Consider the following 121896-nt stretch of genomic DNA (forward strand, 5'->3'; position numbering starts at 1 on the left):
GCAACATTTCAATCACAGATCCTACAGTACCAGTCAAATTTGGACAGACCTACTCATTCATTTTTTTTTCCCTGTACATTGACCATTTTCTACATTGTAGAACAATACCAAAGAAATCAAAACTATGAAATAACATATGGAACATGTATGGAATTATCTGGGGAAGCCATGGTCTGAGAAGCAGCTTTGGGACTAAAAGGTCATCGGTTTGATTCCCTAAACCAGCAGAAATGGCTGAAGTGCCCTTGAGCAAGGTACCTAACCACCAACTGCTCCTCAGGCGACTCTGGGTATGTTGTACGTGAGATAAGAGCATCTGCTAAATGCATGTATTGCACAGCACTATCAATCATGTGACATGCAAAAGTGGACAGCTCCAGAGAAAGCTGACATCATTGCCAGTGAGCTTTTAGGATCTTTTGGGAACAATGAGCTTTCACCCGAGTGCCTTGATGGAGCACAGCACTTTCTCAAAGATGGAGTGCCATTAAGGCACTCAGGTGAAAGCTCATTGTCCCCAAAAGATCCTAAAAAGCTCACTGGCAATGATGTCAGCTTTCTCTGGAGCTGCCAACTCTCGCATGTAAACAAAAAAAACTTTCAAAAAAGCTTCATAGTTTAGATTCTTCAAAGTATCCAGTGTTTACCTTGATGCTTTACATCTTAACCAGCTTCATGAGATAGTCCCCTGGAATGCTTTTCAATTAACAGGTGTGCCTCATCAAAAGTTAATTAGCGGACTAGTTTCTTGCCTTTTTAATATGCATTTAAAAAAAAAAGCAGCAAATAAAAACACAGTAAATAGCCCTATTCCATCCCTATAGTTTGGTTAACATTATCCTACCCTACCTACTGGTTTGTGGTGCTGCCAATGGTGTTTTATTGCAGTGTTACAAGTTTTGCATACAGCAGTGCTTTTGAGGAGATTCCTCCCCCCCCATATTTCTTTATTGCCGTCATTGTTTGGATTATTTTCTCTCCACATCTGATGTAATCATGGGCTTTATGCCATTCAACAGCTTATCTTAAAACACAATTAACCGTATTGGGTTATCAAAACAATACAGATTCCTGTAAAACAAAAATCAAATAAAAGATTCCCTTATCAGAAGAGTAGAAATAAGTGTAATATCAGATATATTACAACAGCTTTATTCACATTAAGATATATACAATAATTATTTTCAGATCACTTACCCTTGATTTTCTCCTGCTTCCGTTCCCACTCCTGCCTAAGCTCCTCTCTCAGGCGATTTTCCTCCTCCTGGACACAAACACGCATGTAAACACAACCCAACTCACTTAAACACAAAATATAGTCACAAATGGCGATCTGCAGGATTTTTATTCCATGTTCCTTTCATTTTGGACTGCCAGTACCGAGACCTGCTAAACTGTTTTAGAAACAACAAAACACAATGACAAAGTTCTCTCTTACCTTATTCTAGCACCCTTGTCAAAGGCCCCACAAATTAACACTCGTTAGGTCTTGTGTAGTGCTGATTATGGCAATTCATTGCAATTATTATAAAATAAAAAAGTAAAAAAAAGCAATAAAAAAATTGGGAGATTGAGAGTGTCAAATCTCAGTGTGGATGCAGTACAGGATCTACAGTACAGTCTAGTGGCTTATCAAGTCAATCAAAATGCCTCTTTCCTGGTCAGGTTTAGTCGCATACCAGAAAGCTAGAATTCTGGTTTGCAGGACAACTAATAAGGATGTCACATCACTGTCAAAACTCTGCTGACTCACTGAACAGCACAACATGCATCATACAGGTTGCGATTTGAAAAATACATTCACATGTCCGCTAAACAAACAGGGAAGTGCATCAAAAATCAAAGTGCTACCTCTCTTTCCCTGTCTGGAAGAAAGCTTGTGTCGACATCAGGGTTCTTCCCCAGCTTCTTTTTCTTAACTGGGGTGTCTAGAAAACAAATAAAAGCTGAAATCTGATTTCACAGCAACAGGACTGAACATAACTATGCAAAACTTCAATGACGAGAAATAAAGCTTAGGTAAATTTGCAAGGTGACTGCTGTGTTCAACTGGTGTTGGAAACTGAAATATTACACCAGAAGACCCAATTAAGTCATATTTACAGGTGGGAAACTTGGATTTCTGCATGATGGGGTTAAAAGATGATGCAAACTTTCACTGCAGTGAATTTTTAAGATAATACTCGCATTTCAATTTCAGCTGCAAGTATTTAATTAGTGCAATATTCTATTTCAGTTGAAGTACTATTCTTATTTAAGCTTCATTATTTGTGTATATTACGTATACAGCCCATGTTTTTACTTTATAGATACATTTTTCGTATAGTTTAAAAAAAACTTTTATTGCACTCTTTTTTTTTTTTACTATTTAGTCCTGACTCTTTTCTATTTGTGAGCTGCTGTAACACGTAAATTGTCACCGAGGAATGAATAAAGTTTCTCTTATCTTAAAGTGCAAATCTTAGCTCCATACCTGTCCAAAACTTACCATCAAGTATAAATCACTTTTATTCACATCAAATATGGCATGAATCCAACAAACCCCCGAGGAGGAGTACGTTAAAATGTAACACGTGTCAAAATGCACAAAACCAAAAACATCTCTTCCTGGTGAGTATGACTGATATATACTGAAATTTTGTTCATCTGGGGCATTCCACACACCTACCAAATTTGACACGGATAGGTGAAACTATATACCAGGGAGGTGTCTCAATGACATATGGGGGCGCTATAGAGTCCCCCGGAGCCAAGCCCCTAATTGCTGAATAGCGGTGTGCATGCCTGACGTGTGTACCAAATTTCCAAAATGGCAAAGTGTGTAAGAAAAAAAAAATTAATAACAATAATAATAATGCTGCAAGCGGCAATGAGGGGCACTCGCACCTCCGGGTCCGCGAACTGTCACATTTGCTCATCATAGTATGCACACGCATCAGAGATGTGAAAAAAAAAAAAGCCTGGGTATCTAATGTATGTACCACCAGTGATGAATTTTTTTGGCAATGGAGTTATTACTGTCCGTGTCCAAATGGTGGAGCTATACCAGAGGGTCACTTTGGGCATGTGCATATCATCAGAAACATATCCTATAACCTTTGAAATTTGAGCCATATCAGGCAATGCACTACAAAAAATTATATCTTAGCAAGTGAAAATATCTTGAATAGTTGAAACGATCTAGCATTTCCTATTAGAAGAATACAAGACACCAATTCTGAGATTATTAAAAACTTAGTTCTAGATTGCAACCAACTTATTCTAAGATGTCTTAAGTAAGATTTTGTCCACGCGGCACGATAACTTCTAGTATTAAGTAATTTTCTCCTCAAATTCAGTTTTCAGTTTTTTGCAGTGTGCATGGTAAATTTGACACTTCCTGTTTGCACGGCATAAATTTATTGTTTCGCCATTTCAACATCTTGCAAGATATCGCAAATCCCTTCACAATTCAAAGTCAGCAACATCTTGACATCATGTACACCAAATATGGCATGAACACACCAAACTGCCTTGAGAGATTATGACAAAATGCACAAAACCAAAAATAACTCCCTTCCTGTTGAGGATGGATAATAGAATGAATACTGCAATTTTGTTCATCTTGGGGCATCCCACGCACCCACCAGATTTAACATGGATAGGTGAAACTATATATTGGGCAGAAGTCTCAATGGCACTATGAAGTCTCACAGATAAGCCCGGGGCCATGCCTCCATCCCAGAGTAGCAATGGCCAGGACTGATGTGTGTACCAAATTTCATGAGTCAGAGTTTTTAGGCAATGGAATCATTACTGTCCAGCCCCATATACCAGCACTATACCAGAGGGTCAAATTGGGAATGTGGATGACATCAAAACCATTATATACTATAACCTCTGAAGTTTTAGCCATATCAGGCAATGCATGGTGAATTTATGACAGACTTCCTTTTTGCGTGGCGTAATGTAGAAATTTATTGGTACGCAATTTCAACATCTTGCGAGATTTCGCAAAATTGCTTTGCAATTTAACATCTGCAACATCTTGATACCAAACATGGCATGAATCCAACACCCCCCCAGGAGGAGTTTGTTAAAATGGAACACATCAAAATGCACAAAACCAAAAAGCTCACTTCTTGTTGGAGTATGGCTGATGCAATGTATATTGCAATTTTGTTTGTCTAGGGACACTCCACACATCTACCAAATTTGACATGGATAGGTAAAGCCATATACAGGGGAGCTATGGAGTCCCCCGGACACACACACTGTGCCACGCCTCTATCCCGGAGTAGTTGTTGCCAGGATTGGTGTGTACCACATTTCATGAGTTTTAATTTTTTGGCAGTGGAGTCATTACTGTCCTGGTCCAAATGGTGGCACTATACCACAGGGTCAACTTGGGCATGTGACTGTCATTGGAACCATTATGGCTTATAAATGTGTGAAGTTTTAGCCATATCAGGCACTGCATGGTGAATTTATGACACTTCCTGTTTGCATGGCAAAACAAATTTACTGGTTTGCCATTTCAACATCATGCAAGATATTGGCCAAGTTAATTGGGCAAAACAATGTACATTTCAGTTTTGTTCATCTTGGGGCACCCCACACCCCTACCAATTTTGGCATAGATAGGTGAAACTATATACTGAGCAGAAGTCTCAATGATATGTAGGGGCACTATAGAGTCCCCTAAACACACTTGGGGTGAAGCCTCTATCCATGAGTACCAGTGGCCAGGACTGATGTGTATACCAAATTTCATGAGTTTGAGTTTTTTGGCAATTGAATCTGTCCAGTTCCAAATGGTGGCACTATACCAGAAGGTCAAACTGGGAATGGAGAAGACATCAAAACATTATATCCAGCAAAAGATTGTTGACTCCAGTCTTTCGTTTGAAACTCCTATCGATAACATTACCCAGATAGCTTTCTTTCATCTCAGAAATATTGCTAAGAAATTTAATGTCACTACACGATGCAGAAAAACTAGTTCACGCTTTTTGTTACCTCCAGGTTGGATTATTGTAACGTCTTACTGTCTGGATGTTCCAATAAATGCATAAACAAGCTCCAGTTAATTCAAAATGCAGCAGCAAGAGTCCTTACTAGAACTAGAAAATATGACCACATCACCCCTATCATATCCACACTACATTGGCTCCCAATCAAATTTCATATTGTTTATAAAATACTACTATTGACCTTTAAAGCACTGAATGGTCTCAAGCCACAGTACCTGAACAAACTTCTGGTCCTTTATGACCAGCCACATCTACTTGGATCAAAAGGTGCAGGCTATCTGCTGGTACCTCATAGTGAAGGCTACATCAGAGGGCAGAGCCTTTTCTTACAAAGCCTCACAGTTATGAAAACAGCCTTCTAAGTAGTGTTCTGGAATCAAACACTGTCTCAGCATTTAAATCTAGGCTGAAAACATATCCATTTTGTCAAGCCTTTTGTTAGTGTTTGTGAGGTAAAGGAGTCGATCTGAAGGGCCCTCAGGCATAGTGTGTTTTGGTAAACTGGGATGTATGGATGCTGTCAGTCCCCCGCTCACTCGAGTTTGTTGACTCTATAGTAGCTGGCTGCTTTATATCCTGGGGCACCCTCATTCTGGCTCTCCCCTTTTAGTTATGTTGTCATAGTTAGTTTTGCCAGAGTTCCTGCTTGCACTCAATGCAAAACATTCCTACTCATCAGGTGACATTGGGCATACCCAACAACCTGCATTTTCTCTCTCCTTCTCTTCCCCCCACTCTTTGTCCCTTTGAGCTACATGTCAATCCTGAGATCAAGATGCTGACCTCTTCTGCTCTTTGGACCTGCCTGATCCATCCTGGTGCCCTATGTCTGGCTGGAGTCTCATCACATCGCTCCTGTGGAGGATGGCCCCATATGGACAGTAGAAAGTCACACTTGGAAGATGCCCCGGAGACTCAATGTTTTTATGGCTGAGGACTACAGTTCATGTTTAAACTGTTATAATCACATTGTCTGTTATCACCCAAATGAGGGTGGGTTCCCTTTTGAGTCTGGTTCCTGTCGATGTTTCTTCCTCATGTCATCTGAGGGAGTTTTTCCTTGCCATTATCGCCAGAGGCTTGCTCATTGGTGATAGATTAGGGATAAAATTAGCTCATGTTTAGTCATTAAAATTCTGTAAAGCTGCTTTGCGACAATGTCTATTGTTAAAAGTACTATAAAAATAAACTTCACTTGACTTGTATCCTATAACCTGTGGAGTTTTAGCTATATCTGGCAATGCATGGTGAATTTGACACGCTTCCTGTTTGCATGGTATAACATACAAATTTACTGCTTCGCCATTTCAACATCTTACAAGATATCACAAATCCCTTCACAATTTAAAATCAGCAACATCTTGACATCAGGTAAACCAAATATGGAATGAATCCAACAAACTGCCTAGGAAGAGTATGTCAAAATGTAACACGTGTTTTGGCAATGGAATAATCCATGTCCAAATGCTGGCTCTATACCAGAGAGTGACATTGGGAATGTGGATATCATCAGAACCATGATATCCTATAACCTGTAAAGTTTGAGCCGTAGCAGGCAATGCATGTTGAATTTATGACACTTCCCGTTTGCGTGGCATAAACTTATTGGTTTGCCATTTCAACATCTTGCGAGATACTGGAAATCCCTTCGCAATTTAATATCAGCAACATCTTGATATGACGTTGTAAGAATCTGAGCAGATGGGTGGAGCACAGAAGCATGGCAGGCCAGAACGGAGTTCTCTCAAACTCAGTATTTTAGCTTTTAAGCTTTCACTTTACACTCTCTCCTCTCCCAGTCACACGCACGCACGCGCACACACGCGTTCTGGTTGGGGAGAGAGCTCCCTTTCTCTGCTCTCTCTCTCTCCTTTTATAGGGCGCAGTCACTGGGGAAGACACACAAACACAGGTTAACTCACATCAGGTCCAGTGATTCTGCCACTTGCCTTCCCTGACTTCGCCCTCCATTCACAAACCAACGCTTGACCATGCCCCCACTGCCACATACCCCCACCACCCGACTCAGACTGGGGAGCCGTCCGGCCTGCAGCTGACACCCCCCCCCTTGACGGGAGAGGAAATCCGCCATGACCATCTGCGCCCCCGGCCTGTGGACCACCTTGAACTTAAACGGCTGGAGTGCCAGATACCAAGAGGTGATCCACGTGTTGGCATCCTTCATGCGGTGGAGCCACTGGAGAGGCGTGTGGTCCAAACAATGGGTGAAACGGCGTCCCAGTAGGTAGTACCGGAGGACGAGAACCACCCCACTTGATGGCGAGGCACTCCTTTTCTATGGTGCTGTACCGGCCCTCACGCACCGACAGCTTCCGGCTGATGTACAGCACTGGACAATCCTCCCCCTCCACCTCCTGGGACAGAACAGCCCCCAGCCCTCTGTCCAACGCATCCGTCTACAAAACAAAGGGGAGAGAAAAGTCAGGGGAGTGTAACAGTGGCCCCCCACAGAGTGCAGCCTTTACCTCAGAGAAAGGCCGCTGGCATTGCTCCGTCCACTGGACCGGATCTGGTGCTCCCTTTTTAGCGAGATCAGTCAGCGGGCTGGTGACGTCCAAATAATTAGGTATAAACCTATGATGATAGCCAGCCAGCCCCAGGAACTGTCTCACCCCCTTTTTGGTCTTGGGCCTCAGCCAGGCCGCAATCGCTGCTGTGTCTTATTAATTTGAGGACGCACCTGCCCACTGCCCAAGCGGAAGCCCAGATACCGTACTTTCACCCGCCCAATCACACACTTCTTCGGGTTGGCTGAGAGACCCGCTGGACTCGGCGACCTAAGGATGGCCCTTAGATGATGTAGGTGTCGCGGCCAGTCATTACTATAAATAACGATGTTGTCCAAGTATGCGGCCGCGTAGGCGGCGTGGGGACGGAGGACCCTATCCATAAGCCGCTGGAACGTAGCGGGCGCCCCAAACAGCCCAAAAGGAAGTGTGACAAACTGGTGTAAGCCAAACGGTGTGGAAAAGGTCGTTTTCTCTCAGGATAATGGAGTCAAGGGGGATCTGCCAATATCCCTTTGTGAAATCCAGTGTTGAATAAAAGCGAGCAGTGCCTAACCGATCAAGCAACTCGTCAAAGCGAGGCATTGGGTACGCGTCAAATTTAGACACCGCGTTGACTTTTCTATAGACCACACAGAACCGGACCGAGCCGTCGGCCTTGGGAACCAAGACCACCGGGCTGCTCCAGTCACTGTGGGACTCCTCGACGGTGCTCATGTCGAGCATGGCCTCAAGTTCTTCCCGAACCACCTTTTTTTTTGTGTTCAGGCAGCCTGTAAGGGCGGCTGCGCACTACCACCCCCGGGGGCATCTCAATGTGGTGTTCTATGAGGCGGGTGCGGCCAGGCAGGGGCAAGAACACGTCAGAAAATTCGGTCTGCAACTGGGAAACCTCCGTGAGTTGGGTCGGGGAGAGGTGATCTCCACAGGGGACTGGAGTGGTAGGCGATGTCAATGGTCCCTTTTGAACCTCTGGCCCCAGCTCTGCCTTCTCTGGAACCGACGACACCAATGCCACGGGGACCTCCTTGTTCCAAAGTTTTAGCAGATTGAGGTGGTAAATCTGTAACGCCCAACCCCTGTCCATTCGCCTCACCTCATAGTCGACATCCCTGACTCGCCATGTGACCTCAAAAGGGTCCTTGCCACTTGGCAATCAATTTGGAGCTCGACGTGGGCAACACCACGAATACTTTATCTCCCGGTGTGAACTCCCTAACGCGCGTGCCCCTGTTGTACAGGCAGATTTGCCGTTCTCAGGCCTGCCACAAACTCTCCTGGGTTACGTATGCAAGTGTGTGGAGTTTTGCGTGCAGATCGATAACGATATTGAATTTCGTTTTTGCTTGTTGAAGGTCCCTCCTCCCAATTTTCACGCAGAACATCTAGAATGCCATGTGGCTTACACCCATATAATAACTCGAACGGGGAGAACCCCATGGAGGCTTGCGGGACCTCTCGCACGGCGAATAACAGGGGCTCAAGCCATTTATCCCAGTTGCGTGCGTCCTCACTTACAAATTTCTTAAGTTTTTGAAGGTGCAATTAAACCGTTAAACTAAGCCATCCGTTTGTGGGTGATAAATGCTGGTGCAGATAGGCTTAATTCCCAGTAACCCATACAGTTCGCGCAGTGTGCGTGACAAACACAGTGCCTTGATCAGTCAGAATCTCTTTGGGGATTCCGACTCGGGAGATGACATGGAAGAGTGCCACTGCAAGAGTGCACTGCAAGAGTGCACTGAGATATTGCGAAGATGCACTGCTTCCGGATATTGCGTTGCATAGTCCACCAGAACTAAAAGCGATCTCGTGTTGACCGATCTAATGGCCCGACGAGATCCATCCCAATTCTTTTGAACAGGGTCTCAATGGCAGAGGGCGCAAAGGTGCTTCTGGAATGGCCACTGGATTTACTAACTGGCCTTCGCGGCACGCCGTACACCACCTACGGACATCGCCGCGAATCCCTGGCCAATAGAGATCTTGCAGTCACGTGACCGGAAAGTACACAGCCGCCATCTTGTCGGTAAAACACACCGCTGAATACTGCTGCACTCGTGTACAGAATGGATCAATTTCAACCGATGGACTACACGGCTCATTTTTCTAATGAACAGATAACTAGATATATGTCTAAAATAAACGATCTACAGATTAGTGACCCTTATGGCTTACTGGACGTAGTTTTCACGACCGTGTCAGTGGATTTTGAACTGCCAGCGGAATACCCAGACGTGTATAATTACCTCATTAACTTTCCCTCGCTGTTCAGTGGTGAAGCACTGCGTGCTTATAAATCTCTGGACAGTTATCTTTACAGAAATTCAGGATTCGTCAGCGACTCAGATGTGGCATCTTGTAAACAAGAAAATAACAATCCTCATTGGATGGGTAAGTCACTTAAGTATAGCACTGACCAGCTGATTATAGAATAGAATAAGGTAATTCTAGCTGTAATTCCAAATCGTCCGTCTTGTTTACCATGGATCTGGCGTTGGAGAGATAGAGGCTTAGCAGTGGAGATTTGAGTGGCTGTTTTCTGAGCTTAGTCAACAGGCCGGCTCTGCAGCCTCACTTTTGCTTCCGCTCCCGGCGCCGCCTCCTTCGCTTTGCTTCCGATAACAATCCACGGAGACCCCGCTGGTCTCGCTATCTCATCCGGAATGTTGTGCATGCGATGGAAATCGCTACAAACCGTCATTTTCTGCTGGAAACCAATGTCCAGCAAGTCCATACGGTTGTAGTGGATATTGAAGTCCGGTACAGACGAACAACACGCAAAAATACACACAAAAAACAAACGTGCACAGGTAGGGAGAGCTTGTAGCCACAGCCGTTGTAGTAGAATTGTATATAGTAGGGTTTTCCAGAAGAAAAGGTAGAAGTAGAAGGCAGAAATATGGCGTTTGACCGACAAGATGGCGTCTGTCACAATCTGGATCGGCTGTGACGTCACATGCAAGTGCTCCATAGAACCGGCCCATTATTCGGGCTAGTGTCTTATTCCTGCCCCAAGTGTCCAGCCATGGGATTAAAGTGAGCCGCCTAGAATACAAATTCTCGGCAGTTCTTTGGGATCAAAAGCTGAGTTATTGGTTCTTTAATCTGACTGTCCTGCGTCACTCGGTATAATCTATCCTTAATAACGGAAAAATAGGGGAAGGACGGGCTGGCGTTTGGCTGGAGCATTTGACAATCGATTACTTTCACTTGGTCAAACGCATGCCGCAGAGTCTCGTCTCGCAACTGCTCTAACGGGAAATCCGTGAGGGATTCCCCGAGAGAGGGAGGAGAAGCCTGCTGCTCCTCACTCTGACGCGGTGATGACGTAGACAGCTCTGTGACAGCTGCTCCCGCCAATGCCACACCGGGACCTCCCCCCGCTAAACTATGGCGGGCCCCAGTCTTCACTAAATGAGTCATTAATTCCCCAAATCCCGGCCAATCAGTCCCCTAAATTATCGAGTGGGCAAGGCAAAGATTAACCACCGCCGCCTTTACTCCAAATTTCTCCCCTCGAAATAGAATGTAGACCGACACTAAAGGGTAGTTGTGAACATCCCCATGCGCACACAACACCTTCACCAATTGTGCTCTCCCCAATGCCTCGTCTTGCACCAGGCTTTGGTGGATTGAGGTCTGATTACAGCCGGAGTCCACCAAAGCCTGATACGTATCCCCTTGGATACTCACCGGTATGCGATACGTTCCGGCCCGATCGAGGGCGGTCCCTGGTGTGTCAGGGATCTGGACCACCGCGCCCACCTCCATCACCAAGCATTGATGCTGGAGGTGCCCCGGGTCCCCACAGCGCCAGCAAACCGGCCCAGGCTCTCTCTCTGCACCGGTGTTCCGGAGCTCACTCACCTGAGGGGAGGAGAGACAGACACGGAAGTGGGAAACGGTAGGGCACCGCGGGTGTGGCAGGCCGGCTGGGGTGGAGCCGGCCCCCGGCTCCGTGGTGGGGGAATGGGGCAAGGAACATGGGGGGGGAGGGAGAGACAGAGAGAAGAAATGCTGTCCTGCCATCGGAACAGCCACCAAATGGTCCTCCGCCAGCTCGATGGTCTGATCCAGCGACGCCGGGCGATGGCACTGGACCCACTCTGCTGTTCCTTTGGGAAGTCGGGCGATGAATTGTTCCAGCGCTACCAGGTCCAGGATTCCCTCGGCGTCGCGGTTGTTGGCCCTCAGCCACCGCCGGCAGGCATCCCGTAGTTGTTGGCCAAACGCGAATGGCTGGCCGACCTCCTCTAGGCGCAGTGCGCGGAAGCGCTGCCATTGTTGCTCCGGGGTGCACCCCACACGCTGGAGATGGCCTTGCGGAGGCCGGCGTAGACCAGCCGGCTGTCGGCGGGGAGCTGTAGCGCGGCCAGCTGCGCCTCGCCTGTTAGCAGGGGGAGGAGGCGGGCCACGCGCTGTTCCACCGGCCAGCCCCATGCCTCTGCTGCCTGCTCAAAGAGAGTGAGGAAGGCCTTGGGGTTGTCGTGCGGGCCCATCTTCATTAGGGTGAGGTGGGGAGGGTCTGCGGCGGAGACGGTGGACCCCGCCGACACGAGTATGTGCCGGAACACCTGGCAATCTTCCTGCTGCGCCAGCACCAGGGCCTTGAACCTTTGCTCCTGTTCCTTCCGGAGGGCGACCAGCGCCTGGTGCTGGCTCTGTTGGGCTGTGGCGAGGGCATGGATCCGGTCCTTGAAAGGGGAGGACTCCATGGGGCTGTTTTCCTCTGCGCTCCGTCCTTGGTTTCGGCACCACTGTAAGAATCTGAGCAGGTGGGTGGAGCACAGAAGCATGGCAGGCCAGAACTGAGTTCTCTCAAACTCTATTTTAGCTTTTCAGCTTTCACTTTACACTCTCCCAGTCACACGCATGCACACACACAAGCATTCTGGTTGGGGAGAGAGCTCCCTTTCTCTGGTCTCTCAGGGCTCAACATTAGCACTTGCCTGATGGCCCGGCGGTGGTTTTTTTTTTTTATGTCTTTCAGGCCAGTTCGGGCCACTAAATTTGGTCAAACAGTGGCCCAGGCGGGCCAGTACGTTTTCGATACAAATTAAGTTTTATTACTCATATTTTACCCAGAATTGTGAAGAAATTGTTCATAAAATGCACCTTTTCGATACGAGGTCCGCCATCTTTGTTTTTGTCACCCTCCGCTCCGCGGCAGGAGTGTGTCGTCTTCGTGCATCTTCGGAGATGTTTGGTGCTGTTCAGAAGCATAATTTGTGGGAAAATAGCATCTTGTAGACGAAGACGGTTGCGGCAAGGAGACCATCAAAACGGTGAAATTCAAACAGAAATATGTTCAAAGTCCACGCCCCCCAACCTGGCCAAAGGCCAGGTAAACAGTTTAAATACGATCATGCATAAATTAACTATTGGGTGTTAACGAATGGCTTAATTTTGAACTCGGCAGCCAATCAGAGCGCGCGACGTCATGCTCGGTTTACAACTCACCGAATATGGCGCCAAATCGTAAAACAGCATTTCAACACACGCGCTTTAGCTTCAGATAGTGTAAAATCATTCAGACTTTGTATATTAATATCAAAATTTCAGGATACACTGCCAAGAAATATGGCTACACGTGTATCAACTTTTAGTGATTAAAGAATGAAAGTATAAATGTTGGTTGCTATGACTGAAATAGAACAGATAAAATAATGTGGTAAATTAGATCTGATCCCATATATTATTATTCAAATATCCAAAAACGATGAAATTTATCAAAATAGCCAAACTAGGTCTACATTAGTTCGTTACAAAAATAACTATTCTGACCCTCTCTGGTACAACCAGACCATGCTAAACCCAGTATACCCCCAGCTGCTAGGGTATCTGCTGTTGCCATGGCAACGGTTTATGCAAATGAGCTGAATTTGCAAAAATTTACTACTAGTTCCCCCAAGGGCATATCCTGAAAATTTGGTGTTTATATCTTGTCTTATTAAAAAAAAAAAAAAAAAAATACATTTTCACCCCTTTTTGGCTCACCTGATCATACCTGTTAATTAGCTAATTAACAGGTAATTAGGGTTATAAATCACCCCTGAGCAGGTAAGGCTTTGCAAAAATCTCACTAGATTATTCCCCAAAGTCCACCCTTTCAGGAAATGTATGGTTTGTCAATGATTCTCATGATATTTTATTAATTAAGAAATAAAACAACTTCATGGGCAATAAAAATGCCCATTTAAATCCAGCATGATAAGAGTTAGTACGCCACCCTCACCTTTCATCCAGACTTGGGACTGGCCTGTGTGTCTCTTGTGGCTATTATATAAAAGGTGTATTTAAAAAGTTCATTGTACTTCTATAAGAATATCTACAGTGGTGAGAATTCAATATCTACAATGTTGAGAATATATGAGCCAAAGTTGAAACCATGACAAAAAAGGAAAATGTCTACATCACACAGGGTGGGTTACAGGCAAAGCTTATTCTATAAACAAGTTAGCTGCATGGTGAGGCAAAACTTAGCTTATTCTAAAACTTATACAAACAACTGTTAATGTAAAACAGTAATCAACAGCATGTGTTAAACGAACAGAGAACAAGAACAAAGGAAATTTTTTAATGTAACAAATTGATAGAACAAGAAATGCAAACTATCAGTGTGAACAAATAAAGATATAATAATGTTAACAAAATATGAATAACCTTATTTTCATTAATTTCACCTTAAAATGCACCAGAATGCACGAATATGAATTGAAAAATCAAAAATTTCCGGGGGAGGGCCCCCGTACCCCCCTCTTTGTGCAAGCACCTATGGTGCTTGCAGCAGCTGCCTGCGGCAGCCATGGTTTGGGAACCGCGCGCATTCGGGCCACCACATTTTCCATTTGGGCCAGTAACTTTTCAATTCCACTGGCCCAATGGGCCACCAGTGGTAAATGCTTAATGTCTAGGCCTGTCTCTCTCTCTCCTTTTATAGGGCGCAGTCACTGGGGAAGACACACAAACACAGGTTAACTCCCATCTGGTGCAGTGATTCTGCCACTTACCTTCCCTAACTCCATCCTCCATTCACAGACCAACGCTTGACCACGCCCTCACTGCCACAGACGTCTACCAAATATGGCATGAATCCAACAAACCCCCTAGGATGAGTATGTTAAAATGCAACACGTGTCAAAATGCACAAAACCAAAAATCTCTCACTTCCTGTTGAGTCTGACTGATGCAATATATGCTGCAATTTTGTTTGTCTAGGGGTACTCCACACCTATCAAATTTGACACGGATAATTGAAACTATCTACCGGGGAGGTGTCGCAATGACATATGGCGGCACTATGGAGTCCCCCGGAGACACCTGGGGTCAATCCCCTATTGCTGAGTAGTGGTGCACATGACAGACATGTGGACCAAATTTCATGAGTTTTCGCCCATGGGAACCACCTCCAAAATGGCAGAGTGTGGAAGAAAAATAAATAGGGATTTGCACCTACATAGCAGATATCCTTGCAGTAGAATAGCCAGAGTGCACGATTGCTCATATCCAGTGAACACACAGCGCTGCATCTTGCCAGACGATTGCCGTTTCACTCCAATTCTTCATCAATTTCTTCATCTTGCCTCTGTCCATGTGCTCTCAAGTGCAAATTTGCAAGGCTTCATACATACATGGCAGATAAAAAGCACTGCCTTCACAGGATTGATTATATCTGCCTGTGGAATCTCATTCTTGTGTATTTTCATATGCCGCTTCAGTCCAGATGTCAATTTGCACACCTTGGATAGCAAATGTTAAGATAAGATTCCTGCCGCCTCTGTACAGATTTGTGACTGCATGCTTCTAACTCGTTACGCCTGCATGCGTCGCCACTCCTCCATCACCACAGGACTTAGCAAGTAAAGAGATGATGAGGTGGTAAGACATCTGTACATCATGGATGAAAGTTAAGATGTATGCTTGTGCAACACATACACCACTCTCCGAATCTTCGTGACTAGCATCTGGTGACAGGCCGAAGCGAGATGACCAGTGATCACTCAGACCGCAGGTTTTACATCAGAGTACCCTCTCCTAGAAGAATGCTGTAACAACAGCCAGGGGTCCTTCACTCCCAGTTGTTTAACTGCACGCTCTAACACCAAATAGAGAAGTTCCACGCCCCCGTGCTCTTCGGCTTTTGAAATCAGAGTGAGCCCTCTCCTAGACAGACTGCCAAGCCAAAGCTAACGAGCTCTGTCTACCCAGAGAAACTGGTTTTAAGGCGCCAGAACTTCACCTTCACCCTTTCTCCTTGTTAGTACCAAACATCTGCGCCACAAGAAGGCCAGGAGCCGGGCTTCAGTTGTCAGAGGCTATAAAGAGACGCATGCCAATCTCACCCTGGCAATGACAACCTTAGGAGCATGCATATTTTATATTATATATAATCACACATATATAACCCCTTCAGACATAATGTATACAGTTGTACACATGAAGTTCCATAGCATTTTTCCTTGTGTCCAAAGGAAATATAATAATAGGCACTGCCTAAAAGTGGAGCTCCTGATGAGTGTATGAGCAAAATATTTTTACAAGGGCACAAACTTAACCTGAATAGAATAATATTATAGCATATGAACCATCAAATTGTATTTCACCTCAATAAATTGCTGCACTGTCTTCCGACAGTGATACCAATAAGGAGATACGCACTGCAGTTACGAATACATATTTATGCCCTTATTTGACACCGTATACCATGTGCCAGAAACAACACCACCACATTTATTATGGTGTGACTCTGCTGGGTATCTGGTGGACAGCAGTGAACCAACGCTTTCACTTCACATCATTACTGTATAGTTACCATCCAATATCAAACTTGAGTCAAACAGTTGTCTGGTCACATTTGCCATGTCCGCACACTTTGGCGCATGCACGTGGTGCCATTACCATGCACCTTTTCCTGAGTAGAGTGCAGAGTACACGCATTCTCAGTAACAGACTTCGTGAAGTATACACACACTATACCCTATGTCTGACATTGCCAAGCCTTGTATTTTACAGTACATCACTTTTCTCGTTTCGACCCCATTTGTGTTTTTGGACTACATGTATTGCATTCCCTCCGATATCCTGTCTGTGCCTCACTCTACCACTGCCTGTTTTTCAACACTGCCTTTGTCTCCGTTTGCTAGCGCATTTTCATTAAACTTAAGTCAATGCATTACCATATTTTCTTAAGAATGGAACTCTGCTATAATTGGCATGTAAACAGGGAACTGGAATGTCTCTCACACACCATATTTTACATAAGACTCGTTTGATTTATTGCTAATCATTGTAAATTCTTCCCATAACTAAACAAAGTTAACTCTTTCAGGCAAGACTTGTAAACATGGTCCACATGTGTTCTTCCAGTATATGCTAATCAGGCTAATCAAGTATGCAATATCCATAATTAGGGGTTTAAGGACAAAGTGCTTCTACTCCTACTTCCAAGCACCAAAGATGCTGGAAGTTTCTTGTAATTTTTAGAATTTTTTCCTTCTGCCTTAAAATTTAAAATCATGCAAAACAAACCATAAATCCTACATACAGAAAAATTGGACAACCGATAGAACACTCTCCCACTACTCAGGCAAGGGAGTGGCCTGCAGTTTTGTGCTTTAGTCCATCTCTCATGAACCGTGAGCCCTACAAACTAAAATCTTTTGTTTGTCCATGGATTCCTTGGCCTTTTTATTAAAGCCCCATTATTTTCATCCTACCAGTATATTCAATAATATTTTTCTCAAGTCTTGCACAGTCACTGGGATGCAAATTTGGAGCTGAAATCTCACCTTTTGTCCTTAATTACTTTCAACCCTGTTCTTTCATTTGCCACATCTGCAAGGCTGCTATCTTTTTCCAGCAATTCTTCAGATTGGTTCTGTCTTTTTTCATGATGGCATCTTAATGCTGAACCTTGTTCTGAAGAGTTCAACACCATGACATTGGGCATACCTAACCACCTGTGTTTTCTTTCCCTCCCCCCCACCCACCCCAAATCTGTCCCTCTGAGTTACATGGAGTCAACAGGAAATCTTTTGGTGGAGAGGGTGGAGACCTCGACTGGCTATCGTAGCCTGCAGGGAATCGGCCGTCAGACATTCTGTCGCATGTCCCAGACCCAGTGAAATGTAACTGAATTGTCTTGGCCAGCCCTAAGGGTCCCATCTGCATCTCATCATTGCTGAGGAGTGTGCTCCCATCACCCAATCAAGCATCCAGCCAGAGCAGGTCATGATATATTTTACCATATTAACATGCCATTGTTGTGTGTTATGCCTGATGTAAAGACTCTCGTCTCTGCGAGCCTACCACACAGATTTAATACTTGTGTCATTTTTAGGGCATACCTAACAACGCGTTTTCTTTCTCTCTCTCTTCCCACCCCTCCCCAATCTGTCCCTCTGAGTTACATGTTGATCCTGGGATTGAGATGCTGGCCTCTTCTGCCCCTCGGACCTGCTTGATCCATCCTGGTGCCCTGTGTCTGGTCGGAGTTTTATCGCACCGCTCCTGTGAAGGACGGCCCCATGAGGACAGTTGAGGGTTATACCTGTTAAAACTGTTAATATTATAGTCAGGCTGTCTGTTGTTGCCCAAATGAGGATGGGTTCCCTTTTGAGTCTGGTTCCTCTCGAGGTTTCTTCCTCATGTCGTCTGAGGGAGTTTTTCCTTGCCACCGTCGCCACAGGCTTGCTCATTGGGGATAGATTAGGGATAAAATTAGCTCATGTTTTAAGTCGTTCAAATTCTGTAAAGCTGCTTTGCGACAATGTTTATTGTTAAAAGCGCTATACAAATAAACTTAATTTGATTTTACACTGTTTTAGGCAGTGAATAACATGCAAAATTATGCTATTTTTGCTGTTAATGCTGGAGACATGACTCAGTTTGCCACCATATTGCCCAAAACACAATGTTTTACTACGCTGGGTGTGTTCAAAACAGGGAAACTGCTGCCTCAGGACAATGTCCAGCAACAAGGCATTAAGGACTGTTAGAAACTTAAACTCTCAATCTGCCTTCTGAGGTGGGGTTTACATTAGACCATATCAGCGGATCATCAGATTAACGTTTTTAAAACGATTAACATGCACACAGCAACACCAATACACGATTCGCCTGCACACAGCAACGCCAATACACGGATACGCTCGGCTCCGCAAGCATCCTGCGCTCCAAATCACTCTGCCCTGAACAGCGAGTGCCCTCTGGAGGGTGCGCACTCCGGCCCTGCGCAGCTCACAGAGCGCGCGAGTGAAGTGCACGAGCAGTAACTCGGGACTGAGCCGCTGTGTGTGTGCTCTCAGTGCATATCGGGTATGCGCGTCACTTACCACTTGCAAGTGGAAGGATGGCAAGCCTAAAGACAATCATAACTACACAATGGGCAGTATTTGCATCAGTATTTTCATACTTTTATACTCTTTAATGAAAGGTGATACAAGGCGGAAGTCCGCGCCGTTTTTCAGCAGTCGCATCACATGACCAACACCAGCGAATCAGGAAGGTGGATGTCACAGTGACGTTGTCCAATGACGACGCCAGCTAGAGCTCAGCACAGCGTATCCGCGTATTCTCAATGTTTACACAGCACCGGACCAGACACGATCTGGATTGAATACGTGGACGCTGGCGGATTCCCGTTTCCCGGCGTTTTAATGTAAACGGACAGTGCATCCGCGAAGAAAACGAGACAGATACGGTTTAATGTAAACTTGGCCTGAGACACCTGTCCATTACCGCAGCGAGGCAACAATCTTCTGTTTTGAAAGCAGCCAATGGGGTCAATTAGAAAGCGCCATGAGGTCAGTTAGGCCCATCTCACAGAACAGCAGGAGAGCTATATCCGTGATCACATTCTGGGTCTCTGTGACCTACAGCTGATGAATAGAAATGAACAGAATAATAAAAACCTGAACAATGTGTGGACCCCCCCAAAAAATTGGAATAACTTACAGTCTTCATCCTCTCCATTATCTTCCTCATCTTCCTCTTCTCCATCATTTGGACTGAAAGACAAGCTAGCAATTTTTCTCTTCTGTTCCTCTTTTCTCTTTTTCTCTTTCTGCTTCTCCAATTTTCTAAAACAAAAACAAACAAAAAAGATTAAAATTCAAATTAGGACTTAAATTAAAAGCAAATTCAATAAATTCAGCTGGGGTGTCTGCAATGATTATAAATAAATAGCAGTAAATGGCTCACAGCTGTAACTCTTTAGACTGCTCCTTCTTGGCCAGCTGCTTTTCTCGCTCTTTTACAAGGGCTTCTTGTTTTGCTTTCATGTCATTCAAAGTCACCAGACCTGCAGAAGGAATCAGCAAACTCAAGAGAATCTTAAGCGGCACTTCTGTACTTCACAGTTTTCTGTTTGAATGTACTGTAACTTCTGTGCGAGGACAGCAGTATAGAGCTACAGCTGATACACCATCTTGCGTTTAACGGGCAAAATGTGGGAACTACTGTGGCATTTTCATGGACTTGTACTATCCCTCATTTATTCCATGTGCCATGTTTTTGTACTGACAATGTAGAATTCATAAAATAAATCTATGCTGTACTGAAAACATGGTGCATAAGGCTTTTGCACAGTACTGTATATATAAAAGAGAAATAAAACCAGGTGTCACACTGCTCGTGCAAATCTCTGATATCAAGGCATGTCTCAAACAACTGCCTAACAAAAAAGGTGCCTTCATAAATAAGAGCCAGTAACAAATTACATAGCCATTCATAGCACCATAACCTAAAGGACAAAGTATATTATGAACACCGAGAAAAACATAGTTAAGCAGGTTATTAGTTTAACTGGTGTCCCTGATTTATACATCTCTCGTATATACATTTCATACATACAACTTTCAACACAGACAATTTCACATATCGGGAATAAATCCTGCAAAAATCAATTTATCAACTTTTTAATGTTTCTTCTGATTTAAAACATGGGAGAAAACATTTTCATTAGAGTATTTTTGTTCATTAAAAATATTATAAGACAAGACCCTTAAGCTTAAGTATTCAGACTTTCCGCCACATTTAAAAAATAGTCTGAATTGCTGAGTCTAAATACTTTTCTGCAAATCTTTTTAACGCTAAAAATAAACATCAACAATTACTTAAAATGGATTATTTAACGCTCCGAAGCTTGCTTACCCACAGTGCTGGACTTCAGCTCTTGTTCAACAGCATCATAATGAGCAGAGAACTTTTTATCAATGTTGGATTTCACAATGTTGTCCTGAAAGGCAAAAATATTTACTTATATAGACACACATACACAGGTAGTCGTCGACTTATGACCTATGCGACTTACGACCGATCGACTTTATGACCGTCTGGTTATGACTGGCAAGTGTTTCCCAGCTGAGCTAGCTGAAGGCCAATTTATGCTGACAACGCAGTCTTCGCAGACGGTGTCGCAGATAGCGTCTGCGTAGCCCCCCCACCTTCACAGACGCTCTGCGTGCACCTCCCAAAAATTGTGACCACCGCAGAAGCCTCGCAGACAAGAGGGCTCTGATTGGTCCACTCTACATCTGCTGTACATGCACTTCCGCTTCCCTACTTTCCCGGTTTGGTTTGTTTTCACGACCGGCATTTTTAAAAACACGAGCGAAGATGGAGCAGCACGAAGAGCGGTTGATCGAGGAAGTGAGGAAGTACGTACATCTATACGACTCCAGTTCTAGTCATTATAAGTAACCGGAGGATAAACACTCCACTAACCACACCCACCAACTACTCCTAGCGATTTCGCGACTTTGTGCCCCCTTGCGTTGTAGCAGTGAATAACATCGCGCACGCCTATTACTCCCCGCTCAACGATAAATTACAACTGTCTGCGAAAAGCTATCTGCGAAAGCCTTGTCGCAAAAGCATGCAGAGGCCTTGAGTGTACGACAGTTTCCGCCCCAGCTCCCGGCAGCGCCCAGCATCCAGCCAGCGTTGCCAGATACTGCTGACGGTTTCCAGCCCAAAATATGTTCAAAACCCGCCAAAATGCACTTAAAACCGCCCAATCTGGCAACACTGCATCCAGCCTCTTCTATTGTGTGCGCAGTGTTTTGCTGGACAAACAACGAGCGAGCTACAGCGCGCATACGGCTTAACCAGATCTTGTGCTATAACGTGCACAGCTGGTAATCAAAGTAACTTTCACTTTTCTGTTACACTGTTGTGTCCAATGTCCAAAATGAAGTTAGTTTTCAACTGTTCAGCTAAAAAAATGTAATTAAAACGATTGTGTTGTTGAAATGATGTGTTTGCAATTTATTTATAATCAAAAACGGATACAGGTGGATGAAAGAGTGATAGTGTGATAAAGTACTATACTAGTACTATGGAGTGATAAGAAGTCCTAGTGAATGCTTGATAAGTAAACAATAATAAATAATTAGGTGTATTTTTCGGCGCGCGCTATGGCTCAAAATAATATACCGGCAAGAAATAAAAGTTACTTTCACCCCTGAGTATGCAGTGTTTGACTTAAACCAAATAATGAGCCAAGGTAATGAAATAAGAAAATGTTGATAAAATAAGACTAAGATGATTACAATATCATTACACATCACAATATACTTACGTTCATTTAACATAGGCCGACTTACGACCAGATCGGTTTACGACCGGTCAGTCGTAACCAAACGCAGTCGTAAGTCGACGACTACCTGTGTGTGCGTGATATATATCTCACACACATACATTAGTATGCATGCCGGTATATATGTACACACAGAATATTACACAATGGTACGAAAATATGAAGTTTATCTTCTGATGGTGAAGGTTGATATTCACGAATGAATGAAGTGAACAAGTGAAAATATTTTCAACACAAGAAGATAAACTTCAAATTTTCATGCAACCATGTAATATCCTCTCATACATGTACACATTTTTTTATATATTTCTATCCACAGTCACTGGATATGAGCAATTGTGCACTCTGATTGGCTACTCTACTACTGGGATACCAGCTCATATAGCATGAGTAGAGAAAAACAAAATGGCAGAGCGTGTTGCTGAACCACCAAGGTGCAAAGCCCTACTGTTTTCAGCATGTTTTTTCTTCGTGGAAGAACTCATTTCTGAGGCACTTGCAATGCTCGAAAACTCTCAAATTTTGGCACACTGATCAAATGTGTGCAAAATCAAGTTACACAAAGTTGAGCTCTATCGCAACCCCCGAGAACAAGCTATGGTTGAGATGAAGTTGCTCGGATCAGCATGAGATTTGGCATGATCGATACTTGTGTGATACAGGACAAAGCTCACTTGGTTTGTATTTGACTCTGCCCAACAGGACAATCAGCCAAGTTGGATGGAATGTGAGATTCTGAAATTTTCCCACGCTGTTTTGAGGGGCTTACAATGGCTAAAAACTCAAATTTGCACATACATTTGTCCTATGATACAATTTGAGGTGATACGGTAAATTAGTCTTGGTGGGCTTCGTTAGCTCCATAGTGCCACCTAGTTCAAAAATACAGATTTGACACCTTGCACATACTCAAACTCATGAAATTTGGTCCACAAGGTAGTCATATGCACCGAAACGGTGTCCAGGGGACTCCATAGCACCCCCATATGTCATGGAGGACTCCTCCCCAGTATATGGCTTCACCTATCCGTGTCAAATTTGGTAGGTGTGTGTGTGCAGTGCACCTAGACGAACAAAAGTGCCTGTACATTGCATCAGCCAATACTCAACAGGAAGTGAGATTTTTGGTTTTGTGCATTTTGACTCATGTTACATTTTAACGAACAACTCCTAGACAGTTTGTTCGATCCATGCCATATTTGGTATACGTCATGTCAAGATGTTGCTGATGTTAAATTGTGAAGGGATTTGCAAGATGTTGAAATGGCAAACCAATAAATTTGTATGTTACGCCACACAAACAGGACGTGAATCATAAATTCACCATGCATTGCCTGATACGGCTCAAAACTTCACAGGTTATAGGATATCATGGTTCTGAAGATATCCACATGCCCAAGAGACACCCTTTGGTATAGCGCCACCCGTGTCAAAATTGGTAGGTGTGTGGGTTGCCCCAAGGTGAACAAAACTGAAATGCATATTGTTTTAGTCAATTGACTTGCGACAGGATTTGCGATATCTTGTATGATGCTGAAAAGATGAACCAATAAATTTGTTTGTTTCGCCATGCAAACAGGAAGTGTTATAAATTCACCATGCATTGCCTGATTCAGCAAATACTTCACAGGTCATCAGGGTTCTAATCATAGACATATAAACATAGACGCCGCCTTCTACGTAGAATCATACGTCATCCTCGCCGCCATATTGGATGTGGCAAAGTGGAGATTCTTCAGCCGTCTCTGGTATAGCGTCTAGACAGTAGCCGAGAATAAAGATGCCTGATTCATGTGCTGCGTTTAATTGTACCAACAGGTTTACCGTCCAAACGAGATCACATGGGATTACCTTTCACAGGTGAGACTGGAAAAATACTTTTCATTGTATTTGGTCATTATAACGTAATTTTACGAACAGATTTTTCTGACTGTGGCTAATATGAAGTCTCGCGCATAATAGCCGCTCGGTGAAACCTGTCTCCAAACAACGAAGTATTTCCTTTGTAACTATGCTGATTGTTGTTAGTTGCTTAGCTAACTTTTCACATACTATGTAGGTTTCCCAAAAATAAAAACATGAAAAAGCAGTGGGAGACAGCTGTGCGACGGGAAGGGTTTTCTGCTACTCCGTCATCCATGCTCTGCAGTGAACACTTCAGAACGGAGGATTTTGACAGAACAGGTCAGACAGTCAGGATCAGAGAGGGAGCTGTTCCTTCAGTCTTCAGTTTCCCAGCTCATCTCCACCGGGTAGGTGTATAGTTATAAGCAGTGAGAATTAGATAATACAGTGCCACACTATGATGAACGTTTTTGAACGCATGATGAATGTTTTTAACCTTTCTGAATGTGAAGGAATCAGTGATGTATTTTGTTTTGGTATGACGTTAGAACCTGGCCGAACTCAGTTTGGCGCTCATTTCTATTGGTGGGACATGGCGATTCATTTCCGCCAGTTCGTTCATGTCGGTCAGTTCAGCAAAGAAATTCGTTCGTTCAGTTCGTTCACGCGTTCATTTTGATGACGTCACACCAAAGCGGCACAACAATGGCTGTCGTCCGAAGTTTAGTTCATCTTGAGTGAACGAGAGGCGGCAGAGGTGCCATCCACAATAGATTTTCATACATTACAATGTGCTTGAGAAAAAGATGGAAGAAAAACATTATCCTAGCATTATCTGAAAAAGACTACATAAACAAAGCTCTGAAAGTTAATTAAACGTAGATGAGAATAAAGCTGTTTTTATATTTATTATATTTATTTTAGTAGAGCCATGGTCTGCCGGCTATGCAGTTGTTCTCTCAAACCCATGAAGCAAAAAAAAAAAAAAAAAATTGCTTATTTAACAGCAACACTCATTACAGAGAATAAACAACTTTACAAGTCATCGTATTCAGCGAACAGTAGCCTGCGATGTCTCTCTGCTGCATTCATGATCATTCATTGTTTGGCCTGGTCATGGACATGGAAACGGTTGTTATGCACGAACATTCGATTGACGTCACGTCTAGCGAGACCTTTTCCAGCTGTTCGAGCAAGAGACCTCCTTTATTGCAGACTGTTTCATGCAGTTGTTCAAACCCATTAACACACACCCATTTTGCTCATATTCAACAGCAACGCTCATTACAAAGAACAAACCACTTTATTACAAATTGCATTAACATTAAAAAAACGAACACAGTATGCCGCGATCTCCAGAGCCACGTTCTTCATTGTTTATCACAGTCATGGAAACCGTTGCTATGCGCCCAGCCCAGCATGGCAGCAGGCAGGCTGGCTGCTGGCTGTTCATTCGTTCGCGAACTGCTGAGCTCGTTCGCTGTGAACTGAAATGTATTGCTGAGTGAGAGCTCTAAATTGTAAACTAAAGACCTGGCATGTGTCAACGCTCTGATAATAGGGCTCAGATAGCCCTTAAAGAAGTAAAGTGGCGCTGCTCTGCACAGATCAAAATGCAAGTTGGACGCCCTTCTGCTACTGAACAGATCCTGCTGATTCGCCAACGACCAAGATTCAGCGACCGCCCTGCTGCCAGCGAGCAGAGACTGCTGATTCGCGAACGACCGAGAACGAGAGGCAGCGCGAACTAGTTCTAGTCGTTCACTTCGAAGACTCGTTCAAAAAGAACGGTTCGTTCGTGAACGACACACCACTAGCTCATTCAGCTCACTTTATTCAACAAGAGTAGGTCTGTGTGGTGACTCAATAAATAAAACAGTAAATTTTTATTTTCATTCACTATTTCCAGTTTTTCCACGATTTCCATCATTTATCATATTCAGTCTTGTAGGTTGGTTATTTTGGCCTCAGGTTTTGGTAGCTTGCTACGGTATGCTGACTGATTAGCTTACCTGAGCTATCTACCGCGTATCTGTCGCTAGTTTGCAGTGTACAGGGTATTTCGCACACTATTTATAACCATCACATTAAAATTTATACATGTTGTTTTGATGCCTGTTTGTTTCCCAAATATATACGTGTGTGTCTTAATGGGTGAATAAAAGGCATCGAGTTAAATATTATTGTAGAAAGGGGCTTTATGAAGTTCAGTCCATTTACTTGCATTGGTTTACGGCAGGGGTGTCAAACCTGATCCATAAAGGGCCGTGTGGCTGCAGGTTTTCATTCCAGCCATGCAGCAGCACCCTGATTTGGCTTATTCAATCAACTGACACACCCACCCTTTAATCAAGGGTGGGTGTGGCTGCAAGTATTTGACTGTGTGAAGACAGTTCAGTTGATTGAATGAGCCAAGTCAGGTGTGCTGCTGCATGGCTGGAATGAAAACCTGCAGCCACAAGGCCCTTTATGGATCAGGTTTGACACCCCTGGTTTACGGGGAAGATTTGCCACATCCAATATGGTGGACACTCTGACGTATCCCAGCAACGAGCCACCAGCTCAATGCGGCGTCTATGTTTATATGTCTATGGTTCTAATGATATCCCCATGCCCAAAGTGAGCCTCTCATTTGGACCTGGACAGTAATGACTCCATTGCCGAAAAACTCCGACTCATGAAATTTGGTACTCGCATCATTCCTGGCCACTGCGACTCAGGGATAGAGGCTTGGCCTCGAGGGTGAGAGCCCTTCACCGCTACTAGTGGCTATATTAATTATTTGGGGTTTTTTTTATTAATTAAATTATTTAAAAAATTTTTTTTTTTGGGGGGGGGGGGGGAGAACTGGCTTTAAAAATAAACTCGACACCGTTCTGTAATAATGTCGTTTTAAAGTCTTTCCACTGAGCTGACCGGGTTCAGAGCAAATGTCGTGATGCTGTACTGTTTCTCAGTCCCGTCCTACACACTGAACACAAGTGGAGTTTTACAACAATATACTGCTTTAAAAATTATTTTTTTTTAACAGAGAATTGAACAGCTCTACGTGCTTTAATCTTACAGAGGATTAAAACCTGATAAATTAGAGTGATGTGTTAAAAGCATCTCACTCGCCTCAGCTATTTTCTGTTTTAACTGCTCCAGTTGCTCTCGCTCTCTCTCGCGTTTCTTCATCAGCTGCATGGCTCTCCCCGCTTCACTAGCCGCTCCTTTATACTGGGCCATGATCACTTTACAGTGACTGGAGAGTTTTAACTAGAAATTATGAACTACCAAATTCCGTCAAATAATAATTTCGACAAACAACCTCAGAAGATCTAGACCTCCTTCTCTTCTTCTTCCTCCTCCTCCTCCTGAGTTTCTTCTTCTCTGGCGTTTTATGGCAGCTGGCATCCAGTTTGTTGCATTGCTGCCACCTACAGTGTCATTCCATTATTACATTCTCTGAAGGAGTCTTCTTCTTCTGTCGATTTATTGGCGGTTAACAATCGATGTGTATTACCGCCATCTACCGGGCTGAGGTGTGATCTCAGGGATATTAATCGTTGCAAATGCTTGCATGAGAAAAAAAAAAAATCAAAACTGAGCCTGTAGTCAGACCTTGAGCAGGTCACGTCCTGATAGAATGTTCAAAAAGATATCAATATTATGTCTCGAGCAATGTGTCATCACAACAATACAGTACACAGTGAGACACAAGGTCACAGAAGAATTCTAGCCTTCTCGCTGAAATAGTATTTCATATATATATATATATATATATATATATATATATATATATATATATATATATATAAGCTAAATTCTATTTGCTAGTTGAGTGTCCTTTAAATACTGTGTTAGAGCTGTTACTGCTGATTGTGTGAATGACTGACTTAATAAGTTGTCTATACAGTGCTGCTTGAAAGTTTGTGAACCCTTTAGAATTTTCTATATTTCTGCATAAATATGACCTAAAACATCATCAGATTTTCACACAAGTCCTAAAAGTAGATAAAGAGAACCCAGTTAAACAAATGAGACAAAAATATTATCTTGGTCATTGATTTATTGAGGAAAATGATCCAATATCACATATCTGTGAGTGGCAAAAGTATGTGAACCTCTAGGATTAGCAGTTAATTTGAAGGTAAAATTAGAGTCAGGTGTTTTCAATCAATGGGATGACAATCAGGTATGAGTGGGCACCCTGTTTTGTTTAAAGAACAGGGATCTATCAAAGTCTGATCTTCACAACACATGTTTGTGGAAGTGCATCATGGCACGAACAAAGGAGGTTTCTGAGGACCTCAGAAAAAGCGTTTTTGATGCTCATCAGGCTGGAAAAGGTTACAAAGCCATCTCTAAAGAGTTTGGACTCCACCAATCCACAGTCAGACAGATTGTGTACAAATAGAGGAAATTCAAGACCATTGTTACCCTCCCCAGGAGTGGTCAACCAACAAAGATCACTCCAAGAGCAACGTGTGTGATAGTCGGCGAGGCCACAAAGGACCCCAGGATAACTTCTAAGCAACTGAAGGCCTCTCTCACATTGGCTACTGTTAATGTTCATGAGTCCACCATCAGGAGAACACTGAACAACAATAGTGTGCATGGCAGGGTTGCAAGAAGAAAGCCACTGGTCTCCAAAAAGAACATTGCTGCTCATCTGCAGTTTGTTAAAGATCACATGGGCAAGCCAGAAGGCTACTGGGAAAAATGTTTTGTGGATGGATGAGACCAAAATAGAACTTTTTGGTTCAAATGAGAAGTGTTATGTTTGGAGAAAGGAAACCACTGCATTCCAGCATAAGAACCTTATCCCATCTGTGAACCATGGTGGTGGTAGTATCATGGTTTGGGCCTGTTTTGCTGCATCTGAGTCAGGACGGCTTGCCATCATTGATGGAACAATGAATTCTGAATTATACCAGCGAATTCTAAAGGAAAATGTCAGGACATCTGTCCATGAACTGAATCTCAAGAGAAGGTGGGTCATGCAGCAAGACAACGACCCTAAGCACACAAATCGTTCTACCAAAGAATGGTTAAAGAAGAATAAAGTTAATGTTTTGGAATGGCCAAGTCAAAGTCCTGACCTTAATCCAATCGAAATGTTGTGGAAGTACCTGAAGCGAGCAGTTCATGTGAGGAAACCCACCAACATCCCAGAGTTGAAGCTGTTCTGTACGGAGGAACGGGCTGAAATTCCTCCAAGCCGGTGTGCAGGACTGATCAACAGTTACCGGAAACGTTTAGTTGCAGTTATTGCTGCACAAGGGGGTCGTGCCAGATACTGAAAGCAAAGGTTCACATACTTTTGCCACTCACAGATATGTAATATTGGATCATTTTCCTCAGTAAATAAATGACTAAGTATAATATTTTTGTCTCATTTGTTTAACTGGGTTCTCTTTATCTACTTTTAGGACTTGTGTGAAAATCTGATGATGTTTTAGGTCATATTTATGCAGAAATATAGAAAATTCTAAAGGGTTCACAAACTTTCAAGCACCACTGTAGTTACAGATTTTCTTAATGTTCTCCCCATCTTCTCTCTTTCACTGGAATACTGTGTACAGTGTATAAGAACATGCTCAACCTTTTCTACTTCTCCACAGTGTGCACAGGCCCCAGAATGATGTTTCCCTATTGTATACAACCCACTATTTAGACTTGTGTGTCCTATCCTCAGCCTCGTCAACCAAACCTCCTCCTGTCGTTTCAGTTCACCACCCCTTCTAAACACCACCTCCTTTTGTAAATTATATAGATGCCTTCCTTTCTCCTCTGTATTCCATCTCTCCTGCCACATTTTGTTGATGTTGTCTTTAATCATTACTTTAATTTCTGCCTTGCTTAATGGGACTTCTAACTCAACCTCATTTGCCTTGATGGCCTCTTTGGCCATTTTATCCACTTTCTCATTATCCTCAACCCCCTTATGAGCTGGAACCCATGTGAACTGAATAAAAGTTTTATGTTGATTAATCTTAAATACTAGATGGCTAATTTCATCTAAGAGATCTTGTCGGCATGTAGATTTCCCACTCTGGATACTATTTAAGGAAGACATAGAATCTGAGCAAATAACTGCTTTACTAGGCTTCACCTCCTCCACCCACTGCAGGGCCAGTATAATAGCCATCATTTCTGCTGAAAAAATTGACAAGTGATCTGACGTCCTTTTCCCAATACTTATATTGTAGCTGGGGATGAATACTGCTGCTCCTATCTTACCAGTTTCATCTTTAGAAGCATGTGTATATATCTGTGTTGTGTCATCATACATTACTTTTAAATACTGCTGTACATTCTGGTTTGCCATCTCCTTAGTTTTCAAATTTACAATAGGGAATTTACAAGGGGGAATGATTGACCTTGTAACTGTTTTGCAAAGAGGAATGTCACTGATCCCCAATTGATCTGCCTGCTGATTACCATCCCACCCAAAACTGCGTACGGGTCGACCATACTCCCAGCATTCCCTTAGTACCTGTTTGATTGGGTGATTGTCCTCATGACCCTGTAGGTTTAGCCAATATGATACTGATAATTTCAGTCGCCTGAGGTCCAGTGGCATCTCCCCTACTTCCACCTGAAGTGCTGGGACTGGAGAGGTCCTGAAGGCACCACAACATATACAGAGGGCTTTGGCTTGTATCTTGTTTAGCTCTAACAAGGAAGTCTTGGCTGCTGAATTATATGCTATACATCCATAATCCAATACTGGTCGGATTAGGGCACTATAAATTCTTTTCAAGGATGTGCTTGATGCCCCCCAGTCATTCCCTGCTAAGCATTTCAGAATATTAATTCCCTTTTTACATTTGTCTATAACCTTTTGAATATGATTTTTAAAATAAAGTTTGTTATCGAACCATACACCAAGGTATCTTAAATTATCCATTTGCTTGAGTGGCTGCCCATACAACCTGAGGTCCACTGTAGGGTTAACCCTTTTTTTGAGAAACATATAACTTGTGTCTTTTCAACAGATAAATGAAACCCCCATTCATGTGACCATCTTTCAACCTCTTTTATAGCTATTTTCATTCTGTTCCTTAGACTATCAGAATTTTGGCCTCTCACCCACAGTGCTCCATCATCTGCATAAAGTGCTCTACTGATTCTGGAATCAATATTGTTAAAAACATCATTAATCATTATATTAAATAGAATTGGGCTGCAGACGCTACCCTGTGGGGTACCATTTTCTATAGCGTAGATTTTTGAATGGCTCGCTCCAACTCTTACCTCTATGGTTCTATTCCTTAAAAAAATCTCTAATCCAATTGAACATTTTGCCTTCTATTCCCATTTTATTCAATTTAAGTAAAAGACCCTCTTTCCAGAGCATATCATATGCTTTTTCAATATCAAAGAATGTTGCCAAGACTGACTCCTTATTTGCTTGAGCTTTCCTAATTTCATTTTCTAGGCAGATTATTGGATCCATAGTAGTACGGCCATTTCTAAACCCACTTTGATGTGGAGAGAAAAGACTTCTCTTTTCAATCTCGTATACTAACCTCTTAGTTATCATCCTTTCCATTAACTTACAAAGATTAGATGTTAGTGCTATAGACCTATAGCTTTTGACCTCTGCTTTATCCTTACCTGGTTTAGCTATAGGTTTAGCTACTGAATGTTTCCAGCTAGAGGGCAGCTTACCTTGCTCCCAAATTTTATTATATAACTTTAAAATCACACTGTAGCGCTTAAAGAGTGTGGGTGGAGCACAGAGGACGGCAGGACAACGCTTTAAATACAGAGAGGGCTTTTATTTCTCACTTTTCAGTATCAATCGCCCATTTCTAGTAAGCGGCGTAACACACCAACACACACACACTCTGTATTCTCGTCCCGGGTTGCGCTCCCTCTGCTCTCCCTCTGCCTCCTTAAATAGGGAGCGGTTACTGGGAAAACACACAAAACACAGGTTAATCACCGTCAGGTGTAGCGATTCTGCCACTCACCTTCCCTGGCTCCGCCCTCCTGTCACAGACCGGCGCTTGACCACGCCCCCGCTGCCACATACCCCCACCGCCCAACTCAGGCCGGGCGCCCATCCGGCCCGCAGCCGACTCCCCCCCCCCCTTGACAGGAGAGGAAGTCCGCCATGACCATCTGCGCTCCCGGCCTGTGGACCACCTTGAAGTTGAAGGGTTGGAGTGCCAGATACCAACGGGTGATCCGCGCGTTGGCATCCTTCATGCGGTGGAGCCACTGGAGGGGCGCGTGGTCCGAACAGAGGGTGAAAGGGCGCCCCAGCAGGTAGTAACGGAGGGCGAGGACCGCCCACTTGATCGCCAGGCATTCCTTCTCAATCGTGCTGTAGCGCCCCTCACGCACCGACAGCTTCCGACTGATGTACAGGATGGGGCGATCCTCCCCCTCCACCTGCTGGGACAAAACGGCCCCCAGCCCTCTGTCCGACGCATCCGTCTGTAACATAAAAGGGAGAGAGAAGTCAGGGGAGTGTAAAAGTGGCCCCCCACACAGTGCAGCCTTGACCTCAGAGAAAGCCCGCTGGCACTGGACCGGATCTGGCGCCCCCTTTTTAGTAAGGTCAGTCAGCAGGTTGGTGACGTCCGAATAATTAGGTATAAACCTACGATAGTAGCCAGCCAGCCCCAGGAACTGTCTCACCCCCTTTTTGGTCTTGGGCCTCGGGCAGGCCGCAATCGCTGCTGTCTTATTAATTTGGGGATGTACCTGCCCGTTACCCAAGTGGAAGCCCAGATACCGTACTTCCACCCGCCCAATCGCACACTTATTTGGGTTGGCAGTGAGACCCGCCCGCCTCAGCGACCTAAGGATGGCCCTCAGGTGTTGCAGGTGCCGCTGCCAGTCATTACTATAAATGATAATATCGTCTAGATACGCGGCCGCATAGGTGGCGTGGGGCCGGAGGACCCTGTCCATCAGCCGCTGAAACGTAGCGGGCGCCCCAAACAGCCCAAACGGAAGTGTGACGAATTGGTGTAAGCCGAACGGTGTGGAAAAGGTTGTTTTCTCCCGGGATAATGGAGTCAAGGGGATCTGCCAATATCCCTTCGTCAAATACAGTGTCGAGTAAAAGCGAGCCATGCCTAGTCGATCGAGCAGCTCATCAATACGAGGCATTGGGTACGCGTCGAATTTAGACACCGTGTTGACTTTTCTATAGTCCACACAGAACCGGACCGAGCCATCGGCCTTGGGAACCAAGACCACCGGGCTGCTCCAGTCACTGTGGGACTCCTCAATGATGCCCATTTCGAGCATGGCCTGAAGTTCTTCCCGAACCACCTTTTTTTTGTGTTCGGGTAGCCTATAAGGGCGGCTACGCACTACCACCCCCGAGGGCGTCTCTATGTGGTGTTCTATGAGGTCAGTGCGACCGGGCAGGGGCGAGAACACATCCAAAAACTCGGCCTGCAACTGGGCGACCTCCATGAGTTGGGTCGGGGAAAGGTGGTCTCCACAGGGGACCGGAGAGGTACGTGATGCCAATGTCCCTTTTTGAACCTCCGGCCTCAGCTCCGCCTTCTCCGGAACTACTGACACCAACGCCACGGGGACCTCCTCGTTCCAGAGTTTCAGCAGATTGAGGTGGTAGATCTGTAGTGCCCCCTCCCTGTCCGTTTGCCTTACCTCATAGTCGACGTCCCCGACTCGCCGTGTGACCTCAAAGGGTCCTTGCCACTTGGCGATTAATTTGGAGCTTGACGTGGGCAACAGGACGAGTACCTTATCTCCCGGAGTGAACTCTCTAAGGCGCGTGCCCTTGTTGTACAGGCGGGTTTGCCGTTCCTGGGCCTGCCGCAAATTCTCCTGAGTTAGGTGGGTGAGCGTGTGGAGTTTTGCGCGCAGGTCCATAACGTACTGAATTTCGTTTTTGCTCTGTGAAGGTCCCTCCTCCCAATTTTCCCGCAGTACATCTAAGATGCCGCGCGGCTTACGCCCATATAATAATTCAAATGGGGAGAACCCCGTGGAGGCTTGGGGGACCTCTCTCACTGCAAATAACAAGGGTTCGAGCCACTTATCCCAGTTACGTGCGTCCTCACTTACGAATTTTTTGATTATATTTTTGAGGGTGTGATTGAACCGTTCAACTAAACCGTCCGTTTGTGGGTGATAAACGCTGGTGCGGCTCGGCTTAATACCCAGTAGCCCATACAGTTCGCTCAGTGTTCGTGACATAAACGAGGTGCCTTGGTCAGTCAGAATCTCTTTCAGGATTCCAACCCGGGAGATGACGTGGAAGAGGGCCTCTGCAATACTGCGTGCTGAGATATTGCGAAGAGGCACCGCTTCCGGCTATCGCATTGCATAGTCCACCAGAACCAATATAAAGCGGTACCCTCGTGTTGACCGATCTAATGGCCCGACGAGATCCATCCCAATTCTTTTGAACGGGGTCTCGATTAATGGTAGGGGGCGCAAGGGCACTTTTGGAATGGCCGCTGGATTTACTAACTGGCATTCGCGGCACGCCGTACACCACTTACGGACGTCGCCGCGAATCCCCGGCCAATAGAATCGGGCCATTATCCGGGTTAGTGTCTTATCCTGCCCTAGGTGTCCAGCCATGGGATTAAAGTGAGCCACCTGGAATACCAATTCCCGGCGGCTCTTTGGAATTAATAACTGTGTGACTCGCTCTTCCATCTGAGTGTCCTGCGTCACTCGGTATAATCTATCCTTCAAAATGGAAAAATAGGGGAAGGACGGGGTGGCGTTCGGCTGGAGCGTTTGACCATCAATTACTCTCACTTGGTCAAACGCGTGTCGCAGAGTCTCGTCTCGCGATTGTTCTAGTGGGAAATCCGCGAGGGATTCCCCAACAGAAAGAGGAGGAGCCGGCGGCTCCTCGCTCTGTCGCGGAGATGACGTAGACGGCTCTGCAACCGCAGCTCCAGCCAAAGCGACACTGGGACCTCCCCCCGTTAAACGGCAGGACCCACTCTTTACTAGGCGTGTCATTAAACCCTGAAATCCCGGCCAATCAGTCCCCAAAATTAAAGAGTGGGTAAGGCGAGGATTAACCGCCGCCTTCACTATAGATTTTTCCCCTCTGAAATATATGTGGACCGACACCAAAGGGTATCTGTGAACATCCCCATGCACACACAACACCTTCACCCCCTGTGGTGCCCCCAATGCCTCGTCTTGCACCAGGCTTTGGCGGATCGAGGTCTGATTGCAACCCGAATCCACCAACACCTGATATGTAGCCCCTTGTACACTCACCGGTATGCGATACGCTCCGGCCCGATCGAGGGCAGCTTCTGGCGCGTCGGGGATCTGCACCACCACCCCCACCTCCATTGCTGCGCACTGTTGCTGCAGGTGGCCCGGTTCCCCGCAGCGCCAGCAAACCGGCCCGGGCCTTCCCTCTGCAGCTGTGTTCTGGGGCTCACTCACTTGAGGGGGGGGGAGAGACAAACACAGAAGGGTGAAACGCGAGGGCACCACGGGTGCGGCGGGCCGGCTGGGGTGGAGCCGGCCCCCGCCTCCGTGGTGGGGGAATGGGGCGAGGACGGGACACAGAAGGGGGGAGAAAGAGAGAGAGAAGAGGAGAGAAGAGATGACATTGTCGGCCGTCCTGCCGCCGGAACAGCCGCCAAATGATCCTCCGCCAGTCCTACGGCCTGATCCAGCGACGCCGGGCGGTGGCACTGGACCCACTCCGCGGTTCCGGCTGGTAAGCGGGCGATGAATTGCTCCAGCACCACCTGATCGATGATTCCCTCGGCGTCGTGATCGTCGGCCCTCAGCCACCGCCAGCAGGCATCCCGGAGCTGCTGGCCGAATGCGAACGGCCGGCCGACTTCCTCCATCCGCAGCGCGCGGAAGCTCTGGCGCTGTTGTTCGGGCATGCGCCCCACGCGCTGGAGGACGGCCCGGCGAAGGTCCGTGTAGGCCAGCCGGCGGTCGGCGGGGAGCTGTAGTGCGGCCAGCTGCGCCTCTCTCATCAGGAGGGGGAGGAGGCGCGACGCGCGCTGCTCCTTCAGCCACCCCGAGGCTTCGGCGACCTGCTCGAACAAGGTGATAAACGCCTCGGGGTCGTCCTGCGGGCCCATCTTGGTCATGGTGAGGGGAGACGGGCCCACGGCCGGGGCGCTGGTGGACCCCGCCGACGCGAGGAGATGCCGGAACACCGCACGATCTTCCTGCTGGGCCAGCACCAGGGCTTCGAAGCGGTGCTCCTGCTCCTTTCGGAGCGTGACGAGTGCCTGGTGCTGGCTCTGCTGAGCCGTGGCAAGGGCGTGGACCAAGTCCGCGAACGGGGAGGATTCCATGGGGCTGCAAGGCTGGTGCTCCACCTTTCTCCCGGGTTCCGGCACCACTGTAGCGCTTAAAGAGTGTGGGTGGAGCACAGAGGACGGCAGGACAACGCTTTAAATACAGAGAGGGCTTTTATTTCTCACTTTTCAGTATCAATCGCCCGTTTCTAGTAAGCGGCGTAACACACCAACACACACACACACACACTCTGTATTCTCGTCCCGGGTTGCGCTCCCTCTGCTCTCCCTCTGCCTCCTTAAATAGGGAGCAGTTACTAGGAAAACACACAAAACACAGGTTAATCACCGTCAGGTGTAGCGATTCTGCCACTCACCTTCCCTGGCTCCGCCCTCCTGTCACAGACCGGCGCTTGACCACGCCCCCGCTGCCACACACACTTTTAGCCACATCAGATAATTGTTCAATCATTTTGTAACAAATTCTATCTTGACCTGGAGACATATTTTTAACACCCACTAATGCTCTTTTCAGTTCAAATAATGTAAAATTATTATCAAGTGCACCCTCACTTATATCTTTCTTTCCTAATACGTTTCCATTATCTTCAATCATTTTTGTTCTCCATAATAACTCTTCATTTGTTAAGTTTTTTGAGCTATGCACTTTAACAAAGGCCCTAGCAAGCATCTCTGCTTTTTCATCATTATTTACTGCTTCACCATCACTATCTTTAATTACTGGTAAAGAGAAATCCCTTCTTATTCCTCCCATCTTTCTGATCATTCCCCATATCTCGGAGACCGTGACTTCTGATCCAATATTATTACAGAAACTCCTCCAGTAATTCCTCTTAGTTTCCCTTATTACTCTTTTAGCTTGAGACTGTGCCTTTTTATATATAATTAAATTATTGAAGGAATGATTAGATTTCACCATTCTAAATGCTTTATTTCTGGCTTTGACCACTTTTTTACATTCATCTGACCACCATGGCACCATTTTCTTTTCCCTCATCCCAGAAGACTCACCCAGAACCTCCTCTGCTGACTCATATAATATATTTGTGATTAGGGAATTTACTAATTCAACATCATCACTTAAGTTTGACATATTCTCCATAAGTTTGCCACTTGCCTTCATGCTATATAGCCCCCAGTTAGCCTCTCTCATTTTCCATCTTGGGTACCAGTTTTCTTCCAAATTAACATTCTGCTCTTGTATCTTGGTCCAAATTGGGTAATGATCACTTCCTAATGGGTTATTATTAAGAACTTCCCACTGACTGACTCCTGCTAATCGTTCTGAAAGTAAGGTAAGGTCAAGTGCTGATTCTGTTCCATGTACTAGATCAAACCTAGTGCCTGTTCCATCATTTAAACAGACTAGATTGTGGTCATCCATAAACTCCTCAACAGTACTCCCATTATCATCTGTTCTTTTGCTTCCCCATAATGTGTTATTAGCATTGAAGTCTCCACATAAAATATTTCTACAATTTCCCTCCACACAAAAACTATCTAAAAAATCTCTTCTAATCTTTTCACAAGGGTTATAGAAGTTAATTATTTTAAACTTAGTTCTACCCACCCATACTTCCACTGATATTACTTCAATTTCTTCATTTATATTTTGTGCTTTATAATTAAGTCCCTGTTGAATAAATATGGCTACTCCCCCACCTGTTCCTAGGCTTCTATCTTTGCGTACTGCTACATATCCATAGATTATAAAGTCAAGTGATGGCTTTAACCATGTTTCTTGAATACAAATGATATTAGGTTTAACCTGCTGTTCTTCAATATACTGTTTAAATTCTTGCCCAGGCGGCATGGTGGTGTAGGTGTGAATGTGAGTGTGAATGGTTGTCTGTGTCTATGTGTCAGCCCTGTGATGACCTGGCGACTTGTTCAGGGTGTACCCCGCCTTTCGCCCGTAGTCAGCTGGGATAGGCTCCAGCTTGCCTGCGACCCTGTAGAACAGGATAAAGTGGCTAGAGATAATGAGATGAGATGAGATGAGATTTTTTCCGTCTATGCACTACAGCGCATGCGTATCAACTGAGATGCTCATAATAAATAGGACTTAATAAATAAATAAATATACAATTACTCGAGTTGATCTTCCAGATCATTTTTTGACATAAGTCCTCTTAGTTTGGAAATGTTTTTTAGGTGATAAAATGCCGATTTAGTGATTGCTTTCATGTGACTGTCAAAGTTTAGCTCGCTGTCAATGAAAACACCAAGATTTTTAACCATATCTTTTGTTTTAATCCCCTTTGTGTCAAGAATGGTGGTAATCCTGAGTCTTTCATCTTTTTTCCCAAATAGAATTACTTCTGTTTTATCTGTGTTCAGCTGAAGAAAATTTTGTGACATCCAGTTGTTGATTTGGTCGATACACTGGTAGAGACATTGAAGGGGGGCATAATCATTAGGTGATAGAGCAAAATAAATTTGGGTGTCATCTGCATAGCAGTGATACAAAATTGAGTTGTTCTTGATAATTTGTCCAAGTGGGAGCATATAAAGGTCGAATAGTAATGGTCCAAGGATCGACCCCTGGGGGACACCACAGGTCAAGGACATTGATGTTGAGGTACAATTTCCCATGGTAACAAAGAGCGTGGGGGGCATTTTGTGTGTGTGTGTGTGTGTGTGTGTGTGTGTGTGTGTGTGTGTGTCGGGGGGGAATGCCCCAGTAAAGCTTAATTCCTAGTGACGCCCCTGGCTATGAAGTCATGTAAGGAATGGGGGTAACAGAGAGAAAATAAGAGGAGGTAATGGGGGGGAGTCAGGAGGTACTTTTCTTGGGGCAAATTTGATCGGATACTACGGTTTAACACACAAGCCAAATACACGATGTGAGTGGTAAGATGGCGGCCAGATGGCTTTAAGGGTGCTGGAAAATATACAACACATCAGTAAAAGTCTGCCATCTGCTGATCCGGAGCCCGCGCTGAAGAAAAGACTTCTGGGTAATTAACTGTCGTGCTTTTTGACAGCCGCCGCGTCAGTGGAAACTTGCCATGTAGCCTACAAATTAAATGAATGAGTGCGTATACAGTCAAACCTCGATTCACGAACAGATCGGGCTACGAACACCATTTCCGAACAACTTTTGCTTCGATGCATGAACGCACAAACTGGCGGGCTTCCGCACCACGTGAGGCGTGCGGTAGCATCAGTTGTACTCCAGGTGGCGCGCTGTGAACATTGTTCTTCATTGCGTTGTGTTGATACGATTTCTTTTTTGCATTAAATTAAATTTGCATTAATTTCTTTTTGCATTAAATTAACCCTCATTATGGCTCCTAAGAAAGTGAAAAGTGTTAGTGCTGTTAAGAAGCCTAAACGTATTACTGTTAAAACGGAGAAGGAAATAATAGTTAAACATGAACGTGGTGTTCATATTTCTGATCTCGCCAAGTAACTATCAACCACAAAGGTAAAGTCTCATCTCATCTCATTATCTCTAACCGCGTTCTACAGGGTCGCAGGCAAGCTGGAGCCTATCCCAGCTGACTACGGGCGAAAGGCGGGGTACACCCTGGACAAGTCGCCAGGTCATCACAGGGCTGACACATAGGCTGACAACCATTCACACTCACATTCACACCTACGGTCAATTTAGAGTCACCAGTTAACCTAATCTGCATGTCTTTGGACTGTGGGGGAAACCGGAGCACCCGGAGGAAACCCACGTGGACACGGGGAGAACATGCAAACTCCACACAGAAAGGCCCTCACCGGCCACGGGGCTCAAACCCGGACCTTCTTGCTGTGAGGCGACAGCGCTAACCACTACACCACCGTGCCGCCCCAAAGGAAAAGTGTACTGTACAATTATGATGATTTATTTTAGGATTACTGTTTTTCTATCATTAAGGTTATCTTTAATTCCTTTCTGTATTTTTTCCACACATAAACCCACAAAAAGTTACCAAAAAAAAACTGTTTCTGGGGCCGGTGAATGGATTAATTGGATTTACATTAATTTCAATGGGAAAAATTAATTCGGTTCGCGAACCGAGTCAAAGAACGAATTAAGTTCGTAACCCGACTGTAATGTATAATTTATATAATAGTGTCTGTTATAGGCTGGGTGCGATTTGCTGGGGGGGATGATCCCCCCCTCTGTTTTTTATCTCTGCTGAAAAAAAATCCTCGGGGACAACCCCGTCAATAAAACAAACAAACCAAAAAAAATGTTGTGACACAGTTTTCTATGGTCTACATTGGTCTCTATGGTTTTCTATGTTGTGACACAGTTTTCTATGGTCTCACCGGCCACGGGGCTCAAACCCGGACCTTCTTGCTGTGAGGCGACAGCGCTAACCACTACACCACCGTGCCGCCCCAAAGGAAAAGTGTACTGTACAATTATGATGATTTATTTTAGGATTACTGTTTTTCTATCATTAAGGTTATCTTTAATTCCTTTCTGTATTTTTTCCACACATAAACCCACAAAAAGTTACCAAAAAAACCTGTTTCTGGGGCCGGTGAACGGATTAATTGGATTTACATTAATTTCAATGGGAAAAATTAATTCGGTTCGCGAACCGAGTCAAAGAACGAATTAAGTTCGTAACCCGACTGTAATGTATAATTTATATAATAGTGTCTGTTATAGGCTGGGTGCGATTTGCTGGGGGGGATGATCCCCCCCTCTGTTTTTTATCTCTGCTGAAAAAAAATCCTCGGGGACAACCCCGTCAATAAAACAAACAAACCAAAAAAAATGTTGTGACACAGTTTTCTATGGTCTACATTGCACTCACTTTCAAAATGACCCGAAGTGGCAGCTTTGATGTTCACGAACGTCCCCAGCAAATAGATGCATTGTAGATAATAACAATATCTTTGCGTTCTATGCAGGGATGCAAACAGCGCGCCTTTTGGCGGATGCCGCCTTTTTCACGGCCGATTTTTTTTTTTAGGGGGGACGTTGGAGTGTCTGATTATAATTTCAAAGTAATTTCTGTATTAAAATTACTAAATAAGCAAATCCGTTACAGTTCATGAAACAGGAAGTATAAGGATGAGAAAAAAACAGTTTAAATCAGAAAGCTGCGCACAACGTGAACTGCGCCATCAGAGCAAACTGTTCATTTAGTATTCATGTATTTTAGTGATTTTCGAGTCACTGTCCATTTAATCCGGAGGGAGAGAAACATCACAGCAACGCGACAAGCAATGCGAACTTTGTTGTGTTAGTGTTTGTGTATTTAGTCAGAGAGATAGGAAGATGAATTTACTATCTCTGGTTTAGTGTTCGTTTTCATTTAGTGTTATTCATTTGATATCATCGGATGTTATTGAGCTGTTAGCCTATTGTTACTTTAATTTTGTGACGTTTCATGATTAAAAAAAAAAATCCCCCCTTCTGGTTTTTTGACAAATCGCACCCTGGTTATAGGTGTGCCAGGTGGGAGCAGAATCTCAGAAATGCATCAGTGATGCTTAAATCAGAAAAATGCTTAATAATTTAACAAACAAAATCATTCATACATACACACAGAGAAACCACTACAGCTTGTGCCATTCACAGTGGCCTCATTGTACCTAATCTGCATGCTTTTGAACTGTGGGGGAAACCAGAGCACCCGGAGGAAAGCCACGCAGACACAGGGAGAACATGCAAACTCCACACAGAACCTTCTTGCTGTGAGGCGATGGCATTAACTACTGCACCACCATGCCACCCGCATGAGTAAGGAATCCAATTTATATTATTGTCGTAATAAATACCTTACAATGAGAACATTATTATACAACAACAAAACAGTTTAAACAGAGCCTACCACACAAACAGTCCCCACATAAATCCTAACAAACAAAAAGTGTATAAAAATACTGCAACAATACTATATTGTTCAGGAGATTACCCAAACTCAGGCCAAAAGATATATTTATGTATCTCTCTTCCCCAAACTCAGTAGGATCCAGACCAGCTTATTCATTGTGTTGAACAGATAAAACTGATGTTTATTAGGGGGGAAAAGACAGATATAGAAGAGAATGAATGTATGGCATCAACAAGTGCAAATTTTTAAAGTAGTATTTTAGGATCAGAATATGCATTCCCTTTAACGGATAAACTTGGATAATAAATAGAAAGCCAGTGCAACCACAGCCCTATCCATTAACAGCAGCACAGTTTACATGGTGGAGCCGACATTTTAATGAAATTGGGCTTAATTATGAGCTACTATGCCATAATCGTATAGCAGCGTTGTCCAAACTACTGCCATTTTTAATTTGCCTGAGATTTTTTTTAAATTGGCCAAACATTAGAAACATTTTGAAAAATACTTTCCATGTTTTAACACTGTCACTATCACATAAGAATGAATATGAAATTATGTTGTCAAGCTACTAGCAACATCAAAAGACAAAAACAAGCAAATGCAAAATATAACATGAACATTTGCAAAATTAATATATTTCACTGAATACAGGGGGAATACACGGTGGTGTAGTGGCTAGCACTGTCACCTCACAGCAAGAAGGTCCGGGTTTGAGCCTCGTGGCCGATGAGGGCCTTTCTGTGTGGAGTTTGCATGTTCTCCCTGTGTCCGCGTGGGTTTCCTCCGGGTGCTCCGGTTTCCCCCACAGTCCAAAGACATGAAGGTTAGGTTAACTGGTGACTCTAAATTGACCGTAGGTGTGAATGTGAGTGTGAATGGTTGTCTGTGTCTATGTGTCAGCCCTGTGATGACCTGGCGACTTGTCCAGGGTGTACCCCGCCTTTCGCCCGTAGTCAGCTGGGATAGGCTCCAGCTTGCCTGCGACCCTGTAGAAGGATAAAGCGGCTAGAGATGATGAGATGAGACAGGGGGAAGTTTTTAGTTGGTCAGTAATCATTTGCTAGGATATAATGTTAAGGTACATTATGAAAAAAAATACTTTCACGTTGTACATTTCTGATCAAGAACAGAAGGTGAAATATATAACCGGCAGCTAGCCCGACTCCATCAAGCATTTAGCATAAAGTGCTTAAAATCCACCTGCTGAGGTGAACAAAAATGCAGTATTAATGGTGATTAATTTAATTAGAGACTGTGGCCTGTGACTGAAGTTTTTTCTTCCATCTGCCACCCACCAAAAAATTGGAAAAATGTCTTAAAGATTAACTAAAAAGATTGATAAATGTGTTTACCAATAGTGGTAGCATTGCTGCCTCACAACTCAAGTATCCTCAGTTTGATCTTGAGTTTGGGCTACTCTCTGTGCATTGTTTTGCATGTCTTTCCCATGTCCCTATGCTTCCTCCAGGGTTTATGTCCCCCCTCCCAAAAAATGAGTGTAAATAGCCCCTTTTCCACAGCCTGTTCAAGGCAGGAATCTCATGCCTTTATAAAATGTCAGAATGCGCTTTCTGTATAAAATGTCTGAATGTAGAACAGGGGTCTGTGTTGTTCTGCCTCAGAGCAGAAGGAGTCGTTTTTCAGGATGATGATGCATCTTGCAATAGAGAAAAGTGTGTTCAGGTGAGGTGAATCAACTCCATGACATGGCCAGCAAGCAGTCCAGATCTCAGTCCAATTGAAAATTTCTGGTGGAAATTAAAATAAATTGTTCTATGACAAGGATCATCTTGCAACATGGATCTGCCAACCACTATTTGAGAAAGTTGGAACCAACAAAGTATTAATTGTGATTTTTTTTCTTCTGCTTGATTTGGGACAAAAATGCCATTAATTAAAAGAACCAAATTTGTTCATCTATTAAACAAAAATTGTTGTATGTCATATCTGTGATTTCTATTCTTTTAAGTTCGTTTCTTAAGACACGTATTTTTAAGTATGTTACCTCGCTTGTTGACAGTTTCGGCGAACACTTCCGCCTTCTTCAAAACAGTCACCAGATGTCAAGTGGTGACGTGCCTTATCAGCTGATGTTACTCTATGGAGGCGTGAACGTCCCGCCCAATTTGACAGGTAGTCCACGCCTCCTGCTGTCAGGTCGCTGCCCCAGGACTGCGCTCCAGGTGTGTGACAGCGCGTACGCTCCCTCATCCCGGTTCATGGTCCTCTGCGCCCGCTTACGTATCTCCACTGCCTCCAAAATCCAACGCTGGTATCTATTCTCTTCAGCGCGAATGACTCTGGCCTCTTCCCAATTCATAATATGATTTTGTCGTTTGCAGTGGTCTGAAATGGCTGATTTTAAGTTTTCTTGGCTTGCTTTTTCTTTTTCGGATCTTGTGAGTCTTTTTGTTGTTTCTTTTTCACATTCTAATTGGTGTTCTTTCCTGCGAGTGTGGAAGCATCTGCCCGTTTCACCAATATAGACTTTATTGCATGAGCGGCAAGGGATTTCATATATGATATTGCATTTATTGTCCAGTTGTATTTTATCTTTGGGGTGAACTAGCAGCTGTCGGAGGTTCTTGTATGGTTTGACCGGGGTGTTGATGTGGTATTTCCTCATGGCTGATAAAGGGAGGACCACGGTTATCATGGACACTATTCAATATGAAAAACAAATGAATGAAATGCTCACGGACCCAAACACATATGAAATACTCAAAAAAGACCCGACGGAGGAAAAGAAAAAAAGACTAAAACTATTACTCAAACCGTTAATGGATGACAACAAAATTGATAAACAAACATACAACCACCTCATCCCCACAGCAGACATCACCCCCCGGATATACGGCACACTGAAAATTCATAAACCCGGAGCACCACTAAGACCCATTGTAGACAGTATAGGATCAGTTACCTACAACCTTTCCAAGACGCTGGCAGACATAATTAAACCACTCCTCGGACTTACGGAATACCACTGCAAAAACTCAAAACAATTGGCGAAAGAACTAAAGGAAATCAAGATTAAAAAGGATGAAATCTTTGTATCACATGACGTCATATCCCTCTTTACAAAAACACCGGTCACAAACACTCTTAACATAGTAGAAAACCGGTTAAAAGCAGACAGAACCCTGAAAAAACGTACAAAACTTACAGCACAGGACATAACAAAACTATTACATTTCATTTCCACGTCCACATATTTCCAATTCAGAGGTACAATCTACAGACAAAAAGAGGGATTTGCAATGGGGGACCCGCTATCTGCCACTCTATGCAACTTTTTTATGGAGGATCTGGAAACCCGAGACATAGAAACAGCACCGGATGACTGCAAACCTATCTTCTGGAAAAGATATGTTGATGACATTCTTGAAATAACCAAAACAGGCCACACACAACAACTCACGGATCATTTAAACTCCATAGACAAGACAGGCAACATCAAATTCACACACGAAGAGGAAACGGACAAGACAATAGCATTTCTGGACCTAAAAATACACCACACAGAAGAAGGGAACATCAGAATTACAACATACAGAAAACCTACACATACCGACCAATATCTTCTCTGGACATCTGAACATCCCATCGCACACAAAATGTCAGTAATCAGAACACTATACGACCGAACACAGAACATCACGGAGGAGAAAGATAGACAGGAGGAGGAACAACACATCCAACAGGCATTAAAAAACTGCCAATATCCACCGTGGGCAATTCGAAAAGGAAAATCACAGACACAAAAAAAGGAAAGAAACAAACAAACAAGAAAAAACACAGAAAAAACAAACCGGGGCTTTGTCACATTACCATACATAAAAGGAGTTACAGAACGCATCCAACGATCCATGAGGAAATACCACATCAACACCCCGGTCAAACCATACAAGAACCTCCGACAGCTGCTAGTTCACCCCAAAGATAAAATACAACTGGACAATAAATGCAATATCATATATGAAATCCCTTGCCGCTCATGCAATAAAGTCTATATTGGTGAAACGGGCAGATGCTTCCACACTCGCAGGAAAGAACACCAATTAGAATGTGAAAAAGAAACAACAAAAAGACTTACAAGTTCCGAAAAAGAAAAAGCAAGCCAAGAAAACTTAAAATCAGCCATTTCAGACCACTGCAAACGACAAAATCATATTATGAATTGGGAAGAGGCCAGAGTCATTCGCGCTGAAGAGAATAGATACCAGCGTTGGATTTTGGAGGCAGTGGAGATACGTAAGCGGGCGCAGAGGACCATGAACCGGGATGAGGGAGCGTACGCGCTGTCACACACCTGGAGCGCAGTCCTGGGGCAGCGACCTGACAGCAGGAGGCGTGGACTACCTGTCAAATTGGGCGGGACGTTCACGCCTCCATAGAGTAACATCAGCTGATAAGGCACGTCACCACTTGACATCTGGTGACTGTTTTGAAGAAGGCGGAAGTGTTCGCCGAAACTGTCAACAAGCGAGGTAACATACTTAAAAATACGTGTCTTAAGAAACGAACTTAAAAGAATAGTTATAATTATCAGACATAATGAATTTCCACTACATATCTGTGATTTGTTTATTTGCTATGAAATAAAAAGGCTGGGTAAACATCCACCAAGTGTCATGATTCCATAATTTGTGCCAGAGGTTGTAGAACAAGACATCTTAGATGAACATATCAAGTTTTGCGATAAGAGCTCTATTTGTATGAAATGTCTGCGGAAATCTAATTGGCTAAAGGGGCCATGTTTTTGAAGGACTGTAATTAGGTGATAATTAAAAATCCAGTTACAGATTAGCAAAAAATGGACTTTTTGTTCCTGAGAAACAACTAATTGAACCTAACTCTGACCCCTTTATTGCCCCAACTTCTGCAGACAATAGATGAGCATACTATTAAAATTTCAGGACGTTAATGTAATGGTAAAACTGTGAATTGTGTGTTGCAATGTGATTGGTTGCTCTGTTTTTAAAGTAACTAGTCAACAGTAAAAATCCTTTAACAGATTAGCATAACTAGCACATCTCAAGCAATTAGAATATCATGAAAAGTTCATTTTTTCATAATTTAATTCAAAAAGGTAAACTTTTCTATATTAATTACACAAAGTGAAATATTTCAAGCCTTTTTTTATTTTTAATGATTATGGTTTATAGCTCATGAAGATAAGAAATCTAGTATCTCAACTTATTAGAATATTTCCTCAGATCAATCAAAAAAGGATTTACAATACAGAAATGTCCAACTTCTGAAAAGTATGTTCATTTATACACTCAAAACTTAGTTGGGGCTCCTTTACCATGAATTACTGCATCAGTGCAGCATGGCATGGAGGTGATCAGCCTGTGGCACTGCTGAGGTGTTACTGAAGCCCAGGTTGCTTTGATGGTGGCTTTCAGCTTGTCTGTATTTTGGGGTCAGGTGTTTCTCATCTTCCTTTTAATTCCCTATGGGGTTCAGGTTAGGTGAGTTGGCTGGCCAATCAAGCACAATAATATCATGGTCAGCAAATCATTTGGTACGAGTTTTGGCAGTGTGGCCAGGTGCTAAGTCCCGCTGGAAAAGGAAATCGGCATCTCCATAAAGCTTGTCAGAAGATGGAAGCATGAAGTGCTCTAAAATCTCCTGGTAGACATCTGCACTGATTTTGGACTTGATAAAACTCAGTGGACCAACACCAGCAGATGAAATGGCACCCCACATCATCACAGACTGTGGAAATTTCACACTGGACTTCAAACACCTTGTATTCTGTGTCTCTCCACTCTTCCAGCATGGAGGTGTAGAGGTTAGCACTGCCGCCTAACAGCAAGAAGTTTCTGGCCCAGTGGCTATTGGGGGCCTTTTTGTGTGGAGTTTGCATGTTCTCCATGTGCTTGTGTGGGTTTCCTCCGGCCACTCCAGTTTCCCCCACAGTTCAAAAACATGTGGTTAGGTTAACATGGGGCAGCCATGGCCTGAGGTTGGGCTGAAGTGCCCTTGAGGAAGGCACCTAACCCACAACTGCTCCCTGGGCACTGTAGCATAGCTGCCCACTGCTGTGGGTACGTGTGTGTGTGTGCTCATTGCTCACTTGTGTGTTTTCACTGCTTCAGATGGGTTAAATTTCACTGTGCACTTAAGTCTGTGCTTGAGTGCACAAGTGACAAATAAAGGCTTCTTGGCTTCCTCCAGAGTGGAGGACCAGGGTTCCCGCGGGTCCTTAAAAAGTCTTAAAAAGTCTTAAATACAACTTTCAGTTTTCAAGGCCTAAAAACGTCTTAAATTTTTTGGAATGAGGTGGAATTTCAAAAGGGAGGTATTAAATTTAATATTGGACTGTACAATTGTTGTATCAATGTTCACTATTAAAAACAAATTATTATAATCCATGAATTGTTTGTATCACCACTACTACTACTACTACTACTACTACTACTAATAATAATAATAATAATTACTACTTTTTTAATAATAATTTTAACTAATCTTATAACTCAATTTTATAGCATTTTAATAATCGCTACTTATTAATTATTAGTATAATTAAGTAGTAGTTGATAATAATTACTACTTATTAATTATTAAATTACATTTTGATCACTGCTTATTAATTAAGTAGTAATGAAAATGCTATAAAATTGAGTTCATTTTTTTAATTATTAAAAAAGTAGTTGTTATTATTATTATTATTAGTAATACAAACAATTATTCATGGATTATAGATAATTAATGATTATTTTTGAATAATGAACATTGATATAACAATTGCACTGATGATAATTAGTTTACAGTTATTATAACACATTGATTAATATTGATAATAATGGTTATGAGGCGGCACGGTGGTGTAGTGGTTAGCGCTGTCGCCTCACAGCAAGGTCTGGGTTCGAGCCCCGTGGCCGGTGAGGGCCTTTTTGTGTGGAGTTTGCATGTTCTCCTCGTGTCCGCATGGGTTTCCTCTGGGTGCTCCAGTTTCCCCCACAGTCCAAAGACATGCAGGTTAGGTTAACTGGTGACTCTAAATTGACCATAGGTGTGAATGTGAGTGTGAATGGTTGTCTGTGTCTATGTGTCAGCCCTGTGATGACCTGGCGACTTGTCCAGGGTGTACCCCGCCTTTCGCCCGTAGTCAGCTGGGATAGGCTCCAGCTTGCCTGCGACCCTGTAGAACAGGATAAAGCAGCTACAGATAATGAGATGAGATGAGATAATGGTTATGAAAGGTGACAGTTGTTTTTCTGTGTTTAATGTAACGCTCTGATGATTATATGACTGCATAAACAGGTTTATGCTGTTACCTGCTATAGTGCAGAAGATACTTGAGAACTTCCTCAGCCAGCTGTATACTGTATGACACTCAGACTGATTTTGCTGTCGGACACAAAATGACACATCACCAAAGATAATCTTTGGGGATTGAAATAATGCAAGGTATGCAAGAATGATAATGAATATATTCATTATCATTCTATGAATGATAATGAATAATATCTGCGAGGACTGGGTTGTCAGCATAAATTGGCCTTTCCAGTAATGCTTTTATGGCTGAGGACTACATTTGACTTGCTATCTTTAGGACTGCAGTTGTCATGAACAGTTTTGCACTCAAGTTTTCATTAATGAAGAGTTATAACATCAACGAAACTAACTTCATGTTAAAACTGTTAATGTTATAGTCATGTTGTCTGTTGTTGTCCAGGTGAGGATGGGTTCCCTTTTGGGTCTGGTTCCTCTCAAGGTTTCTTCCTCGTGTCGTCCAGGGGAGTTTTTCCTTGCCACCGTCGCCACAGGCTTGCTCATTGGGGATAGATTAGGGATAAAATTGGCTCATGTCTTGGGTCATTCAGATTCTGCAAAGCTGCTTTGGGACAGTGTCTATTGTTAAAAGTGCTATACAAACAAACTTGACTTGAAACTTGGCTTGGAATAAAAAAAAATTATTGTCCAAAAATTTTAAATAATTTCAATTATTAATTACCACATTTATATATGTAATGTGTGTGTATATATGTAATATATAATGTAATACAATATATTAACATTTTAACACTTTATATTTCATTGTTTTTTGGTAAAACATGAATGTCATGTGACCTCATTGACTGGATATATATCTACTAATATCTACAACTACTAATGCCTTCAGCAACTACTAATGCCTATATTGAGGACATGCATTGGAAAGAAGCTCTTAGCAAAGCTGCTTTTAAGGCGCTTTCTTACAAGTGATTTCAGGAAAACCACGTACAGAGACAGTGTTCGTTGCTTAAGAGCATCTTTAAACTCGCTCTTTAGCCCTAAAATGCAATGTTATCGGGAAACCTACCCCAGTTCTTTCTCTCCGTAACCCAGGTAAGACGCTTCTGATGTTGACTCTGGTTTAGGAGTGGCTTGATATTAGGAACGTGACAGTTGTAGCCCCTTTCCTGAAGACATCTGTGTGCCATGGTTCTTGATGCACTGACACCAGCCTCAGTCCACTCCTTGTCAAGTTCTCCCAAGTTCTTGAATTGACTTTTCTTGACAATTCTCTCAAGGCTGCAGTCCTCCCTGTTACTTGTGCACCTTTTCCAGCAATGACCTTCTGTGACTTACCTTCCTTGTGGAAGGTGTAACTGATTGTCTTCTGGACAGTTGTCAAGGCAGCAGTCTTCCCCATGATTATGGTTGTGTGCATTGGCGCCACCGGGGGGGGGGGGGGGGGGGGGAGGTGGTTAGAACAATTCTAGGGGCCCAGCACTGCCATGGGGCCCTTTAAGGGGCTGATAATATGCTTTTAATGATAAGACTTTTTAATAAGACTTTTGAAATAACAACAATGCAATATTCCATCTGGTAAAATTAGCTCAATTGAACAAGGTTGTCTATTTCTTGAGTTCTTCAACATAGTCATTTAACCCTCCCCCTTTTGCGAAATGGTACGGTCCAGTTCTGGTAGAAGCGCAATGTGTTAAATCTGTGTGCTGATCAGTGCAACGCTACTTGCTGCTGTGTCGCGGTGCAGCAGCCAGCCAGCCAGCCAGCCAGCAGTGGAATGTGTACAGTCTATGATTGCTAAACATGTTAGGGTTTTGCTGGGATTCGAACCTGGTTCGTTGGTGTGATAATCCAGCAAACCCCCACTAGGCCACCAGGGGGATGACTCAAATGCAGAGGCGTGAGGCAGAAGTAGAAAAAAGTATCAAAAGGTTTATTTACAATATATACACAAAAAAAATCCAAAAAGTAATAATCCAAAAACGCTCAGAAGATATAAGGGAAAAAATAAAAAATCCGAAAGTACAAAACAAAAGCCAAAAAACCAGAAAAGAAAAGGCAAAAATACCAAAGCTCAGAAGATCCAAAAACACAGTAACTACTAGGTCCAAAAGAAAAGCAAAGTGCAAAACAAAGAACACGGTACAGAGGAAACTGGAGATAAACATAACAGCACAAAGACTCCGTGACAAGAGGACTGAACTAAGGGGGTATAAATACACAAACTAAATTGAACACAGGTGAAAATAATCAGGACTAAACAGGCAATTAACACAAACACAAAACACAGGAACAGTGGCGGCCTCTAGAGGCCAAAACAAACATGACACGAAAAGGAAATAACAGCGGCCTCTAGAGGCCAAAACAGTCCTAGTCCTAACAAAATATGAAGAGTGGCTGTCAAAAACGTAAAGAAAGGCAGCTGAAAGCTGAGAGGGACCGGAGAGGCAGGCACGGGCGATTGCTCTAAGACAACGAGGGAGGCTCAGCCTCCTCTAAAAATGCCCTTATAACTTTGTGTGCGTGAGTTTTTCCTCCTCGTGACAGCGCGATGCAGCACAGCCTCAGTGGACTTCAATGGCATTTGGGAGCTCTGCGCTTTTCAATCTCAAAATGCAAGATGATTATTGGACAAATACTGCGAAAATGCCCGCCCACGGAGTCTCACGGACTCCCAGCCTCAGTGGACTTCAATGGCATTTGGGAGCTATGCACTTTTCAATATCAAAATGCAAGACGGTTATTGGACAAATACTGCGAAAATGCCCGCCTACGGACTCCGAGCCTCACATGGGAGGGACATGGCAGTTTCCGCGAGGAGACTGGTGATTGGTGAAAGCGGCCGGATATTTTCTTTGATTGACAGCTCGTTTCAACTACAGACAGGCAGCGGTGAATTTCAGTCCCATGCGGATTCGCGAGTGCTGTGGTGTATTGTAAGAGATCAGCTTACATTTCGATTTAATTCATTACATACGGTTTCTACCAGCTTTTTTAGTTTGTATATATTTTCTTTGTAAATAAAGTGTAAATATAGTGTTGTCAAGTTTGCTATCTTAGTTCCAGAAATTTCGTTTATTTGAGTGACTGAACTTGAACTTGAGGGGGCTAGTCAGCTAGCAAGAAAGCTGCACACGGATGCCAAGCATTGCTGATTTAATTTTGGCGAAGCCATTTGCCAGTCTTCCTTTCGAGGAAAAAATTAAAATTAAAGAGCAGGGTAGACCAATGCCTCAAATTGACTTGGTGAAAAAGGTAGGGAATAATACTCGTTCCTTTCAGCTCTCCTGGTACGAGAAAGTGAATTGGCTAACAGCAAGTGACCCACATCAACAACAGTAAATAGGCTACTTTAGTAATATGTCATGGATGGACCAAAAATATAGAATCTATTTAAAATGTTTATGCTGAGTATATTATATTGGAATATATATATTTCTGCATATGAATTAAACACAGCTACAATTTGGAAAACATTTTTAAACAAAAACACAGCCGAGAACATTTCACACTACAGACCTGGATTAAAAGTGAAGGGTTATCAAAATTGTCAATAAAACATTTCTCAGTCAAAATAAGTAAAATATAGGGAAAGTGTCATTGAATGAAATGTGTGGCACCCAGCTCTACTGCTGAGGTTCCTGACAAAGAGCTGCTTTCAATAATGATCAATTTTTAAACAACATGCCACAATTTTAAAATATAAAATGTTAAAATATACCCCTCCCCCCAACACCACCATCATGTATATTGGACAGTAGGCTAATGGGCCAAAAGAACCTGTTATTTCACAGTTTGTGACCCTGCCAACAATCAGCCAGATCAGAGGCAAGAGTATGGGCAAAATTGATGTGTTTTTTCTTTTAAAATCTGGAAATATCGTAACCGACCAGCCACCACTGGAGGCAGGCAACTGGTCACTCAGTTTTTCCCAAAGAAAGGTAGCTAATTGCTCACGTGTGTTCAAAATATTAGCGAATGGTAAATGAACAGTATGAACATGGTTGGATTAGCCTATCAAGAGAACACTTTTACAGTTTGTACAGTGACATTTTTTCCATTTTAATAACTGAACTGACTTGTGTGATAAACAAGATGAAATATTACGTTATGCTGGTGCTAATAACTAGTGTTAATAACCAGTTTCATAACTAATGGGGTGCCCTAAATATGCACAGATTCAGCCTCAGGGGGGCCTCCGCCCTACCAAACCACTGAACCCCCCTTTGGAGAAGGAGGTAAGCAGCAATACAACCCATAAATGCTTTAGGATTGAAGTTTTTAATGAGCGAGCGCCATATACAGTTTGCTAGATTAAAGTGTTGCTAATAACGGACACCAGTCAAGTGTTTGACATGGTTACGTGTGTGGAATGTTCACACGTTCTAAACCATTGGTTTCAAATTGAGGAGCTGGAGAAAGCGCAGCACACGTAAAAGAGGGATAGAGGTTACAACATATGACAATAGTACAATTGTGACGAGGGTGGGCAAAGTTGGGGGGCCCAAAATTCTAATCTTTCATGGGGGCCAAAATTTCTGGCGGCGCCCCTGGTTGTGTGTACTGAACTAGACTTAGAGATACATGGGACTTATACTGTTTTACTCAAACTTTAAATGAAATATTCCAATATTTTGAGATTTTTTTATGCTGTAGACCATAATTGTCAAAATTTAAATAGAAAAATGCTCAACACTTTAGTTTGCGTGTAATGAGTCTAGAGTATATTAAATTTTCACTTTCTTAAATAACTGATGGAAAATATTGAACTTTCATTATATTCTAATAGTTTGAGCTGCACTTGTATACAGTACAACACATTTTAGCCTGATGGGGCTTAGGGCCTGCGAAACAGTTATTTGAATCTAGCCTCACCCCTTATTATGATCTGGAAAATGAAGTGTTTTTTCCTACACAACCACTGGAACAGTGAGATGGGTCAATAGTTTAACTTATTCAAACACTAGATTAAAACTTGAATGCACTCATTGGACGCACACAGCTTCCCTGCCTTGAGTCTAAGAAAAGGCACTCTATTTTACTTTCAGAATGGGTTATTTTAAATGAAAATATCCTGAAAGCTAGATCAACACAGGCATCTAATTTTGGATACCTTTCATACAAAAAAGAAGGAAAAAAAAAACCAAACACATTTTTGGCAGAATCAATTAAGATCCATAGAAATATTAAAAGCCATATAAACCAATGGTTAAACTCAAATTCCATCCTGAACAATGTTCATAGACCCTCTTGTTTACCTATTAAAAACACACCACACACACAAAATGTGTGTGAAGTATGAAGTTTTTGATAGGCTACATTTTGTGTTAATTAGAAAAATAACTTGAGAAAAGTTAAGTTTTGTGAATTATCATAAATGAGTGTGTGGGGCTAAATGGTCCAAAAGGCAATTTTCTATAGTTTCAACAATAGAATCAAGCCAAAAATTAAGAAATTTCTTTCTATACCTTATCTTCAAAGTGATATGCTTGTTTTGGTGTGCTAAAATATGAACCACACCCCCAGTAGCTAATTTGAGGTAGATTGCATCATTTATTCATGGGTCGTTACCTGAACCTACCGTTTCATGATGGCTGAAAGTTTAACCCTGAATGCTGACTGGTCAATGGTGACCAGGGTTTTTAAGTCAGTGAGGTCATCAAAAATCCACTTGGGCAATTCTTCAGCAGAGAGGCCAAAATTATGAAATTATTAAGATTGCCTCATCAACTCAGTGATATTGCTAAAGTATGGAATCCAAGGCAAAATGTACTGAAAACCATATTTAAAAGTCATCACCCCAATTATAGCAAGAGTTTATATAGCTTGGTTTGAATTTTAAGAAATGAAAATTCAGCTGGGGCGGCACGGTGGTGTAGTGGTTAGTGCTGTTGCCTCACAGCAAGAAGGTCCGGGTTCGAGCCCCGTGGCCAGCGAGGGCCTTTCTGTGCAGAGTTTGCATGTTCTCCCCGTGTCCGCATGGGTTTCCTCCGGGTGCTCCGGTTTCCCCCACAGTCCAAAGACATGCAGGTTAGGTTAACTGGTGACTCTAAATTGACCGTAGGTGTGAATGTGAGTGTGAATGGTTGTCTGTGTCTATGTGTCAGCCCTGTGATGACCTGGTGACTTGTCCAGGGTGTACCCCACCTTTCGCCCGTAGTCAGCTGGGATAGGCTCCAGCTTGCCTGTGACCCTGTAGAACAGGATAAAGCAGCTAGAGATAATGAGATGAGATTTCAGCTTTTTCTGATGTTTTTCCATTACTGAGTTTTCTTTCCTCATGAAAGATTTTGCGTTCAGAGTTCAACATAGCCAATTGTTCTATGCTTTTTTTAGGGTCAAAAGATACTCCATACAGTGTGAAATTATTTACTACCATTATCTTGAGTACTGCAACTAAAAAGTTACCATGTTTTGCTGTGAATGTAATCTCGTTACCAAATAACTACCTACTTACAGATTAGTGCATACATATTCCACAATTTCAACTCACTCTCACCTTAGCTGCATTCCTAATTATGCTCATGCAAGCATGAGTTTGTTTGAATAAATAAGACTCTTGATGCAAGCAAGGGACATACAACCAAATATTGTGTTATTTACTTTTGTTCACCTACAAATTGGGTGTGATGTTGAACAGGAAAAGGAAACTGAAATTTTGATCTTCATATTTTGAGCTCAAACCTACTTTGGCCTTGCTGTTCCAACACAACTTGATCCTAGAGGTCTGTGGAGAGTTCCTTGAACTTCAGTGGCTTGGTTTTCGGTTTGAGATGCACTGTGAATTATGGAACCACACAGGTGTATGCCTTTTGAAACCAAGTCCAGTCAAATGAATTTACCTCAGGTGGACTTCAGTCAAGTTCCAGAGACATATCAAGATGTGCAAAACAAACAGGCTGGACCTGAGCTCAATTTGGAGTACCTTAGCCCAGGACCTGAATATTTGACTCAATGAGATTTCAGTTTTCGGTTTTGAAAAATGTGAAAAAAAAAAAAAAAATCTACAACCATGCTTTTTCATTATGGATTATTGTGTGCGTGTCCATGTTTAATCACTTTTAAATTAAATCAATAAATTGTGCAAAGTTGGAGATTCTGAATTTGCTATGTATTACATATTTTCTTTGCTCAAATCAAGCTCAGTTGATGAAATACTGCTCAGTTGGGTTAAGGTCTGGTGATTGATATTCAGTCACAAACCTTCCACTTTTCCCCCCTGAAATCTGTGTTGTGGGTCGTTGTCTTGCTGCATGACGAAGTTCCTCCCACTTAGTTTCAATGCATTTCTCTGTAAATTTATGTAATATTTCTATAGACTTCTGAATTAATTCTGCTGGCACCATCATGAGTTATATAATCAATAAAGAGTAGTGACCCTGTTCCAGAGGCAGCCATGACAACCTCCACCGTACTTCACCCTTCGTGGATCATAAACAGGTCCTCTCTCTCCCCACTGTGGTAGAGGTTAATCTTGGTTCTAGTTTGCGTACACGTGGGCACTCATCTCTGTATTCCAGTCTGCCAGCCCGATTATTTCACCTTGTGGTGCGGCCTCTAACTTTCTGCTCTCAAAGTCTTCAAACAGCATATAGTGACTCCTTTTCCACTGCCCTGTGGAAGGTGTTGGTAATGCACAGACTGTTTTTGTTGTTTTTCCTTCACAGCTCTCACGATGTCAATGTCATCAACTGCTGCTGTTAAATTCTGTAAAGCTGCTTTGCGACAATGTTGTTTGTTAAAAGCGCTATACAAATAAACTTGACTTACTTTTAGGGGGCCTGTTCCATGTCTAGTTGTATGGACTATGCCCAATGCTTATACAATGGCTCTGATCAATTGTCCCCCTTTTCTCAGCTTCAGAATGACTTGCTTTTTGTCCTGTTAATTTATCCTTTTTAAAACAACAAATGCAGCCTTGACAGGTGAAACCCAGGGCTCAAACCAAGAGTAGACATGCAGAGCTATTAAGTATTTCAGTCAGTCAGTCAGATAGGTGTTTCTTGTTGCCAACGTGTGCCCTATCAGTCACCCTTCCAAATATTTCTGATCACTTAAAAAAAAATGCATAGGTTCAAAAAAGGTACCATAGTCCAAGTTAACACATCTTGATGTAAAAATCAGAAAGTGAAATTAAAATTCTGATCATCTCAATCTTTTGATGTCAAACCCAAATGGAGACTGTAGATCTGGACGTATGAAACCGTTTCTAAAAGCTTTGAATGTTCCCAAAAGCACCATGGAATCCAACATTGTGAGAGGAGTAGCTGTTTGAAACCGCCAGGACTCTTTCTAGGGCTGTCCACCAATTCAAACTCTAACCAGGCTAAAAGGGCCTTGGTCAAGCTAGTGACCCATAACCCATAGCCATGCCAAGCAAGGAAAACCTCAGAAATACTCCATCATCCAGGCCTTAAATTAGACTAGCTAGACAAAAGCCACTCCTGAGTAAAACGTATGTGGCAGGAAGTTAAAGACCCTGAGAGCATGAAGAAAATTATGCTGTTCTCATGAAGGAAGTGAGCAAGAACCTAGTGGCCTCACAGAACTGGGAAAATCTGCTGGAAGGACAGCCATCTCAAAATACTCCATCAAACAAGCCTTAATTTAGAGCAGCTAGACAGAAGCTCCAGACTAAAAAGCACATGGCAAACACTTCAAGGAGCCTGAGAACATCAGAAAAGTTTGCTCCAAAGTGCCCACAAACTCAGACCAGTATGAAGGTTCACATTTCAGCATTACAACAACCCAGCACAAACAGCCAAAACATGCTGGAGTGGCTCATCCTTGAGGACTCAAGCCAAAGCCCAGACATGTACTCCACAGAACATCTGTGGAGATACTGGATGCATCTCCCCATTTAACTTTAAGAGAATCTGTCAGGAAGAATGGGAGAAATTACCCAAACCTAGACATGCAAAGCTTGTAGAGACTTACCCAAGCAGACTCAAAGCTGCAATTCCTGCCAATAGAACTTCTCCAGAGTATTGAATAAAGGATCTGAATACTTCTCCAAGAGATTTCAATTTTGAATAAAATTGAACAAACATGTTTTTACTTTGTCCTTATTGTGCAAAGATTGATGGAAGAAAAGTACATTTAATGATTCTTCTAAAAATGAAAATATTATACAAAATGTGCAAAAAACTAAAAGGGGTCTGAACACTTTCCCAACTAACTGTGTATATTTTCGTGGTACACATTTTTGTGAGTCAGCAGAAAATAATGCTCTGAAACCATTTTGTTAAAAACCTTTATTGCCCCTGCAACAGCACCCCATTTGTTTAACGAAGCATAGGTTTTTCATTCAACCAACATCCCCATTCTGTGTACTTTGCTCATTAGTTACTTTGAGTAATTCATGTCCTCTCCAATACAGTGATCAAGACAGAGAACAACTGGGGGGGGGGGGGGGGGGGGGGTGTAGAGCATTGAATACTTGTTTATAAAACCTCTGGATTTGTGAAAACCTATAAAGAAAGGGAAAATGACTGAAAATAAGTATTCTGGTTAATATGTGGAGTGTTTACAGACCTGTCAGTTGACAGTGCAATAGAATTTCAACTACTGAATGTCTTCAAGCAAACATGAAACAAAATCAGCACCAGCCTGCGCCATCCCAGTGAAAAACAACCCTATGCATGAGATAAGACTCACTGACAACTACAACTTTTAATGCATGTATTTACATATATTTAAATATATGTATTTACAAAACATAAATAAAATCAAAAATTATGTACTCCGTTATTTTTTATACAATTTAGAAATCCAAAAGAACTCAACACAAAAGATGACTGGTGGTTTGCCAGACCTAAAAATGAAAGCGTCTAGCAAGCATTTCTTTTTATACTAAAAAAATTAAAACATTTTTGGGTTCAGCAAAGTGTAAGCACTGGCTGCTCTGACTGCCGTTTCAGTATGCTCTTGGACAATAACACTAATATTAATGAAAGTCTACAAGCTAATGACACCAATCTATTATAAAGCTGTAAATCTGTAGCATCACATTCAGCTTTTGAAAAATCTGCCCAGTGTTCACAGCTGAAATGGTAAACCCTTGAATTTATGTTAAATTTAGAAAATACCATTTTGTAGTTTGTGTGCTACTGCTGGGAGAAATTAGTGATATTTAACCTGGAAGAAGGATGCTTGGTCATACCATTTCAATGAATAAGGTTTCAGAAGGGTAATGTACGTTTTCTTCCATTACTAAACAGGTAAGGCATGAGAAATTATTTTAAAAGGGAAAATACTAAAAGGTTTTGCTACAAAGGCTGTGGGGGGAAAAAAACTGTTTCTTTATTGGGAAAACTGTCTGTTTATTCCAGTAAATGTTATATTTACACACAGATCAAGTGTCTCACTAAATAATTACTGCTCATCAGCACCTTTCATTATTTTATGTATCTTAACCTACCGGGGCAAAAATAAGTAAAATCAGAATTGGTATAGGATATGTAATAAGAGGAAAACTCCGTCACAAGTACTTTGACTAAATCTGTAAAATGTCTCAAGATTTAACAAGAGTGGTATTGAACAACGGCCCTTTTTAATTTAAGTAGAATTTATCTTTAAACTCTTTAGTCCAAAGAATTATTTCACAACTAAACCTTCTGCATCCCATCTCCTCAGCTATACTGGCCTGCTCTCCCTAGCCCGACTTGGCCCCTATGAGGGCCATAAGGCCATCTGTGCTCATGGACTTGGGACGCTCCAGAGGGAAGCCCAGTGCTCTGCTCCAAATCAGCTGAGCCAGTACACCCAGGGCCCGAGATACTCCAAACAGCACAGTGTAGTAGTTCATCTCAGTCATGCTGTAATACTACACAAATGTACACAAATGTATTAGCAAAAATGTATGTAAATTAGCACACATAAAAATGCACAGTACACTCTCTCAATTTTAAAAATTTAAAAATAGCAAGAAATAGTATGTAATCAAGTTTGATATAACTGATTACAGCAAATGAAAACAGGAAAAAACCCATCTCAATATAACAAATGTAATTTATGGTAACCTACATACAATAATGACAATTATGAGTGGGCAGGTCAAAGTTGGAGGAATGTTTAAAGCAGATACGCAGAACCTTTATTTTTTTAAATAAATTTGAGTGGACAGCATCTCCACTCTTGGATGCTGCATAAATGGGAATAAAAAAATAAATAAATAAAGTTTTTTTGAGTGTTAAAATCAACCGCAAAGTTGGCGTTTGAGCTGCCCTGCCATGCTTGAGTGTGTGATGTCACTGCGGTAACCGGTTTTAAGGCCGAGGCCTTTTACAGCTATAGACCAAGAGTCATATAAATAAAAATTCATGGTGAAAGTAAGAAATACCGTGACCGACTTGCTCAACTAAGACTGATTTGACTTCACTGATTGTGGGTTGACTCTCATTAAAACAGGATAGGTGTTATAACTTGTATATGTACAGTGCTCAGCATAAATGAGTACACCCCCTTTGAAAAGTAACATTTTAAACAATATCTCAATGAAAAACAATTTCCAAAATGTTGACAAGACAAAGTTTAATATAACATCTGTTTAACTTATAACGTGAAAGTAAGGTTAATAATATAACTTGGATTACACATTTTTTCAGTTTTACTCAAATTAGGGTGGTGCAAAAATGAGTACACCCCACAACAAAAACTCCTACATCTAGTACTTTGTATGACCGCCATGATTTTTAAATGACAGCACCAAGTCTTCTAGGCATGGAATGAACAAGTTGGCGACATTTTGCAACATCAATCTTTTTCCATTCTTCAACAATGACCTCTTTTAGTGACTGGATGCTGGATGGAGAGTGATGCTCAACTTGTCTCTTCAGAATTCCCCAAAGAAAATAATTTCTTTACACCACAAAGGTGAAGGCTACAAGACGATCAGCAAAGCTTCAGTCAGAATACTGTAGCAAAAGTGGTACAAAAATTTAAGAAAGATGGAACTGCAACCATCTCACAGACGTGTCCAGGTCGTCCACGGAAGTTAAAACACCTCGACAGGAGCGTCTTCTGATGAGAAGGGTTGAAGAAAAATCGGCATGCAAGTTCATGGCAGTTATCTAAAGAAGTAGAAAGCCAAACTGGGGTGACCATTTCCCGTGACAATACGGCATACAATGCAGAGGAATGGCATGCATGGATGCCATCCACGAAAGAAGCCTCTCCTAAAGCCCAGGCACAAAAAAGCCTGCCTAGAGTTTGCCAGGGCCCATGCTGACAAAGATGAAGACTACTGGGACTCTATACTCTGGAGTGATGAGACCAAGATAAATGTTTTTGGAACTGATGGCTTCAAAACTGGATGGCGTCGCAAAGGTGAGGAATACAAAGAGAAATGCATGGTGCCTACAGTGAAACATGGTGGTGGCGGTGTCCTTAATGCCGCTTTTCCACTACAAACGCGGCTGAGTCGGGCTGAGCCGTGCCGTGCTGAGTCGGGCTGAGCGGGGCTGTTGGAGTTGCATTTCGACTACAACCGCGCTGAACCGTGCTGGCTGGAAGTGGGTGGACACATTGGGTGGAGTTAGCAAAAGTGGGTGGACGTCACGTGATGTCGTTAAGCAGCGCAAACAGTGACATCAGTGAGCTTTTAAGCGGTAGTCTCACGACCCGAATAGTAAACAATAAACATGGAGGACATGGAGTCGTTAGTGTTACTGGTCTTGGTGCTGTGGCTTGTTGTCACCGACAACGCGGACAGATACTGGCAAGAGCGTATAGATGAGGCGAGGCGCATAAGGCTTCAGAAATTCTCGTAATTCGTAATTATTCTCCTTCCGGGTTTGCGGTGTTTACAGATCCCAGTGCGCTCGCGGGGCGTGTGTGGGCATGTGAGGACACTCCTCCTCACCAATCAGTGCACAGGGGAGTGTCTGCTCACGCCCCCAGCCTCACTCGGCACGGCTTGGCTCGCTTCAGCCCCACTCCAAAACGGTGCGAGTTTTAGGGGCTAAGCAGGGCTGAAACGAGCTGAGTCGTGCTGGTTTTTGGTAGTCGAAACGCGAGCCGTGTCGGGCTGAAGTGAGCTGAAGCGAGCTGAAGTGAGCTGAAAAAGGGTAGTGGAAAAGGGCCATATGTGGGGCTGCAAGGGTGCTGCTGGTGTCAGGGAGCTGCATTTCATTGATGGAATCATGAATTCACAGATAAATTGCTCTATACTGAAAGAGAAGATGGTACAATCACTCCGTGCCCCTGGTCGTCGTGCACTTTTCCAACATGACTAAACACACATCTAAGGCCACTGTTGGATTTCTGAAGAAGAACAGGGTGAAAGTGATTCAGTGGCCAAGTATGTCTCCTGATCTGAACCCAATCGAACACATATGGGGAATTCTGAAGAGACAAGTTGAGCATCACTCTCCATCCAGCATCCAGTCACTAAAAGAGGTCATTGTTGAAGAATGGAAAAATATTGATGTTGCAAAAATGTCACCAACGTGTTCATTCCATGCCTAGAAGACTTGGTGCTGTCATTAAAAATCATGGAGGCCATACAAAAGTACTAGATGTAGTAGTTTTTGTTGTGGGGTGTACTCATTTTTGCACCACCCTAATTTGAGTAAAACTGAAAAAATGTGTAATAAACCTTACTTTCACGTTATAAGTTAAACAGATGTTATATTAAAAACTCTGTCTTAACATTTTGGAAATTGTGTTCATTGAGATATTGTTTAAAATGTTACTTTTCAAAGGGGGTGTGCTCATTTACGCTGAGCACTGGATGTTGCATATGCATGCATTTTCACTGATAAAACGTAAAAGGCTAATTAAGTAAAATCAGATGAACTGAGAGAATCACTTTCTGAAGCAAATTAAATAATCTTATACCGCTAACTTAAATACACAAAACAAGTTACATGTATTAATCTAAATGCAGGTAAACAACGCGTTTGTTTTTTTTATCCAAATGAGAGTCGGAGCTTACCCGTCTGTTCTCGCTTCTTGAAGGCCGATCTTGTAGCCAATTGTTTTGAAACAACCTGAGTTTATGTTGTTCGTTCAGTTCTCCGTTCATTCACTTCTTCCACATAAGGGCGAGATGGCAGCGATATCCAATTTAGAAATAAGACGGCTGCTCCACTCATTCTCCATTTTGTCCATACGGAGTACTCCGCCATTACTGCTCACCTCAGGCAATTACTAAAACCCGGGGTGGAACGGGACGTCACCGGTTTTAGCAACAACCGCAGGGAGGTCACTGCCTGAGCAATAAGTCACATCCCGTTCCATCCCGGGTTTTAGCAACAACCCTCAGCTCACTCCGGGAGGACTGGTGCAACTGAACTTTGCTTTTAAAATAATAAATTTAAAAAAAAAAAAAAAAAAAAAAACACCTTTCCTTTTCTTGTAGTTTTCTTTAATTGTTGATAGTGCACCCTCTTTCAATATGGGCTCATAGCCAACGCTCCTCAACAGATCAGAGATTTCGTACGAGTCTTCAGTAAAATGTGCAGAGCAGAGGAGAGACCACTGCATAGGCACCCAAGAACAACTTGCAAAATGCGTCCAAATCTTTGCAGTTTGAGCATTCTTGGACCACGAATGCAACATAAATCCACCTGTCGTGTTGCTGGCGGGTGCAGCAAACACATCTACATGGCATGGCGATAAATTAGCTCAAAATGGAGGATCGGAATTGCAGTCAGCTCTGTGTTTTAGTATAGCGGAAATGGCGATGAGACTGATAGACTTCCTGCTGTGACATTATGGACGTCAAGGTCATTCACTCAGACGGCTACCTAAATAAATCACTAATTATAAAAATGACTGTATTAGATTTATTGTTAAATGCTTAAAAAACTATTCCTGTGCCATTCTTGAGGTCTCAAGGCATTTATAAACGAAAGGGAGGCCATGGCTCTGCGTATATGCTTTAAGTTGAATTTGAATATATTCATGAAAATATGAGGCCTGCTTGAGTACAACCCCAATTCCAAAAAAGTTGGGACGCTGTGTAAACTGTAAAGAAAGAAAGTGATAATTTGCCCTCTATTTTATTGAAAAAGTACAAAGCAATGTTGTAGTCGAGTCAACAAACCAAGTCTGAGTCCAGTCTCAAGTCAGAGTCAAGTTCAAGTCATGAAAGAAAATGGAGTGGAGTCCACTATTGATCCGAGTCAAGTCTGAGAACAAGACTCCAACTGCACCATTTGACGGTGGCTGTTGGTGCCTTTATGTGAAACCATTTCTGCTATTGTGTTGGATGACTGTTACTGCTCGACTGCCCCATTTAAGTCAATAGGCTACAGATAAAAAGCTTGTTCACCGCTCAGTAAGCCCCGCTATCAACAGGGCAAATAACACAAGAAAGGGTTAACACTAGCTAGTTCATCGGTCAGCAAGCAAGCCCCGCTATCAACAGGACAATGAACATGGAGTGTCCCTTACTTCTTTGGGTGTAGTCTTGCCAAATGACGATTGAAGTTTGAGGTTGTCCCCGTCATGTCTGATACCTCTTCTACATATGGAACACATAGCAGTGCATTTTTTCCCCCATTGCACAAAAAGTCTGTATAAGCAAAGTGGACAATCCTAGGGGCATTCTCTCCAGGCATTTTAGCGCCATTAAATGTTAGCTTGTTCCTGAACATGGTGTATGAAAAGGTGAATGTGCATTCTCTTGCTCAAAATTAGTATAAAAATTAATGTAGATATAAATATATATCTTATGCCAAAATTATTATTATGGCAGGTTACAAAAAAAGAAAAAAAAAATCTGAGTCCTCGTCTCTAATTTACGAGTCCAAATGCAGTTAATGCACGAGTCCAAGTCAAGTCACAAGTCCTTAAAATTAGGGCACAAGTTGGACTCGAATCAGAGTCCTGGACTCGAGTACTACAAGCCTGGTACAAAGACAAAATATGAAATGTTGAAACTGAGAAATTTTATTTTTTTTGAAAAAAATATGAGCTCGTTTTGAATTTTGTGTCAGCAACATGTTTCAGAAAAGTTGGGACAGGGGCAACAAAAGACTGAAAAAGTTGTGCAATGCTTAAAAATAAATAAATAATAATAATAATAAGGTTAATTGGCAACAGGTCAGTAACGTGATTGGGTATAAAAAGAGCATCACAGAGAGGCTGAGTCTCTCAGAAGTAAAGATGGGGAGGGGTTCACCACTCTGTGAAAGACTGGGCAAACAGTGCAACAATTTAAGAATAACGTTCCTCAAATGGAGAATTGCAAAGAATTTGGGGACCACATCATCTATGGGACATAATAAAAAAATTCAGAGAATGTGGAGAAATCTCTGTATGCAAGAGACAAGGCTGAAAACAGACACTGGATGTTTGTGATCTTCAAGGCCCTCAGGCGACACTGCATGAAAAAGCAGACACCCATCTGTAGTGAATATCACTGTATGGGCTCAGGAACACTTCAGAAAACCATCGTCTGTGAAAACAGTTCATTACTGCATCCACAAATGCAAGTTAAAACCACAAACAATATCCAGAAACACCGCCACCTTCTCTGGGCCTGAACTCTTTTACAATTGACTGAGGCGAAGTGGAAAATTGTCCTGAGGGCTGGCAAATCAAAAATGAAAATTCTTTAGAAAATCATGGACACCACATCCTCCAGGCTAAAGAGGAGGAGGACCATTCGGGCCCATCAGTTCACAAGCCAGCATCCGTGATGGTATGAGGGTGCATTAGTGCACATGAAATGGGTAGCTTGTACATCTGGGAAGGCATCATTAATGCTTAATGAGATTAATTGATAGACAGACAGACAGACAGACAGACAGACAGAAGGGGTGTAACAATTCATCCACTACATCGATTTATTTTCCTACGATCCAACTACAATGATCTGTGCTTGGCAAGTTGGCCTTCCGGACGACATACATCGATCTAATATCGTTTTAAAAGGTAATCAATCGATTGTATCGACACTAGGAAATAACACATTGGATTTAATCACGTCAGACTTTATACTGATGTGGTTTTTTTTTTATAGCACTTTTAATGATAAAGGCGTTAAACGTTACCCGATTCAGTCTGCCCGTCTGTGACGTCTTCGTCACGCACCAGCAGCAGCACAAATCAAAACATAGCATGATGGCGGATAGCAGAGGAGAAGCCGGCGAGCGGGAAATTTTTTTATGTTAATACTGTTATTAATTCAACCTAAAAAAAATTGGTTGCACTTTATTTTTGATAAATACATAAGTAATAAAATATATATTTGATAATATTGTAATATTTTTGTGTTGGAAAAACAAAAGCAGAAGTTTTAGAAGTACTATTATTATTCTTTCAACCTAAAGTGTTGGTTGCACTTAATTCAAATAAAATGTCAATGCATTTGCCACTAATTGTTGTTTACTTGTTTATATCCATAATGATACCTGATTCCCTTACAAGAAACAACAGGAATCTAGAAAACTTCACCTGCACTGTCCAGTATCCAGGTATTTATTTCAGTCACACTGGTTTAATTTTTGGCTAAAAAGTTACTGAATTGATTTTAAGTCACTGAATCGTTTCAGATCGTATCGTTCTAAATGAACCAAAATCGTCCTTGAATCGTATCGGCAACCACGAATCGTGATTCGAATCGAATTGTTGTTAAAACGAATTGTTACACCCCAAGAGTGTGTATATATGGATGCATGCGCGCGTGTGCATGCTGCCATCCAGGCAAAATCTTTTTCAGGGAAGGCCTTCTTTCTTTCAGCAAGACAATGCCAAACCACTTTCTGCACATATTAAAAAACTGCATGGCTCTGTAGTAAGAGAGTCTGGGTGCTAAATTGGCAGTCCAGTTTAAACTGCCAGTGCAGTCCAGACCTGTGTCCCATTTAAAACATTTGCTGCATTATGAAGTGCAAAATATGACAAAGGAGACCCTGAACTGTTAAGCAACTGAAATTATATATCAAGCAAGAATGGGACAACATTTCTCTTTCAAAACTATAGCAACCAGTCTCCTCAGTTCCCAAACATTTACAGAGTGTTGTTAAAAGTAGAGGTGATGCTACATCGTGGTAAATGTGCCTCTGCCCCAACTTTTTTGAAACGTCTTGCTGACATCAAATTCAAAATGAGCACACACACATAAAATACATAAATAGAAGTTTCAACATTTGATATGTTATCTTTGTACTATTTTCAATTAAACATAGGGTTTCCAAGATTTGCAAATTATTGCATTCTGTATTTACAGTTTACCAGCTTCCCAAATAATTTTTGGACTTGGGGCTCTATGACAGAACAAGGTTATTATTTATTTTAAGTTTGTGTGTGTGTGTGTGTGTGTGTGTGTGTGTGTGTGCGCGCGCGCGTGCGTGTGTGTGTACTATGCTGTCCACAATTTTCTGTTAAGGTCTATATTGAAGCACAAAATCAGAGGAGAATGACCTGACCAGTTTGAGCTGGCACAGATACAGAAACTCGAATAACTAGTCTTTACAACCATACTGTGCAGAAAAGCATTCAATTTTGTACTTGAATTTTATTTTAAAATGGAGGACAAGTTTTAACTCTTGAGTGACTTAACCTGCTCACATGTCTAAGGGTACGGCGAGATATTCCTTGAGTGTGGAAAGCAAAATAAAATTCAAGTACAAAATTGAATGCTTTTCTACACAGTATGGTTGTGAAGAGTAGTTATTCAAGTTTCTGTATCTGTGCCTGCTTAAACTGGTCAGGTCATTCTCCTCTGATCTCTCTCATGAACAAGATATTTCTGCCTGCAGAACTGAAGCTCACTGAATGTTTTGAAATAATTAGATGGGTAGCAAAAAGAACAGATAGGGAAGAGACCCAGAGGATGCCCAAAGAAAAGATTTGGGGGGGGGTATCGTCTCATAAAAGAGGATGCTCAGCAGATTGACCTGACCCAGGTAAGTGATGGGCAAAAATGGAGTGGATATACAGAAACCCAACCCCCCTTGAGGGGATCATATGGGATGATAATGAACTCATTCTTTTAGCTTGGATATTGTCTACCACCTTTTAAAATTACTGACTGAAGAAACCCCCCCCCAAATCAAATTGTATCTAAAATTTTAACCTAAACACTAGACTCCAGATAATGAGGTTAAGATCATGTGTGGGTAATGCCTCACCTGCAGTAGTACTCCACTGTGGGCATCAACATTGGGCCAAGGGTTCTTGGCCTTGCCCTGCTCCAGCAGTACATTGGGCACGATCTTATAGAGCTGAGCCACCAACTTAAACATGGGATCATTGGGAAGGTGTTTCAAGGCAAACTCTTGCTGGCATGTGTAGCGTGGGTCTGTCTTTCTCAAGACAGCATGCCCATAACCAGGCACCACCTGGGATAAATAAAAAGGAGAGGTTAGTGTGGCAGCAGAGGTGTGGCCGAACATCAGTTTGTTAATGGAGGGCAGGGCCAGGGAAGGGGAGTGGCAAAGTCAGTACACCTGTTCCCAATTAACCTAGTGTCTGTGTGCTTTGCAATAACTGCAGAGAGTAGAAAAGGAGGGAGAGCGCGCAAAGAGAGGGGTTCTCTTCCAACTCTGGTTGGAAGGGAACCCCTCTCCTTGCACAAGTGTGTATGTGTGAAAAGCTGAAAAACAAGGAAAAACAGTGGAAAAAAAAAAAAAAGTCTGTGTAAACAACACTCCCCACCTGCCGTGCTTCAGTATTCCACCCCCTTCAGGGATGTACTACAGTTAGGTACAACAATGGTCTTCAGTATTCATTCAAGTCAAAGAAGCCATCAACCTCACTGATGTACTTTAGAGACGACAATAAAAGCATCTTTAGAAACATTCACTAGTTTCCCCTCTCAGTTACACTCCTTCATACCACAATCTACTGTGGATATAACATCTTAGTGTTTAACAACATCATTAACATTTTCAGCCAACATGCAGACTGACCAAATTTGTGCAATACGGCACATTTCTTTCATGATCTAATTAAAACGCTCATAAAAGTAGTAAATACTTGGCTCTAGAAATTTCACAAAAATGTGCAAAAATGGTCATTCAAACATTGTTGACCTGCATAAGCAAGATAACGGATTAAAGGATTGGGGAGGAGAAATCAAAAGCCTTTGAAAATGCCATTAAACACTGACATGACCATAATTAATAAAATCCAAAGTCTGAACATTTGCCTGGAAGAGGACATGTTTCCACCAGGCACAGTAGAAGGGTGGAGATTAAACGGGAAACCAAATATCAGTTTGAGAATTCAGCATTTATTTATTTTAATGATACAACCAGAGGGCGGCACGGTGGTGTAGTGGTTAGCGCTGTCGCCTCACAGCAAGAAGGTCCTGGGTTCGAGCCCCGGGGCCGGCGAGGGCCTTTCTGTGCGGAGTTTGCATGTTCTCCCCGTGTCCGCGTGGGTTTCCTCCGGGTGCTCCGGTTTCCCCCACAGTCCAAAGACATGCAGGTTAGGTTAACTGGTGGCTCTAAACTGACCGGAGGTGTGAATGGTTGTCTGTGTCTATGTGTCAGCCCTGTGATGACCTGGCGTCTTGTCCAGGGTGTACCCCGCCTTTCGCCCGTAGTCAGCTGGGATAGGCTCCAGCTTGCCTGCGACCCTGTAGAAGGATAAAGTGGCTAGAGATAATGAGATGAGATACAACCAGAAGAATACTTGATAAGAGGCTGTTTGGAAGGATTGTACAAAAGACCTGCCTGACAGAAACCCAGAAAATTCAGCACCTGGACTTCATTAAGCAACTACAGTTGGAAATATAGCCACAATGATCTGCTAGGCTGAGACATTGTTTGTAAACAACTCTTAGTGCGCAAGGTACAGTTTTATTAAAACGGGGGGGACTGCGACAGAACTCAATGCTAACTTTGTGAAATGCCTTGTGACAGCTGATGCCAGCAGTGTTTTTGAAGCAAATTTTACCTTCATCAGATTTACAGTTCCTGAGATGTGTGTGCTTGAATTTAAATTTGACCCCACTGATGACCAACACCCCAAACACAGCAGACAAACTCAGAATTGTCATTATAAATCCCTTCACATTTTGTGTAAATCCATTTATTATGGATTGAGTTACAACTGCTTGAGTAAATTAAGAATCAACTTTGGCACCGAATGTTTAAGACAGGGCAAAAATTCTAAGATTTGTTCCCAAAAGTAGGTTCTGCATATTAAGCAACTTATAGTAAATGTCTGATATTATTTGGAAATTGAGAATGGGCAGGGGGGGCGGCACGGTGGTGTAGTGGTTAGCACTGTCGCCTCACAGCAAGAAGGTCCGGGTTCGAGCCCCGTGGCCGACAAGGGCCTTTCTGTGTGGAGTTTGCATGTTCTTCCCGTGTCCGCGTGGGTTTCCTCCGTGTGCTCCGGTTTCCCCCACAGTCCAAAGACATGCAGGTTAGGCTAACTGGTGACTCTAAATTGACCGTAGGTGTGAATGTGAGTGTGAAATGGTTGTCTGTGTGTCAGCCCTGTGATGACCTGGCGACTTGTCCAGGGTGTACCCCGCCTTTCGCCTGTAGTCAGCTGGGATAGGCTCCAGCTTGCCTGCGACCCTGTAGAACAGGATAAAGCAGCTAGAGATAATGAGATGAGATGAGACGAGATGAGATAAGTGGGCAGGGCTCCATTCGGCATATTTTTATGGTTTCATCCAAAGAATTGGAGGAAAAAACAAAGCTGCACTCTACAGTTTCTTTTAGGCCGAATCCCATTTCACCCCTTGGACCAACCCCTTGGCCCTTCCCCTCCATTTTGCGCGTTCACGTGAAGGGGTAGGGGTATCCCAATCCCAGTTAACGCGGAGGGGTAGGGGAAGGGGGAGGGCTTCTGTACCCCTCCAAACGGAGATTTTCCTGGAGCTGACTCCGAACGAAGGGGTTTGAGTGATTTCCCACAATGCCATGTGGATTTCAGCGAGATTTCATGCGGATTTCAGAAAGATGGCGGTTCCCGCGGCGAAAGATTGTCATAAATGTATTTTCTCCATTATTTACGTGTTTTAAGTTGTTATCCAGAGGAAACACGCCGCTTGATTCGCTTTCGAGCTGAGAATGAGCAGCGATTTCTGAAATCCAAGCTGCTGCTAAAAAGCTTTGGGAGTGAGTATTGTTTTCGGTTGCTTTACTGCGTACGTTTTGTTCTGTTATTCTCGCTTTTATTGTTTACATGAGTGTTCTGACACCTCATTCTGTCGGATGTGGTGCACGAAGCGCCAAAGATATCCCATTCAGTGGTGTTAGTTAACAAATCACACCCTGCCAGCAGAGATTTCTGGCTCTGACTGTAGCGGCTGGTCGCAGCCAATGACGCATTTGGTTGCGTTTTGCTAACGTAAACGCTGACGGAGGTACGCGATGACGTATGCGATCGTTGAAGGGCTATCCCAATACGTAAGGGTTGAATTTCAAGCCCTATCCCTTGTAGCTCAGTTTCAAGGGGAAGGGCCAAGGGGAAGGCGGAGGGGAAGGGGGAGGGGTAGAAATTAGAATTGGGATTGGGCCTTACTAGTGGGTCCCACAAGTAAACGCTAGTTTCATTACAATATAGCAGGCTTAACCCATCAAATGCCTGCTGAAAGCTGAATGGTTGATGGACAAGCTGTTCAAGTAAACAGATCATCATCAAAACCATGTACAGATAAAAGTTAGAGGAGACCAAAAATCGAGCTTCACATTAAGTGGAAAAAGAATGTGCCACACAAGAAGAACCCAGTGTTTGGATATGGATTTTTCTAAAAAGACGTGTAAAAACACAAGTAAATTAGAATTTAAAAAGTGCCAAAATGTAAATTAGTGTTGTGCTCCTGAAATTCTCACCCTGCCAGATTTTAGTGTATTCCAGATGTAATCTCTCATCTTTTCATCAGACACTTCGCCACCAAGCTCTTTCTGGAGGGCTGTTAGCCACACAAGCACCTCCTGCAGGAAAAAGACAAAAAGCATCAGATATATGAGGCTTTTCATGTTTCATATTCATGTAGATATAGCAGCATATTCTGGACTTTATTCAAATGCTAAATTTGAAAATGCTATTTCAAAACATACATTTATAATTAATAGGGTTAATTTGACAGGGTAGGGTTAATAAAATAATAATAACGTAATTTTAATTCAAGTACAATTGTTAAAAAAAAAATTATAGCTGCATCAACAATGCACAATGCCTGCTAAAATTAAAATGTTTAAACAAAGCCCATGTGACATTTTTTCATTGTCTAAACTGGTCTAATGCTTTCACAATGAAAAAGCATTCCTTTGAGATTTCACTCTTGTATATTGGGACTAAAACTCTAGAAATGATAAAATCTGTTTAACCTTATAAAAGGTGCATTTTGCAGTGCCTGCTGTCAAATGCCCCCTCTTGTGAAAACTGCTAAGCTATGCATAGCACTAAAGAATATACACTTAAAACAGGTTTATCGGGAGACCCGACACATTACACATGTATTTTCAAAATTAAAAATAAATAATGAAATATAATAATTGGCTCCCCTATTGTCTGGGGGGCCAAGAGTATGAATCCCAGCTATCCGTTGCTAAATCCCCAAGAGAGCAAAATTAGCCATGCTCTCACTCCCCTATCAATCACAACGACATGAGCCAAACATGGGCATCTGTGAGCTCATGCAAGCAGAAGCCACCCGATGAAGCAGTATGAGCAGCAGTTTGGAAAGATGCGGGTGGCTGGCTTTATGTTTCGCAGTGGGAGCAAGTCACCCTCCCAGGGATTGGTAGCGGTCATATGATAAGAGACCTGACTGGTGGTTGGGAATTAGCCAGGACTAAATTAGGGAGACTATTTGGGGGAGCAGAGAAAAAACAAACAAACAAAAACCCACCCTACACAAAATGGATAATGGATAATGAAATGGATAATCAAATCATTCTAAACATTTCTGGAGTAACAGGGTTCTACTCAGGCTTGTACCTGGTTAGCGAGTCCATGCAGGGGTCCAGCCAAGCCATTCATAGCTGCGCTGAAGGCAAGATAAGGGTCAGACAGGGCACTACCCACCAGGTGACTGGTGTGGGCACTGACATTACCACCTTCGTGGTCACTGAATCAGAAGAGAAATATACAAAAACACAGTTTCCATTATTATATGGTTATTCAAACTTGCTCGTGATCACCAATGACAGACTGATCTTTTAGGAGAGCTACAGAGTGCAGTTGCTTCATGTGACAAATATTCCTGTTCACTTTTTCAACATTAGAAATAAGAAAATAATAAGGTGGCCACACTAATTACCAAAACAAGTTATTAAATCAGGTTTAAGGCTAAACATCCACGGCATGCAGTGCAAATATCTCCCTCCACTATATTCTCCAGTGCCTTGCCATTTGTCTACAATGCAAGATGTGAAGAAGCCTGACAATCATGAATTTTGACCTTATTTACAGTTAAGGGCCACAGGTATTTGGACAGTGACAATTTTCGTAATTTTATTTGTCGACCATCACAACGGATTTGAAATGAAGTAATCAAATTGTGATTGAATTATAGACTTTCAGCTTTAATTCAAGGGGTTTGACAAAAAAAAAATCTGCAAGTCAAGACTTGGCTAGAAAGCCTGCCCAGTTATGAAACAAGATTCTTTGGGCATATGAAACCATGATTAACTTGTACCACATTGATGGGAAGAGAAGAGGAGCATGGAGAAAGAAAGGAAGGGCTCATGATCCAAAGAAGACCACATACGTCAAACATGGTGAACATATGACTGCCAATTTAAGTGGCTCACTGGTGTTTATTGATGTGACTGCTGATAGAAACAGCAGGATGAATTCTGAAGCAAACAGAGGTATTAGTTTGTCAGATTCAGTCACATGCTGCAAAACCTGATAGGACAGCACTTCACAGTACAGATGGATAATGACCCAAAACATACGGCAGAAGCAACCCAAAGAACTTCTTATGGCAAAGAATGTTCTCAAATGGCTGAAAATCAGTCAACCTAATTGAGCTGCTTTTCACTTCCTGAAGACAAAAGTGAAAGTAGAAAAGACCCACACACAATCAGCAAACGAAGACAGTACTGGGGGGTAGGGGGTAAAAATGGACGCAATTCCTAAAGAGCTAAATGCAATATTTTTGGTGGTATTCAGAGGCAAAACCACAAAAGCTTACATTGCCGTCCAAATACTTATGGACCTGACTTGTGTCTAGGGTTTTACTTTATACTGTACAACAGACCCATTTTTTTCTTCTATTTACAACAGCTTCCGTTCCAATGACGTGCATTCCCACTCAACTGTGCTAGTTCTTTAAAAAACTTTTTTTAAATAGAGATGAAATGCTCAAAATGGACTGCAACACGACTGGAGGTGGCTGTGATGGTTATTAATTAAATATTTACAATTAAAAGAATGGGTGATAAAAGCACAGTCTGTTACAGAAAGCACAGCTCATTATTACAGCACTGACACTGACCTGAAGGCAATAGGTGTAGAGTTGGGACATTCAGTACAAAACCCACTGACTGTTAAACGGTGCTGGCTGCCACAAATTTATTGGGTACCCTCAGATTTCATTCAAATTATGCAACAAGGCAGGGGCAATATACTACTGCTCATCACCACAGAGAACCTTGCTGCAACATCCAAAAACAATAACAAAAGGAAGGCTGCCTATTGTTCAGCAAAACCTATAAAGCCTTCATTCACTTTTTCCATGAAGTTTTATCAGGAGGTCTCAAAACTAAGTCTCAAGCCCCAACAGGAGAATTTTGATAATTCCACAAGAAGTTGCTGCAATTTTGAGCTATGTGCAAACAGTTAAATGGGTTGAAGGAAAGAAAAAAAAAATTAAATAAATAAATAAATAAATAAATAAATAGAATGTAGGCATATCGGGTAAAAATTCAAATTAAAGCCAAATTGCTTGAAACAGCCATCACTGAATGCAGAACTTTTTTTTTTTTTTACAGAATTAAAATGTTTATCCATTCTTGAGATATTACAAATCAAAGATTGGGGGGGGGGAACCCACCCCACACCACAACCAAGAGCCACATCCAATAAAACACTTCCAATTAATTGAACTGAAATTGACCATTGCGTTTCTAACTTGCGGTTTTTAAAAAATATCATTCTGACCACTAAGATCCCAATATTTTTCATCAAAACAACTAAAGTTATATTTGCATCTACTGACATGAATCACTTTGATTTGAAAAAAAAAAAGTGTCACTAAAGCTATGAAAACTCACTTCAAAGTCTCCCGTGAATCATAACATCAAAACTAGACCGGACAATTCCCCGGGGGAAATTGTGAGAGGATACAGTGCGCGAAGCAATTCGATCACGCATGTTTGCTGGCCGTGAATGTGTGACCTGCAATGATGTTTCAATGCAATGATTATGTGTGTGCTTGAGACAGCAGCCGTCATGAAGAAGAGCTATTCAAGAGTATAAACAAAGTGACTACAGGCGGAAATTAGCATGTACTGCTATAACCTGGGACAGACATCTGTCCTTACCATCTGTCCTTACCTTAATTTGTGCACTGTCCCTTTTAAAAATAAAATAAACTCTAAACTCTAAGAAGAGTGTTTGTAGTTTGTATGTACAAACAGAAGTGTTCCTAATAAAGTGGGCGGCTAAGGTGAAGTGTCATGCCGACCGAGGCTGTTTTTTTTTTTCACAAAAAAAAGAAATTCACAAAATTCTTTCACAGTGAGCGCTAGAAGGGTCTCCTGAATAGACTGATGTAATTTTTTGTCTGTAGTGTTAAAAATGAGACTTTTCTGTCACTTTTATAATGGGTGTCAATGAGCTAAGACACACAAGGGCTGGAGTTTTCTACTGTTTTTTATGAAGGACCAGGCCTCGAACAATGACAAATAACTTGACAACGGAAGCAGCTATTCACAAAGTTCTTTCACAGTGAGCGCTAGAAGGGTCTCCTGAATAAAATGATGTATTTTTTTGTCTGTAGTGTTAAAAATAAGGACACTAGAGCGATTTAGAAATGAGTGACTTTTCTGTCCCGTTTATAATGGGTGTCAATGAAGCCTCTCGGCTGCCCTCTTCTCAGTTTGAGGCTTCTCATTCAAAAACTGTAAATCCTATCGTTTAGGTAGACACATTGTGTGAATCAGGACAAGTTTTCCTACTACTTTTGAGAAAATCATGTCTGTAGAGTGAAATTTGTGGCTGAAAACACAGTTTAAGCGAGAAAGTTTGAGCTTTTTTTTCAAGCTGTCTACACTCTAAGTTAACGAGCTTCACTGGTGTGTAACGCAATAGACACCCATTCAAAAGCCGGATTTTCTCCCGGAACCCACATGGTGTTTGAGCCGGGACTGATCCGAAAGTGTAGAACCTAGCAGAAAAGTTGAATGCCAGATCCACAGAGGAGAAGTTTTCCTACGTTTTAGAGTTTAGAGTTTTAGAGCAATCTGATGGGCCAAACGGCAACGACCAATGGCAATGGAATAACAACTACGACCACAGCATGCAGATGTGGGAAAATCTGCAAGAATAATCGAGGCCTCATAATCCACTAGGCCAGGATGAAGTGTTTGGAGGAAGGTCACGTACCACAGCACACAGATGCCACATCTGATGAGACGCAAGAGGAGCCGGGCCAGGAAGAACCCCACAGAGCCCAGAGCCTCCGTGTGGCACAACCACTCTTCCCAAATCTTTCCCAGGGCAAGGTTCGTATCAAGTGGCCACAGGCCTGCAAGTCTGGGAGCAGTTCGACGAGGACGTCAATAAGGTCCTGGAAGCAACGGTGAAGGGAGACGTGGCTCGAAGGTTGCAAGTGATGACTATCATCACCAGTCTCAGTCAGGAGAGATTCAGTGCAGACCAGCTCAAAACAACCTACACCAGGAACCAAAGGACAACTAAAATCCACAAGATCCGGCAGGAGCTGAAGTCCCTTAAGAGGCAGCACAAAGAGGCCAACGAGCAGCAGCACCCTCCTCTAGCAGAGTTGTGGGTCATCTTGAGGAAGAGGCTGATGACTCTGCACAGAGCAGAATGGCACCGAAGGTGCCGAAAGGAGAGGGCCAGGAAGCGTGCGTCATTCATCGCAAATCCTTTTGGCTTCACAAAAATACTCCTGGGGCAGAAGCGTGGCAGCAACCTGGTCTGCTTGAAGGAGGAGCTAGATGAGCATATGCGGAACACCTCCAGTGACCCTAACAGGCAGATGGAACTGGGCCAGTGCAACATCCCTGTGGACCCTCCGCCACCCACCAAAAACTTTGGCATCAAGAAACCACTACTGAAGGAAGTCCAGGAGGTAGTGAGGAAAGCAAAATCTAGCTCAGCCCCTGGTCCAAGTGGAGTCCCATACAAGGTCTACAAGTACTGCCCTTTGCTACTTAAGTGACTCTGGAAGATCCTGAGAGTCATCTGGAGGCTCTCCTCCAATCAGGAAGGAGATTTCTAATCAGGAAGGTGGCGCAGCAGTAGAGATTTGCGGAAGAGGTCTGGATCCCTAAGGAGGAGGATTCAAGGATAGTCAACCAGTTCAGGTTGATTTTACTGCCGAGTGTGGAAGGGAAAATCATCTTCAGTATAGTGGCAAAGCGGCTGTTGGACTTCCTCTGCAATAGCAACTACATAGACACATCGGTGCAAAAAGGAGGGGTTGCCGGAGTGTCAAGAACACACTGGAGTGGTGACTCAACTCATCCGGGAAGCTCGTGAGAACAAGAAAGACCTCACGGTGTTGTGGCTAGATCTAGCCAATGCATATGGCTCCATCCCCCACAAACTGGTCCAGACCACCATGTCCAAACATCATGTGCCACACCATGTTATAGATTTGATCCTGGACTATTACAACCAGTTCAGGTTAAGAGCCTCAGCAGGTGCAATAATGTCTGAGTGGCACAAGCTGGAGGTTGGAATGATTACAGGATGTACCATCTCAGTACCTTGTTTGCCTTGGCAATGAACATGATTGTGAAGTCAGCTGAGCCAGAGCGTCGAGACCCCAGGACCCAGTCAGGGATCCAACAGCCACCAATCAGGGCTTTCATGGATGACCTGACAGTCACCAAGAGTCTGTGCCAGGATGCAGATGGATCCTCCAAGGGCTAGAGAAGCTAATCAAGTGGGCTCGGATGAGCTTCAAACCAGCCAAGGAAAAGGTCACCGAAAGGTTCCGATTCAAGATCGAAGGGACATTAATACCAACAAATCATGGAGAAGCCTGTGAAGAGTTTGGGCAAGGTGTTCGACAGCAGTCTCAAGGATTCCACATCTGTTCAGTCAACCTGCCATGAACTGGACAGCTGGCCAAGATCCATTGACAAATCTGGACTACCAGGCAAGCTTAAAGCTTGGATATACCAGCATGGTATCTTGCCAAGGATACCTGCCAAGGATGAGGGGAAAAAAAATAAAAATAATTTTAAAAAAAAATCACGAAAATTCCCATGTCGAAAATGCAAGTGGTTGGACTACTATAACAGAAACAAAATCAACCACAGTTTCATTTCAAATTTACCAATACAAGGGGTAGTATTTTGAGCCTGTGACGCGAGGTCACATAACTGCTAGGCTAGCCTACTATATAAGCATCTGCACACGCGTTGAGCTTCATTCACTCTAGTCTAGTCTCTTGCCAAGTTCGCTTGTGCCAGCTCTCGCTAGTCTGTTATCAGTGTTGATATCGATCTACTTTAGGCCTTTACTTCAAACCCAAACAGTCTTTTTAAAGACTAATACCACAAAAAAAAGTCTTTTTAAAGACCATCCCAATCTCAGCCCTAGTTATTTTTTAACTGCTAAGCATGCACTTAGCTAACAGGGTAAACCTCTGCCTTTTTCACCGTGTTGCAACACATACGACACACGTGACTAAGACGATCACACTCACTCAGGACTACAATCTTAAGTCTTCAAATAAAATTGGTATTGCCTGCAAAATTGTTAAAAACACTTGCATTAAAGAACGTGCATAAGTCCCATCTGATTAGTCCCCGATACTTGTCTCTTAACATAGCCACACATCCAAATTACAATTAACAAAAATGGAGAGATTTCTAGTGAGGACCAACAAGGCAACCGATGCACCACCAGCTGCAAAAAAAAAAAAAAAAGCTTCGAAGGTACGATGAAGCATACCTGCAGTTTGGATGTACAGTCACGGCTGATCTGAGACCTCAGTGTGTCGTGTGTGCCGAGGTGCTAGCAAACGACAGCATGAAGCCCTGCAAACTTAAAAGGCATCTCGAAACAAAACATGCTGCTATTAAAGATAAACCGGCAGAATATTTTAAAAGAAAGCTTGATGGCCTCCATCAGCAACAGGCTGCCATTTCAGTGCACAGCACTGTGTCTAAACAGTGTTTGGAGGCATCATATGTAGTAGTCAAAAGAATAACTAAACTGGGTAAACCGCATACAATTGCCGAGACACTCATTTTGCCAGCCGCCCAAGACGTGCAGAATAATGATAGGAGATAGTGCAGCAGCCAAACTCGGTGCAGTACCACTGTCCAATGACACAGTCACTAGGAGGATTTCAGACATGTCTAATGACAGAGAGCAACTCAGAGTTCATAAAACAGAGTCCTTACTACGCGCTGCAGCTGGACGAATCCACTGATATTGCTGGGCAGGCGCAGCTCCTCGCCTATGTCAGGTATCTGTGTGACAAGGCGATTGAGGAGGATGTCCTGTTTTGCCGGCCTCTTCAGTCGCACACTACAGGAGAAGCCATCTTCAATGTCCTTGATATTTTTATCCGTGAAAATGGTTTGGCTTGGGACCGATGCGTTGGCCTATGCACGGATGGTGCACGGGCAATGACGGGCCGCGAACATGGCCTAGTTGCTCATGTTCAGCAAGTAGTTCCACTTGTGAAATGGACACATTGTATGGTCCATCGCGAAGCATTACCTGCTAAAAAAAATGCCAGTTCTCTTTGACTCCGTGCTGAACCAATCCGTGAAAATGACAAATCTAATCAAATCACGGCCGCTAAACTCTCGCTTGTTTGGGGTCCTCTGCCAGGAGATGGGGTCAGGGCACAAACAGCTGCTTCTGCACACTGAAGTTCGCTGGCTCTCCAGGGGGCGGGTGTTGCAGCGGTTGTATGAGCTGCCAGAGGAGGTGAAGTGTTTTTTTTTGACAGAAATCAAATCAGATCTTGCGAAGCATCTGGATGACACCATGTGGCTTGCGTCTCTGTTCTATTTGGTCGATATATCTGACCGTTTGAATGGCCTCAACCTGTCTCTGCAAGGCCGCGAAACTCATATTTTGCTTATTGAGCTGAAGAGTGACAGTAGGCTGAAGGAACTTTTTACCTCCTGCCCTCTTTCGTCATTCTGGGCAGCGTTGATGCAGGAATACCCTCAACTCTGTGACGTCGCCTTGAAGATTCTCCTCCCTTTCACGTCCACATATTTGTGTGAGGCAGGATTCTCAAAAAATGACTGCACTCAAAACAAAATACCGCAATTGTGCACAAATCGAGGATGATTTGAGGCTATGTTTATCAGACATTGCACCAAGAATTGAGGATCTTTGCAAGGCAAAGCAGGCTCAGGTCTCACATTAACATCACCTACCTGCAAGCTTCTGTAAAACATGCAGATGATATGCCTATTATTAGGCCTAGTAATAACAATAATAAAGCATAAATTCATATCAGAGGTCTAGTGCCAATTCCCAGTTATTGCAATAGCCTAGTAATGATAATAGGCCTACTGATATTATTATTAATAATAATAATAATAATAAAACAGCAAAACATGTAACCTCAATTATATAGCTATAGCCTAGTAATGATAATAGGCCTACCACTACTACTACTAATAATAATAATAATAATGCCTCCAAGCTCACATTAGAAGTCTGATGCTACTTCCAGTTATAACAATAGCCTAGTAATGATGATAGGCCTACCTACCGCTACTGATGATAAATTATTATTAAAAAAAAAATAATAAAAGTATGGGCCTAAAAATAAGTCTATCTATCTATCTATCTATCTATGCAAGGTGGTGTCGTGGGGGTGGGGCCGGTAAGGGGGGTGGAGGGAGACCCAGCTTGAAAAAGGTTGAGAACCCCTGGATTAGATAAAACTTTATTTGATCCCTTTGGGAGGGTTCCCTCAGGGAAATTAAGATTCCAGCAGCATCATTACAGATGAACAGAGAAAAGAAAATGGAGGAAAATTTATTTTAATTTATCGAAAAGTTAAGTATTTACATATACAAATATAAAAAGAATAAGATATGGGGAAGAGTGGAAGGGGGGGAGAGGGGGCAGGGGGAGGAGGAAAAAAAAAATGCACTTTATATTGCACATTGTCCGGTATTGCTTATTGTTAGACTAGGCTACTGCTCCTTCCCGTCCTCGGTCCTCCTGTTACCCCTCCTCCCCCCCAGAGAGAAGTTGTACAGTCCGATGGCATGAGGGAGAAAGGAGTTTTTGAGTCTGTTCGTCCTGCACTTGGGAAGGAGCATTCTGTCACTGAACAGGCTCCTCTGGTTGCTGATGATTGTGTGCAGAGGGTGGCTGGCATCGTCCATGATGTTCAATAGTTTGTCCATAGACCTCTTCTCCACCACCGTCACCACAGAGTCCAGCTTTCATGCTGACCACAGAGCCGGCCCGCCTGATCAGTTTGTCCAGCCTGGATGCGTCCTTCTTGGATGTGCTGCCCCCCCCCCCCCCCAGCACACCACGGTGTAAAACAGGACACTGGCGACCAAAGACTGATAGAACATCCACAGGAGTTTCCTGCAGATGTTAAAGGAGCGCAGCCTCCTAAGGAAGTATAGCCTGCTTTGTCCCTTCCTGTACAAGTGATTGGTGTTGCGAGTCCAGTCCAGCTTGCTGTCCAGCCACAGCCTGAGGTACCTGTAGGAATCCACAGCCTCCACCTCGGCTCCCTCAATCAGAACTGGTCGTGACCTCCCAAAGTCAATGACCAGCTAGCCACATTTCATGCCAAGGGCCCATGGCCTATGAATGCAGGCAGCCCCTCTACTCCTCCCCCTTCTGCTCCCCCTTCCCTGTCCCTGCTCCTCAGAAATAACATTTCTTTATCCCAGGGTTCCCCTGATCGAGCTGGGATGTAATGCATACCTGCAAGTATTCAAAAAGGGTACATACCATACATTGGTGGATTCAACCTTTAATCAAACCTCAATGCACCTACACTTGTCTCAATGTGAGGCATTGGGCAGAGCATGCTGGGTGAAGGTAAGGTGTGTGTATGGGGATGCGCACAAATATCACAAGTGTGCACCATTATTCAATATACCCATTCACTGATTTGGGGGACAAAGTCCCTGTTCGCACCTGGCAAGCGTATGCGGTCCTTCATTGTGGGCCAGAGCACATGTGTACACAGTGCTAAAAGAATGTCAGAGCAGTCAACCCCAAAATTTGAGAGAGAGAAAGCCAGGGTCCAGGGGCTGCAGGCCCTGGTCAGGTCCAGGGCGAAGCCCCCCAGCCGAAAGCGATTTTGCCAACTTTAAGAGAGGATTTAAAACTTTAAAAGACTCAGTTCAACAAGAAAACAAGTGATTTATCTTCATGTTTATACGTCATAGCGAAAACTACTGAATACAGTGTTTTTGCAACTGATACTCCTATTGCAAACAGTGCATCAGAAATGGTGCTTGCTCGCTGAATCCGCGATAATGCACAGACATATTTTGGTCCAGTTGGAATTAAACTTTGTATCATACTTATCCACACCTTGATACTTGGAAATTCTCCCTTTAAGAACCTGGAGGGCCCTCTGATCCAGAATCGCGGTCACCTATTTTCGCCACGTGCGTCTTTCCTGCCGGTAATGTGGAAATGATGAAGACAAAGTAAGACGCGATTTCATTGGTTGATTGCAGGAAGTTGACCAATCATGAACATCTTTTCAAGCTCTTTCACTGGGCTTCCGGAAACACGATATCGTGTACATGGCGGACACTGCATTGGTGCATCAATAATGCCTTCTTTTCCATGAAAAAAAAATACATTTGCAAAAAATCGTGAGTCTCATAGCAAAGTTGTGGGAGTTGACAAGTATGTAATGGGGCCATACATGGAGATGTGATCCATTGTCCAGGATGGATAATCATTTATGTGTTGTCCTCCTTTCCACAACCACCACAGAACTGTCTAGGGGCATCCCAGGAGAGAGCCAGGATTCATCAGTTTGTTGAGCTTCCTACCCTCCCCCCCAGTTACATGACAACACTTGTAGCAGACTGGTAGGAGAGCTCCAACATCTTGCTGCAAACATTAAAGGACCCGAGCTTCCTCAGAAATAGTCTGCTCATCCCCTTCCTGCACACAGTTTGTGTTTATCTTCTAGTTCAGCCAGTTATCAAAGTGGACACCAAGGTAGATGTCAACAAGTTCAAAAATCTTGCAACTGGATATTAATCACAGATTGTGGTCCCTTTCCTCCTGAAGATCAAGCACCATCTCCTTGTCAAAGAATGCAATGCTTACCGTGGTATTGTTGCAGCCCAAGTGGGAGTGAACCATCTGCAGTAAAGAGACGACTGCAAAGAGACCCTGCGACTCACACCAGAGAATGCCAAGCCATTTTAAAAAAGAAGTTTTGTTATATTCTAATTCTGCACAAAAAAAAAGTATATTATCAAAAAAATTAACATGCATTTTTTCACCCCTTGTAAAAAGATATTCAAGTCTGGCTAGTGTCTTCATTTTCTGTCAACAGTTGCCTGCCGGGTGACTGTCAGAACTAGAAGAATTACATGACAAGTTTGCGCTGGATTTTTACTGGAATTTGTGCAACATCACATTGTTCCTTAGTGACAAACTTTTTACAGGACAACCTGGAATCTGCTGGCCATGCCGATTTCAGTCCTAACATTTACCACAGTTACATCTTTTAATCCTCCAGATACACCAAACATACAGATGAGTACTATCAACAATGCTGCTCTTGTAGCAGCTGTGTGCGCATGTGCAAACAGAGCACACAACCAAATATACGATACTGGCCTAATTTATACAATACAAGCAAAAACGTGTAACCTGTGGATGGTGAGATACAGTCTCATGAGCTCAGTAAACTGGGGATCGGTGTAGCCCAACATGTTGGTGAAATTGTGAGACCAATCTAGGACAGGATCAATGGCTCCAATGCTGCTGCCCTCCCGGTACAGGTTGCGGTAGATCTTAGCCGCCACACAGGGAAGCTTGGCAATCAAATCCATGGCGTCCTCGTATACAAACTAAACCAGAAACAAATTACTCACTCAGTAACTAAGTTTGAACACAACATATTAGCACAGTGACATTGTCTGAAACACATAACTGACTTGCACATTACAAAACTTTCACCCAAAAACTTGCTCACCTCCCAGTACTGGATTTAATTTTTAAATTTCCACCCAGTTTTAGCTTCGTCACATTACAATGCAAATGTATTATTACCTCCCAGTACTTGCTCTTCTGGACTCCCTCGGAATAGGCTCGGGCAAAGCTGCTTTCACTATTCAGAGCAGTGATAGCAGCACTAAACTGAGACATAGGGTGCAGGTTGGTTGGAAAGTTATCCAACATTGTGACCACATGTGAGGGGAGGGCTGCCCTCTTGGCCCACTCTTTCGACAACCATTTTGCCTGTGGAGATAAGGCACAGTGAGGACTTTTGGTGGGTTTCTAATCAAACAATAGAACAGACAATGATCTATCTATCCATTATCATCATTTCAACATAATGGAGATTATGAGATAAGGCAGCACTCCTCTGTTTGCCAATAGAAAATACCGTACACCATTATAACCCCTAAAATATGCCATCTGCAATCCAGCTATAAACCATACAAAAGACAGGAAAGAAAACGGTCTCTCCAGAAAGGCAACGTGATGGAAAGTTATCCAAAACTCTGGTATCAGAAAATCATTAAAAACACTTTCCCATTAAAAAAAAAAAAATCCAATCAGAAATTTACTCAGGATATTCATGTACCAAACAGCACCTCAAGCAGGCTACTGGACTTTGTAAAGCGAAACTGTTTACCATACATGGCAATTTGGGGTTGCTTCTTCATTGCAAAAGTGTGTGTGCCTGCACAAGCACACCAAGTTAGAATGTGTGTGAGATTTATCAGTGGCCTGTACAATTATCTTGTGCGTACAGGCAGGTCTTAACTTGTTCTACACATGCTTTGATGACGGAGATCCCTGGTCAAAAAAGCCCAACAATGTCTTTACTTCTAAGGAGGCTGAGAAGGGGTCAACCTGACCCCTCAGTTACTCACCAAATTCTATATGTCCATGGGAGAGTGCATACTGACCAGCTGAAGCACAGCTGGGTGTGCCAACTCTGCTCTTGAGCTGATCGACATGGATACTGGGAATCTATATACTGTAATGACTATAAATTTGGATGACTTTGATGTCAGAATATACATTTGCAACTTTAAAATGCCCAAGAAACAGCTTGAGCGCAGCAATTTCATTTTTTATGTTGTCCTTTCAGACATGCTTTATCTATTGAGCTGTTCTTTTCGTGCATTTGAGTGCCCACACTAGCATACTCCAATATTAAAATGTAGTGTTCCTATGCAAAATGCATAACGGTTGGCAGATCTGCATTAGCAAATCTAAAATCAGCACTCCTCACCTGTTCCTCAGTGGGCACCTGGCCTGTGACCAGCAGCCAGAATAGACCCTCAGGCAGTGGTTCCTCACCTCCTGCAGCCTTTGGCAACAGCTGCTGACACTCTGGAATGCTGTAGCCGCGAAAACGAATTCCCTGAAGACCATGAATGATCAAAGTTGTACACTCAATGGGTGGTCATTTATCTGGATGATATGGAACTTTGACGCAATGCCTCAACACAAAAAGTCAAATCTAAATTATAGTTAAAGTGGTGCATTGATGCAAATTAGTGAAAACATCTATGTACCTTTGGGATGCATTTTATAAAGGCTAAAATTGAAAAGGCCAACATGACGTCACTTACCTCATCAGGATCAAGCACAGAAGTTTCATATACTAGACCTTTCATACCCCTCATCCCTCCATAAACCTGTAACAAATTAGTATAATTGACATATTAGACAATATTGCACCCACGTCAGTTAGACCTGGCATACAGAAAAGCCTAGACAACACAGCTGGCACATACAGAACTAGAACATCAAGGATGTAGTAGCTCATCTGGCCTGGTATCAAAACAACCATGACTACCAAACCATCAAACTGAACTGAAATGTCAGTGTCAGAGAGGAATTGTTTACAACAGGAAAAAACAAAAAAGGACTAAATTTTGTTCCCCAAGGGAAGATCTATCCAAAACATCAGTCAGAACTTAATTCCCATGATAAATGAGGAGATACAATTCTAATCAGAAGATTTAAGTTGACCTAACTACTAATTTGTTAGTAAAAAATTGACGATACAATGACCAAGTTTTGTGCAGAGTGATAAGTTCTTTCAAATAAAACAATCAAAACCGAAATCCACTGAGAACTGAGGAGACATGATTTAACTGAAAATAAACAAAAAAAGTCGTAAACAAATTATTTACAAGAAAAATCAACAAACAAATGACCAAGCTTTGTTCCCCGAGGGACGATCTACCCAAAACATCAATCAGAACTGAAATCAGAGGAGAAATGAGAGAGGGGATACAATTCTAATGAGAAGTCCGAAAAGTTGAGAGGCCTGGAAAGGTTGTTAAAATTAGCCTAATCACTAACTCATTAGCAAAGAAAAAAAAAATTGACAAAACAATGACCAAATTTTGTGCAGTGATGAATTCTTTCAAACTCATGTTTTCAGTCAAAATGGTGGCTCCCAGAGAATGCTGGGAAGCCCAGCAGTGGTCACTGCAGAAGGGCTGGGAGACATAAGTGGTGCCATCTGTTGACTGCCAGCTCAATATTTTTCCCCCCTCACAGGAATTTAAATAAATGAAATTTTAAATAAATAGCCATTGGCAACAAATGGTAAACGGTGCTGCCAAATGCTGTCCTACTGCACATTGATCGGTTATTTGTTATTCATTTTAATTATGTTTATTTTCATTCTACTTTTATATTTTGCATATTTCTTTTTATATTAGTAAAGCATAGTTTGGTCGGGTAGTTGCAAAATAAGAATTTCATTACCCAATAATAACCGCTGTGTCTGTTATTGTGTATATGACAAACATCTTGAATTTAATAGAAGACTGCTGAAACTTTCAGAAATTATGCAGTACACCATGTGAATCAGCTGGGATTTTTTTTTAAACCAAAAATTAGACAGTGAGGTCCTAAATTTAGTTTCTCCAAGCAAAAATCAAACAGGGGCATTCACTGTGCTTTCACCCAAACCTAACACTGAAATATGTTCAGATCTAAATCCAATTGATAATCTGTGGTTAATTGATAACCAGATAAATGTGCCATTTGATACAGAGCTAGTGAGTGCACATTGAACTCATTTTCATGTTCATGCAAACAGTTTGAGATAATATGTACTTGATATGGCACATTAATTACCACTTCCAGGATAACGAGAGAGTAAATTGAGCCAGAAAGAAATGCATGTGGTCAGGAACAATACTGTGATATCCCGCAGCATTCAATCAATGCTCAAAGTGGTTTAATGTGTGCCGGGGGAGACATACACGTACTACCACAACCTTGAACTTTGGCACAGGGCAGGTTGTCTGATCAGGATTCTGACCAAACTGAGTGCCAACTGATGATTATTCAGATGAGGCTTCCCCCAAACCAATCTTCTCCTGTTCAGTTTCAGATTCCTGCATTTGGCTGACTGGAGGTGTTCATTTTATTTTATTTTATTTATTTTTAAGTCCTTTAATGGCCACACTGTCCTTACATACCATGATATTGTTTTACACATGCATAGCATTTCCTTCTCACATCTCCAGGGTCATGGATTTGATGTTGACTTCAGGTTACTATCTGAAATCAACATCACCGAACTTGCAATTATTCATCAAACACCAAGAACACCATACCACCAACCTAGCAAAAAAATCACAAACACCTGGAATACCATAAGTCACATAGCTACAATTTATCAGCCACTTGAGATTCTATAGAAACCAAATATTAAATAAACCGCAACTACCTTGAATAGCATAGCAACACCCTAGGGAGCACAGAACAATCAAAAGGGATATTATGGCACTGACCTAGAACAACCTAACAACCACCTAGACATATCCTTGTCTTGCAACCAATTAGGATACTGGAAACCACTAAGCAGCACCCCAGCAACCACCAGTGATGTTATGGTAATGACCTAGTAACCTACCAACACCCAAGGCAGTACAACTACAGTTTTGCTAACTCCCCCCACAGTTGGGTCATTTTCACCTCAAAGCAGTCATTATAACCCATGTTGTCCTTACGTACCATGATGCTGTCTGCACAGATCACATAGGGACTTGCTGAATGCAGTCTAGAGCTCCTTGCAAATATTAGCCCTTACAAACCACCCTGCCCTTGTATACACTCTACATGCTACACCACTGTTTCTCAAAGTGTGGTCTGCAGACCACTGGTGGTTCGCGAGCGAGCCATGGTGTCGTAAAATATCACATTTTATCAGAATTTTTCAAATCGCCTCTGTGACTCCAAAAGCAAAAAGTTACAAGTAGCACAGATGAGCTGTTTTCTATATTGAATAAAGTCCTATGTAAATTCAAATAGTAGCTTATTATTTGAATTTGTCTGATGTTAAGCAAGCCAACAGTTTTGCGACACTGCCTATAGCTACGTCAGTTTAGGTTACACTTTCAGATCAATGTCACCTCTGACTGTGGAGGGAATGTGGAATACGGAGAAACTACGAGTAACCAAATTAGACTTCGCATCAAACTGTCAAAAAGATAATGGATCGGTGGCTGAAGACCGGGTTAATCAAAAGAAAAGCATAAGAAACATCCAACATAAGCAAGGACAAAGTGCAAAGACATGATGATTCTTTGTTTGAGAAAACAAAGCAGTGCAACCGGATCAAATGTGGCCCCCGACAGAAGATTAAAACTCTCCAGTTTGGAGCCAGACATAGCTTCACTGATACATCAGAATAAGCAGCACCATTCTTCCCATTAAGAGTAGGACAACAATGAGTGAGCTGGCTATACCATTTGTAAAACTAATTTTCATTAGTGCATGATTTGTAATATACTGCTGAAGTAGGCTCACCGGTTTTTGTTCGGGATATTTTGGGAGTTAGGTGGGCCGGATTTTTTTTTTTTAATGGATAAAGGGGTCCTTGGTCTGAAAAAGTTTGAGGAAAAAAAAACAAAAAAAAAAAACACTGTGCACCACACACCTTAATGCAGTAGTGCAGAACTGTAGCATGTACAGTTTAAAGCCACCCTATCGTTATATAGCATTTTATTTATCTTTAACACATTCATAGCATTCTCATCACAGCTCCAGGGTTTGATCCTATAGGAACCTTGCCATTAACAACCATAGCAACTCCCTAGCAACCTGAGAACGAACAATCAATCCCATTGACCTGGCAACATCCTCAGATGATATAGTAACCACATGGTATACCACAGAAAGTGCCTAATAACACGAGCAACAACCTGTTATACCATCACCATGACCTAGTAATCACCTAATAACACTCAATAGAAATATTTTTTTCAAGTTGTTACCAGATGTTTTCCTTTAAAGCTACTCTATTATTACATATTTTATTCATCATTTACACAAAAACAGCATTGCCTCCTCACTGCACAGCCCTGGGTTTTATCCTGAGGTCAGGCTACTATTAAAAACCTAGTAACTACCTTGGATACTATAGCAATGACCTAGCAACCACCTAGCAACCTGTACATAATTCTCATACAAGTGGGCATTTTGTACTATGGGTAGTCAGACAGGAATCTCTCTGGAGGGATGAGGAATGCATTTTAATTCCCATGTGATATTACTTCATTAATTACTCTGATAATTACCATTACCCAGTGCTTGTGTGGTGCCTTTACACTGTTCAATCAATTTCACTAACCACTTTAACTTTGTGTCCAAACTGTTTAAATTATGGGAAAGAAAACCAACAATGTTCATTAGAAAATTTCATAGGCAGGTACAATAAAATAAAATATAAAAATGACAGGGTAGGATTGGTTAGGGGTGTCTGTAATCATCTTTCCATAGATTCCAAACACATCTACAGGGTGTGATTTTCAGTGTTCTCCCAAAAATATTTTGTCATAAAATGCATCTTTTTTGCTGGTCAAACAGCCTGGGAATGAAATCAGCCCAAGCTCCAGCAGAAAAATCACAGAGGGTCGGTCAGTCGGGCTCCCTCTCTCCCCCACTGAAGCCAAGCCTCTATTTTTTTTTTGTACAGCACACTGGTAAATGAATACTGACAAACTGATTACATTTTATTTAAGATCATTTTGTTTCCTTACTTTTTTTTTTTTTACCTCAGAGATGTAACAACCTTGGACTGATGGCGTTTAAAAATAAATAAATAAATAAATAAATAAATAAAATGAGCGAAGCAAAAAAGAGTGAAAATATTTTCCAACACAAGATAGACACAGACTTCACATCTTCATGCAACAGTGTAATGTTCTTTATATTACATGGACACATCCACAGCAATAAAAATAAATAAATGGCAAGTTAAATCAAAAGAATTTTGAACCGGTTCACCATTTTGACAACACACGTCTAGTTACTGGGGAAAACACTGGGAGTGACGTCATCGGTATCACTTTTACGATGGAATAAAAACATTCTATTCCCTTCTAGTGGGTTGCATTCATCTGGTTTGATAGCATGCAATATTGTTAGCATATCACTTATCCTACGTGTATTACGTCGCTACCAATGGAGAATGAGCATTGAATATGGTTTACGATATTGCATGGTTGTCAAGACATGACATCACACATTGGAGCTGATGTGAATATCCAATGAGAGTTTTCTGCTGAGCATGCACAGAAGCATTTCTTTGTTTGCAGACAGCACCTGCAGTAAACTGTCGCAGTGAATTGAAAATGTCATAAAAAGCATTACACGTAAAACTTCCACGCTAACAAGCAACTGTAACAATTTGTAAACAAATATGGCCACTAGGTTTGCTTCATTAAATCCAAAAGATTGAGAAAATTCTGAAAGAAAAAAAAGACACACACTGAACACCCGAAAGGCTACCAAAACTTCATTAGATATTCTTCATGCATATTTACAAGAGAAAAACATACCAACAGACATTGAAAAACTGGCAAGTAACCCCCCTTCTTAACTTTTTGTAAAGTTTATAATTATTATTTTTATTTATAATTATAATTATTTTTAATTATAATTATTTATAATTGCGACAATGTTTATTGTTAAAAGCGCTGTACAAATAAATTATTATTATACATACACAATAAATGGAACATCATTCTGGAAACGGAGGACAACAAAAGAATTGGCGGAAAGATCTGAGTAAGCTGACTGAGGTAAGATATAACAGAGCTAAACTGGTAGAAATTGAATGGGAGAGGATGAATAGATGTTATGATCCAAGAGGAAAAGGCTTGATACATGTCCATTTTCTGAAACCGAAGATTTCAACGGGTAGAAAAGATTGAAAGGTACCACCGAAGGAATCTTCAATAATACCAAAACAACCTCTTCAGAAACAAGTAGAAAACAGTTCTATAAAAAGTTAGATGGCAAGATGAATGAGGCAGAATAAAAAAAAAAAAAAAAAAACCTGACCCTCAAAGCTCAACTGAGTTATGGCAGACACTGGGATGAAATTTGCACAGTTCTAGAATTGGTAAGGGGTAGGTTAGTAAAAAGTGAAGGAATAAAATTACCTGATGGTGAGATGAGAGGTGGAAAACGAAGGCTATAAGTATCTTGGGATCTTACAGCTGGATACTGTACTCAATAAGGAAATGAAAAGATCAAAACAGTATTTAAGGAGGGTGAAGAAAATCTGTAAATCAAAACAATGCAGGGAATTTTGTGGCAGGATTGAACACATGGGCAATCCATGTTATATGCTACAGTGGTGGAATCATCGACTGGACAATCTAAGAGATGCAAGAACTGGATCAGAAGATCAGGAAGATTATGAATGGGTGCTTGCACTCAAGGAGCAGTGTTGCTAAATTGCATCTGAAATGGAAGGAGGGAGTAAGAGGCTTGATCAGCATAGAGGACTGCATAACTTCTGAATGTAAGGGACATGCAATAAAAGCAAAGATCGACAAGCAGGCTGCATCACCCAAATGCAGATTATGTTTCCAAACATCAGAAACAATAACGCACAAACAGCTGCACCAAACTTGCCCAGACACAACACAAGAGGCATGATGAGGTTGTGAAGAGAGTTCACTGGGAGTTGTGCAGGAAGTATGGCCCAGAATGTGCAGACAAACGGTACAAACACCTACCAACAACAGTTCTTGAAAACAAACAAGTAGGACTCTATTGGGATTACACCATCAACGCTGCAGAGACAGTTGCCCACAACAAACCGGACTTAATACTTGTGGATAAGTCAAAAAGGAGATGGATTCGGACATTGCTATTCCATGGGACTCCAGTGTGGAGACAGAGAATATGAAAGTGGGAAGATACCAAGAATTTGCTTTTCATATAAGGAGAATGCACAATGTTGAGACAAAGGTTGTAGTGGGAGCACTAGGAACTGCATCAAAGAACCTCAGACAGTCAGTTGAAGCATTAGAACGCTAGCTGCTTTGGGACGATGTCTATTGTTAATAGCACTATACAAACAAACTTGACTAGAAATTTGTGACATCACAAGTATCCAGATGACGGCATTGTTAGGAATAGCAGGGATAACACTCATCTTTGACTTGTTCAATATCATGCTAGCTGAATGGAATACATCTGATATACCACAAAAAAGCCAGCCAATATTATTTAAATGTCACTCAGATCCGTGATGCATTTCTTATGAAAAATGTGAGTTGTTCAACACAAGAAAATAAATGTAATATCTTCAAATTAAGGACTTGGTGACGATGGTAGCTTCATTTGCACTAATCTTGACTTGCATTTCCTGTGTGTGTGTTATAACTGTACTGTATTTTGTTGCTAATGCTTGTCGCTAATTATAGCGGATAAACTAGTTGAACTGGGATTCTACCACCATATACAAAACAAGTACTGTAGAGTGTTATATTCCAGTTATATAAAGTAGCCAAATGTCCCAAAATATAGCATTACATACAAGATCGTCCTAAATCAGGACACCTTTCCAGAAGCACATAAATGTGGCTTAAATATTCTTTTTTTTTTCAACCATATCTTTTTTTAAACTCAAATTTGTAAGACACGAGTATTACAATTACAGTTCAGACATTTACAAAATTTACTAGGACTGTTGTGGCAGCGGGGGCGTGGCCAAGCATCAGTTCGTGAATGGAGGGCAGGGCCAGGGAAGGCGAGTGGCAGTCAGTACACCTGTTCCCAATTAACATTGTCTCTGTGTGCTTTGCAGTAACTACAGAGAGCAGAAAAGGAGGAAGAGAGAAAAGAAAGGGGGTTCTCTCTCCCTCCTTTTCTACTCACTGCAGTTACTGCAAAGCACACAGGGACAATGTTAATTGGGAACAGGTGTACTGACTGCCACTCACCTTCCCTGGCCCCGCCCTCCATTCACAAACCGATGCTCGGCCACGCCCCCGCTGCTACAACTGTATAGAACATAACTCATTCAACAAATTCTGCAACTGAGCACGTGCACAACAGTTCAAGCAAAAGAGTCTCATTGAAGGGCCTAATGCAGCTCTCCGATAGTCCTGAAACTCAAACCTTCCAAGGACACGAAAATTCAATTACAACATAAAATGCCCCAAGCATAATAAATTCAGGTTTATATTCTGCTGAGTCTAAAGTAATTCATGCTGTCACCAGCACAGTTCATTTATTTTTAAATTGTCTTCTCTTACCATATCCACAGTGATTTGGCCAATGTTGGTTTTGCCATACTGCTGCTTGAAGTTCTTGATTCTAGACTGTTCTTTGGGAATGAGATCTGCCAGGACATCTTTCAAGTTCTGTAACAGTCAAGAGATCAAAATATGGTCTAAAAATAATTGTAGTTGCAGAATTCGAAGACAAACCAAAACAGCTTAAAAAAAAAAAAAAAAAAGGGAGTATAACCAGGACAGGGGTGGAGGGTTTTTTTTTTCTTACAAGTCAGCCACATCTGCAAGTCACAAGCATTTAGTCTCCCCCCATTAATTAGTCATTAACCATGTCAGTAATGCTTTTCTTCACCAAAACTAAGCCCACTACAAGTTTAAATTATCTGTAGGAACTACACATACATGTACTCTCTGTTGAACAGTATAGTAACAAGTTAAAAACAACCAAAAAGTACTGGCAAAAATGTACAGATCACATGAACCACAAAATGAATGAGACAAATTTAAATATACAAAATTCATATTTAAATACTTTTAACAGCTTCAAACCTCAAAACACCCAATTCTCATCTTTCACTGGGTAATGTGGAACATGTACAGAACCTAAATACTTAACACATGAAAAAAAAAATTGCTGTACATGGTTAATTTCTGCTTTTGCACATTCATCTCGACTGAACATGGAGCATGCCAGCCACATCTTGAGCCAAATCCTAACGAACCAGAATACTTTATTTGAATCATATCAAGGTTAATCCAGCTACATAAAACGTATTGCTTTATTCAAGTGGGTCTCTGTCATTCCTCTATACAGTTGAAACTAGAGGTTACTTCTTTAGGACCATGGTGAAACCCATAACAGTACAGCATTACAGTATACAAAAGACTGCATACAGTACAGTATTTGAACACAAGACTGAACACACAGTACCACAGATAAACAGAACAGTGTTGTGAGAGAACACTATTGCAATGACAGGCTGCTGCTGAGTAGCAGTAATGATGTACAACCCCAAATCAGAAAACATTCGGACAGTATGTTGAAATTGAAGTTAAAATTGGTCAAATTACCTGTAAATAATAAAACCCCAATTCCATAACTTCAGGACACTGTAAAACATTTTTTAAAATAAATATAAAAACAACCCACAACAGGGCGGCACGGTGGTGTAGTGGTTAGCGCTGTCGCCTCACAGCAAGAAGGTCTGGGTTCGAGCCCCGTGGCCGGCGAGGGCCTTTCTGTGTGGAGTTTGCATGTTCTCCCCGTGTCCACGTGGGTTTCCTCCGGGTGCTCCGGTTTCCCCCACAGTCCAAAGACATGCAGGTTAGGTTAACTGGTGACTCTAAATTGACCGTAGGTGTGAATGCGAGTGTGAATGGTTGTCTGTGTCTGTGTGTCAGCCCTGTGATGACCTGGCGACTTGTCCAGGGTGTACCCCGCCTTTCGCCCGTAGTCAGCTGGGATAGGCTCCAGCTTGCCTGCGACCCTGTAGAAGGATAAAGCAGCTAGAGATAATGAGATGAGATGAACCCACAACAGTATGACAATTTGTAAATCATGGAAATCCTATATTTCATCAAAAACAGTACAAAGACAACATATCAAATGCTGAAACGGAGATATTTTGTTGTTTTTGAAAAAGATATGCTCATTTTGAATCTGAGGTCAAAAACACGTTTAAGAAAAGTTGGGACGGGGCAACTTGTTGGGACTGTAAAGGTTGTGGAATGCTTAAAAACCTAAGTCAGTAACATGACTGGTTTTATAAGAGCATCCTAGAGAGGCTGAGTCTCTTAGAAGTAAATATGGGGAGGGGTTCACTGTTCTGTGAAAGACTGTGTGGGCAAACAGTGCAACAATTTAAGAACAACGCTCCTCAATGTAAAATCGCAAATAACTTGGGGATCACATCATCTATGGGACATATCATGAAAAGATTCAGAGAATCTGGAGAATCTCTGCATGCAAGAGACAAGGTTGAAAACTGACCTTGGATGCCTGTGATGCCCTCAGGCGACACTGCATTAAAAGCAGACATATCTGCAGTGAAAATCACTGTATGGGCTAAGGAACACTTCAGAAAACCATCGTCTGTGAAAACAGTTCATTACTGCAACCAAAAACGCAAGTTTAAACCACAAACAATATCCAGAAACACCGCCACCTTCTCTGGGCCTGAGCTCTTTTATGATGGACTGAGGTGAAATGGAAAATTGTCTGGCGAATCAAAAGTAGAAATTCTTTTTAGAAATCATGGACACCACGTCCTCCAGGCTAAAGAGGAGAGGGACCATCCAGCTTGTTATCAGTGCACAGTTCAAACGCCAGCATCCGTGATGGTATGAGGGTGCATTAGTGCACATGACATGGGTAGCTTGTACATCTGGGAAGGCATCATTAATGCTGAATGATACATAGACTTACTTCAGAACAATATGCTGCCATCCAGACAAAATCTTTTTCAGGGAAAGCCTTCCTTCTTTCAGCAAGACCATGCCAAACCACTTTCTGCACATATTAAAACTGCATGGCTCTGTAGTAAGAGAGTCTGGGTGCTAAACTGGCTTGCCTGCAGTCCAAACCTGTCTCCCATTTAAAACATTTGGTGCATTATGAAGCGCAAAATACGACAAAGGAGACCCCAAGCTGTTAAGCAACTGAAATTGTATATCAGGCAAGAACGGGACAACATTTCTCTTTCAAAACTACAGCAAATGGTCTCCTCAGTTCCCAAACGTTTACAGAGGTGTTGTTAAAAGCAGAGGTGATGCAGTGGTAAACATACCCTATCCCAACTTTTTGCAAAGGTGTTGCTGACAAAGTGAGCATATATTTTTCAAAAACAAAATTTCTCAGTTTCAACATGACATGTCTCTGTACTATTTTCAATGAAATATAGTGTTTCCATGATTTGGGAGTTATTGCATTCTGTTTTTATTTACAGTTTACACAGTATCCCAAATGTAGGGAACTGGGGTTGTATTACACTCAAAACAACAGCATATCGTCTGACATTCTCTCTCCCTCCCAAGAATCATCCATTCAGAATGAGATTCATCACAACCTCATTATATTCTATACACAGTGTGTGTGTGTGTGTGTGCGTGCGCGTCAGCCAGGCTGAGTTACTTACTGTGGATGCACTAACATTTCTGGCAATCACAGCAACACCTGCTGCATTCTGGAGAAGAAAAAGAAAAAAAAATAGTAACTTCATGAATCATATACAGAACCAGTCAAAAGTTTGTATACCCCTACTCGACTCATTCATAGGATTTTCTGTATTTTGTCCATTTTCTACATTGTAGAATACTGAAGACATCAAAACTACTGTACGACATAACGTATACTTTTTGTTTCCCACATAATTCCATACACGTTTGAGATTATAGATTCTTCAAAAGTATCCAGTGTTTACCTTAATGACACTTTGCACACTATTGACATCATCTTAACCAGCTTCATGAGGTAGTCACCTGGAATGCTTTTCAATTAACAGGCGTGTCTCGTCAAAAGTTAGTGGACGTGTTTCTTGCCTTCTTAATGCGTTGAGCTCAAAACAGTAAATAGCCCTAATCCACAACTGTAGTAATCCATATTATATCAATAACTGCTCAACTAAGTAAAGAGAAACGACATCCATTATTACTTTCAGACATGAAGTGACTTAATAAAAAAAGAAAAAACATTGAATTAGAAGGCATGTCCAAACTTTTGACTGGTACTGTGTGAAACATGTTAAAAACAGGGCTTTGAACCGGTTCAAGGAACGAAAACGAAAACCGGGAACTTTTTCTATTTCACATGGAACAGAAACGAAACCAGAAACTTTATTATTTTTTATGTTCCGGAACAGAAACGCTTATTAAAAATAAGGGTAACCGGTTAATACCGGTTTTTTTTTTTTTGGGCTTTTTGCACCTTTATTGGATAGGACAGTGTAGAGACAGGAAATGAGCGGGAGAGAGAGACGGGAAGGGATCGGGAAATGACCTCGGGCCGGAATCGAACCCGGGTCGCCCGCATTCATGGTATGGCGCCTTAACCACCTGAGCCACGACGCCCCCAGTTAATACCGGTTTTTATTTCGTTCCTCAAAGTTTCCGTAGCCTACAAATAAAAAAGCCATTCTTCTCCTGCGCACGTTTCTATGACCTGCTGGGGTTCACTTCCTGTGTGACGTTCGCTGACTGAATGGAGCGGGAAGGTGGACTGCTATCACGTCTCCATTACTGAGTGTCTGAGCAAAGAAGAGCCTGAACGTTGCAACCTCCCTATTGGCTGTTTGTAAAAATGTATCAGTTGTTGCCCTTCCCACGGGAATCATCGCGGGCTCGAGAGACGAGACCTGACGAGTTAGTTCGTTGGTAGCAGAACAAAATGTCTGGACACAAATCGGGTTTTCAGAAAAGGAAAGAAAATAAACGGAGGGTCGAAAATACAAAAAAGGAGGCAGAAAATGCAAAACGAGTTTTAAGGTAGGACAAATGGTTACTTTTCTGAGGCAGCCCGCCGTGGCTGCAGGCTTTCAGTTGTCATTGAATGGTTACTTTTCTGAGGCAGACCGCCGTGGCTGCCTGCAGGCTTATTTATTATAGCCCATTTAGTTAAAATAGTTGATATAAAATGTTTATAGTTATAGTTATGTGATGGTTGTCCTGATTTAGACTGGTGTTTTTTTTTGGGGGGGGTGGTTGCGCGATGTTGCACCCGGGTCCAGATTAGGGCAGAACCGGCCCTGGCTACATTTCAGGTGTAGTTTGTTTTATGTATGTATGTACTTGCATAGATGTGTACTTGGTCTTCCAATATGGCGCCTAACAAAATCTCGCGGCGCGGTGACGTCATGCGGGAGCCCTCTATAGGGCCTGACTAGCCTTTGGTAACACACTAAACGAATTATCTTTCATTTTTGGCACTTTTTCTGTTTGTGTAGATGGGAAGACATACTGAGAATCCAAATCGCCAACATTTGAAATAATAATTGCTTTGAATTATTTCTTGTCTTATTTAATGAAGGTTGTAATAGAATTAGCCTACATTTGGCTTAAGCTGGATGAGACAGAGACATAATTTTATAGCCATTTGTTAAACCGCTGACAGGGAACGTAATTAACCGTTCCGGGAACGAAATTTTTTTGTTCTAACCGGTTCGGGAACGTCTATTTAATGGTGGAACCCAAAACCGGAAACGTTAAAATTCCGTTTCTGTTCGGAACGAACCAATAGGAAAAAAATTCTGGTTCAAAGCCCTGGTTAAAAATAAAAAACAGTTTGAACCTTGTGTACTAACAAAAGGCCACCAAATCTGCACTGAAAAAATAATAATGCAAGACAAAACAAGTCAACCTCGAGACCAACAGTACGTACAGGGATGCTGACACCACTAACAATTCTAGTCTTCTTACCAATTTTATGCCTCAAATACCTTTAAAATATAGACAGAATGGATGGCAAATTCAGTGAAAGCCAGAAAATGGGCTCTTCAGATGCTGTGTAAGAATTTTAGATTAAAAATTTAAGAGCGGGCGGCACGGTGGTGTAGTGGTTAGCACCGTCGCCTCACAGCAAGAAGGTCCTGGGTTCGAGCCCTGGGGCCGGCGAGGGCCTTTCTGTGCGGAGTTTGCATGTTCTCCCCGTGTCCGCGTGGGTTTCCTCCGGGTGCTCCGGTTTCCCCCACAGTCCAAAGACATGCAGGTTAGGTTAACTGGTGACTCTAAATTGACCGTAGGTGTGAATGTGAGTGTGAATGGTTGTCTGTGTCTATGTGTCAGCCCTGTGATGACCTGGCGACTTGTCCAGGGTGTACCCTGCCTTTCGCCCGTAGTCAGCTGGGATAGGCTCCAGCTTGCCTGCGACCCTGTAGAAGGATAAAGCGGCTAGAGATAATGAGATGAGATGAAATTTAAGAGCATTAACTAAAATTATCAACAGAATGTCAAGAAACGACAGTTTCGACATTACATGAAAAGACAGACAGACATCGGTCTTGTAGCCACATCTACTGAAGTTCGCTGGTTAGCATGCTGACCCCAAGACAGGACGGTCCAGCCGTCTTGTAATACCACTTAAGCGCAACAGATGTTAAGGGAGTTAGTGCAGTGTCCAGTCTGCCCTCAATCCAAAATGAGAAGAAGTCACGCTATGCACATGCCGCCACTGTATGTAGAAGTCACCCCGGTTATAAACACTGGCACAAAGATTTTTATTTTTCTCAGTATTCAACTCAAATCCTACATAAACACTAGGGGTGTAAAATGGTACACGTATTCGTACTGGACCGTTTTGGTACAGGACTTTCGGCATGGTGCAACATGAACGTTGAATGAATCTGAGCAGGCCTACAAGTTGGAACTGTTGATGCTGCACTTGAGTTAATATAAAATTAGGTACTACCTAATAGCAGAGCTTCCATTCAAATGAAAACAAACATGCAACAGATGGTGTACTTTGATGTGTTTCAATTTTATCACGAGAAGATAAATTTCTCCAAACTCACACGTATATTATTCTTATTACTATAAACTACAGTGTGCTTTAGGGATTTATAGCAAAATGTTTTGAAAACAAAAAGATACATTATTCATGAAAACACCGACTGGATTCAGGTCAACTTATCAGATCCCGAAGGATTTTGCAGTGATTTCAAAATCAACATCACTATTTAGAATTAAATTCCTACAACTCATTTCTGTTAATTCATTTTTTTACATTTTCTCTCTCTTTGAGCTTGTTGCTTTTCTTGTGAAAGATTTCTTCACCTTTCTCTAGCTCTTTTACGTCTTCTTTCCTTTTCTTCCTCTGTCAAAACTCTTTCTCTTCCTGGTTTTGGCTTCATCTTTCCCTCCTTGGTTAACTTGTTCTGACATCTTTTTAAAGTTTGTAAAAATTATTTTGTTGCGCTGTTTGAGTTGTTCTCGGTGGAAAAACCCGATAAATATGAAATTATCTGTAGACAAAAATAAGTTATGTAGGCGCGCTCACGCTTCTAGCTCCCGCCAAAATCAAACAGCCAATCAGAATCGCGAGGGGCACGGACGGAAGGACACGGCTGGGATCCCTGTGTCCCCATGAAAAATCAACTCGATGGGTTACAATATTTTCTTCAGTATGGAGCTCTGCTCGCACAGGAAAGCTCCGCTAATATAGAAAAGTTCATTTTAAATTTATTTGAGAATCTTATTTATTGGGCAGGTTAGTGGTTTGCATCAGTATTCCATTTTATTTTTAGTATATTTCATCTCATCTCATCATCTCTAGCCACTTTATCCTGTTCTACAGGGTCGCAGGCAAGCTGGAGCCTATCCCAGCTGACTACGGGCGAAAGGCGGGGTACACCCTGGACAAGTCGCCAGGTCATCACAGGGCTGACACATAGACACAGACAACCATTCACACTCACACCTACGGTCAATTTAGAGTCACCAGTTAACCTAACCTGCATGTCTTTGGACTGTGGGGGAAACCGGAGCACCCGGAGGAAACCCACGCGGACACGGGGAGAACATGCAAACTCCACACAGGTATATTTCATTTAACCCTTGTAAGGTCTTCGGGTCGGTGTTGACCCGTTTTCAGTTTTCATCTTAAGAAAATGATACAAAAATATTTTTTCAAACTGAGATTCATTGGCCTTGGCTCATTTTCTGTGAGGAACATAAATCAGGAAAAAAAATAATTGACACCCCCCCCCCCCCACATCCCCCCCTACACATTTGTATTACATACAGGGTCTTCGGGTCCACTGGACCCAGGGCTAGTTAAAGTGTGGAAATCATAGGTCCTGTGTACCCTCATTTCCCCTACCTCCTTTCTGGGCCTTTCTGTGTGTGTGTGTGTGTGTGTGTGTGTGTGTGTGTGTGTGTGTGTGTGTGTGAGAGAGAGAGAGTGTGTGTGAGAGAGGGGGAGGGAGAGAGTAAAGCAGGTGAATGATGAGCTTAGTGTGAGCCACCAGTGCTGTTCCCACACTAGGTTGCAACATTTCTTGCAACATTTCACCCTCTGCCCTGCAGGAAAGAATCTTGGGGAGACAGTATAAATATCTCGGTCAGTGTGGTTCCATACCACACAAGATGGCAAAGCGATTTTCAGTTCAAACTGCTTTGGAATTGATACTGGAAGAGACAGAAGGATTTGAAGATGATGCAGAGGAAGAAGTTTCAGAAAATGAGGATCATATTTCTGAAAATTCAGAGTCTGACACTGAGTTTGAAGAAGAGGATGAGCATCAGCCAGGTCCAAAAAGTAAAATAGCCTCAGGACCAGACCTTCAGCAGCCTGGACGATATGAGCGGCGAGGACAAGCCTCTGAACAGTTGGCGCCAGGACCAGCCTGTGTGGAGCCAGCCGTAGGACCAGCCCGTCAGCCTGCATCAAAACGAAAGAGAACTTCAGGACCAGCCCGCCAGCAGGAAGTCACAAGATCAGCCACTGAGCAGCCAGGCATAGGATCAGACTGTCAGCAGCTTGAAAATGACAACATATGGATGTCAAAATATGCACACAGTGAAACTCTGCTCCTCATGTGTGGTATAGCCTGGCATGAAAATGGCCGTGTTCAAAGGGCCTAGCAGTCCCAGCATTTTTCTGTCTACCTAGAAGACCCACATAGGGGCCATTTGGCCCGACCGCTTTTCCCCAATACACTAATCACTCATTTTGTTATGGTAATGAGGCTGTTAGTGGCAGTTTGTGGGGTGAGGAGGTCACATTTCACACACTTCACACTTCAGTGGTGAAGTCATGTTGGCTACTTCTGTGTGAATGTGAGAATGAGGAATAAAAACGCATTCTATTCTAAAATGTGAACATGTGAATGTCCCATGTGACCATAACGACTCATGTGACTGCAACCAGACAATTGTTTGATGGATAAATACCTCAGTGCACATGGACTATCGCTTCAGTTCCCTCAAGAATTTTGTGGTGAAAGAAGCTCCTCTCCAAGGAACGAAGATGCAGAGATTCAACATTCAACAGGCATTGTAAGATTTCATTTCTAAGCTGTAAGGTAACTAACAGCCACATTTCCAAAACAAAATGAATGTCTACAGGGAGGACTTGGGGCCAATTGGCCCTCTTGTGGGTTTTCTAGGTAAAAAGGCCAAATGGCCCCTCTCTGGGACTTCTAGTGTTAAATGTTGTTCAGGCAGATATAGTGTAAACTGACCTGATAAGGTTAAATTTCTGATGAAATAGTTCTGGGCAAACTTGCTTAATTTGTCAATTTGTTGATAATTGTCAGTTGTGGCTGTTTTATGATGCAATTCCTTATGTTTTTACATTTTAATAAAAAAATAAACAAAAACGAGTAGCATTTCTATTCATAATCATATGATTTAACACAGGTGAAGGGAACAAATGTAACAAGTTTTGTTTATATTACTTGCAAATGGGATGAAGTAAACATCTGCTGAGTATTTTAACAAAAAAAGGTTTCAATAGGTTGAATTAAGGACCCAAAAATGCCATGGGTCAACCCGACCCAGCAGCTACCCCTGTGTAACACAAAAACGAAGACCCTACAAGGGTTAAAATCTCATCTCATTATCTCTAGCCGCTTTATCCTTCTACAGGGTCGCAGGCAAGCTGGAGCCTATCCCAGCTGACTACGGGCGAAAGGCGGGGTACACCCTGGACAAGTCGCCAGGTCATCACAGGGCTGACACATAGACACAGACAACCATTCACACTCACATTCACACCTACGGTCAATTTAGAGTCACCAGTTAATCTAACCTGCATGTCTTTGGACTGTGGGGGAAACCGGAGCACCCGGAGGAAACCCACGCGGACACGGGGAGAACATGCAAACTCCACACAGAAAGGCCCTCGCCGGCCACGGGGCTCGAACCCAGGATCTTCTTGCTGTGAAGCGACAGCGCTAACCAGTACACCACCGTGCCACCCCAAACAGACAGATAATACCTGAAGTAATTGAACCGCTTCTAAAAATAAATTCTTCTCTTAGAATTGGCCATGTACCCAAATCCTTTAAACTAGCAGTTATCAAACCCCGGATTTAAAAAAAAAAAAAAACAAAAAAAAAAACAACCTTGATCCCATTCAGCTGTCCAATTATCAGCCAATATCAAACCTCCCCTTTATCTCCAAGATCCTTGAAAAAGCTGTGGCACAGCAGTTATGCTCATATTTACATCGGAATAACATCCATGAAATGCATCAGTCAGGATTTAGACCTCATCAAAGCACAGAGACAACACTGGTTAAAGTAGTAAACGACCTACTGTTTGCGTCTGATCGGGGTGTGTCTCACTGTGTTGCTTGACCTTATGCCGCTTTTCCACTACCAACGCGGCTGAGTTGGGCTGAGCCGTGCTGAGTTGGGCTGAGTCGAGCTGAGCGGGGCTGTTGGGGTTGCATTTCGACTACAACCGCGCTGAACCGTGCTGGCTGGAAGTGGGTGGACACATTGGGTGGAGTTAGCGAAAGTGGGTGGACGTCACGTGATGTCGTTAGGCGGCGCAAACAGTGACATCAGTGACCTTTTCAGCGGTAGTCTCACGACCCGGATAGTAAACAATAAACATGGAGGACATGGAGTCGTTAGTGTTGCTGGTCTTGGTGCTGTGGCTTGTTGTCACCGACAACGCGGACAGATACTGGCAAGAGCGTATAGATGAAGCGAGGCGCATAAGGCTTCAGAAATTCTCGTAATTCTTCTTCTTCCGGGTTTATGGTGTTTACAGATCCCAGCGTGCTCGCGGGGCGTGTGTGGGCACGTGAGGACACTCCTCCTCACCAATCAGTGCACAGGGGAGTGTCTCCTCACGCCCCTAGCCCCACTCGGCTCGGTTTGGCTCGCTTCAGCCCTACTCCAAAACCGTGCGAGTTTTGGGTGCTGAGTAGGGCTGAAGCGAGCTGAGTCATGCTGCTCTGAGGTAGTCGAAACGCGAGCCGTGTCGGGCTGAAGTGAGCTGAAAAAGGGTAGTGGAAAAGGGCCATTAGTGCAGCATTTGATACCGTTGATCATTCCATTCTTCGGGGTAGACTAGAAAATGTGGGAGTTAAGGGAACGGCCCTCTCCTGGCTCAGCTCTTATGGGCCTTTTCCACTACCCTTTTTCAGCTCACTTCAGCCCAACACGGCTTGCGTTTCAACTACCTCAGAGCAGCATGACTGAGCTCACTTCAGCCTTACTCAGCACCCAAAACTCGCACGGTTTTGGAGTGAGGCTGAAGTGAGCCCAACCGAGCCGAGTGGGGCTAGGGGCGTGAGGAGACACTCCCCTGTGCACTGATTGGTGAGGAGGAGTGTCCTCACATGCCTACACACGCCCCGCGAGGACGCTGGGATATGTAAACACCATTTACACCGTTTATGTGCCTCGCCTCATCTATACGCTCTTGCCAGTATCTGTTGGCGTTGTCGGTGACAACAAGCCACAGCACCAAGACCAGCAACGACTCCATGTCCTCCATGTTTATTGTTTACTATCCGGGTCGTGAGACTACTGCTTAAAAGGTCACTGATGTCACTGTTTGCGCCGCCTAACAACATCACGTGACGTCCACCCACTTTCGCTAACTCCACCCAATGTGTCCACCCACTTCCAGCCAGCACGGTTCAGCGCGGTTGTAGTCGAAATGCAACCCCAACAGCCCCACTCAGCTCGACTCAGCACCGCACGGCTCAGCCCAACTCAGCCACGTTGGTAGTGGAAAAGCCCCATTATTTAACTGGATCACTATCAGTATGGTGATGTAAATGGTGATTTTTCTAGACATACTGAAGTTCAGTGTTCCACAAGGTTCTATCTTTGGTCCACTGCTTTTTTCTTTATACATGTTATCCCGGCGTGATATCACTCATAAACATTGTATTAGTTTCCACTGTTATGCTGAGGACACACAGTTGTATGTTTCTGCAAAACCTGATGAGAGACACCAGCTTAAGAGAATTGAGGAATGTAAAAAGGACATTAGACACTGGATACTTATTAATTTCCTACTGCTGAACTCTGACAAGACTGACGTACTTGTACTCTGACCACATGCAGCTAGAAGAAAGTTTTCCGATTACACAGTAACTCTGGATGGCCTTTCTGTTTCTTCACGTGCAGCAGTAAAAGACCTTGGGGTGATTATTGACCGCAGTCTTTCATTCGAAACTCACATCGATAACATTACCGGGATAGCTTTCTTTCATCTCAGAAATATTGCTAAGATAAGAAATTTAATGGTCACTACACGACGCAGAAAAACTAGTTCATGCTTTCGTTAGCTCCAGGTTGGATTATTGTAATGCCTTACTGTCTGGATGTTCCAATAAGTGCATAAACAAGCTCCAGTTAGTTCAAAATGCAGCAGCAAGAGTCCTTACTAGAACTAGAAAATATGATCACATCTCCCGTCTTATCCACACTGCACTGGCTCCCAATCAAATTTCATATTGATTATAAAATACTACTATTGACCTTTAAAACACTGAATGGTCTCGCACCACAGTACCTGAGCGAACGTCTGGTCCTTTATGACCCACCATGCATACTTGGATCAAAAGGTGCAAGCTATCTGCTCGCTTGCTCGAGTTTGTTGACGGTGTAGTGGGTGGCTGCTTTATGTCCCGGGGCTCCCTCATGCCTGTGTTACCTTCTGGCTCTCCCCTTTTAGTTATGCTGTCATAGTTTTGCCGGAGTCCCTACTTGTACTCAGCGCAAAATGTATACTGTTCCTACTTATTCAGGTGACATTGGGCATACCTAACAACCTGTGTTTTCTCTCTCTTTCCCCCCAATCTGTCCATCTGAGTTACATGTCAATCCGGAGATCGAGATGCTGACCTCTTCTACTCCTCAGAACCTGCCTGATCCATCCTGGTGCCCTGTGTCTGGTTGGAGTCTCATCACATTGCTCCTGTGGAGGACAGCCCCATATGGACAGTTGAAAGTCACATTTGGAAGATACTCTGGAAACTTACAGTAATGCTTTTATGGCTGAGGATTACAGTTGACTTGCTAACTTTAGGACTGCAGTTGTCATGAACAGTTTTGCACTCAAGTTCCATCAATGAAGAGTTTATAACATCAATGAAACTGACTTCATGTTAAAACTGTTAATGTTGTCTGTTGTTGCCCAAATGAGGGTGGGTTCCCTTTTGAGTCTGGTTCCTCTCAAGGTTTCTTCCTCATGTTGTCTGAGGGAGTTTTTCCTTGCCACCGTCGCCACAGGCTTGCTCATTGGGGATAGATTAGGGACAAAATTAGCTCATGTTTTAAGTCACTCAAATTCTGTAAAGCTGCTTTGTAACAATGTCTACTGTTAAAAGCGCTATACAAATAAACTTGACTTAAGAGTTTGTTATAGTGAAATGTAATATGATGAGTGAGTGTGGAAATTCAAGATCACTGTTCCCCTCCCCAGTGGTGTTGACCAACAAAGATCACTCCAACAGCAAAACATGTAATGGTCTGTGAGGTCACAGATAAACCCAGAGTAACTTCAAAGTAATTAAAGGCCATTAGTTTTACACGTTGGCTAATTTAATTGCCAGTTTAATTGGGTTCTCAATCTACTTTAGGACTGATGTGAAAATCTGAGGTTTCCTGTCAAATTTATATGGAAGTATAGAAAATACTAAAGGGTTCACAAACTTTCAAGCACCACTATGTCTTTACTGGAAGTCTATTAGAAGAAATAAGACAGTAAAGTGTGCAATTTTGAAGCACTTACTTGGTTGTTGCAATGACAACTGCAGCAAGTAGTCTTGTACTTAATATACACGCAATGCCACAATATCATGATCCTAGATTTCTGTAAACAAGGTCATTCTAGAATAATATGACCAAGTTGCTGTGCGTGATGCAAACATGAAATTGGGAGGAGGACATCTACCTTTTCACACTGCTCATTTATATTGGAGTTTTATCATGGAGAAGACATTTCAGTAAAAGAATCAGTATGAGACTAATTGTGTGAATATCTAAAATTATTACAAACCATTTTTCAGCAGTTTCTGTCAAGAGTTGTGTAACAATTAAACAAGTCTCTGCCAGTCATTCATTCAGTGAGCAATCAGAACACTAATTGAACAACATGCAGTTAACTAATGGGACAACTATGTACAAGACCGTCAACACCTCTCCTCTTAAAAAGTTTCTTCATCATATAGCCTCAGAGCTTTTCCTTGCCATTGTCACCTTGGGACTGCTCATTAGGGATACGCTTATTAATTCATATGTTTAAGATGTACATTTTTCTGTAAAGCTGCTTTGCAAAGATGTCTAGTGTTAAAAGTGCTGTACAAATAAATTGACAAACATGTTTGTGTATCACACGTACCCATAAACGCACTCAGCACCTCAACACACACGTACATGAGTATAAATAAGGCCTTAGGTCCAACAGTATTATACCAAGCCATCTGGCAAGTATATAGGCAAAATTACTATTTTCAATAAATAAGACAGCAGCGAGGGCGGCACGGTGGTGTAATGGTTAGCGCTGTCGCCTCACAGCAAGAAGGCCCGGGTTCAAGCCCCGTGGCCGGCGAGGGCCTTTCTGTGTGGAGTTTACATGTTCTCCCCGTGTCCGTGTGCTCCGGTTTCCCCCACAGTCCAAAGACATGCAGGTTAGGTTAACTGGTGACTCTAAATTGACTGTAGGTGTGAATGTGAGTGTGAATGGTTGTCTGTGTGTCAGCCCTGTGATGACCTGGCGACTTGTCCAGGGTGTACCCCGCCTTTCGCCCGTAGTCAGCTGGGATAGGCTCCAGCTTGCCTGCGACCCTGCAGAAGGATAAAGCGGCTAGAGATGATGAGATGAGAAGACATTTCAGTAAAAGAATCAGTATGAGACTAATTGTGTGAATATCTAAAATTATTACAAACCATTTTTCAGCAGTTTCTGTCAAGAGTTGTGTAACAGCTAAACAAGTCTCTGCCAGTCATTCATTCAGTGAGCAATCAGAACACTAATTGAACAACATGCAGTTAACTAATGGGACAACTGTGTACAAGACCGTCAACACCTCTCCTCTTAAAAAGTTTCTTCATCATATAGTCTCAGAGCTTTTCCTTGCCATTGTCACCTTGGGACTGCTCATTAGGGATACGCTTATTAATTCATATGTTTAAGATGTACATTTTTCTGTAAAGCTGCTTTCCAAAGATGTCTAATGTTAAAAGTGCTGTACAAATAAATTGACAAACATGTTTGTGTATCACACGTACCCATAAACACACTCAGCACCTCAACACACACGTACATGAGTATAAATAAGGCCTTAGGTCCAACAGTATTATACCAAGCCATCTGGCAAGTATATAGGCAAAATTACTATTTTCAATAAATAAGAAAGCAGCGAGGGCGGCACAGTGGTGTAATGGTTAGCGCTGTCGCCTCACAGCAAGAAGGCCCGGGTTCAAGCCCCGTGGCCGGCGAGGGCCTTTCTGTGTGGAGTTTACATGTTCTCCCCGTGTCCGTGTGCTCCGGTTTCCCCCACAGTCCAAAGACATGCAGGTTAGGTTAACTGGTGACTCTAAATTGACCGTAGGTGTGAATGTGAGTGTGAATGGTTGTCTGTGTGTCAGCCCTGTGATGACCTGGCGACTTGTCCAGGGTGTACCCCGCCTTTCACCTGTAGTCAGCTGGGATAGGCTCCAGCTTGCCTGCGACCCTGTAGAACAGGATAAAGCGGCTAGAGATAATGAGATGAGAAGACAGCAGCAAATGTACACTTCACCTGCAAATCACTGACTACATCTTTGACCTATAAGCCCTGGAACACACCAGAGGACAACACAAGCACCCAATGACCTCTGACTGGCTCAACCTTCTTTTGTTCACAGCAAACTAATGTCTTGCTCCCTATTAAGAGACATTCCTACAGAGGACAAAATACTGCTGTGTTGCTTCAGGACATGTGTGTGCACAAAGCAGGTGCCGAAATGCATCAAAAGTCACAGAGAACTGAGATTATCCAAGTGTGTGTCCTTTCTTTCATATTCTGGAGATACCACGGTCATCTGTGATCAGGAGTCCAAGTCCAGGCTGGAATTTCCATCTCTGCTGTTGGCCAGAGATGTTAGTTGATGCAGAGCAATAAGAGGTCTTCTTCAACCAGCTCTCCTGTGATGTTCCATCAGCAGCAGTTTGAAAAGATATCTTCAGGATGAGCAGCGTGTATAAGAAAGGGAATTAACCACAGGACACAATCACCCAAGCTGTCTGACTGTCCCAAGGATTAAATCCGATCATTACAGGGATAATAAACCATTAGTCAAGCAAATGTATTGGTGGAGAACCATCACAGAACAAACCAGGAGGGTGGGAGACTGAGGCTACGTTTACACTAGACCGTATCTGTCTCGTTTTCTTCGCGGATGCACTGTCCGTTTACATTAACCCCCCTGAAAAAGCGGGGAAATGGGAATCCGCCAGCGTCCACGTATTCAATCTAGATCGTATCAGCTCCGGTGCTGTGTAAACATTGAGAATACGCGAATACGCTGTGCTGAGCTCTAGCTGGCGTCTCATTGGACAACGTCACTGTGACACCCACCTTCCTGATTCGCTGGCGTTGGTCATGTGACGCGACTGCTGAAAAACGGCGCAGACTTCCGCCTTGTATCACCTTTCATTAAAGAGTATAAAAGTATGAAAATACTGCAAATACTGATGCAAATACTGCCCATTGTGTAGTTATGATTGTCTTTAGGCTTGCCATCCTTCCACTTGCAAGTAATAAGTGATATGCGCTGGGATCTCACACACAGCGGCTCAGTCCCGAATCGTGGCTTGTTCACTTCACTCGCGCGCTCTGTGAGCTGCGCAGGGCCGGAGTGCGCACCCTCCAGAGGGCACTCGCTGTTCAGGGCGGAGTGATTTGGAGCGCAGGATGCCTGCGGAGCCGAGCGTATCCGCGTATTGGTGTTGCTGTGTGCACGGCTAACGGTTTTAGTGTAAACGCGAATCATTTTAAGAACATTAATCTGATGATCCGCTGATTCGACGTAATGTAAACGTAGCCTGATTTACAGGGGAGGAGGACAGGGCATGGAAGGAAAACCTGCAATGGAAGGAGCTGGCAAATCACCAGCAATAAACTCTTTCAGAGGAAACATCAGGTCAGATAGCCCTAAAGTGCAAAAAACTAACAGGACAAAAATGAGGAACAAGAGAAATAAATACAGGGATGTGATTTGGGGCTGGTGAAATTATCTGAAAATTTTAGGCGGGGGTCTGGGGGCCACAGGCCCCCAGCTGGTCCAGGGCAGCACCCTGGTGAGGGGACAAGGGGGGAAGCCCCCCGAAGCTCCTGGGTTTTCTGACTTAAAAATTGTACTAAAATGGCAAGCAAACACACAAGAAAAAACTTGTCATGATTAACAAATTCAAGCCAATTTAATGGTCAACATGCAACTCTGACACACACACACTCGCTCACTCTCACACACACACTCTCGCTCACTCTCTCACTCGCGCGCGCACACACGCACGCTCTCACTCACTCACTCACTCGCGCGCGCGCGCTCTCTCTCTCTCTCTCTCGCTCGCTGTCACTCACTCACTCACTCACTCGCTCTCTCTCTCTCACTCTCTCTCGCTCTCTCACTCGCTTTGCATCTTTACGCTCGATCACGGAGGCTGCCATCTTTCAACTCTGTTTGAAGCGAGCTTACGTACAGCTATCTAACAAGCGCGTTCATTGGTTGTTACAGAGCGATGGGCCAATCACGTACCTCGTTTCATCTCAATGACGGAATTGCGTAAATGACGTAATTACGTCAATGAGATGAAACGAGGTACATGATTGGCCCATTGCTCTGTAACAACCAATGAATGCACTCGCTTCAAACAAAGAGTTGAAAGATGGCAGCCTCCGTGATCGAGGCATAAAGATGAAAATCCGAGGCTGCCATCTTTCAAACAAAGTCGGAACGAATAGGATACGAATGTGGATTTGAGGGAAAAATCGGAAGCATTTTTTTTTCAAGTTTTGAGGTGAAAAAAGCGGAATTCCGCGAATTCGCGGAAAAATCACATCCCTGTAAATAAATAAATAAAATTTACAACCAAATATTAGTGACAACTGATTTAAATGTTAGTGAGCACACGACCAGCTTGCGCTCTCACAGCACGTCATTGCATTTAGCCAGCTAGTTCTGCTAACTAGCAAAGCACTAAACATTCGCCCCTTTACCAAATCCCAGTATGAATTGCACACTGGGAACTTCCAATGGCTCGGCTCACGTTGCAGAAAATGGTGCAAAAACAAATATTAGGCTGCAAAATCAATGTTCAAATATCGGATGCAAGCTGAAATGTGATATTAGATTGTCTTCATTTGTCTAAGTTACTGGTTCCATGGTATTTTTCATCAGCACAGAAACTTTTAAAATCAGTCAGTCACTCTTATATTATTGCATCGTCTTTGGCTCTGACTGACCGCACTGCATTCTGCAGACTCCACTGATTGACAGTATAGCTTTCACCCCTGTCTGTTCAGTCAGTGATGAAATTTCTTTGAACATTTCTATGTCAGACCAGCAGACTGATCGGAGGTCAGCGGGGTGACAGGTGTAATAGTATCCGAGAATAAATATCCGAATTCCAGTCTGCTTTACACCCATACAAATGGATGAGATCTCTTCAATTCATGAAATAAAATCATCAGTAATTAATTTCTAAATATTTTATTCACCACCGTGGACCACTGGGATCAATGTAGAATGTTCCTGGTTGCACTGGAAAGCAGAAGAGGTAAAAGGCATTAAAATTAGAGTCAGCAGCTAGCGGCTAAGATGATTGTTGCTCAGCCTCGGTGAAGCATTAAATGTTTAATATACAATCTACATAATATTTATTTATCACTGGACGTCTGCTAGTACAGTTAGATTATAATAATGAGCACCACAAAATGCAGTGGCAGTGCAGTCAGAGCCAAAGACAATGCCCGATTAGCTTCTGTGCTGACGAAAAATACCATGGAACCAGTAAATAGACAAAAGACACAGTCTCATAACATCACATTTCAGTTTATAATAGATATTTGAACATAGAAAACGAAATTTATGGCCCAATATTTGTTTCTGTACCATTATCAGCAAGCCAAGCCACCGGAAGTTCCCAGCGCGCAATGCATGCTGGGATTTGGTAAAAGGGCGAATAGCGAAAGAAAAATGATAACGAAGAGAGAAGACGTGTCAATTATTACCCATCAACAATAACACGAACATGTACTAAAACTTAAAAACGGTTGTGAAACCAGACACTAACAAGTCCCGTTAATTAAATGTTACTTATTTAAATAGATAGCCGACGTGAAGCTAACCCCGAAACTACAGCCGACACACATTCAACTCTAAAAGCTTAACATAATAACTAGCGTTAACTAATTAAATGTGTCCGAAATGGCGTTCAGCGATACAGTTACTCTCTTCTGTAAACCTGTAGTGTACATGCGGTCACCAAACCTACTGATTCTGCAGAATTATTTATCAAAGCGTATTATTAAAATTCATAAAACAACATTATCATGTAATCTGAGTTCGCGTGTTGGCCTATCGAGTAGAAATCGGATCAAGTTAATAACTCTTACCTTTGAACAAAGAAGCCTATGAGCCAGTCTACTAATATTAAGAAGAGACATAATGCCTGTATGTATGTATGTATAAATATTAGTATTGTGTGTTGATCAATCCGCTGCCAGCGCGCGGACCTACTTGAAGGTGCCCCTACAGTGGCTCAAGTGAAGGTTGAAAAAGGCACTCGGGCTCAAACGGAATTGCGAGTTAAATTACAAATGGCTCAATATTGAAGATGTAGTGCACTAACTAGGGCGCTAGAGCTGTTATTTCATACCGTGTGTAGTACAGTGAAGTAGGAAGCGATGAGCCGTTTACTATTTATCCGCATGTTGGATTTGGACGGGGCTTGGTTTACAGGAAACTGCGAACAGCACCAGCATTCACCAGCGAGATATATAACCGCATTTCATTGGCTGTTGACGTCTGCTTTCTGTTATATGATTGGTTCATCTGTGTGAAGCCGATTTGGCCTTTGAAAAGGTGTTCAGGGATATGCCTGAAAAAAGAAAGTCATTAAATGATGCTATGGCGCGCTATTTCTTTAAAAAAATCGAAAATATGTATTATTTACATAGTTATGCGCATACTCCTGAATTTGGGTTCATCTAGTTGCGTTGTAAGGACACTATAAAAATAACTAGAAAAATAACTAGAAAGAGGGCGGCGTAGTGGTTAGCACTGTAGCCTCACAGCAAGAAGGTTCTGGGTTCGAGCCCAGTGGCCGACGGGGGTCTCCTTGTATCTGTATGGATTTCCTCCGGGTGCTCCGGTTTCCCCCCACAGTCCAAAGACATGCAGGTTAGGTTAATTGGTGGCTCTAAATTGACCGTAGGTGTGAGTGTGAATGGTTGTTTGTCTCTGTGTGTCAGCCTTGCGATGACCTGGCGACTTGTCCAGGTTGTACCCCGCCTTTCGCCCATAGTCAGCTGGGATAGACTCCAGCGACCCTGCATAGGATAAGCTGTTACGGATAATGGATGGAATAAATAGAAAGAAACAGGAGTGAAACTTTTGAAAAGTGCTGGGGAAAAAGAAAACGGCATAATCAAATTAGATATAACCCAAATGAATTCTCTCACACTGAAAGGATTTTCACTTAAGTAATAATTTGGCAGGTTATGTAATGTTCCGTGTACATTGTTTGTTTATTTCTTGCATTAAATTCCTAGCGAACGTGCTGAAGATTTTAACCCCATGTTCGAACCAAACCGGAAGTCACTCATTTTCTCTGTGAGTCAGAATCACTGAACTCAATATAAAACCTGGAGAGCTCATAGCCTAGTCCCCGCTGTACAGACGAGTGAAGCTATCTGGCCGCCATCTTTCCACTCACATCGCGTGTGTTAAACTGTCGTATCCGATCAAACTTACCCCAAGAAAAGTATCTCCTGACTTTTTTTCCTTTCATTACCTCCTCTTATTTTCTCAACTTGACCCACATTCCTTACATATCTTTATAGCGCTCCCCTTCACTGTTATTGTTTTTTTTCTCCTTTTCTAGAGCAGCAGCTGCAATTATCGACATCTTAATCTTTTGGCCATTGCAAATTCCAAATATTCTATAAGCATTCTGTTGTGTTATGAATCAGAAAAAAATATAAATTACAGCACTTATTTTTTTTTTTAAAGGTACTTCATCTACTTCAACAGTGTTACACAAAGATCGATACATAATAGTTGTAAATGTCACTTAGGGCCTCTGCTCTTGCGACAAGGCTTTCGCAGATAGCTTTTCGCAGACAGTTGTAATTTATCGTTGAGCGGGGAGTAATAGGCGTGCGCGATGTTATTCACCGCCACAACGCAAGGGGGCGCGAAATCGCTAGTTAGTGGAGTGTTTATCCTCCGGTTACTTATAATGACTAGAACTGGAGTCGTATAGATGTACGTACTTCCTCACTTCCTCGATCAACCGCTCTTCGTACTGCTCCATCTTTGCTCGTGTTTTTAAAAATGGCGGTAGTGAAAACAAACCAAACCAGGAAAGTAGGGAAGCGGAAGTGCGTGTACAGCGGATGTAGAGTGGACCAATCAGAGCCCTCTTGTCTGCGACGCTGTCTGTGAGGCTTCTGCGGTGGTCACAATTTTTGGGAGGTGTGCGCAGAGCGTCTGCAAGGGGGGGCTACGCAGACGCCATCTGCGATGCCATCTGCGAGGACTGCGTTGTCAGCATAAATTGGCCTTAAATTCCACAGGGTGCCGATAATGGTGGACACCAGTGAAAGTGAACACTATTATCAACAGCTCACGTGACTTCTCAAACGTGATAATTGTAGCCACTGCTCTAGTCCAGTGTCTGATTTTTTCTTTTTGACCAGCTCTTACTAGAGCGGCGGCTACAATTATTGATAGTCTATAATTATCGACACCTTTTCAGATTTACTAATAAAATACAATTTTACAAAGGTGAGTTTCAGTTACACCAGTTATTATTGGTTAATTAATCAACCGGAAGACCTCCCCCTTGCCCTTTGATCTTGTCGTCTGATGGCACAGCTCATTACCGGAGATGGAATTTTTTTTAGCATGATCAGCAATTTGAGGAAAATTCAGACGTTATCATTGCAGGTAAGCATGGTGGAAAGATCATGGACATGTTTTTACTTGTCAAATTCACCAATATTTCACGATCTTGTCGTAACCTACTTTGTTTCTACTCTTTCATTTGACAGTCACCATTTTGTATCTAACCGCGTGTTTGAGAAGCCACATGAGGTGTCAATAATAGTGATCGCTTTCACGATTATCAACATCCTGTGGAATTAAGTGACATTTACAAATGTTATGTATCAATCTTTGTGTAACATTGTTCAAGTAGAAGTTGCACTTTAAAAAAAAAAAGCTGTGATTTATAATAATTTTTTTCTGATTCATAACAGAATGGAATGCTTAGAGTATTTGGAATTCTATTGCAATAAATAGAATTAGACCAGAATTAAATTCCTAGCATATAAAAAAATTGCATGTTTGAAATACTCACATTTTTCTGTTCCATTCAGATTTGATTTTTTTTTTTGCAGTTTGTTGTAAATATCTACCACATATTACAATATCAGTAGACATTTTATATTTTTAGATGTAAAAATATAAAGGTTTGGTTCGAGTAATGACATGACCTTGGACCTGGATTTTCATGTGGTTGCAATGCAATTGCCTGTTGACATTTATTAGTAAACTACAAAACTAGAAATTAATACAAACAACAACGAATGATTAACTAAATGTGATCTACGAAAATACTTTGAAAGTGGGTAGAAAGCAGTGGCGGCTCCTGAATTTTTTTTCAGGGGGGGCAATTTTCCCCCGTTATGTCTACACGGACTGTAAATGTCCACAGGACTGAAGTAAATTGACTAGGTAGCAAATCAATTGGCCGGACTTGTTTTTGCCTGGTAAATTCAGATATCAATATAGACAATATCTCTTCTCTCCACTAGGTGGCAACACTAAACAAGTTAAAGGTGGCAAACTAAGGTAGCCTAGTAAACTAGACCCACCCACCTAGCGGCCAAAAAATTTTTTGCCTACGAGTGGCAAATATTCACATTTAGTCTGGCTTGCCAGGCTAAAACTAAGGAAGATTCATTGTGAAGCCTTCAAAGCAAAACATTTGGCATTACAATCAATTAATATTACATTACTCATTTATTTTCTCATATTATTCCAGTATTCTGTAATAAGTAGACACAAATTCTTAATTATAAACATATTCTAATTTCTTCAATTCTAAAGAATGCAATTAAAGTGGCAGGATATAAATCCAAAACAAGTGTTTATTTAAGTTTTGAAAAAGATGAAGAAAAGCATAACCATCAAACAAACATGTACAGCTTAATTATGTGGGTTTTTTTAATATGGAATTGCGCCATTTTAACAAAAAATAATTCTAAATAAATTCTGCAGTTTTTTTTCCCAAGAATTCCTCCAGAAAGCCATGCCTTAAAAGGAAATTTAAAGTATTACAAGCATGTCAATGAACACAAAAGGCTTTAGTTATTTAGCTATATACACACAAGGTTACACAAGGTTTTGTAGTCAGTGCAACTTGACTTAAGTTGGAAAAAAGGTAAGGTGCTGCTGGCTCCAATGAACACATACTGTACAATATATAAAAACTGAAAATATGCTTAATTTACACCAAGTCAGAGAGAACTTGAGGCTACTGAAATATTCCAAGCATGGCAATGTTAAACTGCCACTGGCAAAACAAAAACATGGCAATGTTAAACTGCCATTGGTAAAAAAACACACACACACAAACAACTTTTGCCTAGTAAATTCAAATATCAGATATCACTGTACCGTCTGCTGTGCTACTTCCAGGGTGGAAGAGAATGCAAGGGTAGCAAAAACGAGCATTGACTACATCACAGCCAGTTAGCCAAGTTTTCCGGTGGTACCAGTTCTTGTTAAAACCTCTTGAGTAGGTCTTCTCCCCCTTCGTAGACACTTGCTTGATGTTTAAATTCGGTCTAGGAGGTCCTAGCTGTTTGATTGCCGTTTTCTCCTCATTGGTACGACGACTAAAGGGAACTTCTTTCAGAGACGCTATTGTATTGTTGCACTCAACACTCGCTGCCATCTTCATAGAATGTTCACACATTTCCCGCGCAAGTTGCGTTTTCCAGCCCAAAATTATGTTCAAAACCCGCCAAAATGCACTTAAAACCGTCCAATCTGGCAACACTTGCGCGGTGCAACAGGCGTATGACGTAAGCACGCTGCTTGTGCGAGCACATAAAACCTAATAGAAAATGCATTGGGAGCATGATTTTCGAAAAAAACGTACGTACCATTAGTGTCAATGGGAGATTTTGGGGCAAATCTGAACCTGACAGAAATCGCCCCAAAAGGGCGTGGCTACACCAGGCGCGACCTTAGCCTGATTGGACAATGACATTACTGTTGGTAGTAGGAGTAGATAAAAAAAAAAAATCTCCCTCCCTGTTTGGGAGTGCGTCGCCCAAATCGCTCCTATTAACGAGCCGCCAGTGGTAGAAAGTGGAACAAAAAGATTTTCTGACACAGGTTAAACATTATCAGTTCATTTGTTTACAAACATTAGAATTACTTCCTCATTTACATAAGCACAGACATCAATATATTTATATAAAAGATATTTTGTACTAAATATAAGTTTATGTAAAATTTTAAATAAAAATTGTTTTGTTAATACCACATACCAATAATTTTTTTTTTATAAATGATCATCTGGATGTCGATAATTGTGGAATGGTGTCGATAACTGTGGACAAACGTGTCGATAATTGTGGAACAGTGTCACGTGATCTGATGCGCTAAGTAATCAGAGAATCAACTCATTTTTATTCCAGTGGAAGTCTGAGTAATTGTGTGCGCGCATGTGCGTGTTCACTGCTTCAGATGGGTTGAATGCAGAGAGGAATTTCATAAGTGTGTGATGAATAAAATTGTGCTTTTTCTTTTTCTTTTCTACTTTTGCAAGGGCCAAAAGATCGTTAAGGTGTCTAACTGTAGCCGCCGCTCTACTATAATTATTTTTATGGAGATTATTTCAGTTTTTCTCTTATACAATATATCTTTCTCTTTCATATATTTCTTCTTCCTTTCATTCATTCATTCATTTGTTTATTCTTATTATACCAACACAAAGGCTGTACAATACTTCCTTTCTATTTAGGACAGTTGTTGAAACAGGATTATTTTCTCATGTTATTTGCCATTTTCACTTCATTCTCACCTTCATGTCTAAACAGTATTTATCTCATCTCATTATCTCTTGCTGCTTTATCCTGTTCTACAGGGTCGCAGGCAAGCTGGAGCCTATCCCAGCTGACTATGGGCGAAAGGCATGGTACACCCTGGACAAGTCGCCAGGTCATCACAGGGCTGACACATAGACAACCATTCACACTCACATTCACACCTACGGTCAATTTAGAGTCACCAGTTAACCTAACCTGCATGTCTTTGGACTGTGGGGGAAACCGGAGCACCCGGAGGAAACCCACGCGGACACGGGGAGAACATGCAAACTCCACACAGAAAGGCCTTCGCCGGCCACGGGGCTCGAACCCGGACCTTCTTGCTGTGAGGCGACAGCACTAACCACTACACCACCATGCCGCCCTAAACAGTATTTATTTGTCACATAATTCACTGTCATTTTAGACACAAACGATTCAATTTTGATACTTTTTCTTTTTAAGACCATGCAGTGTTTAGCAAATGGGGTAACCTTTAATGTGGTAAACAAATGCAATGAGAAATACAACGTCCAACAGTATGGATGCCGGATGCACCATCTTGCCAAATGCTTCAGTGAAAAGATGACTGGACTGGACCTACACTCTGCAAGCAGTTAACAAAAGTCATCTTGCATAGGCATGAATGATTTCATTTTCCAATGCATACATCATTCATAATTCTAATAAAAGTTGGATTCGTTTCTCACACTGTTTGCCAAGTTGTATTTCTCATTGCATTTGTTTACCACATTAAAGGTAGTAGCCCCCATGTAAAATCAGAGCAGGTGGGTAGCTCACAGAAGCATGGCAGGCCAGAACTGAGTTCTCATCAAAACTCCTTTATTTTAGCTTTTCAGCTTGGACTTTCACACTCTCCCAGTTACACGCACACACACACAAGTGTTCTGGTTGGGGAGAGAGCTCCCTTTCTCTGCTCTCTCCTTTTAAAGGGCGCGGTCACTGGGGAAGACATACAAACACAGGTTAATTCCCATCAGGTGCAGTGATCTGACCACTTACCTTCCCTGACTCCGCCCTCCATTCACAGACCGATGCTTGACCACGCCCCTGCTGCTACATACCCCCACCGCCCAACTCAGGCTGGGGAGCCGTCCGGGGAGCACACACCCCCCCCCCCCCCCCCCCCCCCCCCCGAAAGAGGAACTCTGCCACGGCCATCTGTACCCCTGGCCTGCGGACCACCTCGAACTTAAACGGCTGGAGTGCCAGATACCGACGGGTGATTCGCGCGTTGGCATCCTTCATGTGGTGGAGCCACTGCAGGGGCGCGTGGTCTGAACAGAGGGTGAAAGGGCGCCCCAGCAGGTAGTAGCGGAGGGCGAGGACCGCCCACTTGATGGCAAGGCATTCCTTCTCTATCGTGCTGTACCTGCCCTCGCACACCGACAGCTTCCAGCTGATGTACAGCATGGGACGTTCCTCCCCCTCCACCTCCTGGGACAGAACAGCCCCCAGCCCCCGTCTGACGCGTCCATCTGTAAAATAAAGAGGAGAGAAAAGTCAGGGGAGTGTAACAGTGGCCCCCCACACAGTGCAGCCTTTACCTCAGAGAAAGCCCGCTGGCATTGCTCCGTCCACTGGACCGGATCTGGTGCTCCCTTTTTAGTGAGATAAATCAGCGGGCTGGTGACGTCCGAATAATTAGGTATAAACCTATGATAGTAGCCAGCCAGCCCCAGGAGCTGTCTCACCCCCTTTTTGGTTTTGGGCCTCGGGCAGGCTGCAATCACTGCGGTCTTATTAATTTGGGGACGCACCTGCCCATTGCCCAAGTGGAAACCCAGATACCGTACTTCCACCTGCCCAATTGCACACTTCTTTGGGTTGGTTGTGAGACCCGCTCGCCTCAGCGACCTAAGGACGGCCCTTAGGTGTTCTAGGTGCCGCGGCCAGTCATTACTGTTAATAATGATATCGTCTAGGTAGGCGGCCGCGTAGGTGGCGTGGGGGTGGAGGACCCTGTCCATAAGCCGCTGGAACGTAGCGGGCGCCCCAAACAGCCCAAAAGGAAGTGTGACGAACTGGTGTAAGCCAAACGGTGTGAAAAAGGCCGTTTTCTCTCGGGATAGAGCAGGCTTTTAGGCAGGATTTTTTTTAGGGAGTCTAACTTTTTTGCAGGTGTCACTGTATGTGGCGAGGTGTAGCGGCGCGTTGAGCGCCGCTGGCACGAGTGTTTTAGGGGGTTCCGGGGGTACTCCCCCGGAAAATTTTGAAATTTCTAATGCTCTCAAATGCTATTTCCTTCATTTTGACAGCAAATTTTGAGCAATACAGCCAAGTGTTTTTGCCTTTGTTACAACATTCTTGTATCAATAGTAAGGCTGGACTGGGGGGAGGCATGTGTGCATGGAAAAATTCAAGCCAGATTCATTTTAGGTAAAACAACTTTCTTTAATGTCTTAATGTAAACAAAATGGTTTCACTGCAACAGTCCACTGGCAACAATATGTTTACAACCGCCTGGGGGCCTTGAGGTACAACTCTCAGGTACGACTGGAAGGTGGTATTTCTACTTTATGTCGTTAT

At 42.7% G+C, this 121896-nt stretch overlaps 2 protein-coding genes across 3 annotated transcripts in view; both read right to left on the reverse strand.

Annotated features, from left to right (window-relative positions):
• The window catches only part of fam50a (family with sequence similarity 50 member A), a 50668-nt gene extending 23294 nt beyond the window's left edge, over nt 1-27374 (reverse strand). The window contains exons 1-6 of the mRNA XM_060937316.1: nt 27105-27374; nt 20696-20780; nt 19745-19844; nt 19499-19623; nt 1852-1928; nt 1198-1264 (exon numbers count right to left, since the gene is read on the reverse strand). Coding sequence (XP_060793299.1) covers nt 1198-1264; nt 1852-1928; nt 19499-19623; nt 19745-19844; nt 20696-20780; nt 27105-27215 — 565 coding nt within the window. The 5' untranslated portion in view covers nt 27216-27374. The remainder of the gene's footprint in view (nt 1-1197; nt 1265-1851; nt 1929-19498; nt 19624-19744; nt 19845-20695; nt 20781-27104) is intronic.
• A 31140-nt stretch (nt 27375-58514) lies between these two features.
• cs (citrate synthase) lies at nt 58515-113966 on the reverse strand. Of its 2 annotated transcripts, none has more exons than XM_060937319.1 (11): nt 113898-113966; nt 97208-97255; nt 94095-94202; nt 86142-86207; nt 85799-85930; nt 84604-84792; nt 84202-84401; nt 73138-73267; nt 72027-72128; nt 68361-68570; nt 58515-60100 (listed from the first exon to the last, which is right to left on the reverse strand). In XM_060937319.1, the coding sequence occupies exons 1-11, from the start codon at nt 113949-113951 to the stop codon at nt 59930-59932; spliced, it is 1410 nt and encodes a 469-aa protein (XP_060793302.1). In that variant the 5' UTR covers nt 113952-113966; the 3' UTR covers nt 58515-59929. The 2 variants fall into 2 exon arrangements, with proteins under 2 accessions (XP_060793302.1, XP_060793303.1); XM_060937320.1 differs by lacking the exon at nt 113898-113966 and adding an exon at nt 113635-113826.
• Nucleotides 113967-121896: the final 7930 nt, after the last annotated feature.

This window comes from Neoarius graeffei, chromosome 13 (genome assembly GCF_027579695.1).
Source record: "Neoarius graeffei isolate fNeoGra1 chromosome 13, fNeoGra1.pri, whole genome shotgun sequence".
NCBI classification, from domain to species: Eukaryota; Metazoa; Chordata; class Actinopteri; order Siluriformes; family Ariidae; genus Neoarius; species Neoarius graeffei.

What these genes read in the sequence shown, in the direction of transcription:
- cs (XM_060937319.1), bottom strand. Translation starts at nt 113,951, where the DNA reads ATGCGGATAAATAGTAAACGGCTCATCGCTTCCTACTTCACTGTACTA. An exon ending in ACTTCACTGTACTACACACG is followed by an intron (nt 97,256 to 113,897) that starts GTATGAAATAAC and finishes TTTCTTCTCCAG; the next exon opens with AATGCAGCAGGTGTTGCTGT. An exon ending in AGAAGAGCAAGTACTGGGAG is followed by an intron (nt 84,402 to 84,603) that starts GTAATAATACAT and finishes TTTCTGGTTTAG; the next exon opens with TTTGTATACGAGGACGCCAT.